Source organism: Barbus barbus (genome assembly GCF_936440315.1).
Source record: "Barbus barbus genome assembly, chromosome: 26".
Lineage (NCBI taxonomy): Eukaryota > Metazoa > Chordata > Actinopteri > Cypriniformes > Cyprinidae > Barbus > Barbus barbus.
In genome coordinates this window covers 23,585,004-23,729,182 of record NC_136754.1, presented here as the reverse complement: position 1 = coordinate 23,729,182, position 144,179 = coordinate 23,585,004, and the positions used below count along the sequence as shown (strand labels likewise).

The window sequence follows — 144,179 nt, the reverse complement described above, 5'->3', positions numbered from 1 at the left end:
ATTATCTGTCAGAACTGCCTCCACGTTAGCCGAATTCAAATCTAGGTTTAAAACGCATCTTTTTTTCTTGTGCTTTTAATTCTCTGTAATGTGTATGTGTTTACTTGCTTTTATCTTTATTGTATTTTATTTTTGGCTTTGTACACCACTTTGGCCAACAAAGGTGGAATTTAAACGTGCTTTAGAAATAAATTTAATTGAATTTTATCTACAGCTTAGATCGGCCCTCAAAACATATGGCGTACCTTGGAAACAACCTTTAGTTGTGCATCCATTGTATAAATCAATCGCTGTTAAATAACAGAAAAATAATAGTGGTTTGGTGTCTACATTATATAATTTTATTTTGGAAGCTGGCTATTCTAAACTGTCACTAGACAGGCTGTGGAGACATGATTGCCCTGACTTGGATCCAGATTTTAACTGGGAGGATGTTTGGGTAAATATAAAGGAGGCTTCTCGTAATCCTGACCACCAACAGATACATTTTAATTTTATACACAGAACATATTTAACCCCTCGTAAACTCCATCTGATGAAGAGGTTAACTGACCCAAACTGTACCTTGTGTGCTTTGAAGGTTCCAGGTACTTTTTTTACACATGATGTGGGAGTGTCCTGTTGCTCAATTTTGGACTGTGGTAGCATCAAGACTGTCTGATTTAGTTTCAGCAACTGTACCTGTAACTGTTTTGTTATTGAATAAATTAACAATATTGAATATTAATAATCAGAACAAGCGCATATTACTAGCTGGCCTCACAGCTGCTAAAAAGATGATCGCATTAAGATGGAAACCTCATTCTCTTTCTGTTAAATGCTGGATTCTCACATATCTGGATGTAATTTTTTAGAACTGTCTACTGCTCGAGTAAATTGTGCAAATGAAAGGATCCTTTCTAGTTGGCACACTGTTGCAGAGTCACTGAAAACTTGGTTGAGATGATCTCTTCTCTTTACCTGTATTTTAAATTGGTTTAATTGGAGTTCCTGAATATGAGTAATTCTTCTATGTGTATGTGTGTGGGTACCCCATTATTTTATTTAAATGTATTTTTTATTTTATTTTATTCTATTTTATTTCATTTATTTCTTAATAACTGTTAATTTTGTATCAATGCATGGTGTGTATATGTTTTTGATATACATGAATAAACATATTTCCCTTTGCTTGTTTGAAATTTTGTGATATGTTGTAGTTGTTTTCTTTATAATAAATATTTGATTACAAAAAAAAAACTTAACTTTATTACATTTGTCAAACTACATTTCCTTATGTGGGACTGTTTTTTTTATGTTAATTTACTGATGTTTAATTAATTTTCCTCTGTATAAACAAACACTTATTCATCATTATACACAATGTGAATAATGAATAAATAAGAATAGGGTGGTGTCAGTACTGACGTTACAATAGTTATATTCAGTGAGTGTCCACAGCCTGCACAGGCGACACTCTTCTGCATATGGTAAGCACAAAACTCAAAAAACATTACAGAAACTCCTCTAAATGTCAAAATAACACTTAACATAATGCAAAAACAAATCATGTTTGAGTGTATAAAGTATGACCTGTATAAAGCTGAACTTTTTTACATTCTTACCTTTTGCTCCATTGCCAATCCTACAATTCTCTATTTAAGCATGTTGCTCATCTTCTGTGGAAAAAAATATTGGCAACACCAGTGCAGTTCCACTCACTCTACACCAGTGGTCATATGTGGTTTCTGATAGGACTGTGGGGGCAAAACAACAACAACAACAAAAAGGTCAATTAATCAAAATTTACTTATGAACATTACAGAAAAATAGGGTAATATATAATGACTAGATTAGTTTGAGCAAATCAGTACATGCCATAAGGTGATGTTTTACCCCTAATGTTCATACTAGATGCCAGTATGCAGTGATGTGGCAGGCTGGGACATGCAACATTACTACAATAATGTGACATATACAATCAATGACTTGCGAGGCTTGTGTGGAAACATTAATTGTGTTTCCATGGGCCATGCTGACCCCTTCCTGAATTCAGTTAATCTCACAGCAGAGTGAAAGCAAGGCCATTTAGAGTTCAGTTGAACAGCTGTTCTGATTTTTTTTTTTTTTTTTTTTTATTATGTTGCTTTTTTATTCTGCATCAAATAGATTGGAATCTGTTTAAACACCCAGACTGGGCTGAACATAATAACAGTGGCTTGACCAATGTGAATGTGAACAGTGAATTTGGGTGGAACTACCTCTTTGTCTAAACAATAGCAGATAGGAAATATTTTTGAAGCAATAATTTGCTATTCTCTTTGGTAATGCAGGTGGTGAAGAAATGACACACTTCACCTTTAAAGTTGTACAGTTTGGTCAATTAAGATAGAGTCAGCAGTGCCTGTGGAGGTTCAGATGGCACACTCTGCTGAGCTCTCTGCCCACTCAACTGGAACCCAACTCTTCCATCATACGCACACAGCATGCTGGATCAAAAGCCTCCTCACACTACAGGTCCACTGCCCTTGAAAACACTCACCCTCACTCATTACACATCTCTTACATATGCTTTATCCCATACTGCATTCCACCTTGGTGTTGGACATTGTAATTGAGGAATTCTTATTCTTTCACCTAATCTATTCCTTTCTATAATGATATACGGATACAGTATATAATCTCAGTGTCTCACATCATCTTGTGTGGGGAAGGGTGATAATTCATGTATGGTGCGGGAATGTGACTCCTTTGGGGAATGACTAAGGAATATCCGTCTGCCCTTCTCAAAGTGAATTATTGCATTTCACAGGCTGTTTCATTGAGCTAAAGGAGATGAAGTTTATCTGTCAGCTACATGCTGAATGTCAGATAGGCCTAATGCCTGCACCAGGAGATACAGTTTTCGAGGAAGAGGCATTGTTGCTCATATTTAGCGTTAGGTTTTTTAGGTGTGCTCTTGCTTGAAGGAAGGTCCTGAGGGATGTCCAGGGACCAAAATTTAACAGAGACTCTTCGACATTAGCCAATAAGTAACCACCAAGAACACCAATCAAACACTTAGCAACCACCAGAGCACCAAAGCCACTGCATTGCAATGCCCTGGCAACCATTCACAACATGCCAGCATCCTTATGTTTTTCACAGGGAAAAATTATTGTTTAGCACATTGTTAGCATGTTTGCACATTGTTAGCTTTATTTAGCATGCTGCTAACATGATTTAACACATTGCCGGCAAGTTTTGATGCATTGCTAGCATGATTTAACACACTGCTAGCATGATTTAACATTTTGCCAACATTTTATCATGTTTACCATGTTGCTAGTATGATTTAGTTTGGTATTAGCATGATTTAGCATGTTGCTACCATGACTTATGTTGTGTTTTAACACATTTTTTGCATGTTTTCACAGGTTGTTAGCATGAATTAACACATTGTTAGCCTGTTTCTATGTTTTAACATTTTGATAGCATGATTAGTCCGTTGCTAGCATGAATTAGCATGTTGCTAGCATTAATTAGCATGTTGCTAGCATGTTTTAGCATATTGGTAGCATGATTTAGTGCTAGCATAGACAGACCAGGGAGGCGATGACAGGGAGGAGCCAGGAGCAGGAGAAGCGAGGTGGGGAACCAGAGTCTAGCCAGGAAGGAGGCCCATGGTGGAGTTAAGGGTGTGAGGAGATATGGTGGAGTTTTGGCTGACTAAACCAGTGGGAGAACTGACAGACGGTGCGTTCCAATTTGGATATATCACCCTCCCAAAGGCACTTCAGAATGAAAACAATCATGGCTGCCATATTGAAGGGTCGTTCCAAATCGAAGTGCTCAAAACTGGCCATTTCAAAGGGCCCTTTGGAATGAAGGATTTCGAAGGGTACAACTGATGGACACTTCAGCCCCCCATGATTCTTTGTACTGATTATTTCCATGATGACGGCGTCTCCATGGGCACGGGACGATGACGCAGAAGGGCACTTCAAGAAACAGTTGTTTGGTCCCCTACACCCTTCAACCCTTGGCGTGGAGCTAAGGAGGAGCCAAGGGCTCGGAGGCCTGAGGTGGAGTGGAATAAACCAGGGAAGAGCCAAGGAACTAGTGGAGGCAGGCAAGTAGGCAGTAGCACTAGCACAGACTACAACAAAATTACCCCAACAAAATGAAAACTATGTTTTTTTTGGGGCATATTGATTAACATTTGTATAACCACAGTTGTACAAATATGGTTAAACTATGGTTAGTGTAGTAAATCCATAGTTAATTTGTGCCTGCCATTGTTTAACTATAGTAACCATTTTTTGTTTTTATTTTTTTATATAATAACTATTTATTAATTAATTTTAATAGTAAAACCATAGGCTATGATTAATTTTTGTAAGGGAAGTTTAAGTAAGTTAGCCAGCTTACATAACCTTTCACAGTTACAGTAATTGTGCATTTCAGCAGCATATTTAGGCTAATAATATAAAAAAAACTAAAAGGAATCGTATGAGCAGGATGTTAAAACAAACAAATCTCACCTTTCAGAGTAAACATTGATAAATATGTCCCAGCCATGTTCATCACGTTGCGGTTCCCTCAAACATTTCTGAGGTGGTCTATGCCTGTTTCCAGTGCGCTTCTTTATTTATTTGTGTTGAGAGTATTTGTAGCGCATTTCTTTATTTGGTTGTGTTGTGAGCATTTGCAGTGCACGTGTTGTCAAATTGATGATGTTTTCTTAATTTGCCGTTGTTTTTTTGCAGCAGGTTGTGCTCTCTCGGCCACTGTACTCCAGGCAGTAAATCAGGTATATTAGATCTAAAAAATACCTTGTGTGGTCCTCGAAGGAGCGACCCCTGCTCAAGCAGGAGGACACGTACAACAGGTAAATGCACTTGTGGAAGTCCGGTATTTCGTAACATGTTGTGGTGCATAAAATGCACAACACAAGATAATCCAAGCCAAACAGACTTTAATAATATCCCCAACAGGAATACAAAGGGGCTAGCAGGAGAGAACGAAGCACAATAGCTGAACCATATACAACAAATGCCAGACATGGAACTGACTAAAACTGAAGACTTAAATAGACAGATGATGATTAACTGAAACAGAACAGATGTGAATTAATCAGAAACCATGGAAACTAACAAGTGGAGGGAAATGGGAATAAAGGTCAAATTAAACAAGGAACACAGAAGTAAACCAAAAGAGAACAGACAAGGGACAACATCCTGCATACATCAGCACAGAGGCTGCATTTCACTTCGCTTTTAGACACACACTCACAAACTTCCCTAAGCACATCCCCTTGGGGGAATCCCCACTACCATTTTGAAGTGTGTTCCACTTTGTGAAGTGGATGAGGGAAGTTTATATGGACAGTCACTTGACTAATGTTGTCATGGTACCTATATTTTAGTAGTCGATACCAATACCAGTGAGTGAATACTCCTGTTATAATAAAAAAAAAACTGTCTATACTGCAAAATCAATCTCTTATTTACATCATGTTTATACTTTGTTGGATACAGCGATATTACAGAGCTCAAGCTGAATGAATTCTGGCAATTTGGACTTACACGCCTCTGATTGGTACTCCTGGTACTGTGGAAAGTACCAGTAGTTTTGACAACACTACCCTCGACCCCTCGATTTTGACAGAAAGAGCGAGTCTACTTTATATGTACACTTCAGGCTGCTCCATATACCACAATGCAACACAATTGTGACATCACCACAGATCCTGTTTAATTTACCCCCACTCCAAAGAACCCTATGCTATACTTATATACATATAGAACTCCATGCACCTATACATATTGAATTTTGCATCAAACAAATTCACAAGAAAAAAAAAAATAAGGTGATTCAAGTGGCATAAAAACCAAAGTGCAATGCAGCCAGAGATGTCCGTCGCGTTCACCAGAAGGTCCAGTTATGTTATTTTGATTATGCATCACAAGAAATAAAAAAAAAAGAAGAGTGAGAAGCACATGCACGGATGAATTATCCTTAACAAGATATGCAACAATAATTTACAAATCAGGTATAGGTTGAGTATAATGATTCAACTGCTCATTCGTAAAAAGTCATTTGTCGCCACCTACTGTTGTAAACTGCCATTAAATTCACTGAAAAATCATCCCCACTAATGCACTTGACAGTCTGTCTGGAACATGCAAACACAGACAAGCAGAGTGATGCAAACAAAGAAAAGTCCCAGTGCAGTTGGTCTAAATATCAGCATTCAAATTTGATAACCAAAACTAACTTTTGTATAATATTTATTAACTTTAATGGCATTAACAAAAGAGTCTGATCCTGGATTGAAGGCTAGCTGCCACCTGTAGTATATTGTGCATGCAGCTTTCACTTGTGATCTGACAGATATAACAAAAGCACTGAGACGGAAGACACAGACACACAAAGGATATCAAGTAAGCCGATTAACAGCCAAGCTTGGAATAGGATCAGTGCGGGTGTCACAAGCACAGAGAGACACAATCCCATCCATGAGCTCACGTACACATATGCACACGCTCACACCGCAGCACCTGGAATCCTACCAAAATCTAATATTAGAAAGCAAGTCATTCCCTGTGGTTCAGAGGTGGGAGGAGATGACGTCATTTACTGTGATCCACCCAGATCGCTACGGCTAGGAAATTAGCAGCGGAAATGTGAAGGGACCCGGGGTATTCCAAGGCAGGATTAGTGATGGCCCCTGTACTGGAGGGCCTGTACACCTCCAAGTGCCCTGAACCTCCATTATTGTTTCATTTCATATGAATTATTCAGATGCACTTCCAAAAACAAAACAACAGAGGACACCATACTTTCATCACTGCCCTATCTTCCAGCAAAGGGACATAGCCTACATCCACTGTTGTTATATAATGTCATATATTTTGGGTTTAGTTTAGCTTTTCCTCTGCATTCCTTTTCTCTGGCTTGCTTTCTAATCTAGTTGTCTAATAAACTGGTATTGTATATATTACAAATTATTGTTTTGGCTTTCTGACAATTTGCCTTTGTTCTTCTTTGTAAAAGGATTTTGAATAAATGCATGAAAAGATGTTAAATAAGATGTAAATGAACAAAAAAAATGCACAAAAGTTACATGTTTGGTTTGGGAAGGCCTTGTGACGCCTGTGCCAGTTGTACAGTTTCACACATGCTGACCCTGTGAGAATTGTACAAGTGTACCACCTAGTGGTCAGAGAACGACACACAACTTGCATAAAGATGAGCGTCTCTCTTTACATCAGTGTAATAAATCATATATGTATATAGATATATGTAACTCAAAACAGCGTTCTTTTTATCATAAAATCTTAAAATACATGCCTAAAAATAATCCAGGGTTATTCAAGTGCCCATGAATTGAGTTGGTTGCTGTGTTCATTAATCCTAATTATGTCACCCAAACTCTAATAAGAGGGGACCACCTACATCTCACCTTTATCTCAAAGCTATCGTGTTTCACAAGGACACTCATTACAATTAATCTCATTGGGCTGGACAAGCAGCCACACAGCTTTGCCTTCAGGGACAATTAACTCCTGCCGTTTGCTTTCAGTGGCACTTGCGTATCCAACACAAGATGTCCCTTGACTATACGTTTCTAAGCAAAGGCTGCTTTGGTTCAAGAAAGGTGGGGTAACAAAAGGCAATCTGTTGTGCATGTAAAATGGGGATGGAGGAGGCGGTGATGGTGGGGGAGGAAAGTAATGATAGTGGTGGGGGGATTTTGCCCCTCACCCAATCCCGAGTTGAATGCATCAACGGGTACAGCTGGTCATGTCTCTGTTTTAAAAAAGCAACTGGCCACCTGCATTTGTATAGAGTTTGGAGACAAAGACGTGTAACTTACCGTGGCTAGAATGTAAAGTTTGACTAACAATTGCTGAATAAAAGGTTGGAAGGAGGAACTAACAAAAAAGTTTCCACAAAGCATGGATGTACTTTGGAGTAGCAAACTTAGTTTACGTCTTATTAAATGACTCAGAATAATTCATATTATTATTATTGTTTTAAAATCTTAGACAACATTATTTTCAAACATTATGAAACATGATCATTTTGCATAATGTTGTTCATATCGATTTTATTTGCGTGTGTTATGAGATGTAATCTTTGACCCGGGTCACACAGAATGCGATTCAAGTTTCAAAATAAGTTTAACCTTTAAAGACGGCTCTCGAGACCCTTTCCATTCCTCGCCTAGTGTAGGCTATAAAGCCTTATTGTGACGTAGCTGATGTGCAATGGCTTTGGTTGCCAGTAGGAGGCAGAAGAGGACGCGGATTTGAACGAGACGAGCGGTGGACGATTTATTTGTATAGGATGCGCTTCACTTGGTCATATGTACCGAGAGCTCCTGCGCACCGCCCAGATATACATGATAATGAGGATATAGACAAGTTATTATTTTACAAAAACTTCAGTATGACACGGGCCGTGTTTTACCTGTGATTTGTCCATTTTAATTATCCGTAAAGCGTTTTAGTTTTTAATTTGGCTGTCATAAAGTAAAAAACAAACAAAAAAAAGATCGTGGAGAATTTTTTTAACTGGATATTCATCAATTCGAGGCGTTTTTGTTACATCTCTGCACATTTGGTAAGATTGTTTAATAAGTCTTAAAAAATAATAAAGTGTTAACTTATTTGAACGTCTGTAGTTGGCCTATCTGAAGCAGATCTTTTTAACTTTTTAATTTGTTAACCACCTTTTGCTACTGTGTTTCAGTTAGTGCATGTTTTTAAATGCTCACTTCCTCATTTCCAATTCATAGCCAACTTGAGTACATACTACCTTAGATGCCACTTTACTTAGTATGCCTGAGAAATGTAGTCAGACTATATGCTAGTTCACTGAATCTCAGTTGCCAACTGCTTTCAATTGAAAGCAGCTAAAACTGGTAGCTAAATGTCACTAGATGACATCATAATGCCAAATTCACTGATCTATATAAAGATGAATAGAGATCAGTGGGCAAGATAAAAACTTAGATAAGGTTTGTCCAAGAAGTTGCTATATCTGTCCCTAAACTTTTGAAAAAAGTCTCACAAGGAGCGGGGAAGTAGCTAAATCTAGCTACAAAATCCCTAAATTGGCAACACTGGTTGCCAACATCTTGACGTGCATTAACACGTTGTTTTTTATAGATTGGCTGTTGTCACATACCAGCAGTGGTGCTGCTGGAGCCTCAAACGCTCAAGCTGCTGACTGCATATTGAGATGCACTTCAGCGAAGGCTGGTGGACAGATGCCATCTGGTCTAGGCTAAGCAGCTCTTCTCTTATCAAGATCAAAGCACACGTTTGCTCTGAAAACTGGGAAATGTGTGAGAGATATGCTAGGCATGAATTGGGAAGACAAAATGTGAGGTAAAATATAAAATCCAGATACCATGTGTAATATTTAGTATTTTCAAGTACGTTGCTGTTATCTGAGCTGAATGGTGTATTTAATGGAATCGTAGAAGGTTGAGGATTTCAATCTAAAAAAAAAAATGGCATAATATGGCTGAATTGGTTTCAAACACATCCACACTCCTTCACTTGCTCTACAGTCTAGACCACAAGTATTCATTCTCCTCAAACCTGACCCTGACATACAAGCCTGAAATAGACGCCTGCTTAGACATGACATCAGCCAGTGTTTTAGCCAAGCACACACACACTGTACATGTCTGCAGAGCCAAATGACCTGCGCTTATAAGTCTAGTGGGGAAATCTCAGGCAGCTGTGTGGAGGCAGTGAGGACACAGATGTAAAAGCGTAATGAGTGTCAAAAGCCTGCTTCCGGCAGTATCATACTACCATTCCCTTTCTAAACAAATGTGTGTAAAATCTGACTTTAGAATAGAACACCTAACAGAAAACCTGCTTTTTGAAAGAAAGATCTGCTGAAGGATATGATCGGATGCTTTTACAAAAATTGTGAAATTCATTTACTTTTAGCTTTTCCAGAATGCTGCAAATGAATCGCATAGTTTGTGGAATCATGCCATTTTGCATATCTAATGTTACGGAGTGTAACAAATTCTGTAGTTTGGGAGGTCTGTTATTACTGAACAACATAAAATCTGTTTATTTTAATTATACATAGGGGTCTCATTTCTCATGAATTGAAGTGGATCATCAGATGTTCTTTGAGTCAACACATAATATTGAAGGATAGGCATCACCAATACATCTTTACAGCTACACCTATTTTAGTCGCACACAAATGAACAGCAAATTTATGCGATTTTGAAAAAACAAACACAGTGTAACTCACAAAATAAAAGTTTATTGTTGAACAACAAACTCCACACATACAACAAACAGGCCAAGGGAAAACAAATAATGTAGACAAAATGAAGTCAAAAGAAACCAAAACTCCTTTTCTTTGGCCTAGCCCTCCCATACAAAAACTAGTTTATGGTACAACTAAAGTTCATACATAAAATGTACTGGAATGCTCTGAGTTCAATAGCTGTTGATTTTATACATGTTGTCTTTGTTGAAATATCGAAACATGGTCAAACAAGTAAAATTTCCATAAAGAAGCACCGTTTTGGTCACAGGAGATCATGATAAAGTGGCTGATCTCTTCACAATATGTACAAAAATATAAAATGTAAATAAAAATACAAACAAATCCTTGTCTTGCGTATTTCGTTGTGAACGCTGGAAATCTGAGTTGTGGTCTGTCCTCTAGAAAATTTTGAATTGGGGGTCAAGTTGGTTGACATGGGTGACAAACTTGAAAATGACCATGTTTTATGTATTTGAGTCCTTTATGCCACTGGCTCCAACAGTTTGGGTTAAAGCAGAGACGTCTACACCTGCTCAGCAGTATGAAACAATCCTTTAATCATCGGTCTTCTGCTTCTTGGGGTCAACATCATCCTGAAGAAAAAAGAAAAAAAAGGTTTTATTTAAAATTATTTACTTGTACTATGATGACACAATACAGTATTCTTTAGGTAGCGATTCATGATTGTACCTCATCATCATCTTCATCGTCGTCGTCATCAGCAGTCCGTTTTGTTCCTCCACCTAGATCATCATCATCATCATCTTCATCCTCATCTTCATCACCTACAGTAGTTGACCAGTAGCCACATGATTAAAACAAATTAATTTGTCACGTCAGAAAAATGTGAACATCAGTGTTGTACCTACCCTCTCCTTCCTCTTCATCTTCCTCATCCACCTCATCATCAATTTCAGGCTCTCCATTTTCTTCATTCTCCTGTTCACACAATTTCGAGAAGGTCATTGTAAAGGTGCATGATCTCTATGAAACACTCAAGTAGTTCAATAGTAGAGAGGTCAAGAACATTAGCCAGGCATTTATTTAGGCTACCTTTCCATTAGTGGCATCTTTTCCATTTTCCTTCTCCTCGAGGAGCTTCTTCTCCTTCAGGTCCTACATAAAAAAAAATGATATTTTGAAACATTTAACTTCGTCAGGTTGGAGCCGTCTGTCTCCAATAGGCAGAGTCTATGCAGATAACGACAGACGTGAGCAAAACGCCCCCTATGCGCACAAATTTTAAATTGCATCTCTAATGACGCCCCTCTGACATTGACGCCTCATTGGCTGCAGCAGCGAATTTAGCTGTCCATCATCGACTCCTGCTCCCGCCTCTTACCGAGTGATGAGCTCGTTTGTAATCTGACACTTAAATGGGATTTGGCGGCTGTGGGTATTGTAAAAGGTAAATCCAATAAACAACCATATTTTGGCGAGAAAGCAAACGCTCATATCGCGGCCTCGAAAAAAACAAAAACCTAAAACACCAATCAAAAAGGATAATTAAGAACCAGTTCAGTCAGTCGATGCGAACTCTAATGAAGGACAAAGAAAGCACACGCATGGCTTTCGCGATCGGTTCATAACTAACACTACCGTCACGTTAACCTGGATTTATTTCGCGCAGTCGCAGAATTGACAAGAAATCGTAGGCAAAAAACAACAAAAAAAAAACAACCTGTCATAAATGGCATGATTATCATTGGCTCTTTTAATTTGCGTTGACGGCTTTCGTTTCAGCTAAAGCTTTACCAAAAGCAGTTAAACGAGCCTTATCCATGCAAACATTTCCATCAATTCGTTTATATAATCTTTAGCCCTTAAGCCGTTTATCAACCAAATCAACTAGGACCGCCCCTTAAATTCACCGATGTCTCTGGCTTCAAACTAGTAAACCACGCTGCCGTCACACATGGAAAAATATCAACTCGTAGGAAATATACAACGACAGCATTAGACAGATTATTCAATGTTTGAGCTATCAGATCAACTGGAAGTATCTGAGATTAAAGGGTTTCGAGAGACGTGCGGCACCGCGTCAAACGGTTCGAGTAAATCATTTCTGCGCTCGTTTTGTTCTCCAGAAAACTTCAAAACTGTGCTTTTTAACCCCGATGCACTGCAGCGTCTCTCGGCTGCCTGCATCAGATTCAGTCGTTATCGGACAGAGTTAAACCCGAACAAAGTATGCTTCTTTAATCCCATCAAAAGTGCGACCAATTAGTCTTATCATATTTGAGATTTCCTATCGATTGATGCTTCAAGCCGCCTAGGCGAACCGGCAAACTTTCAGCCCCGAAGCATCGACTGATCAAACGCGTCCTCAAACCTGCAGCAATGTCTGTTAGCCACAAACTAACCGGTAATGAATGAGAGGATTTACAAGTAAACGACTGCTCAAAACATTGTTCAACGGAAGTGTACAGAAGCCATACCTACAAACAAATGTGCAAACTGTGGAACATATTATATAGATTCAAGATCTGAAAAACGAAATGCAAAGAATTAGAGGTTTAGTATTTATCATGGTAAAGCAGATGCACATCGCCCCGCTGTTCAAAGAGGAACTGACACGCTTCTATAAACAAAGAACCCGCGCGCAGACTGTTACATTCCGGACAATGAGAAACTGCGTTTGAATGCGCTCTCATTCCGCACGCGCTAACGAGCTCGATACAAATGTATCCATTTGAAATTCTCATTACAATGTGTACATTTAAACCACTTAGAGAGCAGTTATCGCGTACTTTTTCCTTGTTTACTTGTAATAATTCATCAACGATTCTTTCCGGTTACAGCCAAAAATAGGCTACACGTTAAATCTGAACTAGAAAGAGAGAACATGCTTTTGAGAATTTCGTGCATCCAGAGGCATCTTTTCTTACCTTTGCGGAGATTTCTGTCGCGGAGTCAACCTTTGTGTCTGCCATAATTAATATTTTGTATCAAAATTCAGAACGCAGGAAAAAGCAAGAATAATCCGCCCGTATCCTCCAACAATCAAGTAATGAAGCTTTCTTATGCCGACGGCATGTGATGAAGGAGGCTTTATTATAGATTTGTGGGCGGAGCATGAGAGGCGGTCGCTTACGTTTGATTGGGCAGCGGACTCCGAGGGGCGTATTTTTAAGGCAATAGAGTGGAACAATGGAAAGTATTTCTAAACGTAAAAGGACACACCCCCAGCCGGTATTTCACCAGAGAAGACACACCTCCTACCTCCGCTTTTCTCGCTACAGACAGCTTATCTGTGCTACGCAATTCCACATTTCCTCAACAAATACATTGATACAACATGTTAAAATATGAAGTCGTGCCTCTCATCATTAAAATCAATAAGTTAGCAAATGTCGTATGTCCACGAACTGCTTAGACATATTGACCCCTAAATCACCTCCAACCACAGCACCTACATCACAGGCAGTTACCATGCCGAAGTATGAAAGGCACATTAAGGAAATGTTGTTTTTAAAGCATGGGGTGGCATGTGGGAAACGTTTTCATGCCAGATGCAGCCCCTCCCCTTTCTGTGAATTTCGAACTAAACTTAGCACTGCGAGTAAATACAACAGCTAATTTCACACACACAAAAAAATAAAGACGAGAAAATACACACAAAACTTTATCAGACATGCCGTTGTAGTTTCATAACCTCTTACAGAACAGGAAAGCCATATTTAGTAGATCAGATTTTTATAACCGAGAGAGAAAAAAAACTAACTAACCACGATGTAAAACCACTAGCGTTTTATATCATATTTTAGTGGAAATGCGTCCTCCTCAAATTGGGGTCTGTAAATAATATTGTTTAAAAATGTATTTTAAAATCACTAAAACACGTCTTGTGCTTTCTTATTCGGGATGAGTAGCATTTAAACAAAGCAGAAGCCATAACCTCGCCGGCGAACATAGAGGGGAGGGGAATTTCGGATACTTCATCATAACCTACATTCAAATACTACTTTGACGACGACACTTCTTGCAGTCGGGCGCATCTCATTGGATACCCAGGCGACCAGAGCCCACAGATTCTGAGATTATTGGATGTCAGAGATGTCAATCAAAGAAATGACCCACAGCGCGCGAGAAAGCCTGGAAAATGGATTCCAAAAGATTTCTGGCCTGGATGCTGATTTATGAGATCAAATCGTGTGGCGACGGTGTGTACATTAGTGGAGTTTAAGAAAAATGTTTAAAGGATGAAAGGAAAAAAAAAATGCTCACGTTCGACCTGGCAAATAAGAGGGATTGTAAATGTATGAACATGAATAATATGGAAGAACACTGGCTAAAATGAAATCAATTTGGCACATCTCTTGCAAAAACCTGTTCCCACCAATAGGTCATCTTGCCAATCTAAACATTTAGTTAACAAAAATAGGCAAATTAAGTTCGTCTGTTTGTACAATCAAGTGAATTCTCATCACTTACTAAAATAATTATCTAGCCATTCTTGTCTTACATTTATAGATTTATTACGCCGAGTTTTATATATATGTGACCCTGGACCACAAAACCAGTCTTAAGTGTCAATTTTTTTCGAAATTGAGATTTATACATAATCTGAAAGATGAATAAATAAGCTTTCCATTGATGTATGGTTTGTTAGGATAGGACAATATTTGGCCGAGATTGAGAAAATCACCTTTAAAGTTGTCCAAATGAAGTTCTTAGCAATGCATATTACTAATGAAAAATTAAGTTTTTATATATTTACGGTAAGAAATGTACAAAATATCTTCATGGAACATGATATTTACTTAAAACCCTAATGATTTTTGACATAAAAGAAAAATTTATCATTTTTACCCATAGAATATATTTTTGGCTATTGCTACAAATATACCCCAGTGACTTAAGACCCAGTGACTTATATGTGTGGTCCAGGGTCTCACACAGACACAGACACACACACACACTTAATGTGTTATAAACAGTATATCTAATGTAATAATATAGTCAGTGAAAACATTATAACCTGCTTTTACCTTAAAGAGATGCCTTAAAATAAAATCTGAACACTTATCATCCTTCACACCTAATGCTCCACTTTAATTCTAGCATCAGGCCAAATTTCCTGCTTTTCAAGCTAATCTTCCCAGGGGCAGGGTATATATTGCTGTACAAGATTTGAGACACAGAGAAACACTTCCTCATGAGTAGGCAGTGAAGACTGTGCATGCGTGGACCTGCAGGGAGATGTGGAGGAGGAAAGCACTGCTGTGAAAGTAGTAACTCAGATGATCGTGTCTGACTCTGAGGTTTCGGACTTCTAGCAAGGGCAGATAATTGGCTGTACGAGACATCCAGGTAGACATCAGTCATGAGCAGTGTCCAGGGTTATCTGGCTTTAGAAAACACAATCCAGCTATCAATGTGCATTCCTTCACCATGAGGTTCTTCTCTTAAAAAAAAAAACAAAAAAAACAAGACATGGTCCTCATCAAATAAGGCTGTTTATTTGCATCCATCCATTTTTTTCTTCTCATAAAAAGTGTACTGGAGACAGGAATGTGTTCCCTCTAGTGGAAAAAACATATCATAGCAGCTACTGGCATTTTCTCTGCCTCACAGTGATAATATTAATACTGTCTAGTTTATTCTCCTGTAAGTCTCGGTTTCATCTTTGCCCTCTTTGCTTTAATCTTTGCTTTCCTAGAAGAATATGAGTGGCATTGAACTTCCCCTTTAGAAATGTTTTGGAACAGAGATGCCATTTCCGCAAGGAGAAAGTGCTCATTTGAAAGTAACAACACTGGCCTGGTGTATTTTAAGCATAATGAGAGCAAGCAGACTCTGCTGATCCCTAGCAGACAATTACTGTACAGCAACGATTCTGTTAGAGGCTCAAAATACTTCCAAAGAGAGGACAATTTTACTTGTTTACAGTGATATTAATATTACACTAGCAATATTATTACTCTTTTGGGCATAGTAATGCATTGTAACCTAAATGCTCTCAAATAATTATACAGTGTATATACAGTGATATTTGTATTAGAATAGTATTATTGTTCCCATTTTGGGCATAATCATATATTGTAAGTTGCATGCTCTCAGATATTCATAGTGTGCTGCACAGGAAATATTGGAAGATATTTTCAAGAATGTCTCAGTGTATTCTCTACATTCATTCAAAGTTTAATGTGGTCTAATTAAAATCAGATGCATACAAATAAACATGGCACCGTACAACAAACAGAAAGAGAAATTCTGGACTGGTTCAGACCGGGTGAGGTGAAACCCAATTCTTCCCGTCCTTCCCACAAGAGTGTGAAGTCATAAATTAGGCATGGTGCCCTTGGTGAAATGATCGATAACAGGGGGGGGGGGGGGGGGGGGGGGGGGGGGTATGATGTGAGATAGACCTTTACAGAAAGCATGCCAGTTTCTTCTTTTAAAATAATAAAATATATAGAAGGTTAACAGGTGAACTAAACTATCAACAAAGAAATGATTTTATAACCCATCACACATTGTTAATAATCATTTATTTGCCTTATGAAAACAGTGGCCTCACATCACCCCATCTCAAAGACTGGAGTGTCACACACTGGATCTACCCGATGCAAACAAAGTATGACTGAACTGTTCTGATTGCCATGCTTTACAAACTACTACTGCATTCAGATGGAAGTGAAATAATCTCTACACCATTTTTGCTCTATACTTCTGGAATAATACAAGCAAATACGTAGGTATGTATAAAATGTACGGCTAAACAGGTCTTGGAGGAGCAGCACCCTCACGTATGATTCTCTTTGATCCTCTACACATAATTTGTTAGTAGCTGCAATATGTCATGGTCAATGCCAAGGCAAAATATCAGGCTTGAATCCATGCTATCACCAGAGCCTGCTTTTCTGTTTTCAATATGTAGAAAATACCCATAGACCTCAAGGTACTAAAATATGCCAAAAAATTTATTTATTACAGTGGAGAAAAAAATATTTGATCCCCTGCTGATTTTGTACGTTTGCCAACTGACAAAGAAATGACCAGTCTATAATTTTAATGGTAGGTTTTAGTGCTGTCAAACGATTAATAGCATCCAAAATAAAAGTTTTTGTTTACATAATATGTGTGTGTACAGTGTATATTCTATATGTGTATATTGTATACACTCACATACAGCATATATTTGGGAAATATTTACATGCATATACATTTATATACTTATATTTTGTATTATATATAAATATTTTTCTTAAATATATACATGTATGTGTTTGTATTTATATATACATACTAAATATACACAGCACACACACATATAGTATGTAAACAAAAACCTTTATTTTAGATGCGATTAATCGTTTGACAGCAATAGTAGGTATATTTGAACAGCGAAAGACAGAATAACAACAACAACAAAAAAATCCAGAAAAGCGCATTTCAGAAAAGTTATAAAATGATTTGCATTTTAATGAGTGAAATAAGTATTTGACCCCTTTGCAAAACATCACTAAGGCTGGCCGCACACTAGAGGATTTTAAGCCCGATTTTAAGTGTGCGGTCTCGCGGTCTGCTCGAATCTAGTGTGTGCGTTCAGAGGATTATAAGGCTAAAAATCGCTTGAACTGTCTTCATGTCTGTGGTCTCCCATGGTTTTAAAATTGGTTAAGATTTGAAAATCGTCTAGTGTGCAGCCAGCTTTAGTAGGCCTACTTGGTGGCAAAACCCTTGTTGGCAATCACAGAGGTCAGACGTTTCTTGTAGTTGGCCACTAGGTTTGCACACATCTCAGGAGGGATTTTATCCCACTCCTCTTTGCAGATCCTCTCCAAGTCATTAAGGTTTTGAGGCTGACATTTGGCAACTCAAACCTTCAGCTCCCTCCACAGATGTTCTATGGGATTAAGGTCTGGAGACTGGCTAGGCCACTCCAGGACCTTAATGTGCTTCTTCTTGAGCCACTCCTTTGTTGCCTTGGCCGAGTGTTTTGGGTCATTGTTATGCTGAAATACCCATCCACGACCCATTTTCAATGCCCTGGCCCTGAGGGTACATAGCCCCGTCCATCGTCCCTTTGATGTGGTGCAGTTGTCCTGTCCCCTTAGCAGAAAAACACCCCCAAAGCATAATGTTTCCACCTCCATGTTTGATGGTGGGGATGGTGCTCTTGGGGTCATAGGCAGCATTCCTCCTCCTCCAAACACGACGAGTTGAGTTCATGCCAAAGAGCTAGATTTTGGTCTCATCTGACCACAACATTTTCATCCAGTTCTCCTCTGAATCATTGGCAAACTTCAGACGGGCCTGTACATGTGCTTTCTTGAGCAGGGGGACCTTGCGGTGTAGGATTTCAGTCCTTCACGGCATAGTGTGTTACCAATTGTTTTCTTGGTGACTATGGTCCCAGCTGCCTTGAGATCATTGACAAGATCCTCCCGTGTAGTTCTGGGCTGATTCCTCACCGTTCTCATGATCATTGAAACTCCACAAGGTGAGATCTTGCATGGAGCCCCAGACCGAGGGAGATTGACAGTTATTTTGTGTTTCTTCCATTTGTTATGATTAGATGTTCATATACAATTATTTACTCATATTTGATAATAATTATATATCATAATAATTAATAATTTAATAAAAAGGCCTACTGTATGCTTCTGAAATATCTTAGGGGTGGTGAACGTTTTATTAAGGGAACATAAAAGAAATCATACATAAAAGGTTCAGAAAGCTTTCCCATCCTTTCCAAAAAAAAAAAAAAAAACTGCTCTTGTGCATTTTGACAGTGAAATTAACTTGAAAAGTGAGTTGTGGGAATGATGTATTTGTAGCAATTGATATGTCTCAAGTTTAAGACTTCAGGCATATCTTTTTGTACAGTAAAGCCAACTCAGTGTATTTATCCTGGGCTGTTTTCATGTCTCCTCAGTACTCTATTAAAACACATCATCTAAATTTACACTGCTCTGTTTCCCCATTCTTTTATGTCTGAAGCAAAAGGGGCTGTTCACACGTAAAGCGTAGCACAGAGGAATTAAAAAGAATGCATGGTGTCTCAAGATGCATTTTTACAAGTTCTTTCAAGTTTATATGCTATTTTAAAAACGCAGTGGTCATGTGCATGATGCTGAAAGAACAGCAAAATGGGTACAACAGTCAAAGGAGGCTGTTGTCTAGAAAAACCAGTAGATCACAGGGACTAAAAACCGTGTTTTGTATGAACTCTTGAGGTCCATATCTAACTCAGATATTCCAATCACATTTGTGCTACTTGTTAACTTTTGGATTTTCCTAATCTCTTACATTTTGAATGAACATAGGCCTATTTTAATCCATTTTCATAAACCTTTGGTGAAAGTGAACGTAAAAAATATAGGCCTGAATATAGACCTCATGTCTACAATTTATGGGAAAATGCTTGTTCACACATTTCTGCTTATATGTACCTTTTTCATTTTTTGAAGTGGCTGAGCTCAAATGACTTTATAGTCTAACATAAATAAAGTGCAATAAAGGATTTGGAGTATGCAGCAGAAAGTGCCTGAAGCTAAGGAGGTTTTACATAGCTGATCAGTGAAGCGCACTCACCTACAGTACATATTTAAAGTGCTACAACTCATATAAATGTATCTGACAGGAGTGATGAACAAGCAAACAGTGAGCAACAGAAAAAACAGAGCTGTGACCTCATGATTCTTCATTAAAATTACTTTGTAGCCTGAAAAGTGGATCCAAAAGGATCAAATTTATTAATGTCCCGAAAAAAATGTATTGACATGGTCAAAGGTTGAATTTGGTTAAAATCATATGATCTTACTTTAAAATGAAACTAAACTCTACATGTTCAAGTATGACAATTTTTTACTTATAGTTTAAGAATGTAGCAGTATCTCTCTTTTAATAAACCGCTTGCAGAGAAATCCTGATTCTCCCCTAAATTTATTTGCCCTCTTCTCCCGATTTACCTAAACTGTTTGCAGATACCGCCCTCCTTTATTTATCTGTTGTAAATTGTCTGTTTTCTGGTAAAAATCAGATCATTGCAGTCAGGGATGTTATTCTAATGTTGAAAATAGTTCACAGAAGGGTTGCTGAAATAGGACGCAACAAATAGTATCAACATTTGAAACATTTCCCTCCACTGGACAGGGTTATTTTCATTCCCAGGACATTGAAGAAGTCCTCTCCTCAGCTGCAACACACATTGTGTAATGAAACTATAGGAATGTCACAGGCATAATGGCTGCATTGTGTATTTATTCATTAGTTTTAATAAGAAGCATTCACAGTCACATAGAAAACAAAAATAATAGAGAGAAACAGCGACTGGGCACCAGGGACAAGAACTGAGCTTAGAGCAGAGAGAACAATTGCGACACTATATTTTTCAGTTTGTCCACAAAACCACATTTCCCCACAGAACTGTCACTAAAACTGAGACTCGGAGACACGTTCTGGCCATCCAGCACATTAAGAGTCAATTGGTGGCTTATTGTAACAATTATGATGAGTATTGGGCAGAATATCAGAAAGGTTTGGGCCATTTCAGATATTGGAGCAAAGGATATAATGGAACGCATAAAGTATTGGAGCAAATGTATTCAAGGGTCTGCAACCTTCAACGTCAAAAGAGCCATTTTGTCCCCTTTCCCACCGAATAAAATTCACGTGGAGCCACAAAATATTCTGTGCCCAAATGAAGATGTTACAGGGCAATGGAGTAGCAATCATTTCAGAAGTGAGGGGGACAGAAATCTCAAATGTAGTAGTAGTAATAATAATAATAATAATAATAATAATAATAATAATATTTATGTATGTATAATTGACAAAAATATATATATATTACTTTTAATTGGCTAAGAAATAAAATACACTTCTGGACAATAACCAATAATTTGTCTTCTATAATATTTTTGATAAATATTTTACTAATGGCAATTTTATGGTTATGATTGTACAATCGGTATATATACTACAGACACTTTTTCCATTTTTATTACAGAATAAGGCAGAACATATATTGTATAGCTTCTGAACTGTAATTAATGCTGTCAATTACCACTGTATAATTCATATTTATTACCTGGAGAAGACTTGAAAAACACACATAAACCATATCGTCTTCACATTTCATCAGTTAAGTTTTATGCTTGTTATTCAGCTTAGCTACAGCAATAGCGGGATGCCTGGTCAGAAGTTACTATTACTTGTCATATGAGTGCGTTTTGGACTTTCTGCGCGAGAGCGGGTTGCCGACCCCTAATATCACTGCTACAAATGTATGCTCCCTCCCACCAGCTCAGGTCACTGACTGAGCTACAGTGCCGTGAAAAAGTTTTTGCACCCTTCCTGTTTTTTTTTATTTATTTTTTGCATATTTCTCACACTTAAAAGATTCAGATCATCAAACTAATTTTAATATTACACAAAGATAAACAGAGTAAATTAAAAAATGTTTTAAAATGATGATTTCATTTATTACGGGGAAAAAGCTGTCCAAACTTGCCTGGCACTACATGAAAAAATAATTGCCACCTAAATCTAAAAACTGGTTGTGCCACCCTTTGCAGCAACAACTGCAATCAAGCGTTTGCGATAACTGGCAATGAGTCTTTCACATCGCTGTGGATGAATTTTGGCCCACTCTTCTTTGCAGAATTATTTTAATTCAGCCAAACTGGAAGGTTTTCGAGCATGAATGGACTGTTTAAGGTCATGCCACAGCATCTCAATTGGATTTAAGTCCGGACTTTGACTTGGCCACTCCAAATTCTTAATTTTCACCCAGAAAGTGGACTTTTTGGTGAGTCTCGAATCATTGTCCTGCTGCATAACACACAAGTGCGCTTGAGCTTGAGGTCACAAACTGATGGCTGGACATTCTCCTTCAGGATTTTCTGATAGAGTGCAGAATTCATGGTTCCATCAATTATGGCAAATCATCCAGGTGTTGAAGCTGCAAAGCAGCCCCAGACCATTACACTACCACCACCATGTCTGACTGTTGGTATGATGTTCTTTTTATAAAATGCTGTGTTGGTTTTATGCCAGATGTAACAGGACACACATCTTCCAAAAAGTTCAACTTTTTTCTCATCAGTCACAGAATATTTGTCCAAAAGTCTTGGGGATAATCAAGATATTTATTGGCAAATGTGAGACCAGCATTTGTGTTCTTTTTGATCAGCAGTGACTTTTGCCTTGGAACTCTCCCATGGATGCTGTTTTTGGCCAGTCTCTTTCTTATTGTTGAATCATGAACACTGACCTTAATTGAGGCAAGTGAGGCCTGCAGTTCTTTATATGTTGTTCTGTGTTCTTTTATGACCTCCTAGATGAGTCGTTGTTGCGCTCTTGGAGTAATTTTGGTAGCCCGGCCACTACTGCGAAGGTTCACCACTGTTCTCCATTTGTGCATAATGGCTCTGACCGTGGTTCGCTGGAGTCCCAGAGCCTTAGAAATGCTTTATAACCCTTTCCGGAATGATACATGTCAACTATTTTTTTTTCTCATCTGTTCTTGAATTTCTTTAGATCGCCGCATGATGTGTTGCTCTTTAAGCATGCTTCACTTTGACAGATAGGTTCTATTTAAGGGATTTTTTGATTCAACAGGTCTGGCAGTAATCAGGCTGGGTTGGCTAGTGTAATTTAACACAGCTTTCTAAAATAATGTGGTTAATCACAGTTCTTTCATGATTTAACAGGAGGGGGTAATTAATTTTTCATGTAGGGCCAGGTGGGTTTGGACAGCTTTTTTCCCATAATAAATGAAATAAACATATCAAACTGCATTTTGTATTTACTTGCATTATCTTTGTGTAATATTAAAATCCGTTTGATTATCTGAAGCATAAAAAAAGCATGACAAATATGCAAAAAATATGCAAAAAACAGGAAGGGGGCAAAAACCTTTTCACAGCACTGTCCGCCTTGGTGTTTTCTTAACAACAAGGCAACCAAAAATAAAAAATAAAAAAGTCAATCTCAAACTTTAACCCTCTCTGTTGCTCTTTGGTAGAATAAGCTGCCAACCTCCACCCGAATTGTTGAGACCATCACAACTTTTAAAAAAGCAAAAACTATTCTCTGTACTATTCTCCTGTTCTCTAGCTTGCTTCCTATAGTTGTTTAATAAAGCTGGCATTGTATATTAGAAATATTGTTAGCACTTTGATGAATTGCTATATTTCTCTTTTGTATGTCACTTCAGATTAAAGTGTCCGCTAAACTCATAAGTGTAAATGCAACTGTAATATTTTTCTGTTGTGGACACTGACACCATTTTCTAAGGTTAGAGGACAAGGAAGAGGAGCAGAGGACTTTCCCATGGATCCTGTCACAACAGTCTTTCCTTTCAGATTAAAAATTAACATTGTCTCAGCTTGGCCCTCAATGCCATGTATAACTCTCCACGGCTCTCTCACATAGGGGAAATAAAAAAAATGTTCTCCTTTAATTGTCTTGTCAATTAAACAGCCAAAATATCAGAGAATATGATATTTAGTGATCATTTTAGCTCTTTAAAATAAATACACAGGTACTATTTACCAAAGGTTACTTGGTAGACACTGCTGTCTACCATGTATTTAACATGGAGTGAGAGATAAAGACTTAATTTTTTACTAGAGCAAAGCGACATAACTTGACCAAACTAGAGCAATCAGACCATGTTTGGAGCTCTTTCAAGTGGGCAGGAGTTGGACTTTGTTCTTAGTAGTTTATTTACTGTCATTATGCACATAGTCACCACTTTATGCTGAAATGTTGCCTTTTCGTGATCGATTCTGTAATTTAATTCCTTAAAAAAGTATGCAATATTTGACTAGATGCTTTGACTTTCACGCAATGATTAAACCCAAGAACAAATTAACAGTGACTGGCCAATTAACTGCTCTTCCCTCCCACTAACTCCCACACTAGAGTCTGTGCCCATAAAACAAGCTGCCACAGGAAGAGCTATAAAGACTTCAAAAGATTTCCTTTTTTGTTACTTTTAGTGCAATCTAAAAGGCCCCACATTCGTAAATCCACGTGTCTGTGATCTCAGTGCTCTAGTCTCCTCTTGTGGCCAGATAGAGCAACACATGAAGGAACAAACCAAACACTTGCACCATGAACCGAAACTGACCATGATAGCACCACACAAAACAAATAGTATTCATTTGTGAGCCAGGTGGAATCGTCTGTGCACTCAATTTGAACTTTGGCAATGAAGATATCAAGGGGGATATCAAAGAATCAAAAGACATCAGAAGACAGTAAAAAAAAGCATACTGCCAATGAGGCTGGAATATAGGCCTACTGTGATGTAAGCTATTTAATTATGGAAGCTACTGTTCATAAATGCATTACAGAGGTATATAAATTTTACAATCAAGTAGCCTATATTATGGATTATCCACTTTCATATATGCAGGCCTACTAATAATTGTACTTAGAATTCTACATTCATCAAAGCAACATATTCTCAGAATGTAGTAAGTCAGTACCCATTTTTATATTAATACTGTGAATTCCCAATTAAAGTTTCAATAAATTTTCATGAGGAAAAAAAATGCAATTTAGCCATGTTAAACTTGGTCACGAAGACCAAAACCGTCATTATTCACATCGTCAGTTAAATTAGATTTAATTTATAATAGTGATTGGAATGTTAGGCTACTATTATTAAAAATGAAAGCTGGCCGTACTGAATTGGCATTTGCTTATGAACTCATTTGTCTGTCCAGTCTTTTATTCAAAAGTCTATCCTCTATTGCATAAAAGTTTATCGAGAAAGACAATTTAGTACCATCTAGTGTTATCTTTGTGACACTGCATGAAATAGAAGGCCAACTTGGCAAGATAAATCCTAGTCTATTCATTTTGAAGACAGTTGTAAGGATAGCAGCTAACTTAGAATTAATAAATAAAATGGTGTGGGATTATCTATTTAAACCAGTTTCACATTGTGCATTGAAGGCAGCAGAGAATGAACTGAAGAAGCCTACAGGGCTGTTTTCCTAAACCTACCCATTTCAGAGCACAGACAAAAATATTATAAAGAAAGTGGAAGATTAAGGAGCCTATAGAGAACTGATATAGCCTACTGTATGCCATTTGGGGGGGGGGGGGGGGGGGGGGGGGGGGGTCTTTTGTGAAAAAAGTTAAGCTTTCTTATGAATATTCATTCAATTCTATGAGCTTTGTTCAAAAGACCAAGACCTACAGCAATTACATTAGAATGCAGTCTGGCTGTCTTTCCATTTAAATACACCCATGTGAAATGCAAAGTACAAGTAGAAAGACGCCCTTTCCTTGCTTTTGTAATGTATTAGGGTTAGAAGACACAATAAAGGTTATAACACCTTGACTAAATGACTTTCGCCCCACCCAAATGTCAAGTGTTTAATAAAATACTCCAGATAAGAACAAACTACAGGGGAAAAAGTAGCCTATTTATTTAGGGACATGATTTAGGGTCCAGTTTATACCCGTGGACGATTATAAGAAATTCTGTTATAATATAATAATTTCCTTACGAACTGGAATGATATGTGGTTTCACAGGACGACGATTCTGCTTATAAGCTCAACACATTCAGCAACCATAAAACGTTTACCAGGGCTCATAAGCTAATATGGCCCTGGTATTTATGTATTTACTTATGCATCATTCCCAAAATTTACCACCTAAAAGAATAAAAAAAATGTAAATAAAAAACGATTTTCGAAATGGGGGTGCAGAATCAAATGAACCAGAACAAAGTCAGAACCCGCTGTTTTCATTAGTATTTTATCGACATGCAGGGTGTATCGTGTATTTCGATGTGCTGCAGTGAAACAAAGACGCGTTATTGTTCTTCCATGACGCGACTTGCGATGAGCCCCGAGGAACAACGCGAAATGGCGGACAGGAGCAAGCGAGGGGACGCTGAAAGCACAAAAACCCGGACCGGAGCCCCATCTGGATCCGCTTAATCACAAACCTCGATTGAATCCGCTTCACACCACCCTGTAGAAACATAAGTTCACCTGTGGCTGAAAGGAATGTCACAGGTGCAGTTCATCATGTTCTTGCATGATTTGTTTGAGTGAAATCCTGTGAAATTTAACTAATTTTTATGCTTTAACCACGTCCTATAATTTATCTTAAAAAAAGTAGCCTACCCGACATATGGTGTTTGTTGTGCCTTGAAAGTACTTAATTTACACATTTGTTCCCTTCCCCCATTACTTACAAAAGCAAATATACTATGCAAGAAGGCGGTGTATAAAACGGATCTCTGAGTGAGGTGAAGGTTGAGTCCTTACAGAAGTTTGTTGTGCTAATTTTAAAATGTGGCATATAGAGAGACACCAGGGAGCTATTATCATTATAAATCATTGCAAGTAATTCTTTAAGCTTTTACTATAAAACAAAGTCATTAGGGATCATATGTAATAATATAATTCCACTCAAGAAGAAAAAAAAGTATATATATATATATATATATATATATATATGTATGAAATATAGCCTACTTGAATTGGTATAGAAAAAAGGAGGGAAAATTTGCTTTAAGTCTAAGGGTCTGGCTCCTTCAGTGGCCCCTCCCCCCTTGGGGGCCAGCAACAGAAGCATGGGAGTGTCCTGCTGAACTGCTCATTAAATATTCATCTTAAGTGAGAGTTGAGGTGATAGTTTATACATTATCACAGCATGGCTAGAGTAATAGTAATATTTGTCAGCTGAATGATGTGCTGTGTGATTGCAGTCATTAAGGTTATGAACAAACTGAGCTGATTTTGAGGCTCAAATGTTGCTGAGGTGAATATAAATATAGGGAAAACGTGTCCCTTTGAGATGTAGATCTACACTGCAATTACGGTTAGTATACAAGTATTCACAATCAGAGCAATGGGTTTTAATGACAACTAAATGTGCCCCGTTTATTTGTAAAGTAAGTCATCATAGGGAAAGTCCTCCATATTGGCTTTAGGCCGTGTAATCACACAGGGGAAGAGCCCTGAGAGACTCCGTTAATCAGCCTTGACTCAGTGTGTCAAAGCCTGGAGACTCTCAGTGCTCACCATCTGTGCCAAACACAGAGTCATTAGTGGGAGTAGACCTGATAAACACACAGGGGTCTGTTTAACTCAAAGTAGAAGGAAGGTAAGATGCCACAGGTCCTATGACATGTGACAGAGTCTTGTACCTTTCCACTGAAAGACACATAAAACTGTAATATGATTGTACATCTAGCAGAGCCAGAGATATGATACTACGGAGGAGTCTGCTCATATAAAATCCACAATATGGAAGCTATAGAAAGAACTGTCTTAAAGTAAGATCACTTCAGCGAAATTGTGCAGGGAAAAAGGTACATTGTGAAAAGTTCAGCAATTTAAGAAGCACAGCAGACATGGAAGTCACTGTCAAATCAAGCAGATTTCTGTTGGTGAATTTGCGTGACCAACCTGATCTCAAAGTGAAATCTTCACAAGGAAATATTTTGCCCTTAAGCACAATTCCAGATTCTAGAAACAACAGTTTCAGAGGTTTCAGTTTTTCCCCATTCAAGTAGATACTTGAACAAGTTAAAGCAGCTATTGTCACCTATTTATCCATTTATGCTTCAACATTTTATTTGACCTCATAGTGTTTCATCAAAATGTCATAACTCAATCTTCCAGTGAAAACAACTTTTCTCTGGTTATGTGTATACCCAACTTCTCTGATTCTTTTGTCTGCATGAACCCTGCACCTCCTCTCATTAAGATCTGTCACCGTCCAATGCATAAGAACTTGGATTTTTTTTTTGAGCTAAACTTGCCTTAGAATTGAGTAACTTTGTGAGGAGTTGAACAGGAAAATGTCACAAGCTGACTAATGTTAGCAGGGCCATTGTGCTAAACTCAGTCAGAACTGAATGGAAGTTTCTATCAGTTGTCCACACGGAGGCCAGACACGTGCACAGAGGCTGATGTGCAGACGTTGTACCTGTGGGAACCGACATGGAGGGACTGAGGGCCTGTTTCCTGACATACAATGAAAGAGGAAGCTGCCGCTGCTACTTTGGAAAAATATGATCAAACCAACTAGCTTTGTATTTCAGAGAATGCCGGGAGACATTTGCAGAAATAATCTTCAATGCCTTTTTAACAGTAAGTTTTACAGATATCTGTAGTTCTCAATGTAGGAAGAGGGCCAAAATATAAATATTCCTTAATAAGCATGTGGCGAATGTACCGTAACATTCACAAGAATAAAGTTCCAAATAGGTTTTTTTAGAAGAAGACTTTTTCTTAGTGTAAAGAACATTTGAATAGTTTAAAGAACCTTCTGTGCAGTTGAAATATTCCATGGATATTAAAGGTTCTTCATGGAACCATAGTTATTTTATTTGTAACATTATTTTTAAGAGTGTTTAATCATTATTCATGAATAGAAATTAGTCATATGTAACATACTAAATATAATCACGTACTAAAGTATTCAGTCCTAAATTAGCACTAATTCCTCCTGTCCCTTAGAAACTCACGTGAACTATAAAGCCGTACACTCACTGCATAACATCTCTCCATGATGTGTGAGAATCATCGCTCCTCACACAAAAAGGCACAATTCAAATTTTGTACCTACTTGTGAACCAGAGGCTAAGGTTAACACACTTCCAATATTCCACTTAGCATTCCTGTTTTTCTAGAAAGAAACAAAGACAAGAAGTGTTTCCTTCGGTAGCAGGAAGCATAAAACAGTTCATCCATTTCTCAACGTTTCAGAGAGTCCATGGATTTGCAATTAGAGCACACTTTTAAATAGGGATGATTGTCTATTGAAAGGGTGCACAGAGAATTCCGACACCTACGAACACCAAAGCCAGGCCAGATCTCTGCATAAGCTTGCCTTGAGTGTGACCTAAACGATGGCAAACAGAGGAAAAAAGGAAGACAAAAAAGGAGCAATATTAACCAAACTAGGGCAAGCTTTCCAAATCCCTTTTGACACCATAATGAGGGTACCACAAAAAAGAAACAGGTTAATTAAATCCACTCAGTAAATTAATGTGGAGGCCTTCTCTGACTACGGATGGCACCAATTCATCAATTCATCTCCAGGGGAGCGAATTCAACCTGGAAACTAAAGACCTGTAGCTTTTTATGACCAAGCATTACCTAACTCACCTTCAGGTTAACTGTGGTTGATGAAAACCACCTATATCTATTGGTTCTACTTTAAAATATATCCTGTTGAAAACAAAAAACTGCATTTGGATCAAAGCAATGCTTTACAGTAAGTACAGTAAGTTATTTTACAGTAAGATGCCATAAGTTGTTTCCTTCAATTTCGGAAACTTCATTTGCTTGCTATTAAACTTAACTAAGAGGGTGGAACCAATGCACTAAATGTATAATTTCCTTAGGCTTGCAATGCTCAATTGTATTAGGAACATAAAATGCTTTTCGTCATACGAGGTGCATATATTCATGCTGCATTCTGTTTAAAATAATGAAACGTTTATGCAGTGGAAATGACTAAGCAAATACTTCAGTGTGCATTTCTGTAGATCAGATTCTGAGGCAAGGACACCGCAGACAAACCGCAGAGCATCACGACTTTGAAGTGGGATGTAGGTCACACATCTAGCATGAGCGCACAGTTAGCAAGCGCTAGCGTGGTTCTTGAGCTGCAGCACAGCAAATAATTATCTACAGCGCTACAGTGCATGGTGGGAAAAAAACAGCATGATCTGAGAACGTTGTACTGTTGACCTCCAGAAATAGCAGCAAAGCTGCATCGTGCTATAGGTAAGAGAGACCAAGTCTACTGTCCTGGCGAATCGCCATGGTGACTGGCCCAGATCTCTTGTCCCAGCATGAGGTCAGCGTTTCCATGGAGATGGACCAGCTGAGTAGTAATCTGCTGTTGTTTATGCATGGCCAGGGAGGAGGGCGAGAGGAGGGCAAGAGAGGATTGAGGAGAGGGAGGGTGGGGGGGGGGGGGGGGGGGGGGGGGGGGTATGTGACAGACATCTCCTCCGTTCAAATTTGCATATTAAAACGTTCACCGCAGCACGTTCAGCAGATCAAACCGGAACCAGTTTAGGCATAACCACACAAAAAGAGGTTAAGAGAACAGTGGCACTAGATATATGGAATATATTCTAATAACACAGGTGCCACAGGCAACCTAGAAGACAAAATGCAGCCACTCACCCATCAAGGGTTTCTGCGTTCAAAAAATACCACTGAATTCTATAGGCTGAGGTGAAAAAAGAGGTGTGGTCTTATGCAGTATTTCACTGGCTCCACCCTCACCATACTCTCCTCCTCCACATGAATATTACCAATGGGATAATGCACTAAGCCCCTTCAAACCCCTCCTGAAGAGCACTCACTCTAATCCAGTGAGATTTTTATAGTCACAAGAGACCCTATTTTTGAGGATCACGTTGAAACGTGCTCTCAAGCGTTCAGTAAATCTGTGGGTCTGTGTTGTGTACCACAGAGACATGCACACAAGCAGACAAGTCCCTTGCCACACCTCTTTCTCTACATTAAGACTTGTCTTTATCTCCATGGTTCCAGAATTCCAGGTAAAGGACATTTTCAACAAGAAACTACTGGCTTTGTATGTGGCGCCACCCACTGACTAAACATCCTCTTTAGTGAAATCAATGTCTGTTCACCTCATGTTGCTGTCTGTTACTTTGAATCCTATTTATAGGTTTCTCTTTAAACACTACTGAGTAGTACAACCTCAAAAATCCTATTTATTTTTGAAAAAACTAAAATTCTGAGACAATTTTTTTTTCTCATTTAAAATTTTTAAAACTTTTTAACAAAATGAAGTCAATATTTTTGGGTTACATACCAAATACTTATTAATGTTTTTTAAAGAATTATCTTCTGCTCACCAAGCCTGCATTTTTTAAAATCCAAAATACAGGAAAAGCAGTAATATTGTGAAATGTTTTTACTATTTAAAATGACTGCTTTCAGTTTGAATCTATTTTAAAATGTAATTTATTCCTCTGATCAAAGCTAAACTTTTCAGCATCGTTGCTCCAGTCTTCAGTGTCACATGCTCCTTCAGAAATCATTTTATTATGCTGATTTGCTGTTAAAGAAATGTATTATTATTATTATATTAAATATATTTATTATTAATATCAATATTTAAAACAGTTGAGCACTTTTTTTCAGGATTCTTTGATGAATAGAAAGATCCAAAGATCGGCATTTATCTGAAATAAAAACTTTTGTAACATTATACACTATACCTTATAATGTTACAAAAAAATTCTATTTCAGATCAATGTAGTTCTTCAGAATTTTCAAACTGTTTTCAACATAACAATAAATGGTTTTTGAGCAGCAAATCAGAATATTAGAATGATTTCTGAAGGATGTGACTGGAGTATTGAGCTAAAAAATTTGAGCTTTGAAATCACAGGAATAAATTACATTTTAAAGTATATTCAAATAGAAAACAGTTATTTTAAACAGTAAAAACATTTAAACATTTTAGTGATTTTGCTGTGCTTTGGATCAAATAAATGCAGGCTTGGTGAGCAGAAGAGACTTCTTTAAAAAACATTAAAAATCTTACTGTTTATATATATATATATATATATATATATATATATATATATATTAGTGCTATCAAACGATTAATCGCATCCAAAATAGAAGTTTTTGTTTACATAATATATGTGTGTGCTGTGTATATTTATTATGTGTATATAAATACAAACACATGCATGAATATATTTAAGAAAAATGTAATGTTTATATATTAAATATATTTATATATAATATAAAATATTTGAATATAAATATATAAATGTATATGCATGTAAATATTTCCCAAATATATGCTGCATGTGAGTGTATGTATATATAAATAATAAATATACACAGTACGCGCACATATATTATGTAAACAAAAACTTTTGGATGCGATTAATCGTTTTGACAGCACTTATACACACACACACACACACACACACACACACAATATAATATAATTTTGAACATCTGGACAGATGGTCAATTTAGCACAGGGCTAACATTCTGCACGTGAATGAAGATTTTGATTTAACATTTCCAAAGAAATAAATATCCCCCACAAATAGACGTGAAAGCACATTATTTAATCAAAATCTCAGCAAGTACATTAGTATCTGTCAACAAACGCTTCATAAAGTGGAAATTTATAGAGAACATTGAATGGCTATTGTAATAATAAACTTAATTCAAATGAAAAACCTTGGGGCGAAAAAAACCAAACCAAACCAAAACAAAGCTTTATGTTTTGTATACAACCAATCAGAAACGTTTTAGCTACTGGCCCTGGTCAGAATCTTATTTGCGTCTTCATAGTGACATTTAGGAATATATGAACAAGTGACCATTTATTGTTTGCAGTGTATATTCTATGATCACCGTTAGTATTTAAAGCTATCTGATACCAAAACTATTGAGCTGAATGTGCCAAAAAATAGTCCTGAATGACTGAATCACTGTATAAACAGGTATACTGTCTATGTACATATGAATCTGTAAGGCTGTCTGACCCATGTCTCATCTGAGCCCCAGCAGAACTGCACTGTGAGAGAGGCTATGCTCATAGTCACGTTTAGGAAAGGGGCATGAATATAGTGGCTCAGCAAACACTGCTTACATATGGAATGCATATGTTCTTCATGGATGATGCTCCTTATTTCCCCAGGGTCAGGCTGACAGAGAAGACAAAAGCAGAGATTAGGAACTATGCTAACATACGGGCATTAATACAAACAGAAAAGAATACTTTAAAACTAAGTAACAGATCTTTGGGCAAAACACGCACATGAGTTTAGTCTATTCAGTATTTACGTTTAAGAGGAGAAAAAAAACTATGTGAGAATAGTATTAGACTGTTAGGTCAAGTTGTCCTGCACTGCTCTCAGATCAGAGAACATCCTACTTCATTAGAAGATTTTCCTCTTTTTAACTACAGCTGGGAATGTTTCCGTTAGTTTTGAAGATGATAGTTGAGGAAAGGAGATGTAATGTTTATGTGAGGATCATTGGTTAGGATCGTACTTGTTAAAGGAGCTGTCCTGGAGATTCAAAACGAGGTTGTCTGCACTCAGGTACACCTTGTTCTGAGAAGCTGCCACCTGGTGATAAGATATACACAGATTATGAGACATTGTTGTTTTTAAATACCATACTAATAAATTTATATTATATAACATAGAATAGAATACAGTGTACAGTATTTAGTATACTCTATAAAACAATACATACTATTATACAAATATTGTAGAAATGGTTAGTTTAGTATGTAAACTGTGTAGAGTATGCCTGGAATACCCTACTACCCTAACTGAAATAACCTACTAGGACCTAATTTAATCTAATGTGATGAAATTAATCTCGGTTTTGACTCATTATTTGACTGGACTTTCAAAAGTGAAGACATTTTTACATTTATTCTCAAGGTAATAAATCTTGCAACTAGATGCATTTATGTGATTATGTACAATAAAAGTTTTTGAAACCATGTTATATGATGTCTATTCTTCACTTACAATGTTTAGTATGCAGGACTCGGTGTATATACTGCGCAATAAGAAGTCATTTGGCCCTAGTCTTCATGTTTTGCTCTTGTAAGCTACGGACCTGACAGGAGAGCACCACATGATTAAGTCTCTTATGCTCACCAAGGCTACATCTATTTGCTTAAAATTACACTAAAAACAGTACTATTATGAAATATTATTACAATTTAAAATGACTGTTTTCTACTTGAATAGATTTTAAATATGTGACGGAAAAACAGAATTTTCAGCAACCATTACTCCAGTCTTCAGTGTCACATGATCCTTCAGAAATCATTGTAATATGCTGATCTGGTGCTCAAGAAACATTTCTTACTGTTATCATAGTTGAAAACAGTTGTGCTGCTTAATATTTTTGTGGAAACTAGGATTTTATTTTTTTTCAGGATTCTTTGATCATAAATAAACTTTCTATTCAAAAGAGAAAATTTATATTAGACAATAAATGTTTTTGTGTCATTTTTGATTCATTTAATGCATCCTTGCTGAATAGAAATATTAATTTTAATAATTGTATTACTTCATACATACCAGAAATATTTAACTAGTAGTGTATCAACATCTGTTAACATGAGCCAACCAATGATTTCTTTGTTTGAAGTTTGTCTTACCGTTTTGGCAATACTTTGTGCTGCTCTGATACGTCTGAGTTTTAGGTAGCCAGGGTTCTTCGTAACAGCTTTACCCAACTGGAGTGCACAAACACACAAAAACAAAAGCAAATTACTCTGTACCCTTGCTTGTTTACCGTCAGCAGACAGCCATTGACCTGCGGCCCGTTTTAGAAACAGAATTGCATCATATCAGCAGGAAAGAATCCAACTGCAAAGTCATTTATGAAGACATCGAAAGTGTAAATGCTGAATGAAACACGACAAATCGAAAGAACAACTGGCCATAAAGCACAAAAAAAAGAAAGTGAACAAATGCTTTCAAATGTGTGTTGGTTGCTAATAGCTTGTTGAGAATGAGGGGGCAACAGTTCAAAATAGCCTAGATGTATGACTGCAACAACTGACTGTGGCTTAATTAGCCACATTCATTAATTATATCTGATAATTACAGTCATTTACCACTCACAGATCTAGAACATAATAACGGGGAATAATAATTATATGAAACGAGGTGCTTGTAGCTGAAAATAGTGCATTTGGGACATTTTAGAGTAACCACGGAAACCCCTTATAGTTTGAATAAAACAGAGACATTGTTTCAATGATCGTCAATATGTGTGCTGAAGTGGAGTGGAGAAAGCATACCAGTTTAGCAGCCTCAGCTTCACCCTCCGCCTGTATAATCTTCTGTCTCTGGTCCTGTTTGGCCTTCTCTACATAGAACTGAGCCCTTTGGGCCTCCTGCTGGGCTACACGTCAACGAGAGAGACAGGTTATTTAAAAGAAAGAGGTCTCACACACAGATAACCTCCTTTTTCAATATGACATTTCATGCACACAGTTTTGTGCAAGTTTTATACCGTTGTTTGGTCAATAGGGAACACTGATGAAATAAAACTAAGTCATAGAATGACCAGAGTGGCCTCTAGTGGAGAGCATTAGGATAGGCAAAGCTCTTTCTGAGAAATACACTTAAGGCTTTTAAGGATGATTCTAAGTCTGTGGTTTTCAAACCTGTCCTGCAAGCACCCCTGCTCTGCACATTTTGTATGCCTCCCTTGTCAGACACTCCCAACTCAGGTCCTGCAGTCTCTACTAACAAGCTGATGAGTTGAATCAGGTGTGTCTGATATCTGCAGGGTGCTTGCAGGACAGCTTTGAAAACCACTGGTCTATGCCATAAACTAATCATTTGTTTTATTTAATATATCATAACCAAAATGTCAAAATATTAAATGTTGCTGATTTTTCCACAGCTGCAACTCACACAAAGTGAAATTTAAAAAATGAAGTAGAAAAAAGCATGTTGCTTAAATTTGAAAAACAGACCTTGGTAATATTTACTACTTTAAATATTTTAAAAAATTTCAGCAATATCAACTACTATTCAAAAGTTTGAGGCCAGTTTTTTTACTTGAAACTGATCAAAAGTGACTTTTGCATTGTTACAAAAAAAAAAATCTACTTTCAAATATATGCTGTTCTCTGTCATTGTGTTGTATTTATGTAGACAAGAAATATAATTCAACAGATTTATCTAGCTATATCACAATCTAGCTAACAATATTTTGAATAATAAGAGAAAAGAATGATACCACACTTAAACAGCTTGTTCAACACCATGGAAATATGAAAGTGATATCTATAATGCTGCTTTTAGTTATTAAATTTAAAAAAACAAAAATAGTCTGTTTAAAAACTATCATGGATAAAACAAAAAAAACAAGAGTATTAAAGTACAATGGTATACAGTCTCTTATTGTCATCAACCAAATCGTAACCTAAATTTAAACAAACTATGGAACATAAAAGAAGATAATTTGAAAAACATCTGTTTTTTTCGTTCATGTAATGGAAGTCATTGGTAACCAAAACAGCTTTATTACCAACAGTCTTCAAAATACTGTTCCATAAAAGAAAGCAAGTCATTCAGGTTTGAGTAAATGATGACATAATTAAAAAAATTTGGGTTAACTATCCCTTTAAAGTCCACCCTCCCCTTTTTTTTAAATGAAATAATACTACAAATAAGAAACTAAAACTGCCAGCAGATATCGGTAAATGTCTTTCATTCATTCATTCATTCGTTCAAATAGCTGATTCATTCAGGGATTTAGTAAATGGCTCTCTTTATGAATGGGCCTTTGAATCACTGATTCCCCCGACTCATTCAAAACACAGCTGTGTTGCTCTGCTGTGGCTTTATAGGTAATATTTTTGTTGCAAAAACAGACAATATTGTTTTTAAATTATAACACAATATTAGCTTCTCGCTGCTCGTGTGATATCACTTATCATATGAGACAAAAACTCATACAGGAGCATTTTTGCACCAATATCTTGAATTTTAGGGCATAACTGCATTTATGGAGTTGTTGCCCTGCATCATATTTGTCAACAGTAAACTGTATGAAATGTAAGACGACGTACAAGTCTGGGGGTGGGGCCAGTGCGTTAACTGCGTTTAAATCAAATTTTTTTTTATTAAGTTAATGCATTAATCTGACAGCCCTAATTATTAGGTGACTAAGTACAATGTCATTTTTGTTAGATTAGGATGCTTTGTTTAGGCTATTTTAGGGTGCAAAATATGTATTACCATTATTAAGAGTGCATAGATTACATATTTTGGTACTACTAACCGACTTGTTTGGCCTCCACAGCAGCGGTGTACTCTTTGCTGAAGCTGAGCTCTGTGATGGCCACGTCATCCAGGATAATGTTAAAGTCTTTAGCTCTCTCGATTAGATCTCGCCTTATGAATAGTGACACCTGCACACCAAAATAAAACAACACATAAATAACAGCTATTGGCTGATTTTCTCAGTAATTCATCAACCTATTTAAACCATCAACAGAGTTTTTCCACATAAATTAATATATGAATGTTCTAGTATTTGCCATGTCCTTCTTCTGCTTTACTGACAGTAACATTTGAACTGACATGAACTCCAACTCAAACTCATGTTGATATGATAATGTAATACAACTGTAATACATTTTAGTCACAAGTCTACATTCCTAGACTTGACCAAACAAGCAGACTTTTAATAGGAAATATTTCATGTAGTGTGTCTCAGCTCTTGTATCGGATGAGAGTGTGTGAAATAACAGCCTGTTTTCTTAAACAGCTCTGTAACTAAATACAGACAGAGCTTCTTAGCTTCCGCAGAGAGTTAATCATTTCTGTCTCACACCAGGATCAGACCTGAGAAGGCAGTATTAAAGTCAAAGGGCAGGGGCAGAAGGTAAATGTATGGGTTAGGAATGAATCTTATAAGAAGTTATAATAGAATCTGCATTAGGATAAACACCTGATGATATCGATCCTATTCTTTTGGGAATATCTATTCTATGAGCAACTTAACTTCACATTCTCTATAGGCAAACTGTTTAAATTCATCTAAAAAACACAGTTTTGAAAGTTTTATAAAATGATAAACCTCACATTTTTCGGAAAGTGATGGCTGAATGAAAATGTAGAAATACAGCAGTTACCATGTACAAAAATCAGCCCTGGTTTGCTAAGATCAACAGCCAATTAGTGATCTCTCTCACGGATGGGCTCCACCACTGATTCAACATGTCCAATCAGCCAAAAAACGACAACCAAACATTGCTGAAACCCGACTGCTGACTTAGTAGTCTTCATACCGTACCTGGGCTCTCTGTGTGATCAGTTGGGAGGCATTGAACTTGGCCACCACGCTCTTAAGCACCTCATTGACGATAGAAGGAAGCACACGCTCATCATAGTCTTTTCCCAGCTGCTGATACAATATCGGCAACTGGGAGGCAATGGGTCGAGACAGCACACGAAGACCTATGTTTACCATCTGAAGATCTGTGATGGACAGAGGCAAATGAACACTTTTAACTGACACAGGGTACGTTAGCTAGTAACATCACTTGGAACTTTATCAAGCCAATGTTTATCATTTATTGCATTTATGAGAATCTGGTTAAAGTCACCTTTGCTTCCAGTGAGGGATGAAATCTTCCTAGGCCTGGCTCGAATATCATAGATGATGGGGTACTGGATCCACGGTATTCTAAATGTAAAACAGAATTATTGTAACTTTTTGCAGCATTTGCTCCCTCTCATGTTGTTCTGATCCCGTATTATTTTCTTTCTTGTGTAAAGCATAAATTGAGAAGTTTAGGCAGAATGCCTAATTGATTCAGTCTGCCAAGCTCCAAAAAAAAGGGAATTTTATGGAATAGTTGTGTATTTTGGATTATTGCAATGTTTTAATCACCTGTTTGACTCTCAACAAACTGGCAAACAAACTCATCTACATCTTGGATGAGCAAACTTCCATGAGATTTCGGGCAAATAGTAAATAAGTATATATAAAAGTAGTTAAAGTCTTCAAAAATCAGACAAGAACTCTGTGTGATGACTAGCAAGTTTTAAATAATCAAAATAACTCAAAAGTTCTTTGTGCTGAGGTGAAGATAATGAAGATTATAATCAGAAATATTTCTTGAGCAGCAAATCAGCCTGACGAGTAATGGCTGTTGAAAATTCAGTTTTGTCATGACAGGAATAAATCGCATTTACAAAATATTCAAATAGAAAAAAATGTTATTCTATATTACAATATTTCATACTTTTTCACTTTTGTTTTAGTTTGCTACTTCTTTTACTATTATAATGAAAGCTCATGGCTCTAATGATAACTCCTGCATTTAATGTACCTGAAGTGCAATCCTTCAGCAAGCACAGTGTCCATCTGCATTCCTCCGATTCTGTTGAAGATAATGGCTCTCTGGCCACCTTCCACTACATACACAGCAAAACACAATTAGTTATCAAATTGCCAAAAAACTATTATGAATATTTGATCATATTCTATACAAGTAAGAAACTTGTATGGGTTTAGAACACGTGAGTGAGTAAATAGCTCATCTTAAATCCTTCTTTATTGTCAGCATGTGTTTTACCTGTGTATGTGGCTTCTTTGACCCCGTAGGCAAGAGCTCCAGCTCCGATGAGCAGCTTCACACCCAGCCCAGCTCCTCGCGGGCCAGACCCCATTCTGCTGACAACCTGCCTCAGCAGCTGCAATAAACCCTGAGACAGACAGACACGAAAAGTCAGACTTTTTGAATACTAATTTAAATTATGTAAATGATGTTGTCTAATATCTAGACAGCATATCTCATATTCTACATGCTTGATCCTCCTACAAACAATGAAGAGGCAATGACATAGCGGTGGAACAGTGTACATCATGTAACGTTATACTTTAAAGCTGAGCTCGAGACAGATTTTTAGAGTAGCCTACAAAAATATATGAAAACAGATCAATTTCTTTTAACAAAATGGTTATTAGTGATTTTTGTGCAAGATATCAGTAGTTTGCTGAAGAGTATGACTCCTGTGAATAAATTAATCAATTCAAGTGTGCCATAATGACCTTGTCTAGGACAGATGAGGGGCAACTTTAAAACACGTAACGTTAAATAAATTCACATCACTGACACACATTGTGATTTTGAAACTATGAATGAGCTATATCATAATAATCGTATTTTAATGACGATCACATAAATAAAGTTATACAAGGTTGCATCATAGTGACATGACTGGACCTTGCAAAGCTAGTACACAACTAGCATAGTTGTCTTTATAGCATAAATAAACACATACAGTTAAATGCAAACTACAAGACGCTAGTTGTCTCAAATGCAGTTATTATCCGCGAACAAAATGTTTCGACACATTTCTAGTACTTTCTTTAGATTTTAACATAATGCGTAGCTTACTCCCGGATCTTTACTCGCCATGCTGTCCTGCTCTCCGCTGTGCGTCACATGTGACAGCGCAAGCACGTGGTGCTGGGTTCCCCCGTGGCACCATGGGAGTTGTAGTCTTCTGGAGAAGCTGTAGTGCAGCAGTGAAATGAACGTGATTAAACATGTTTTTAAACATGTTTTTATTATAGTCATGTGGAGAAGCTTTTGTGTGTGTGTAGTTGTATTTAACTTTAATTGCACGCCACTTTTAGGTCTGTTTGTGAAAACACATAAAAGTAGCCTACATCACTGGTTCACCAACGAGAACCACTGGCTTACATGAACGTGTCAGGAGGTGGCAGTAGAGTCATGCTCTCAAACAGCTGAATTGCTATACTGTATGTTAGAGTTAGACAGACACATGTGCAGTGTAGCCTACATGAATCTTCATATACACCAGACACAGTGGAGTTTCCTGTCTGTTGATTCTATGGTGAATCTTATGAAAAAATCTCCAACCCAAAACTAACCCAACTCATTAGATCAGGGGGGTATTCCTGAAAGCAGGTTATTTGACATACCCGGATATGTTTGAGGATAAGCGAGCGGAGGTAACTTTTTATTAATATATAGTTGTATGACGTTAATTATAAAGAGCTAATATGAGTAATAAATACGGTAATATTATTCTAATATGGTTATATTTATTTTATTGCCATATATAACAGTTATCTCTGTATAAATTATAAAACACTATTATGACAAGGTAATGTTGAATTTATTATATTTATTTCATTTTATATTCTCATCTGACACATGGATCGGCATTTTCTATAATATATTTCTATAATAAAAATACATATCTGATATGACTTAATATATTATTATTAGCATCAAGCAAACAATATAATTTTTATTCTCAAGGATTGAAGATTAAACGGAAAAAAGGAAAAATTATTGCACAACCATCAATATGTTTTTGGTACCAACATACCTCGAGTAAGCAGGTTTTGGGTTAATCAAGCGAAAGTTCAGGGTTTAGCTGACGGTAAGTTAACTGTGCTTTCTGGAATACACCCCAGGGGTTTTCAGATCTGTCCTGGAGGCTACCCAGCAGTACACATTCAACTCATCTCTTTAGTAGAGAGCAAGACCTGAATTGGGTTTGTCCAATAAGGGAGACATACAAAATATGAAAGGAGAGTGCAGGACAGGTTTGAAAACCCCTGCATTAGATTTCCATAACGCTCCCTTCACAAGGGACGTCAGATTTTATCTTAATCCACGGTTCATGAAAATCAATTAGAGTCAGAAATAAATAAATATAATGAATGAATGATGCATTTATATAGCGCTTTATTGTGTATTGCTGTACACCCAAAGCGCTTTACAATCATGTGGGGGGGTCTTTCCTCAACCACCACCAGTGTGCAGCATCCACTTGGATGATGCGACTGCAGCCACAGGACAACGGCGCCAGTGCGCTCACCACACACCAGCTACAGGTGGAGAAGAGAGAGAGTCATAGAGCCAATCAAGTGTATGGGGATTATTAGGAGGCATGATAGAGGCCAGTGGAGGGAATTTGGCCAGGACACCGGGGTTACACCCCTACTCTTTACGAGAAGTGCCATGGGATTTTTAATGACCACAGAGAGTCAAGACCTCGGTTTAACGTCTCATCCGAAAGACGGTGCTTTTTGACAGTATAGTGTCCCCGTCACTATACCAGGGCATTAGGACCCACACAGACCACAGGGTGAGCATCCCCTGCTGGCCTCACTAACACCTCTTCCAACAGCAACCTTGTTTTCACCGGAGGTCTCCCATCCAGGTACTGACCAGGCTCAACCCTGCTTAGCTTCAGTGGGCAACCAGTCTTGGGCTGCAGGGGGATATGGCTGTGGCTATGCGTTATGAAGCAAAACTTCCAGCTTTCAAACCATCCTCATTCTTCCACAAAGTTTCGGTTTGCCATAGACCTATTCCTAATCAGTCATATGCCAAGAGTCAACCTTTATCACTCAAGATACTTTGAAAATGCCTTTTTATTTCAAAATCTTTTTACACAAGTCAGCCTGGTTAGGTTTTCCACAACATGTATGGCACACAGACAGTCTATTTATTTCTATGTGTCAGAGATACCTGACATGATTGACTGTCCTGCTCCAAATCCTGCTGAATTGGTCACTTTTTATCCCTGCTTGTCACAATGGCAGATGGTGAATGTATGAATTTGACACTGACAATAACACTCTGAACACCCATGTGATGCTCACTGTGCTGTCATTGTGTGACCTTTGACTAGCTTGACATCAGCCCATCTGGCATCTCCTGGGCTATGAGGCATTCATTCATTGGCATTCACTTCAATGCATCCAAATGTTGGCCTGTTCACCAGTGTCTAAGCAACCTCAGGTCAAGTGAGTCAAATAAAAAGAAGAGCCAATAAGATGATATCATATCAGTGCAATTGTATAATTTCAGACGGTTCAATGTAATAGTTTTCTCAGGTCACAATGTACAATGTGAAAAATGCTCCATTGAAAGTCAGATCAGACTTTAATTTTAAGATTTATGACAGATCAGGTAATAGCTCTTTTAGGAATTGTGCATTTCCTTTTGCCGATCCTAAATACAAGACATAGTTACAAGCTCCAATTCAAACTGCAATGGGACTTTCACTGTTTTGTGTTCTAGACAGACTGTCTGTGCATTAGTGGTGGTGGGGTTTTTTTGTAAAGCGTCTCTTTCTGTGGGTTACATATTTGTGTAGCAGTTAGTCTTTAGTCAGTGAGTTATTCCCTCAACAGTTTTGTTCAACACGATTATTCATTCAGAAATTAAGAACTTACTGATGCTATTTTTTGTCTCTGTATGTCTCTGTAACAGAAATATACAAAATAACTAATGTAAGTTATGTAACACATTGTTTATTGAACTTATCACACTCACAGTTGTGCTTTAGTACTTAATGAAAGCGTGGCTGTTATTACCTGTGGTCTACAGCCAAATAGCTGTATATAAACTATAATATTCGGAAGAACAACACTGCATGTATGTGCATAATTACATGATTCATGCTTGCTTGTCATATGCTTTCATGAATGTGTACACTAGCACAAATTTACATTTCAATTTGAAAACACACTCAAAGAGATGTTCTTTAATTTAGGTTCTTCAGTCTGCTGGGATAGAAGCTTCCTATAATCCTTTAATTTCTAGCTTCGGGCTTGACTCAGTTCACACGCAGGAGAACACAAGGACATCTGTGCCAAGAGCACAGACAGTTCAAATTTGGCTTTGATTATGCATTTTCTTCTTTGGGATGGAGACCTGAGAATAGTTTGTGAAAAAGCAGAAGATGTTAGGGTCAATTAGCATATGAATGTGAATGAAACTTGTGGGCTAAGTATAAGTTTAACTTAGCCTAAGCTGATTTTTTTGTATGATGGTTATAGAGGGAGAGGACTGTTGAAATAAGTGACTCTCACAAGCAAGTGGTTTCATTTAAAAACCTTGTAAATGACTCTTGAAAAGATAGCTTTGTCACGACATATATGAATTCAGTGAGGATGATCAATTGCGTGTGTGCACTTGCGCTCTGAACAAAGCCAGAAATTTGTTTAGTAAAATTGGCATCTTTTGAACTGAATGTAAAAGCAAGTCCTGAATACTTGATGTGTTGTAATGGCCTGAAATCTATGTATCTGTTATTGTTATAAACATATAACAAATAAATACATAAAACAAGAAGTTTACACATTTAGCATATTATGTATTTTATATAATATGCACTGAGCTGCATATGTCACATGATATGCAATAACTTGCATACTCCATAAAATACAATCTTTTGTATATTATTACATGAAAATATGTTACATATAATTTATTTAACGTCATTGTTTGCATGTGAAATGAGAATTGTAGAAGCATTAGTCTAGTAGTAACTTTATTAGAAATGTATTTGCAATTGTAATAACTTTTTTTCTGGCATTTTAAATCTAACTCACCATGCATTGTGTATTTCTGCATGTAATCACCATTCTTGCCATATATACACATTTCCATTTATACGTTGTACACTTCTTTGTTAATTTGTCATGTAATTTCTTTTTTTTTTTCATATATAATTGAAACTCTTCTGGCTGAAAGGGTAAATACTAGAGAAAATGAGAAGAATGGGATGAACAGATGAGGTGGACTGGAATGGTGAATGAAAAAAACAATGAGCAGAATATGCAAGAACTGCAAAGAAAAAAGGGAGATCCATTGATAATTAAGGACACTCTTTTCATGTCCTTCAGAGATGACCTTCAGGACGGACAGAACATTGGACAAATAGTTCAAAGATTTCCCACTGCTAATATCAGGGCACACTAAGTAGCCGAGGTCAAATCGGCCAGCACATTAATCAGCAGAATGACTGACCTGAACTGCTCAGTCAGTGAAGTGTGATGAGTACAAATGAGCAAGTCCTTAATGACATTGAATAATATCACAAAATGATTCTTTTCTCATGTTTCGTGCTAACAATGCCCAAATGAAAAAAGACGCTGTAAAAATTGGCTACATCGTATGCAGCATACTGGGCTTTTCTGTCAAAATTTTGCTGAAATAATTTCCAGAAATTCATGAAAAAAAATTGGAAGGAAAGAAGACTTGAGGTTGCAGTTATTGAGGATTTCTATGGGCTGACCTCATTTGCTAGTCATGACTCAGGGAGGGGAAATATTTGATTACATATCAGCTCATTAATTTGAAGCTGGCATACAGTGTAGAGTGGATGACTTTAGTGAATATGTCATTGTGTGTCTCACATGTGATTAAGCTTGGACTGCTACACTGAGCAAGAGACAATCAATCATAATGAATGCCTCCAATGAGACGGTGATGGAAGGAACACTGTACTGTAGGCCCAAGCAAAGAACCTATTTCCATTACCTCTAGTTTCCATTACAGTAAAAGTAATAAAAGTGTACAGCAGTGTACTGGCACAGCAGCGGCTCATCTTGAGTGTTGTTATTTATGAGAGGTGGCATATTGCGCTATATATTATCATTTGTTAGTGGTCTTTGAATTATGCTAATTTACATAAAACACAGTGAGAATCATCGAGAATAATCATCGAGTGGTTAATCAAATAAACACCATGCATGGAAATAATAATAATATCCCTAAAATAGTTTTTTTATGTGCCTTAAATCACAAAGCACTGTAAGCAGAGTTCAGTATATTAAACTTAAAAATTGTGTTGTTACAATGTGATTTAACTAAGAATTAAATGCTAATATCTTCTTATTTTGTTGGACTACATATCAGTGAAGTGAAGTGACATACTGCCAAGTATAGTGACCCATACTCGGAATTCGTGCTCTGCATTTAACCCATCCAACGTGCACACACACAGCAGTGAACACACACACACCGTGAACACACACCCGGAGCAGTGGGCAGCCATTTATGCTGCGGCGCCCGGGGAGCAGTTGGGGGTTCGGTGCCTTGCTCAAGGGCACCTCAGTCGTGATATTGAGGGTGGAGAGAGCGCTGGACATTCACTCCCCCCACCTACAATCCCTGCCGGCCCGAGACTCGAACCCGCAACTTTTGGATTACGAGTCTGACTCTCTAACCATTAGGCCACGATATCAGTACTCTTTGTTGGCATTATTCATCTTTTTTTTTTAAATCATTTTTATTATAAAGTGTTACAGAAAATAGTTCCTCCAAAAGTTTGGAAATGCCCTAGAAAAGTTGGGGTTTGGACAATATTGGCATGAATCCTTTTTAATTTGTGATAATTTTGCACTGATAAGGGCCAAAACAAAATACGAAAACATTTTATTACATAAACAGTTTATACATAGAAAAAAATTTAATTTTCGATTCATCAAAATATCCACCATTAGCAGCTATTACAGCTCTGCATAATCTGGGCATCCGAGCTGTCAGTTTATTCAAACATTGACTTTGAATTGGAAATCAATTGTTGAAGCTACAGTATTAAGGTGTGCTGACCCAAAAATCTTTTAAAAACCTGGGCCAAGTTTAAACCAGTAACCAGGCATCACAGCTGGCAAAGGGGCATGTCTGACTTTGACATGTATATATTGCCATTATTATGTTTTATTGCTGGTCTTCAATGATAGTGTCAAGTTACTTTAATGTATTTGCACCAAAAATTGATAAGGATTTATGCTGATATCATCCAAAACCACACTTTGCCAGGGGTGTTTCCAAACTTTTGGAGGGCAGTGTACATCAATAAGGACAAAGTGCAGCGCACAACATTTTCCTAATTTTAAATGCCAAACCCACAGCGACCATCAAAAAAAAAAAAAAAAAACCCACTCTCTCTGCATCACATTAGGTACATCACAAATAGTCGATAACAAAAACAATTAGGCCTACATAAAATTCACAAGGCAAATACAGTGTAAAGACATTTAAAACATATCACTTTAGCAAGTCCTTAAGTTTAGATATTGCCCTTATCCAAGCTAAACTAGTTTTTTTGAGTGGCACCGTGCATCCTAGCCACTGATAGCTCCATGTTTGCAATGTTCAGGAAAGAATACATCCAGTGTGACCCAGCTAAAGAGTGTGGAGGTTTTCATATATATTAATCTTGTAATAAATGAAATGATATCTTGTACCTATGATGATATCTCTATAAAATGTTACCAACATCATTAGATTAACATAGCACATGCCCTCTTATTACTCAGCAGTATGAAGTACATTAATACAAGTGTAGAGTAGTGCACTGACGCCCTCCGGCAGCAGCAGCACACATCCTGAGTGTTGATGTTATTCATGGGAGGTGGCATACTGCTCAATGAGGCGTTTCCGTGCTCAAGTGGGCTGGGACTCGAACATTTCCACTAAGGAGTGGAATAACCCGAGGAAAAAAAGAGGAAGACCACACTGCTTTAGCCGTGTCACGCAGTGAGCCCACTACCTCGAAGCTCACGGCGTAATATGAACGTCAGGAACTCGGACGCACGGTCTCGTGAAAGGTCCTGTAAGAGGAATCCTCACGTGGACGCAGCTGGAGCATGAAAACATCTCAGTACCCGAGACTCAGGGATAGCTCCGCTCCTCTTTCTCCTCCTCGTTGAAAATTTACAGTAGTGGTGTACCAACACACGCCGGTGTTTTCCGCACTTGGACTGAATATGTACCAGGGACATTCACAGGTAAGCTCGCGTGCTTCTTTCATTAATTATTGGCCAACGGCGCGTGAAGCATCTCATCTACAGACACGTGCGCATGAGAAAACGAAATCATCCTTAATATTAGGAGTTTATCTTGTTCTCACCGGTCAAATCTCACTCGGTTAAGCTGTATTTTAGTATGTGGGCAATGGGCAAAACACATTTCACGACAAAAGCATGAACTGCATGAGGAGGACGTGTGAAGTGTGAAGAAAAAAGAATGTTTCAAGGCATTATTTTGTCCTATTTAAACTGTCTGAACACTGTGTTCTGCATGTATTTGTCCAATGCACTCAATAAACACACCGTTGTTTTAAATAGCCTCGATATAAGGTCCCTGTGAACCCCAGTCAAACCTCACTCAAAGTTTTATATTAAGATCACTTTTAAAGGCTTTCCTACTATGTGGTAAAATACACTTCCCTACCATAATGGAATTATTATAATTTGATGCTTTATCCTCAAGGTTTGATTACATACCATTATGTGTTTGTATACATGTGTTGCACTATTTTTAAATCAGTATTCACATTTGCATTAACAACAACAGCTTGTGTGTATATATGAACATGTATATGTTTAGGTCTAAGTATGCAAATGCCATTTATATCATAATAAAGTGGGTCTTAACATGTGTCAACTCAGCGTTTTGAAGAACTTTAAGCTGTTTTAAAAGCATTTATTTACATTTCTCTTAAAAATTAGACTTTTCGACAATTAAAAATGGATGAAACTAAAATGAGAATTGATGTCATGACCCCTGCATGACTGCTGGCTCAACATCAGTGCACTTGGAAGCAATTTGACCTTCATGGAGTCAGATGAACTTAGATATTGCCTGCTGTCGTTCACATGACTGATGATGCTGTGCTTGCACTTCAGGGAACTGCCATCAAGTGTGGTTTGCTTCCGAGTCTTCAAGATAAATGTGTCTTCAGTCTCAGCAAGCTGTAAATCTGAGTAGTATGGTATTAGACCACAGGTCTGTGTAACATTTCTAATGATCGGACAAAGGAAAATATGTGTTTGCGTTCACTGTTTGAAATTGTGTATTGTATGTTTGCAAGTAATTTGCTGCATCACGATTTGTGGCTACTTATTTTCCTCATCGGTTCCTGTCTGGTACTTTAGATATGCAGTACGAGAAATAGATGTGATGTTTTTAAATATGTTTTTAAATTTAAATTTCAAGGCTCAAATGGTGCTGGTTTATGTATGTTACACAAGCTTCCCACAGATCTCTGCCACTCACAGCACTGCATGCCCTGAATCTGCATAGAAGACACAGAGAGTGACTATTTATATAAGGAAGAACTTTAAAATTCTCAGATGAGGGAGTGCATTTGAAAGGGTGCCCTTATGCCCACCTGAAACTCTTTTGATTTTGCTATGCCCATGTACGCAATATTTGAGGCTTTGCCTTCTTAAGGTACATTAGTTGAGCCTTGCGTGGGGTTGTGAGAGACTAAAAAAAGAGAAGTGAGAGAAATCCCTTTGATGTGCTTTCCTCCTTTTATCAGAGAATTTTGGGCTTGGAATGCAGCTTTTGTCCCATTTATGTTAGCCGGCTTAGATGCGTGGTTATTAAGCGTTTGAGAGGGATAGAAAGTAAATTTAATAGAAAAATTAAAACATTTTTAGATATTCATAACATTTAGCCATGCAGCTGTGCGTTTCCCATACACCGGCAGAACTCGCTGCTTAACCACCATATTAAGATCCATCAATAGAAAAATTAACAAACTATTTCCTGAGCTGTCACTGTTTCCTGAAACATAGTCACACCTCTGTCATTTGAACCATGTTAATGATTTCACATGCAGGCGAAGTAACATTTTCCTAAAGACGGCCAGTTACCATCAGCGATACATTCGTATAAACTCCCACCCCAATTGTATCATGATTCGTTTAACATCTCAACCAACTTGAATCGTCACATATTTTCATAAATTTTCAACCAGCCCAGGGTGCATCGTTACATCTCTACATTTCATACTAACAAGAAACTATATGGTATGGAGCTGTAGTTCCAATCACACAGTTTGCAGTGCTGTGTAGCAGTGTTCCTTGATAACAATGGAACAGTCAATTATAGTTGACTAACAAGACACATCTCAGAATAGCACTAATTAATTAAAATAAAAATTAATGGTGAAAAATGCTGAACAGTAACATTAATCATTTTGGCACATATATCATCTGTTTGCAGCCTTTTATTAAGTGTCTTGTTCATGTATGGAGTGTCTCAAAAGAAACTTATTGCTACAAAACTCAATTAAGCACCAATGAAAGGAGCCATAGTTAAAGGGTTACTTCACCCCAAAATGAAAATTCCGTCATTAATCATTTACCCCCATGTCATTCCAAAACCGTAAAAGCTTTGTTCGTCTTTGGAACACAATTTAAGATAGTTTAGATGAAAACCGAGAGGCTCGTGATTGTCCCATTGACTGCCAAGTAATTACCACTGTCAAGGCACAGAAAACTATGAAAAGCATCGTCAGGATTGTCCATCTGCCATCAGTGGTTCAATCTGAATTTTATGATGCGACGAGAATATTTTATGTACAGAAAGAAAATAAAAATAACTTTTTTCCAACAACGCGACCTGCATACGCTCTTCTGTATCAGCCGCAACACAAGGTTATGCTATTCTACGTGTATTTACGCTTTGATTTGAATGAAAATAGCGCATCCTTTTGTTGCAGCTGATACAGAAGAGTGTACGCAGTTTGCGTCCAGTGGATAATCTCTAAAATGGCACTATGGTGACGAGGAGAGACAGAGATGAGACGAGTTGTTGGAAAAAAAGTCTTATTTTTACTGTTTATGCCCAAAAATAGGACTGAGTGTGCATTACTGAGCACTAAACATATATAATATCTGTTCAATTCATACTGGACACCAGAGGGTGACCTTGCGCAGAAACTCCAAAGATGTAACAGAGCTCAAGACGTTCCAGGAAATCCCTAATATGAACAAAGGTATCTATCTATTGCTGTGATTGAACAAAAAGGAAATAGAAACACTTGAACTGATCTTGGGTATTTTCACAATGCCAAAAATGTACATTTATAATCCAGTGGTAATTGACATAGCCTTTATTACAGTATAGAATATATTCCCTTTCTCGTTCTGTAATAAGAAGCGACAGCAGGTCAGAAAATGAAGTTATTAAAAACGTTTGACTGAGGCAGTGGGGTAAAAAAAACATGTTAATAAATGTTCTCTTTTGTTGTATAACAGGTTAATAAATGCTTCTCATTAAGTTTGGGAGGATGTTTGGTGCGTGTTGCTTTTTCAGATGCACGTTAAAAGCGACTCAAACTCACAGTATTTGCAGAAATGTAGCAGCAATAATGTAGAAGGAAAAAAAACTGATTGGGACTTTATCATGATAAGAAAACAGAAGCACTTATTGTAAAAATGAACACAGTGATGTGACGGCTTCACTTCACATTCACACCAAGCCATCAAATACACTAGAAATGTAGAGAGACTGATTGATGGATGGCTAGCAGCATTCCAGATCAGTGTGGTCTCAGTTGGAACATTAGAAATGAGATGACTGCTTGTGAAAGTCAATGAAAGATAAAATGTACCATAAAACATTGATCAGCAGACATTGCGCACTCATTTAGCTCACGTTTCAGTAACCTGAGATATTTAGGGGCCAAGCACCATAGGCAACTATTGTATCCTTTGGCGTTCTTATTATTCTTCTTCTTCCGTTTCTTCCGCTCTTGAGTCTATGGCAGCCCATAGAACCGCTTATGGGAAAGTTGTGAAATTTGGCACACTGATAGAGAACAGGCTCAACATCAAACACAGCAAATTTGGATTCTCTAAATCAAACTCTCTTGCGCCACCACTTTTCCAAAGTTTCACTCATGTTTGTGCTAAAACCTTTTGAACCGTAAGGCACAGAAGAAAAAATATTTTTTCCTCTGAATCCGAGACTCATGTCAAGTTGAATGAAAAACTATAATATATATTATGTTAAAAAAGAAAATGTTATATTATATAATATTATTACAAAAGATACAAATCATTGCATTTCGTTGCCTTGTATCTACATGTGCAATGACAATAAATTGAATCCAATCCAAAATCATTAAGCTGTCATTTATGTGTATTCATGAAGTCAAAAAGTAATCTAATAATGTGGTCTAAGTTTAAATGTTAAAAAAAGAAATACATTAAGACATCTTGCAGGCTATTCGAACCAAATGTATTTACTCTTAGTATTAGGATATGACTACTTGATTTTTGTCCAATGAGGGGGCAGAACATTTGTCAAATTACGCTACGGCACTTATATTATTGCACTGGTTGGCTATTAAGTGTGATCAGAGAGTGTCAATCAATGCATTGGAGAATAAGAAAAATGATAATTTTATAGATCCCATCATTTTCATAAATATTACATTAAATTTATGAAAAATAGTTGCTGCTCCCATTAAGCTCAGTGTGCTCTCTTTAAGCTCTTCCACATTGAACGTCTATGTAAATACTTCATAAACAGACTATAAATATTAACTGATGGTTGTCACTTTAAGTTGAGTTGATCGATTTTCTATGAATTCTGTCGACTCAAATCTGCAGACTGGCTCTGATCTTTGGCAACTAGCATCAACTTCTCCAGACTGTAAATCTGTGGAAAATCAGGGCAGAAATCATGTAGTGTATTCCAGCCATGAGAGACTATTGATAAGTTTACATCCATGCAATAAGAGGCTTCATAATGAGGCTAGTTTCTGTGTTTATCCCCATGAATTAAATGTTTTATTGGTTTGTTTTATTTGATTTTTGAATGCGTTACTTAGCTGAACGTGGACTAGTCTAGTTGTTGCAATGTGCTTTAATGACACTTCATTATGAATATATAACTGATCAACTTGAATGCCTTGTTGCTTGATTTTAGTGTTCTGCTTTTTTTTGTGATTGACATTGTGCCTTCAGATATATATATTTTTACAATTATTCTTTAAAAAATTTCCTTAAATTTTTAATAAAACGTGATGTGAGCTTAATGTGAACAGGGGTGTGCTTAAAGGGTACACAGCCAGACTTTTTAATGAATTTAATGATGTACATTGCCCTCCAAAAGTATTGGAACAGTAAAGACAAAATTGCTCTGTTGGCTGTGGAGTCAAGACATTTACAAATATGATTAAAAGATGAATATGAGACAAAACTACAGAATGTCACATTCTATTATTGGGTGATTCAACACATAGATGTTTTACCAGCTAAGAAGTTCAGCACTTTTAGAGTTTCATCCCCCTATCTGATGTGAGCATAAGTATTGGAACAGTTGCCTCACAGGTCTTTCTAAGTGATCAGCTGTGTCCTGTTGCATTAATTCTTCAGATATTAAAAGCAGGGAATATTAGATTAGATTCAACTTTATTGTCATTATGCAGAGTACAAGTACAGAGCTAATGAAATGCAGTTAGCATCTAACCAGAAGTGCAAGAATATAGTGTTTTATATACATATAAGTGCAGAGTAAGTGAAGATATGATTTACAGAATGTACAGTGGAATTGCTATATACAGTATTGAGCAGAGTATGTACAGAATATAAATAGGAATGCAATGTAGGGATTATATGTACATTATGAACAGAGCAATGCAGATTATATAGATTACAGATTATATATACACATTATGAACAGCAGAAACGTGAGAACAGTGGTAATAAATAAATACAGCTGGATGAGTGTGCAAAGTATTGATAGAACAATGTATTCTATGCAAAATAGCAGTAGTGCAATATTTTATAGAAATAGTTTACTGTGCTTTGTACAGTAACAACTTTAGACAGTTTGTAGTGTAATAACTTTAACAATGTGCAGTCTGTGCAAAATATGAGTAGTGCAAATGCATGTGTGTAAAGTACTGTGACAAAGAATGTCGTATCAGTTATATCCATTACTTCTGTATTCTGAATCTTGCATTCGATGATGACACACACAAAAGGATGAAGACGAGGGAGCTGACTTTGAGAGAAAAGCAAGCAATTTGGATGCTAAAAGAAAAGAGGAAGTCAATTAGAGCTCTAGCAAAAACAAGCAAAAACAAAGGGCATGGAGAAATCACGAGTTTGGAAACCACCAGCAACCAACAACTACCTGATCAGCTGAGAAAACAACAGTAGTTGATGACAGACAAATCATAAAAGCTGTGAAAATGAATCCTAAAAGACATGTCTGTAAAATCACCAACAACTTCCAGAAAGCTGACAATCTACTGTCCTCAGGAGAATTTGACACAGAATTACAGATGCTACACAGCAAGATGCAAACCTCTGACCAGCACCAAAAATAGAAAGGCAAGATTAGAGTTTGGAAAAAAGTACAAAGGTGAGCCAGAAAAGTTTTGGAACTGTGTTTATGGACCGATGAGACAAAGATGAGCCTTTATCTAAGTGATGGGAAAGCAAAAATGTGGAAGAAAAAAGGGAACTGCCAATGATCCCAAGCATACAGCCTCATCTGTAAAGCATAGTGGAGGTGGTGTCATGGCATGGGCATGCATGGCTGCCTCTGGAACAGGCCCTCTCAACTTTACTGATGACTTAATGTATAATGACAGTAGCAGGATGAATTTGGAAGGGTACAAACCATCTTGCCTACCAATATTCAAGAAAATGCCACCAGATTAATTGGGAAGTGCTTCATATTGCATCAGGACAATGACCCAAAACACCCTGCCAGTTCAGTCAAGGAATTTATAAGGGCAAAGAAATGGAAAGTCTTAGATTGCCCAAGCCAATCTCCAGATTTAAATCTGATTGAACATGAATTTCACCAGCTGAAGAGGAGAGTAAAGGCAGAAACTCCCCAAAACAAGCAACAATTGGAATTGGCTGCATTAAAGGATGGGAAAAGTATTTCAAAGGATGAGACCAAGAGTCTGGTGATGTCTATGGGTCACTGACTCACTGCTGTGATTGTGCGCAAGGGATCTGCAACTAAATAATAGCTTTTAATCTTTTATATCTGCCTTATGTTCAACTGTCTCAATACTTATGCTCACATCAATGAGTGGCATGAACTCCAAAAGTGCTGTTCTTTTTATTTGGTAAAACATGTATGTGTTGAAACAGCTAATAATAAAATGTGACATTCTGTAGTTTTGTTTCATATTCATCTTATTTGTAAATGTCTTGACTCCACAGCCAACAGAGCAATTTTGTCTTTACTGTGCCAATACTTATGGAGAGCACTGTATATCTTAATTGAAATTGAAATTTGTCATTTAAATTTAAATTAAATATTTTTGTGTGAGAGATTAATATTTTATTTTAACATAACTTTTTGTACTGAAACCAATATCTTTTGCACTAAAAATGTCTCAATGTAGAGTTTGGTGAGCTTAATAGGTACGTTTACCCTATGCAAAAATTGTCCGAATGTCCTGTCCGCCATTTTGATTCATGTTGAAAACCTACTTTTTTCGAACTCCTCCTAGACCGTCAGTCCAATTTTCACCAAATTTGACTCGGATCATCATCAGATCATGATCATCAAGTTTTGGATTTTGTGTTGAAATACGAAACGGTTTTTGTTTAACACATCAACGGATTTGCTGGAAAGGTGCCAAACTGACTCTGAGGCTGTATCTCTGCAAGGCTTTGACATATTGACACCAAACTTTATGTGTGCCATTGTCACCTCACGCAAAACACACCACATCTATTTGATAACAGCGCCACCTGTTGGTCAAAAGTGATAAGTAATTCAATCATATTACTAGTAGTTTATATGATTTTTTATCCATTTTGCCTAAAATCATCTTAAAATGGTTTTAATTACTCTTTGCTGCATTTGGTCTGATGCTTGCTTCTGTAGTGCTTGGCCCCGTAATTGCTGCTTGGAGCTATATTTTCAAATAGATAGAGCACTATTGGTTGGATTATTTTAAATTGTGCTGAACTTGCCAATTTCAATGTAAGCTATGTATAAATCGTATTTATGAACTCAGTATAACAGTATATTTAAATGTCATTGAATCCTGGGAGAACTGAAGGCAGGCCACATATGCTTGCTCACTATGGAATTCATTCTCTCCTGCCTTCAGAAAGTGGGTCAGATGCGAACCCTAAGGCAGGTTGCTCTTCACTACAGCTTAAACTGCTAATCACTTAAAGCATCTGGATTTGGCTGATGACACTGCAGCTGTCGTGCCACTTTTCCTGAACTGGAACACACGCCACAGACCACACCATCTGACACAGCAGCCATGGTGGATGGCACACATATTCCCTGGTGAAAGTAGGTACAAAACGCAGAGGATTATTGTAAATTGAAACATGCACAGTGCAAATAGCACAGGATTTTTCTCTTTGACCTATAAGTGTGCCACACAGATCACAAACATTTTCCTCTTGTCACTGTGAAGAGACAATTGCATGGATACATATAAAACTGGGGCTTTTGTCTAACTTTGAGTAGAGTGTGGTTGCTGAAGGTATCATTAATGCTAATAAGCCTCTGGTGGGCCGCAGCGGGGCCGACACTGACCTTGGATATGAGCAAAGATTGATGCAGCCTTAGGCTGCTTAATTCCCCAAGGTATTGCTTGGAGGAGTTTCAAGGTAACATTTTTTTGTTCTTACCAGAAGCTGTGATCTTTGCTTGATATGTGTGCAGTAAACTAAAGTTTGGAATTATGTTTTCTTCCAGCTATGAAGAAATCACAAGTTCAGCATGTAGGTGTGAAGCCTGTTTAATATTGAATGAGTCGTAAATGATAAAGGAGAAGTTGTATGGAACGCAAGAATCTGTGAAAACAATAGCTATATAGGATGTTCTGGGATAGGTATATATATATATATATATATATATATATATATATATATATATATATAAAACAATGTCAACATGTTTTTAAACAAAACAAAAAATTTATTTCATTAACAAAATTCAGTCTCTTAGTCAGTATCAGTATGTTACTGAAACTCTTCTAGCCCCAAAGCTGCATGTGTGGCACAGCTATATATGACTGATATTCAAACTATATTCATTAAGTTGTAAATGATTTTTTTTTACTATATGGCTATTCGCTACTTTTTATAAGGCATCATTTACTTTTTTTATAACGACAATATTAATTATATTAATTTTTATCTTGTGGGACAGTGGAAATGTCATGTATATGTTGACATCTGACATGACATGGCATTTTCACTGTCCCACAAGATGAAAATTAATATAATTAATATTGTCGTTATTTAAAATGCAGTAAATGGTTAAACATTTCTTTGTCCTACGTGGACCTGTTGTTATAAAAGCTGCAGTGTTCTTAGATTTTTTTTAAACTTTTGAGCTAAATCTCAAAATTTTCCTATGGTGTGACTGTCCCAAGCATGGTTCAATACATTACAACTTTTATAAATGAAAAAGAAAAGCATAAAAATGTTAACAAATACCTCTGGCATAATTGTAAAAGTGCCTGTTTTAGTAAATGGCAATCATTTTTTTTCATCCATATATTTCTGAAAGTGTAAGAAATTGATACATTTTGTCTCTGAAAACCATGTCCTCTGTTGTGACACCTTATCCTGATTTTAAATCGGCCAATTCCAGAGAAAACGTATTATAATTATAATTAGATGAAGGACTCAGTTCATGGTCGTGTTACTGAAGCCCCCTGTGAAGCCCTCTGTCACGAATCTGGTCTATGAACTTCCGTTTACTCACCACCAGAGGTCACTCCTCCATCACATTGACCTTCACAGCATACAGTTACATTTTACCCTGGACTGCATTTCCCATCATTCATTGCACTAAGTACACACAGCTGTCTCAATCACACGCTAACACCTGAGAACCATCTCACAATCACGCACCCTTTATAAACCATGGATTTCTTTTCACAGATCGCCGTGTATTGTTCTGCATATAGCACTCCCCTAGTGTTAGCGGCCATACCGAGCCATTCTGTGTTTCTGTTTAGTCTCATGTAATGTTCTACGTTTATCACTCACCTAGTGATAGCTGCTTTACTAAGTCTAGTGTCCAGTTCTAGTTAGTCTTGTCATTCCGTGTTGCCTTGTTTCCTGTTTTCTTATTCCTGCCTGTGTATCTTGGATTTATCCTTCGTCTTTCCATTTGGACTCTGTTTGCCCCTGTTTGGACTATTGCTCGTGTACTCGGATTACCCCTCTTGTCAAGCCGTCTGGATATTGTTCGCCGATCAAAGACCCACGCTTGCCCTAGGATTACTCTTGTGTCTTGCTCGTGCCATACCCTTTTGCTGTTGTTTGACCCTGCCTGTGATTTGACTGTTTATTAATAAAAGCTTGCACTTGGATCCGCTTGCCTCACGTCTCGTCGGCTCCGTTACACCCATGACATGTGCACATGGTCAATTTTGTCTCAGAATTGTTCAAATATTTAACTTTTTTGGAACCACCACAAAAGTGTCACGTTTTGTTGTCCTTTGGTGTGACACCCTACATTGTTTTTTAATTAAAAACTATGTTAAACCACATAATCATGGGAAATTATGCAAATGTGTCTTGCTTACTGCTAATGACAGGTTAGCTTATTGTCATTAATTGACAGAAAAGGGCTGAAACGTCCTATGGAGTGATGCCTGTACTGTCACACCACAGGACAAGGTCTTTTTCAAAAGGAGTGGAAATATATACAGAAAATTAACAGGGATCCACGCAGAATGGAGGAGATCCTAAGAGAACAATGCAGAAAGTAAATAAGTAGTTAAAAGAGAGTAGTTAAAAAAAAATCATTCACATCTTAATGAATATAGTTTGAATATCAGTCATATATAGTTGTGCCACACATGCAGCTTTGGGGCTAGAAGAGTTTCAGTAACATACTGATTGACTAAGAGACTGAATTTTGTTGATAAATTATTTTTTGTTTTGTTTAAAAAACATGTTGATATTGTTTGTATCAAAATTAAACTTTCTTTCTGCTTTGAAATGTTCAAAATTAAATAGAAATAATTTAATAACTACCATTTCTGTCCTTTAATGTGACGTAATGTCCTTTAATGTGACGTAATGTCCTATGGTGTGACGTAATGTCCATGGTGTGACACACATAAAAGAACCACAGATTAGTTTTTATCTCAAAACATCTTTAAAAAAAAACAGTTGAGTATTGCAATAGGGAAGATACAAATATCACTTAACTGAAAATGGTATAATTTTTTAGCAGTTTTGAACGGATAACAGCAAAGTTTGTCTTTTTGTCAAAGTTTGTCTTAAAATTGTCTGAAAAAGCCATGGGGAAAAAATTGTTAATTATAATTTCATATTAAATAAATAGCACTATGAAAATAAGTGTAACAATGAAGATAAATCTCTCTCATGCTATTTATGTAATATTATTAAGAGTTTTTTTTTCTTATGTCACACCATAGGACAAAATATTACAGTTCAGTAAAAATGTTTAAAAAAGCAGTGAAAGAATTGACAAAGTTAGTGACCCCTTATATTAACTCAAAGATCAGACTTCACACAACATAAATATAGGCTATGCATTTCTTTTTCAAAAAAAGCATGTTTTACTGCCATTTTATCAACTACCCTTATATATATATATATATATATATATATATATATATATATATATATATATATATATATATATATATATATATATATATTAGTGCTGTCAATAGATAAAAAAATGAATTAATCGCACATTTTTCTGAAATTAATCACAATTAATTGACAATATGACTATGGAGCATATTACCCAGCACACACACACACACAACACACACACACACATTTCCAGGAAAATGTACTTAGTTATGCTGAGATGTAAAAACCACTACTGTCACAATGCAGTTACGTCACCTGGATTAATACATTTGTATAGTTACATTTGAACTATATATGGGGATATATTTTGCGATAGGGTTAGGGTGTGGTTGAACCATCTAGCTCCACTATTACGTCCAGCGAGGGGGAGCTCCACGGTGAGCAGCCTTTCGCAGAAGTTTGGTGAACGCTAATTTCAAACCCTACATTTGAACTTTAACTCCCTCTGTCTGTTGCTTTCTTTTAATAGTTGTCTTTTAAGGTAATTAGCCAATCCTTCGAGGCTTTAGCTTTAGTTAATTTGAGCAGGAAAATAGCAAAATGGATAATTAGATATGCAGATATGTAATTTGATGTATAAATATGCCTTGTTAGATAAGCTGATTAGATACAAAAATCTGTTTATGTCCAATTTCAAGTCTTAGACATAACAGAAGCTAGATGTTTCAGTTATCTGATATGCTGAAATTAGTCATTAACAGCTTGTGTTAGCATTTCCTACAATTCCTCTGCTTGCAGATCCTTTCTTTGGTGTAATCATCTTTCACCCAGTCAACACAACCTGAGCCCATCACCATGTGTGAGAACTGAATTTATCAGCTCACAAAGGAGGCAGTTTTTATGACATGACACTCTCATTCTTTTCTATAGTCACAAATTTTTAAAATTTGTTATACATAAAATTGTCCTGTTCACACAGGATATATCCTTGCATTAGTAAACTAAAATATTCTTTAATGTCATTTCAGTTGAATACAGAAGCCCTAAGAGGCCATGGATTATTATTTTTCTTTCTTGTTTTCTCATGATTTCGACATAAGTTACTTCCTTGTTATAACAACTGATTTTTTTCTCTACATAAAATGTTTTCTCATGATTTAAGACTTTTTATCCAACAGCAGCACTGTAGACTAACCAAAGTAATAAAATACACAAATATCCTTGTTACTTCTGTTTCTGAATAATAAAAAAAAAGTGTTTTTTTTATCTGTTTTGATCAGAAGCTGTCCTACATAGAAACAGTCAGATAGCCTATCCTACGTGATGAATAAAATTAACAAACAAATTATGTAATATCTTTTTATTTCAAAAGGATGAGGAAAACAAAGTGGGTTGAATCCAAGGAGCTCTAAAAGAATTTAAATGAGTTGCATCTGCTGTATCCATGTGAAGGCACTCCACCTGTGCTTGTGGTGTTAAATACTCTTTTGTTTGACCATTTAAAAATGTTAACTACACAAATCAAATGTTTAGTGCAGTGCTTCTCAAAGTCCGGACTCCGGTCCGGATCCGGACCCGGAGGGAATTCAATCCGGACCCGCTTCTATTTCATATTTCAAGAACACTAATTATATTTCCTACTTTGATAAACGCACGTTATACTTGTAAATCATTTGTTTGTTTATTCTTATTTTTTTATGTCTTTTGGAGAAGGTCCGAAATTGCAGGCGAGGCGAGATATTGAAACTTTTCCTTCATGACATTTGTTGTCATCATGACATCCAGTGAGCGTATGACGTTTGACATAATCGGGCGACATTTCACCCGCTAATATTTTTATTTTTTTGTTTTGTTTTGCTATCACTTATATTATAGCAATTTGTCTTATAGCAGTGCCCAGTGTATACATTTATTTGTGGCGGCTTGTCACAATATCAAAACTGACTGCTACAAATAGATTTTCCAAAAGGCTTATACTTCGTTGAATAAACTGAGCACTGCGCGTTTCAAAAATAAAATGCTGCGCGGGTGTTTTTATATGAATGTATCTTTTTAAAAGAACCGTCCGTTTTCTTCAGAAAAGCTTTTATGTCAATTTTCATTTGGTCTTTCCTGTAATGGCTGATAAAGTAGCGCTTATTTGATTACAGTCGTTACCGGGGAAACAGCTATATATCACGCTCCAACAGCGCCTCTTGCTGGCAGAGAATCAACTTGCATTTGCTAGTCTGCGAGAAACACTGGTGTCTGTCAGCAAACATAAACAAAAAAGCATGCTTCAGAACTGTTTTGAGAAGGTGCTTAAGTTTTGAGCCATGTATTATTACTATGAATTAGGCTACTACTACTACTATTACTATCTTGTGCCCTGCAATAACCATTTACGCAAACTCTCGTTTGATATAAAGGGAAAAAAGAGAAAATCGGCCCAAAAAATCAGCATCATATATCGGCCATAGGCTGCCCTGATTTCTAAATATTGGCCAGAGAAAAAACATTATAGGTCGACTTCTACTGCTGACACTTAAATTAATTGTTTTGCCACTTTTGCACTTGTTATTAAAGTATTTTGAATGCAAAGGGGACCTTTTTTTTAAAATGAGTGTTTATTTGTTATATGTTATGTATGTTTATTAAAAACACGTTTTTTAATAACCAATTGTTCCGGACCTTTGACACTGATGAAAATTCAGATTTGGACCTTTGAATGTAGACTTTGAGAACCCCTGGTTTAGTGTATAGTCTCTGAAATAAAGTGGCAGTGATTGATTAGAGTTCATTCATTTATTGCAGACTTTATTATAACAGAAGCAACATTTTTGCTGATATATCAACAAAATTAACAACAAATTAGAGCGCATGGTTTATCTGTTGATCAGGTGAGCCTGATTTGAGTATAAAAACAATACATGTTTTAACATATACTATACTTAAATGTCACCTAGACATTTCTATACTTAAATGTCACCTAGACACCTCGCCATCGGGACAAGACCTTGGGAACCCTTCGAGCCTGGTTTCTCCCAAGGTTTTTTTCTCCATTTTGTCACCGATGGAGTTTTGGTTCCTTGCCGCTGTCGTCTCTGGCTTGCTTAGTTGGACATTTCATTTCCAGCGATATCGTCGACTTGATTGCACAGTGTTACGTTCCCAGTTAGTCTATGAATGAATGAATGATGCATTTATATAGCGCTTTATTGTGTATTGCTGTACACCCAAAGCGCTTTACAATCATGTGGGGGGGTCTCTCCTCAACCACCACCAGTGTGCAGCATCCACTTGGATGATGCGACGGCAGCCACACTACAACGGCGCCAGTGCGCTCACCACACACCAGCTACAGGTGGAGAGGAGAGAGAGTCATAGAGCCAATCAAGTGGATGGGGATTATTAGGAGGCCATGATAGACAAGGGCCAGTAGAGGGAATTTGACCAGGACACCGGGTTACACCCCTACTCTTTACGAGAAGTGCCATGGCATTTTTAATGACCACAGAGAGTCATGACCTCGGTTTAACATCTCATCCGAAAGACTGTGCTTTTTTTTTTGACAGTATAGTGTCTCCGTCACTACACTGGGGCGTTAGGACCCACACAGACTCACACCCTGCTGGCCTCACTAACACCTCTTCCAACAGCAACCTAGTTTTCCCCGGAGGTCTCCCATCCAGGTACTGACCAGGCTCATCCCTGCTTAGCTTCAGTGGGCAACCGCTCTTGGGCTGCAGGGTGATATGGCTGTGGCTTTATCACATGTTAGGGGAACACGTAACAGAATAAAAAGGTGATGTGTGGAGGCAGCAAGGTTCAATTCCCAACCCCGGTGCTTTAACAAAGGTAAACAATCAACTCAATATCAAGAAACAAGTTCTTTTATTTTAAAGTTATGGGAGGATATTGAAGCTTCAAGAGGGGGCAAGGCCAAAATAACAAACATAAAACCTCTAACTATTAGGGAGAAACTAACTAAGCTAAAACAAAGAAAAGGAAACAAAAATACAATAACAATACACTAACTCCCTAACTAGCATAAACAGGAGAAAATCAAGATACAAAGAAAATGGCACCCACCTCTCTACTAACATATTCCCCATAAATTAACAATAAACGTCACAAATAAAATAACAAACAATAAAAGAAAATACAAACAGATAATAACTTCCAAAGTAACATTCTTGTCGTAGGCCTCACTCACCACAAGAGTGTTAACACAATAACACTACAAAGAAACCAATCAACAAAATATTAAACAAAACAACTAATAAAGCTTGTTGGGTTGAGAATAGAAGCCTCACGACGCAGCCTCCACACACACCCTGCGCAGTGCAATGGTGCAACTTAAATCCTCACAGTTTCCCCTCCTCCTGCAATCACATCAGATCACCAATCATTGGAATCAGGTGGCAGCCATTACCTCCTGCTTATGGGAAGTAAAGGGGGAGAGAGAGAGAGAGAGAGAGAGAGAGAGAGAGAGAGAGAGAGAGAGAGAGAGAAAGAAAAACAAAACAAAATACGTCCTTGGAACGTAACACACAGATACTATTAGAACTGAACTGAGCTGGACGATGACATGATTGAATTCAATAATGAAATGCCTTTAACTGAATATTGAGTGTTTAATCTTGTCATTTTACATTATTGACACACTATTTTCCTATTTTGATATTGGAAAGTTGGTTTGACACAATCTGTATTGTTAAACGCGCTATATAAATAAAGGTGACCTATAGATTTTTTTAAAATAACAAATCCAAAGTTCTATCATGAAACTCTAGATGGCGCAGTCCAATAGGTCTAACTCAATCGAACATAATGACATCATTTGGTGCTTTTCCACTGAGTGGTACAACTCGGCATGGCGCGGCTTAGTTCGGCTCGGTTGGCGTTTCCACTGCAGTTTAGTACCGCTTTAGAGTGGGCGGGATTATTCACGTGTCGTTATAGTTGCCCTGCCTCTACTGCCGTGACTCGTGAAAAACTTTTTAACTCCGCGTCGCTCCATCACGCTCTCGCTGGATCCGCTCCTCGGCTATCAATGAGAGGACAGTCTATACTTCCTCAACAGACAACGAAACAGCCATTTGGTTGTTAAAAGAAAGGTGCGCTCATTCAAAACAGTTGTGTTTGATCCATCACTGGCTGTGCTGATTTCTATCTGATCTAGTGGTCTGTTGTGTCTCGTGCTGCAAGTTCAATGATGCAGGCAGTGACGATTTTCTCCGGCCAATCAGTGATCAGTAGAGTTTACACGTCACGTTTTGGTAATGGTACGGTTTGCTTGGACCCTCAGCCGAGGTGGTACTAAAAAAAAGTACCAGGTACCGTACCCAGTGGAAAACCCCCCAAAAGAGAGCCGTTCTGAACCGTGCCATACCATGCAGTGGAAAAGCGCCAATAGTCTCAGGGTGCAGCTGATGCTTTTTGTATCAGCAGCCAACATTCTCATGTTGCTGCTCAACATTCAAATACTTGGCTAGTGCTTAATGTTGCAGTTGCAGTGTGCTTCAGAAATCCTCCACCTCCCCAGCTCCACCTGTATAGATCTACTACGGGGTGATTCCTGTATGCTATACGGGGGTATTTCACATATGTTATATGTGCAGCAGCAGTATTTCTTACATGCTCACAGCAGCATGTTGTGGATGTATTGGCAGTAGCAAGTCTCGGTACATGCTCTGCCACAGCAGCAGCTGCGTAGCAGATCTATTCCACCAAGACCAAACACATTAACATTGTCATGTACCATGTTACCATGCCAATCCCTCCGAGAGTTGTCATGATAGAGCTGTAATTATTGTTGGTCAGTGTGCTATTTAATGTAAATATACACAATTATGTATTATTATGTATTATTATACACAAGTGTACATGTAATACACAATAAAATAAAGACATACAAATATTACATTCAAAATTTACATTATACGTTAAGTTCAAAGCATACACAAATGTAGACTTATATATATTATAACTCAAGAAATAAACATATCTTATTAAATACACCACGCTGTACTAGGGATGGGCATTTTTTTAAATTTTCGTATTTCGATCATCGATAGGTTTCGAAAACGATTAATCGAGTACTCGGGAGGCGGGGCATGGCCGTATAATGGAGATAAGGAAAATATCTGAAAGACTGTTATGAAAATGAATGTTAAAAATACAAAATATGACATGAAAATATTTCTATGAAAACATGAACACATGATTAGATGTTAGATTATGATTATGACAATTATATACTCATATAATGCATTTAATACAACATACCACATTTCTGACAAAATCTCATAATTACAGTTAATGCTACTATAGTAAATCCGTGTCAATGTTGTTAGGAACCTGTCTTTGACCTCAGAAATGTATCCTGTTTGAGCAACTCCAATTATTACTTAAAACCACCCTGATGTTAGGTTTTGAGTTTTTATTATTATTATATATTTTTTTTGTAGTAAAGCTCACTATTGTAATAAGTTCACTACATCCCTAAACAATTCTGGGAACAGTTCATGTCACCCTTCCAAACTTTATTGTAATTCATAAACTGTATTGGATCTATAATCTTTTCAGGACCCTGTAGGGTCAGTAGCTGAAGCATGTCCTATCTTGTTTCATTAATAAAAGAGTGCAAAGTGCTTCATTCAAACAAATCAAACAAACAATGATAAATCATTCAATACCAATCGATCACATCAATGTCTGAATCAGTGCGTGACCCCAAAGCCTTACATAATCTTGTGCTGTTACTCTATGCTCATGGTTTAGAAGTAAATAATTTATCATAAATGTTTTAGGGTTTTAAACAATATTATAAAATTAAAGATTCATTGTTTCTGATGTTTAAATTGAATGGGATGGTGTGTCCCACACATGCTCTGTTGCAAAATCTTCTTAGTTCTAAAGGTCAGTTATGAGCTTGATGGAGTAGTTGTCAAGATTGAAATGACGCTTAGTGTGGGTTTTTGGGAACACTACGTTAATAAAGAGATAGATGGATGATCACTGACAGACTTGAGAGAAACCTCACAGAGAGAAAAGCCAACACTGTGGACATAAATACTTGACATTTCCTCTTATAATGAATAATGTAAGTGAAGACTGGTTACCTACAAAACAAAAGGGGTTATATTAGATATGACACAAGAAAAGGGCCATGTCCTTCACATTGTTCACAGAATTTGGGATGTCTTTAATACCAAAAGCAAACAGAGAAAGAAGATATAAACATTCCTGTTCTCTCTTAAATACGGAAGCGTATTGCATTCACTTGAGGAAAAAAATCTACTCTGTTTTTCTGAATTAACGAGTTAATTATCTCAGAATTACGAGATAATTTTTCATAAAAAAAAGTTTTTGCTCTGTTTTTCTGAATTAACGAGTTAATTATCTCAGAATTACGAGATAATTAAGTCATTAATTCAGAAAAACAGAGCAAAAACTTTTTTTTTTCATTAAAAATTATCTCGTAATTCTGAGATTATTAACTCGTTAATTCAGAAAAACAGAGCAAAAACTTTTTTTTTCATTAAAAATGATCTCGTAATTCTGAGATAATTAACTCGTTAATTCAGAAAAACAGAGCAAAAACTTTTTTTTCATTAAAAATTATCTCGTAATTCTGAGATAATTAACTCGTTAATTCAGAAAAACAGAGCAAAAACTTTTTTTTCATTAAAAATTATCTCGTAATTCTGAGATAATTAACAGAGTAGATTTTTTTTTCCTCAAGTGAATGCAATATGCTTCCGTACTTAAAGGGTTAGTTCACTTAAAAATGAAAATTTGCTGCTAATTTACTCACTGTTAGGCCATCCAAGACGTAGATGACATTTTTTCTTCAGTAGAACAGTAAAGAAGATTTTTAGCTGAAACCGTGGTATTTGGTGATTTATAAAATGCAAGTCAGGGGCTGCCTGTTTTTGAGAATAAATAAAGCATATCAAGGAATACAAAACTCTGAACTGAGAAAAGAGTTCGGACTCAGACTGAAGACCAGTTACCACTTTATAGTCTGTTCTGTGCGGCACCCGGTGCGACTGGACCGAAGGACGGCCTTGTATGTACGTTGCTTAGGCACTTGTATCGGTATGCCAGTTTAAACCGCTTGAACCGGTATATTCCCCGGCACTACAACAACATCATATACCGTATGTCTACACTAAGGATTGAAGTCTGTTAGATACAAAATCAGCTTAGTGATGATTCAATCGGACTGCTGTTTTATTCCATCCATTAATTCTGGTTGGATGCTTCAATAAATATTTTGTTTACATGGAGTGATGTTTAATGGTGCACTCATATTTAAATTATGTCCCATTTAAGACACAACTAGGCTAAGTTTTAACATATGCACAGCTGGTTCAGCTGACCCGAGATTATAACAGAGACATGAGGTGGGCTTTTTCAGCTTTGGCCTGTAAACAGTCACTTAGAAACCACCTTGCACCTCATGAGCACCCCTAGCAAGCACAAAGCAACAACTTTGTAATAACCCTCAATACCCAACAGTCAAAAGCTTTTTATAATAAGGTTAAATAAGTTCAAACTTATTGATAGAATCTGTTTTGAAAGATCTTTTGTTTCTTAGATGTCTCCAGAGTTTAAAAACATTTCTTTTTGGTGTTTTTTGTTGCTGGAGCCTGGAGTGTTGCATTAGAGGTTCGCTTCATTGGTCACTATACAACAGCACAGTTAGATTATCTTGGATTGCAATATGGGACCAACTGTGTAGTTGTTCAACTCAGCAAATTCATTGGGGTTTAAATGACATTCTGTAGTGTTAAACATTGCCAGTGAATTGCTTCCACTCCAGCTCTCAGTGTCCCAGTGGTGGCTTAAGTGCTTAGATCGGTCTGAGTGGCGTAGGGACTGATAAAAGCACAGTTGTTAGCTCCATGTTTTTAGCTGGTGTCTAGTCAGTGTATCTCTGAATAGAGCAATGGTTTACTACACTTATATACTGTAGCATGCCTTTGCTGAGGATAAGTAGTTTTATGTTGTGGCAAAGTTTTGGCAATGATAACTGTTTTTCATATCAAATAGAACTTATTTATAGGGATGCACTAATATTACTGATAAATGGGTAATTATTTTGATGTTATGGCCGATAAATAGCCAGTATTAAATTATATACTAGAATATACTAATTAAATAGGCTAAATTAAAAATAAAGTGCTGAAAGCTAAAATCAGTTATTGTAGATGCTACACAGGAATTTAGGCATCACAACATTTTATATATGTACAGTATAAAAAATGAATACTTTTTAACATAGTTTACTTTTAGCAGTGATATTTATTTTTAAAGTTATTAAACCATTCACACTTAAATGAACCAATTGTCTGATGAAAATAAATAATAAAAACTTATTTGCCAAAAAAAAACTGGCCAATAAACAATATCACACCGATATATAGTGCATCCCTAATTATTTATTTTAGGCTGTAGAATAGATGATAGCATGCTAATTATGCACATTGCTTTGTGTCAGTTGGGTAAATATAATTCTTTTCAACCAACAAAATATGGCTTAAAAAGCAAGAGGGTTTTTTTTTACTTGTAAGCCTGTAAATTATCAGAATTTTATTTGAATTGGTAATGTTTTAATAGTGTTTCTCAAGGAACCTGCACAATTGCAGGAATTTGAACACAAACTGACACAACTCACTGTTGATTTCACTGTTGTAGGAGAAAGACTCTAGGGCGGTTGCTATGGTGCTGAAGGAGCTACCAAGTAAGGCATCCTCAGATGGAAAACCCCTGCTCACCGTGACAACCAAGGTGGGCTGAGCACATACACCCACCAACAGGGAGCACCAAGCGTGAGTGTGACTGTGTGCATAAGTTAAGTAAAACCAAGAGCTTGGTGCACCCTGTTCTGAATATCCGACACACATGAGCCATATGTGTGGAAGTGCTGAAGTTGCTTCTTATTGTTGAAAGCAAGCAAGCTGCTTTATGGGGTTCACACTAGATGATGTCATAAAGTTGTGTTTCACAACACAAACAAGAGTGGCATTTGCTTTACGTGAGTGCTACTCTCCTCATAAGCAGCTGCAGAATGTTTTGTTGCTTAAATTTTATTTCTTTCTTGTTTTGGCTTTGAATCGCATGTACGTTACCTGTTTTATACCAAATCCAGAGCTGCATGTTCATGTTATTTGCTGTTTGTTCACACTTAGGGAATCATTCATTTGCAGGAAGCAAATGAAATGTGGATGTAGAGTCTTGCTGCAATGTGGGGAGGCCTGTTATTTATTTACCATTCTTCAGTTATATGAAGTAAATAAATGGATGTCATTTTTGGCTGCCTATAAAAGGTTTACACAAATGTTGGAGGATTTTGTGATTTGGAGGGCTTGTTCATTGGGGATGTGGCAGAGAGCCATGCATTTCTCAATACATAGTGATGAGCTGCTCAATGGGGAATTTACTACCAGTTACTGCTAAGAGCGTGTATTGTGAAAATGGGCTGACAACACTTGCTATGTCATCCCTTACAAAAGACCAAGTGAAATTGAAAGAAATTGGTGAATTCTTGTATTTAGGATACACAAAAGACAAAATTTTGAGCAAATGAATGACCTAAATAATTATAAAGCAATGAGGAATTTACTTCATACACAGGTATGAAACAAAAGTATTTAAATAACAATATGAAATTAGATTTAGGATTCATTGGGGGGACTTAACAAAAAAGGGACTGTACCCACTATTAGCATTGTTAATTAATTCTTCACTTAAAGAATCATGAAAATCAGGTAACAGTGCAAACTGGCATTTTAATGCTTGGTTGTGTTGGATTCAGCAGAAGTCTGGCATACTTTACTTTATCATTCTTTAAAATGCAGAAAGTACCCTCAACTGCTATAATCAATATAACATGCACAAAAAAAACCCTATTAAATAAAATTACGTTTACTCATTTTTTTTTTCTGTGGGCAGTCATAGCACAATGTTAATGTCCTAGACAAATAGCATTGGGTTTTCTGAATAAGGCAAGTCTATAATAAGCCTAATTTGCATAAACTGGCATGTTTTGTAAAATAAGACCATAAATATATGCACATTTAGTTCAACTGGATTTTGGGTGAATTGTCAATAAATCGCTGAAACTATTTTGTTAAATTCACCTTTAGAGTTAAAAAAATTAGTTTAGTGCTTGTAAGATTTCAGGATGGGCCTCATGTGTTCTTTACACATTACCAAGAGGCCTTTACCAAACACAAGGCTGATAAATGGGTTCTGTTGTGTGCCCCATATTGATAATTTATGACCTTAATTATGAAGTGAAGGGCACTTTCAGTGCTGACCTGTGTCAAGGGCAGTTATTTTCTAATTTAGCAATTCTTGACAGCCATAAAAATGGCCATTGTGTTACTTCTTATGGCCAAATCCAAAGATTTGTGTCACAACCTGCTACACCAGAATGATTAATTGTTATATGTACTGTATACACATACACTGCCCTCCAAAAGTTTGGAAACGCCCTAGAAAAGTTGGACAATATTGGCATGAATCCTTTTTAATTAGTGATAATTTTGCACTGATAAGGGACAACACAAACTACTCCTCCTCCCATAGTACAGTAGCTCAATTGGGTTGAGGTCGGGTGATTGGGGAGGCCATTCCATGACAGACATGATGCCAGCTGACTGTTTGCTCTCCAAATAGGATTTGCACAGCTTGGAAGTGTGCTTGGGGTCATTGTCTTGTTGGAAGGTGAAGCCAAAACCACACTTTTCCAGGGGTGTTTCCAAACTTTTGGAGGGTAGTGTATGTATATTGTATTGTTACATGTAATGGTCTATTTGATTCTTGTAAACAAATCAATATATTTATGAAAATGTATTTAGAAATGTCACTGAGTTACAGCATTGCATCAATTAAAAGATGCAAAATGCTCAATGGTAAGTATCTGATTTTTTTGGTCTGAATCAGAGATTTCAATCATTACTACTACAATCCACAGGTAATAAGACAACCTCTGTGTTGTGAGATTGGATGATTTACTGTAAAGAGTAATAATCTCAGTTCTAATTATTTCATGTTCTCACTGGAATGAGTATGCAATATGATGATGTAACATTTAAGGAGATTACTGGTTGCAGCAATCATCGGATTGGAAACATAAAGGTGTTGGAGTCTTTTACTTTCGTAACTGGTTTTCTTTACCAGTTAGCATTTTCTAAGGCACTAGGCTAAGATGTTAGCACATTTATTATTGTTCCATGTGAGGATGAAAGATTTTCCCACAGATTTCACAATGGGATCAAGTAGGTAATGCAAATTTGCCACTTTGACCAACAGAAATTTTAATTTGTAAGTGACTTGTGTGTGAAATTATAATGTGGGCACTATTGACAGTAAAGCTTTTAGCCTGTGGAATGTGACTGCACCATAAACTGAAAACTCAAAGAATGTGAACTATTTAATTTGACCATTTTTAATGTTTGTAATATACTGTGACCACTGCCGTATTTAAGGAGACAACCAGGAGCACTGTACCGTGTCCTGTGATGACTGGGGTCCATTGAGGTCCTCTATGACAAATCTTACTCATTGAGCCCAGGGGAGAGGGGGACAACCTGGAAAAGTTGTGAATTTTAGTGACAACCCTGACTGTGATTTGCAATATGTAATTACATTAATTAAATATGTAATTACGTATTTTCATGACTAAGAAAAACATGTGGTGATTTTCTCTCATTTCCAATGAGGCACAAATAGACTACCAATTAAAAAATCTGGCCAACGGAATTGCTTTGGGGTCCAAGTGAGGTCTTTACAGGGGGATAGCATCTTGCACAACATTGACATCTACCAACAGGGGTTAACTGCCAAACCTTGACCGCTTTGACCACTGATAACGCCATAGCATTTTCAGTTTTTGGGGCAAATAAAGCTATCAGTGATTTACTTGAAGTAGTTTTTTCCTATTAAGCAGAATAAAGTATTTTAGCAGTGTGGCTAAACAACAAAGAGGGGGAGATATTAAGGAAAAGGGGTATGACAAGAACTTAAAATAAAAGACTGACTTGACCAAAAAAAATTAAATGGGAAACAAAATAAATGTCTACATAAATGTTAGAAATAAGATAGTGGAAACGGGTGCATGCTAAGTGAAAATTGTTTGGTTTATGTGTTGCAGTTGTGTAGTGAGCAGCAAGAGAGCCGTCCGTTACTCAGCCCTTCTATTGATGACTTCCAGAGTGAGAGCAAGAGTGATGGAGCCACACGGCCAGTCACCTCCAACACAGCAGGTTCCCCCATAATTACTGCTCTGTCATCTGTTCCTCCTCTCCTTCTCACTCATCTGCTATTCCCCTCCTCTATCCCATAGCTGTTAGGCACAAACAATTTTTTATCCCTTGCTTACATAAAGTAATTTTCAATTGGTGTTCCTTGGTATTTACTCTTTGTCCCAATTAATCCTTTAAACTCATTTCATAATGATTTTTTTAGTATCAGTTTTTCATGATTGGAATTTTTCACCCATAAATGTGTGTCATGGTTAATAAAATAAGAGAATACAGGTTTTCATTCTGGATGACTCTTGTTTTGTTTTGCAATGTTCTGTTCCACATTCTCTAGTCTTGTCCACAGCACTAGACTTGGTGGACTTGAGTGAACCTTGTGAGAGAAGATGGAGTTGGGACAGATGGAGTCCCCGTGGGTCTCGTAAGAATGGTTTCTCTAAGAGTAGCCTTCGCAAGAAGAAGACTGAAGAGACGGAGCTGATCCAGGTGGAGACAGAGCCATCATCTCCCAGCCGTTCTAACCCAGAAAGAGCCTCATTAGATTCAGGTATATTGCTTGTTAATGAAAGATAATATAATAATAATTCTATAAATAATTCAATTTAGTTGTCAGTTGAGATTTTTTTTGCCTTGATGTATTTTACTTTTGGTGGAAAAAAAAATAAATAAAAATTAATTGGACAATGTGGTATTATGATGATTATGATCTACCTGGGTTGACCCAGACAGCATAGATGTGGTAGCTGTGTTTCCGTGCTGTGAGCAAAACTTTAATTCCTGAAACCCTATAACGCATTAGGCAAGTTGTCCCTTATAATCTATAAAAAGGCCTGCATTTATGAAATTAATTTAAGTGTAAAGTTCTTTTAATCAATTTAAGAGGTGCTTATGATTAAACTTACAGCTGATTTAATCCAGGCTCTCAGTGTAATTACATTTTTGCCCTTTGCTGTCTATTTTTTTTATCCCATTAGCCACTTGATCAGTAAGCAGTTACTCTGCACTTTAGCATTTGTATTAGCATATTATTAGATTTAAAGTAGTGGAACTGAATTGGTGAAACATTATGGAAATGGTTTAAACACACAGAACTGTGGCTTTCATGACACCGATGCCCCAAGTAGAAATGTATTAATTTTTATTTTAGCTCTGTTGTTTGTCTCAAGCTTATGCTAGAAATGGTTTAAAATGAAATGCTACATTGGCTTATTTTAAGCCTCTGGAAAGCTTTAACAACTTGCACTGTAAAGTTCATTGCCAGTAGATTATGCCTTAAGCTTCTGTAAGCTAAACCATTGCCATGTTTTCCCTGTTGTACTATATTTATCATTCCACAGCCCAACTGCTTTAATCAGTTGCGAGCTGCAGGCTATAGCCTGGTTGAGATAGGCTAGCCTTGAGCTGTAAGCTGTATCCTTATCTGCTGCTGGGTAGCCTTAATCTACCTTTTTCACCAATGTGTTGCTTCATTAAAAGCAGAGTTTGTGACAGCCTGTCAGTTTTATTTCCTGTCTCACTCCATACTAACTGTCCTGTCTCCAGTGAGCAGCTCACCCTTGGAGAAATGGGAGGAGGTGAACCTTCACCCAGACAGTGCCTTGAATGGACGGCGTAAGTGGAGATATGAGAGGAAGAGGTGCACCTCCAACCATTCGTCTAGTGAGCTTTTGTGGTACGGTCAGGTTTCCACCTCGTTGTGCATATGCTATCATGGTGTCCTAACCAGGCGTGATACGATATGTTTCCAAATTTAGTGTTTAACGTAGTCACAAGGTGTGCTTAACTCTTCTGGAGCCATAAAGATCAACTTTATACTGCTTCAATAACTAATATTGGGGTAAAACAAAAACAAAGCATGTTGATTGTTTTTTCTTTCTATTCCCCAAAACCATTAAATTACATTTAATAAGCCATTTTAAAAAGAATATTAACACGTAGTTTGGCTAAACGCGTTTGGACAGCTGTGTCTGTATCATTATTAGAAGACTGTTCTTCAATACATCATACTATTATTATAAATGGAATTGAACATTTTAAGTCAGTTCTACATATTTTATCATTTTCTCATCAAATCATCCTGAGTGGCCTCTTTTTTGTCTTTGACACTCTGATTTTAGTGAGCTTTGGGGGTAAATCTACTTATTTGTTATAAAAGATGAAGAAATAGAATGCATTTTAAGAGTATCAGATGTTAGATTTGAGTTGAATAATTCAGTTGCCTCTGTGTATCATTATCATTATTGCGAGCAGTAAGATAATTATTCACAGCATCTTGTCCTTTTCAGGTCTGCAGAGTTTAAAACAGATTTCTCTAACAGGCATAGTGCCCTGGAGCTCAGCATTAGCACGGAGTCAGACCCTGGGCCGGCCCCTCAGGTACACACTAATGACACTTTGATCTCATGTAAAAGACTACAGCAGCATTCAGTATTGATCATCATCTCCCCTCACACTGTTCCTGTGTGCACTTAAATGGTACAAACCCTTCTCACTAAGGCCTTCTGGTGACAAAATTGTTCCATTAGAAAAAAAATCAAATACTGAAGCATTAAAATCCAAATAGTAAGCTGAGGTACCTGAGGAAAGACACGTGCATCTTTGTATGTGACAGTTACAGAATGCTACTCTAAAAGGCCTTCCATGTTTCTAAGGTGCAGTCAATGGAAAGAGATACATTCGGTGTTTTACCTTCATGTACTCTTTTCCTGAGTGTGCATCAAAAATGTGTTTTTGCCAATTTATTCTGTATTGATTACTCAATGTGCAAGACATGTTTTATTTATTTCTCACATACTAGTAAGGATTCAAATATAGCAATACTACATACTAAACTAGGGATAGGCAAAATTGGTCCTGGAGTACTGATGTCCTGCAGAGTTTAGCTCCAACCTCGAAAGAAACCCTCACCTGCCTGTAGCCCTAGCAATTCTGAAGACCTTGATTAGCTTGTTCAGGTGTGTTTGATTAGGGTTGGAGCTAAACTCTGCAGGACAGCGGCACTCCAGGACCGACGTTGCCTATCCCTGTACTAAACCTTTATATTAATAATATACAGTGGCCTCAGAAAGTATTTAATATAATTCAATTTTGTTAGTTCTTGACAAATTATTTATGAAAAAAGTTTTAGCATCTTTTATTTGCAGATGTCTTTCATTTGCAGTGTCCAGATACTGTTTGGGGCCACTGCATACTAAAAATTAATATCGGCCATAACTTTAAGGTTGCTTATTCAGCATGATCTGAGGACAAAGACGGTGATACAAAGCGACTGCTGGTTGACCTTGTCTGCATGTGTGTGACCATCTGTGTGCGCAGCGGCAGAGGCCCCAGCTGGGTGGTACTTTACTGGGGAGACAACACTCATTAGAGGAGGAGTTTGTTCGAGCCAAGGCTGCTGTGGAGGTGAGACGGAGTCCCTACAATACACACACACATGCTAACACAAGAAAATCACAGATACTTATTCATTTGAAAAGTTTGAAAAAAGTCTTCTCTGCTACCACACAAAACTTCATACCTCAGGGCTTATTCACAATGTATCTGGCCACCTGGGAATTGCAGTTTCTTGCATTCTGTAAGGTCAGTCTCACCCTGTAAGTTAAGACTGCATAATTGGTGTATTTTTAGCCTAGGAGTGCAGCATCAACACAAATGACATCTCAAAGAGGTTGCTTTGTGATGATATCAGCTCTTACCTCTCTTGTCTTCCATCCAGAGATGCTTATTGGGCGGTAATATTCACAAGACATCCATTTTAAAGTGATGTGCTCAGTAAAGAAACCAGTAAAAAAAAAATGCTAGAGCTTCTGTACTGTAGCTATATTAAACAATGACACTAAGATCCGATCGATATCATGATTCAAACTGTCTGAAGTTTTCTGCTTCCCTTGTATGAAACTACCTTATCTTTTATAACACACTCCCTAATTTGTATGCTTTTATATTTAAATTAGAATTTTAAGGAAGCTTATTTCTGCCATGAAACGTATTCAACGGAACATGATTCCTATTGTTATATCTACAGTTGAAGTGTACATTTTTCAATGTTTACTCTTTGTTTGGAAGAAAAAAAGCTTCATTATAAGAATTAAATTCTCTATTAAGAAAAAGTGCATTTGGCAAACTTTTTTTTTTACTTTTTTTTTCAAAATGGCTTTACTGCTTATTCATATTTGAGCAACTAAGTTGTATATTGCTTTTTGTTTCACACAAGTTTTTCAAAACCATATATCACACCAATATGAATACAGATTCTTGGAACTTGTCAAATTTGTTTTAAATAAGATTTTCGCAAAAAAGTTTCTTTACTTTATCAGGGACTTCCTGATTAATTGCTACAAAAGCTACAAAATGTACCTGGTGTATATTATAACCTAAAGCAAAAATAAACACATTTAGCACTAAATCAGTTGTTGAAACTATAAAGCTAGTGTGCAGGTTTTCTGTGCTAGTTGACCATTATTTGAGTACAGATGAATGATTCTGGAGAACCCTTGCGGTGTTGCATCTGCATGGCACCTCTTCTCCATGGTGATATAACTACTTGAGGGAACTGCAGGCAATCTAGGAAAAGATTGATCATCCATATTCCATTGGGCTGATAACAGGGACATTTATTTATTTGATTTATACCAGTGTATCAATCATGCAAATGGGAAAGATGAGTGTGTATGTGACTGTTTGTTGTACGTGTTTGTGTGCAGGATTTTCTGTGATTAATTGGCCCATCCAGTGGGTACCTTCATTACAGATACAGCACTTTCCCCTCATTTCCCTTTAATGCAAACACTCAGTGAATCGGCTCTAGGTGGACTGTTGAAGACTAAGCAATTGTTTGTGTGTTGTAAGATTAATTTGAGCTGCCAAGAAAAATAAAAACACAAAAATATTCCAGTCAGTGGTGCTTTAAGAACTGGGTTATTCAAGCAGTACTCTTAAGGGAGCCAAAGTAAGCAAATAAAGAATACTATGTGGAACACACACTAGCAAACCATGCACAAATGCACAGATAGATGAATAAAAAGCCTTTTAGATCAGTGTCATGGGCGTGAATGAAGTTCATAGGGTTATTTGCTGTGTTTGCCTGAAATAAATGTCCTCACTCATGAAAGTGATGCTGTTTTTTCCCTTTGTCATGATCTGTAGCCCTTGAAAAAACATAAATGGACAAAGACTGTGACAGTGACTGTGATTGCATGCACAAGAATATTCGGTTACACTTTATTTTAAGGTGTCCTTGTTACAGTGTAATTATACATTTAAGTACTGAGTAATATTAATTAACTACATACTATGTGGTTAGGTTTAAGATTAGGGTTACTTGCATGCAATTATGCATAATTAATTATTATATTAGTAAGTGCATGTAATGTGTAACAAGGACACCTTAAAATAAAGTGTTACCGAATATTCCGATATTAATGATCTCTCTCTCTGTCTCTCTTTCTCTCTCTGTCTCTCTATATAAATGTGTGTGTCTAACACTTTTAAGACAAATCTACACACATGCACACCCACACAGTCTGAGAGAGTCATTTAAGATAATGCTTTCCTTTAGGGTTCTTCCATAACATGATGGACTATAACCAGAATCTGCCCGGAATTATCATATCTGATCTGACACATAAAACTGTGTATAAAAATACTCATGCATACGTTGTGTGGTGCTTCTGCTGACCTCTCAGATTGATAAAAACTAGATACTGTATGAAAGCTGAGAGGTCTGTCTGTAATCCAATCATAAACGCGATTCTTGCAGATTATATTCGGGTGAATCCATAAAGATGAATATGTTGAACTTTTGACCTTGCTGCTTCAAATCACTTTGCAACATTTATAACTGAAAAACAATATGTCCTCATAAAACTGGAGCACAATTCTGAGTCTGGCTTGTCCTATGTGGAACAATTAAAATCGAAAACACATAGCAATTCAAATGCTATGAAGTCTATCCTTAGTATTCCCTGCTGGAATAAGTTATTGTTAAACCATCATTAAATAGATGCCAAATAACATCTCTCTGTAATGCTCTACAGGGTCACGTTTTATATGATATTCCAATACTGGCTGTGTCCTAAAGGGCTGTTAAACTGTCTCCCACAGTCAGACACTGAGTTCTGGGATAAAATGCAGGCAGAGTGGGAGGAGCTGGCACGGAGGAACTGGTTGGAGGATGCTGACAGTGAAGGCCTGGTTCCACTCAACTTTTCACCCACTGAGAAGGTATTCTCCACCAATCAGAATGCTCTGCATCAGTCGTTCTCCACCACGGGCTGGGCCCCTCCTACAGCAAATTCCAAGAGGATCTCAGGATGACTTAAACTATTTCAAATAATGAATGATTATTAATGTTTTTAAAATAATCTAATTTTAAACATCCCCTGTGGTGGTAAATCAAGTTTTTTTTATGTTTACATGTCTATATGCAATTTCTTAATATGCTTAAAGACAAACCATGTGCAAATTCATCATTCAACATCATTGCCGAGTATTTTCTGAAAGATGGTGCCAAAAATGCAAAACCAACCCTGTTTCCTACATCACAAAGATTTAAAGGGTTAGTTCACCCAAAAATTAAAATTCTGTCATTAATTACTCACCCTCATGTTGTTCCAAACCCGTAAGACCTCCTAAGATACTTTTTGTTGGAATCTGAGAGCTCTCAGACCCTTTATACTGCTGTGCAAAGGCAAAAGACCGTAACTTCGATTTTTGTCGAAAATTAGTTATTTATATTTTTGGGACATTCAAGACATCCTTTATCATGTACATAAGTATCTTGTGTCAATTTCGTTGTTTTTCTGAGAAAATAATGGGTCGTCTCAACCGTAACTTCAAAAAGCTCCAGAGAAACCAAGGCAGAACACCGTAGAATACCAGTAACGGCTCTTTCATTTTGTTTGGAATGCTCGAAATGAGTTACGGCGTTCTGCCTTTGTTTACCAGTGCGTCAATATGAAGTTACGGTGCCAGCTTGGAGTTATATGGTGTTCTGCCTTTTTTTATTGTCCACAAAGTCTGCCGCATTTTAATTACGGTGTAGACAAACAAATTAGATCTACGAAACAGCTCCATATAACAAAGCACTGTAAAGACTAGACACCTTGGCAGCAATACATAATCGTAAATAACCTTTAAAAATATATATTTTTTCCCTGTTTGTAATTATTCACCAGGCTGTCACTTCTAGTTGGATGCATGTGGACTCTTCCATGGGATGTAGCATGATCAATCATAAAATCAGAATTAGCCACCTCGTAAAATATGTACGAATTGCTGTGAGATCGGGCTGGCTGTCCTAACAGTTCGCAATTAAATCCATATCCTATCTTTTCTTGTAACCCGATAAAATCAATCCATGGCGCTGAACGTCATCTGTTTAATCCACACACATTTCTGAGCATGCCTGCTTGCTGGCATTCACATAAATCCACAAGTCGTTCTTTTAGGTTTGGCTATTTCATTCAAGTCAGTATAAGCAATAATGCTATGTCTAGCATTCTTTTACGTTACTGAGCATAGCAAACAAATTGGTTGCGAAACTTGCAAAACGGTATCCACTCGCATGTTTAACATTTAGTCTGCTTATTACCACACTGCTGGTGCCACAAGGGGGCAGTGTGTCTGTAATTCTAAAATTAATACAGTCACATTACTATATGCAATAACCTATATGAGATGATATAGTCCATGATAACTAGACCTTATTCAGGTGTTACTATAACGAATTTGAAATGGTGATCAGCGACAAAATGCCCTTTGCCTTGGTGTAACTTCTCACTTTTTTCAGACAATGCAAAGGCAGAGTACATTAACTTCAAAATAGTGGTAAAAATCAAGTTTGAGCTCACAATTTTTTAATGTAGATAATTTTCATTATTAAAACATTTAATTGCCAAATTTCCACTGTCCTACCTATAATTAATTTGGCTGGACAAGTACAAAACTTTAAAGTAATTTTTCTCAGTTTCACACTCTAGCGAGTTAAGGTCTTTTGCCTTTGTAGGGCAGCATAGACGGTAAGGGTGCTTACATGATCAAGTTTTCACACAGACGTTTTGTGCACAAAAAGTATTCTCGTAGCCTCATAAAATTACGGTTGAACCCCTGATGTCACATGGATTATTTTACTGATCTCGTTGCTACGTTTCTGGACCTTGATCTTGTAAGGACCCTTGTTGTCTATGGAGGGTCTGAGAGCTCTCAGATTCCATCAAAAATACCTTAATTTGTGTTCCGAAGATGAACGGAGGTCTTATGAGTTTGGAACAACGTGGGTGAGTAATTAATGACAGAATTTTCATTTTTGGGTGAACTATCCCTTTAAACAATCCCGTCAATGTGCGATGCGGGGCTTGATATATCTGTTCAAAGGCTTTTAGAATAAATATAGCTTTTTAGATGGATGCTGAGGCTTTTTAGGTTGGGTAGAATCTGCAATCTCTGACCCAGTTTGTGGCTTCCATGGCTTCAATATACCCCTTAAATTATCTTCTCTCTCTCACACACACACACACACACACACAGACCTTATTCCTGATCCTCAAAGAACACCTTGGCCATTGCGTGGCCAACCTTTTGTACTTTCTTCTCTTTGGCGTCAGGACCCATGTTGGCTTGGGCCAGACCCAGCCAGTATTTCTCAGTCCGTGTTTGATAATCCGCAAGCGCTTCTCCGGGATTTACTGGAGGATGGTCTGCATCTTCTTCACTCTCCTCTTCAGATTCCTCCTCTTCCTCATCACCTTCCTCATAATCACCGCCCTTTGCTTCTTCATCTTCTGATTCTGATTCTTCCAGCCACTCCTGCGTCTTGGGGTCCATTTCCACTAGAACGTCCAACTGGCAGCCCGGGGTATCAAAGTACTATTGAATAAATTGGCAGTGGACGGAATCTCACAGACCAAAACAAAAACGGACATTTGCATGAACTTAGCATGTTTCCAAAATATCTGCAAACATATGCTATATTTATGATTTAGTATAGACAACAAATTACATACAGCACCTTTAACCAACGGAAACCACTATATTCATTGTTAACTGATCAAAGGCACTGTTCCACACCACCGCATGAATGCATTTTAATAATCACTGTCTTCTGTATTGAATTTTCGGTGATGGCAGAACTGATACAGTGGTAGATTATCACTTCAAAGGTTATAGACTCCAGATGCTGGATAATGCGGTCTTTCATCTAAAATTCTCTCTTATGTTTCATGATGTGATGGTGTGCTTCCAAACAGATAGAGAATGTTCAGATATAGCCAAAAACTACTGTTCTGCGTATGTTACAACTCTTTTAGAGATACAGCCTCCAGTTGCTAAGGCATTTCTGTGTAGTTATGGTTTTTCGGGAGGCTGATGGACAGTGATGCTGCTATTTAGTTGTTAGGGTGTTTTGGGTGGTTGCTAGAAGTTTGTAAGATTATTCCTAAGTGCAGTTGTTGACCTTACCTTATTCTTAACATCCTTTTTTATAAATAAGAGAAGGCAGGGTTTAGTAGTATTTTTCTAATTGTGTGGTGGTTCTTGCCAAAAACACTTCAAAGGCTGTCTTTTTGTGCTGCTTGCAGATTACTGTAATAATCATATTTGTGCACACTATTTTCATTTCAGCTGGCTTGACAGGAGTTGAACACCCAGTGTTACATTTCTTTTAGTATTTTAGATGTTTAGTATTTTAAATAGTTATTTTTAAAGAGCCTGTGGCAAGATGGAGCTATCTGTTGTTGCATTCATTTGAGTCTTAGTTTATTGTGTTTTTTGTTGTCCTGGATGGTGTGAATGCTGGGCATATGGCTTTGCAGTGGATCATTTGAAGTGTGAGTTCCTGTGCCCTTTTCTTCTCCCCACGCCTCTGATTAGCCCGACTGCACTTTCCACTGCAATATTAAAGACCTCAGCATGATCTAATTATCAACACCACCATCTATCTCTCCAGATTTATGAAATGCTTACAATAAGTCCTGCTCTCAAGTATTCTACTAATACAATCAGATTTACTCTTGATTGTTTTGTTTAAGCTTGTTTTTTGGTCCTGTTGCTTGCAGGGTTACTACTTCCATACCAGTAACCCTTACAAAGACTACACCAATGCCTTTGAGCAGGGGCTGCAGAAATGCAGGGATGGGGATCTAAACAGTGCTGTACTACTACTGGAGGCAACCATCTTACAAGACCCTCAAGACTCAGAGGTAAAAGACTCCCAAAGACGTACAGCCCATTGTTTGAGCATTTGTGTGTGTATGTGTGTGTATTTAACCTTCCTTACACATTAACTGTTTTCCAAAACTTAGAAAGTGGCCTACATAGCATTTTAGCATGTGAAGACTTGAAGGCTCTTCAGTAAGGTAGTACTGTACATCAAAGTCAAGATCAGTTTGGCCAAGCCAGCTTGGCATCTTTTGCTATTAAGGCAATCCCAGAATGCATTACACAGAGCAAAAGGGGAACAAAATCCAAGATGATAATGGTTGAATGTATAGATATACATGCGAGTGTGTATATATGGTTTTCACAGAAATATTAAGCAGCATGTAGAATCATTTCATTTAAAATATATTAAAATAAAAAAAAAGTCATTTTAAGTAATTAAGAATTGTCCATGCGCTGTTTAATTATTAGAAAATGCATACCCAAGGTGGCAAAGTAGCCACAATGCAGAGCACCACAACAAAAGAATAATGTAAAGCCCAGTAAACCATGAGATGTTTTATTTGTGACACTATAACAAAATATGAGGATATAATAATATGTTATACATATGTATAAAACTAGAAGCTTCTCTGTATGTTTGTTTCTGTCCCTAGTGAGAAAAAACAAAAATGTATTTGAATGTACTTGCATTTAAAGACTGGTATTATATAGAGATCACACAATCCTTATTAATAGTGACATTAAAACACATTTTAGGCATAACATGAAATGTGCATTCATGGTTGTAACAATTCAGTCCATTGAAGGCGAGCGTAGTGAGAACCTAAGTACAGTTTATTTACAAAAGTAATAAAGAATACAAACATAATCTGAACAGACAAAGACTTGACACAAACTTGACTTGGCATGAACAGACCTGACTAGACTTGACTCACCGACTGCAGATTACAACATTAATACATGACAAGAGACAATGGAACCAAATGGGCTACTTATAGCAAACAATGAGGGTCACATGACATGAACAACCAATGGGGACAAGACACGTGACTAAAGCAACCAATGAGCAGACAGAACTGATAAACACGTGACAAGACAATAACCAATGAGAACATGACACACAGACTAGGGAACATATGGCAAGAATAGGAAACGAGACAAAATATCAAAATAAAAGACATGAAAACCTTAACCAGAAACAGAACCCCAAAAAGACCTTACAATTGTGCAAAAAATAAATACTCCAAATAAATAATTTATATTCCATAAATCTTAAGGGATATGTCAGTAAATATGTAAATGGATTTGAAGTATACTTAGTATGAAATAAATGTATTTTAAATAAATATAGCATGGGTTTATTTTTTACTAGGGGTGTGAATATGAGTGTGTGTGTCTCTATTGTATGTATGTGTGTGCTTTTATATGGGAAAGAGCAGGAGAAAGACGGCATGTGTATGTCGATAATAAAACAATTTTGGGGGAAAAACGTGTGTATATAGTTCTTTTGCTGTTGCAGGCTGTAAGGGCCTTTGAAATAACTGAAATCATTTGGCGAAGTGATATTAAACTATAATGTAGTCAAGACCTGCCTGGACCTCCTAGCCTGTAGTATAAATAGTTTTTTATTAAAACAATTTATTAAATCATTTCAGCTAGCGAGCAAGAGAGTTCTTTCAGAAACATGAAAGATTCCAGACATTTGAATAGTAATATATATAGAAGATTGGGGTGACCAACTGTTGTAAAAGTTTAAGAATTTTTTATTTAGAGCATTCCAAATCTGTTCCTTTTGAGGTTCCATCTCTGAATGCTGCTGTAATCAGTAGACATCAAGGCATCCCACAAGAATCATGTAACAGAATCATGTCCTGTTTTCAACTCAGTTTACTCAGAATGTTTTATCACCTCACAAACAAAAAACAGATTAGTAACTGACTTAATATTTTCAGTTCCCAAAGCAAGCATATGTGATTGCCAGCGCAAATCCATTTTCTTCTTCACATCCCCTGCTATAGCTCATTATTGCCCAGTCAGCACCATCAAATATTTAATGAAATTTCCCATGCTTTATGAGCCAAGACGATGCCAGACAGATGGCGTAAACCTCTGGGATGGCTTATGAATATGATCCTGTTTACCTTGAATCAAATCCACATTAAAGTCCACTGCCATCGCCCCCAGAGTGACGTGCCATTAAATGCACTGGTCAGGCACATAAAGAGAGGCAACAACAATATGTTTTAGGAAACCGACAGCCCCACTAATTGAACACTGTTTTTACAATGACCTTCAAGCCTATGTTCATGTCTTTTATTTCTGTTTTGCTCTAATAATTTTGTGATGTTTGTTTCAACCAAGAGTGCATTTTTTCCCTCTACAAAGGCTTGGCAGGTTTTGGGTACCACACAAGCAGAGAATGAGAATGAACAGGCAGCCATTGTTTGTCTTCAGAGGTGAGTAAACAGTAATGAGGGTTTTGTAATTTACGCAGAGCCAAAAGTCTTATATTTGCAAACATGTTACGTGAAAAGAGCTTTTGCACAATTAGTGGTAACAAATTGAATTGCAAAATCAGTTAGTTTTTCTTAAGTTTGCTTTTTTTTTTTTTGGACAAACAGATACTGTATTCCCACCTCAAACTCAGCAACTCACTTTATTTAGCTATGTTCTGTCTCTCTGTCTTTGTTCAAATAGATGTTTGGAGCTGCACCCAAACAATCTGAAGGCCCTGATGGCCCTGGCAGTGAGCTTGACCAACACAGGACAGCAGCCGGAAGCCTGTGAGGCTCTCCACCGCTGGATCAGATACAACCCCAGATACAGACATCTACTCCAGGACCGCAGCCCTCTAGATGGTTCCCCATTGCCTCACCGCAGAGGGTCCTCCATATCCCCCATCTCCACTCTCGGATGGTATGATTCACATTCACTCACATGAATTCCACATACGGCATATATAAAGCATATGTATGTGGTTTGCTTTTTTGAGTTTTAATAAATGTGGGAGTAGTGTGGCATAGTGGATAAAACTACTAACTGAAAGATTGTAAATTAAAATGAGGAGAAAGTGATATGACCAAAGACTTGATAATATCACAGTTCATTCATTTTAACCAAATTTTTTAGATGGGTAAATTTCACATTTGGGTATGTCTAGCAGTAGTATTCAAGCGCGATATACTACAGAAATTTAATAATCAATAAAACACTGTATAGTTGTCATTGTATGAATTATTTTTTTTATCCTTATTAAAGCTATGAAAATTATTCAGTGAAGAGCAATGAGTGATTTTCTTCCGTTTTGTTGTTTGATTAACAGTAATGGCACAGACAGCAGCAGGTACAGTATATTAGGCTGCTGTCACTTTAAGACTTAATGCATGGATACAATATATTGATACACATTTCTACCATGTGTTTAGGTTCATTTAACAGTATAACATAACCAGCTGTGTTCGTGTGAATACTGTATGTAAATAATGTGTAAAAATGAATACCATTTTTACATGTTAATGTGTTCATTTGCCCATTTAGGAAACCCACTTGTCAGACAGTGTGCAATTGCCAAATTGAGTTCTTTTTTAAGCAAGTCACACTCTTCATTTTCTCATTATTGTTTCTTTTGCTCTGACATGTCGATAACTTTAAGTAGTCATGCCTGCACAGATACCGTGATAGAAGCCATATAGCAAAATCAATATTGATTGACAATTTATATTATCGCCACAATATATATCCTCATATCACCCAGCCTAGTTTTCACTTTTGTTCAGTGTTTTGCTGATGGTGTTGTGTGTGTGTATGCAGCTCTCAGCTGGTGGAGGTGTTGGAGCTGTATCAGGAAGCAGTGCAGCAGAACGCTGAAGGAGTGGACCCTGATCTCCAGACAGGCCTTGGTGTGCTCTTCAACCTCAGCTCAGAGTTTGACAAAGCTGTCGATGCCTTTAATGCTGCACTTTCTGTCCGACCTGAGGTGAGCCAGAAGCTCCTATTCATCACTATTTTAAAAGCTACAGATCTATTAGTTTCACAGGACTGTCGAAAACACTGTTGGCATTTTAAGCTTGTTAAAAAATGATTACAGTTATCTGTTATGCGCATTGATTTAGTAGTTCATGTATACAAACCATTGATTTGGGGCAGGGTTGTTATATATTTAAACAGAAATATTTTCAATATCAAAACAGTAACTCTAACCCTAACAGTTAGTATCTTGTTTGGCCACCAGCTGCTTTACGTACTACAGTGCATCTCATCCTCATGGACTGTGCCAGATTTGCCAGTTATTGCTGTGAGATGTTACCACATTTTTATATGAAGGCATTTGCAAGTTTTTGAACACATGTCAGGGGACACATGCTTACACGTGGTTTGATGTTGCATAGACAATCAGTGGTCCTTCCGGGCTCCCCATAGTACTGTTTTTGGGAAGTTGTGGCCTAATGGTTAGAGAGTCGGACTCGTAATCCAAAGGTTGCAGGTTCAAGTCTCGGGCCGGCCGGGATTGTAGGTGGGGGGAGTGAATGTCCAGCGCTCTCTCCACCCTCAATACCACGACTGAGGTGCCCTTGAGCAAGGCACCGAACCCCCAACTGCTAATTTTTGAAGCATTTTGGGATTCATTTTTAATCTTATGTGATATTATGGTATTTTTCTTGTTTTATGTGAAGTTATGCTTTTGAAATATACTTTGTATGAATGTTTGAAAGGTACTCTGCATTGTATGAATACTTTGTATGAAAGGTGCTATAGAAATAAAGTTTATTATAATATAATATAATGAATCTAAATATTCTGGGTTTTCGTAGGACTATCTGCTGTGGAATCGGCTCGGGGCCACGCTGGCAAATGGGGACCGCAGTGAGGAGGCAGTGGAGGCCTACACCAGAGCTCTGGAGCTCCAGCCAGGCTTCATCCGTTCGAGATACAACCTCGGCATCAGCTGCATCAACCTAGGGGCACATCGGTAATGAACCGAACCACTGAGCAAGGGTTGATGGGAAAGAACTGTTTGTCTCCTTAGTGTGGAAATAAATAGGTTAAAGCAGAAGGCTGAAAAAAACTTTCAATTTTGATGTTAGCATGTTTGACCTCTCTCTTTTCTTTTGCAGGGAGGCAGTGAACAACTTCCTGACAGCTCTGCAGCAGCAAAGAAAGAGCAGGAGTCATCAGGTGATGTCCAGCAACATCTGGGCAGCTCTGCGGATTGCCCTCTCCCTCATGAACCAACCAGAACTTTTCCAGGCAGCCAGCGTGGGAGATCTGGACCTCCTAATGAGGGCCTTCAACGTGGACATGTGATTAAACTTGGACCTGTGATATCTATCATTCACGTACAGTAGGCACAAAGTTAGGCTCAAATAAATATGGGATGTCAATTTGATATGCAGAGTATGCACAGCTAATTTTGTTGTATTTTTGGGCAGCCTTTGCCCTCTTCAGAGGCCACTGAAGAGGGTGTTTATATTGCATAGAGCACAAACAGAATAGGTAAGTGATGGGTTTGAAAGTAGAGGAATAAATGTCAAAGAGAGTGAGAGCAAAAGCACTTTTTTCTTGATGTTAGTTATATTTTACTGCAATATTTTTAAGGTTATCTAAAAACTTTGTATACTTGAGAAAAATGAACCAAACCTTGTTGGTGAATATAGGAGGAATTTTGTTTAGTTTGTGTATTAGAAATTAATATTACTCCTCTCAAAAACCTAGCTATTTATTATGGCCAGTTCTGAAGAACATTTGTTCAACTTTTTTTTTTTTAATGTTCATTTTACAATGTTAATTTATGTGTCTCACCACAAGGTGGCACTGTTGTTTAGCTGATAAAAGTGTAGCCATATATAAAGTCAGTTAATCCTCTATTAAACTCAGTGAGGCCAAGTGCAGAGGTATAATGCTGGCTGAATTTCACTTTAGGACCTAACACCCTTTCAGGGTGATCTGTGCCCAGGTGTGCAAGCAGGGCATGTTCCCTGTCTTCCAGCAAGCCCCTTTTAATGCCGTGTGCTCCAGGGCATTCTGGATCAGGGCTCAGTGTGGAGCAACTTCAAAGGCTCTGCATGAAAGGTCACAGCAAAAGCAGTATCGTGTTGAAAGTGAGTGAGTTTATGTAAGACCGTTAGCCCAAATGGACTAAATACATTCACAAATCTACGAACAACACTTTGGTCATATACTGTATTTCAGTTGTTTGGCCTGGTAAGTTTGAAGTACATTTCATGGGACTGAAATCGCTTTAGCTTATAGAGATATGACGGTTTATGGCAAAGAAGCCATGTGCTAGAAGAGTTATGATTTCAGCTCCTCTATATACTAATAGGCTAGACATTTTCTTTGAAGACTTAACTATGCAAACTAGCATTGCTGTTTTGTTTGTTTGTTTTGTTTTGGCTAAAATTACCAAAAATCTTTGGTGTCTTTATAATTTTACCACTATGCATTATTAGTAAAGTCAGTGTAACAGGAGTTAGCTGAGATAATTGAAGGGCACTGAATGAGACACAGTGTTTAAAGACATAAGTAGCATTAATAATCTTAATAATTTCGGGCAAAGACAGACAAAGTTGCTTCAGTAGATGCACCTTCAATTTAAATATTACAAACGATTTGGGAAATCTGATGATTGCATGTATGATACACAAAACAGATTTCCCTCTCTTTATGGTCCCATATTTTAACTTTAAAGTGAATGTAACTACTATTAATATAATTTTTTTTGGACAGACCAAAATTCCAACACAAACATACTATATATGATAATATTTCAGATCGTATGCCATGTATGAGCACAGTATGCGGGCATTGATGACACTTGTATTGTAGTAAATCACACTAGTTTTGCTATGACCAGAGCTGTTATGAAACTATGACTATAATTACTGACTAAAATTGTAGAATAGAAGAAGGAAATGTATTTATTTATTTATTTGTAAAATAGATTATTTCATGGAATGAACAGTCATAAAATGTATGCATGTCTCTTTCAATCTCTCCTACATTAACATGTAATATAATCAAGATGCATTTATAACCAATTTATTAAAGCTGTATTTTAGAAGATCTGAAATACGATTATGTCTCTTGTTTGTTTCAGAATTAAGGGCACATGGTGATCCCTGACCTTTAAATGATTTGGAAATGGTGTTACCGGAGCACCCCCAACAGGCACATTAGTGAACACTGCTTTCCTTCTGTCTGAAGTAATGCAGTAGTACAAATGTAACCTTTAACCCATTATACTACATTATACACAAATTAAGACATAACCTTGGATGGCCTTAAATACAGTAAGCATTAGATTTGATATGGGTTATCCATGATTTTTTTTTTTTGTCCACAAGTTTTAGACACCTTACATTAACAAGGCTCTGAAAATGAAGCTGTGTGGTTGAAAAAGAGAATGGCTTAAATTAGCTTATGGATTTCTTTAGGATTTTAGGGAACAGCGAGGATGTGAGGTGGATGACCTAGCAGGTTTCATGTTTCATGACCTGTCACATCATCCTCAGATATATAAGGACTCAAAATACTTCCTTTGTAACTGGAATCCCTTTAGTGCTGTTCTCAGACCTTAATTTGACTTTTGACTGTCAAGGCTGATTTGCTTTTGTGATATCTGTGCCATTTTCAATGAGTAGTTTTCTAACTAATACCAAATGCTTTACTTAAATACAAATATGATGTTCATCTAGTGCAGCAGGATGTGTGAAATCAAGCTAGTGGGCATGTATCAGTCAGCAAATTCAGTACAAATTTGTCTGTGAATATACATATGATTAACAGCAAGAGATTCAATGAAGCACTTGAAATGAATGTGTTGACAACGCACTACATGGAAAAGCTTTCCATTTTAATAAATTATTGACAGGCCTTTATTGCGTAGGGATCCCGCATTCAGGAATCATTGTTGCTTTTGTGCGTACACACAGATAATGTGAGCAAATGGCAAATATTAGTCCTTATTGTTCTGTTTAACATTCTCAGTTGTGACACTGACCAACTGAACAGACAGTGACATCTACTGTCTCTTTAAGACCTCATCTTCCCACTTTCACTATTCAGCCTCCCCCATCCAGCCCCACCTTGTCACCAGCAGCTCTCAGTGTAGATGTGCTGGCTGTTAACTAAAGTCCCCACTGCTTATGCCGGTGACAGTGCTCTCATCAACACATACTCTACAGCCGGTTGCTTCTACTGACCCATCTGTCACCGGTGGACTTCAGCATACTAGGTAATACTAAATGTCACTTAATACTGGTTTTGTAACTTAATTACTCCTATATTTGAGTGCTCTAGACAGGGTTTATAGATCAGCAGGAGTGAGACGATGAAGTAGTGATTGTGTAGTTTGCATTTGTTAACCCGTGGCATGCCACGGATGGCTTCATTCGTGTCACTACTGCCTAATGCATATTTGTATATGGACCATATATAGTATATAATAATTGCATTCAAACTTAAATTCCAAATAACTTTTTATTTATTCTTCTTAGTCATGTATTTATTTATTTATTGTTAACAAATTGCTTCTGAAATTAAAACTCTTTTAAGAATTTTCTCAATTAAAAAAAATTGACAACCACCCAAGCTTTAAATATATTCTGTGACAAAGTACAAATAAAAACCCTTTGCTGTACAACTAATATCACTGATCAGCATGTTTTTAATTATTACTGAAAGTAGCTAGATTATGTCTATAGATGTTTATTTTCTTCTAGGTCTGCATACGTATTGTTACAAATCAAATGCCTTTAACACTGTATCCACATGTATCAAACTACTTCAGTCATTTTTATAATTGAGGAAGCTGATGGCCAGAACCATTTCAAGCGCGGGTGACTTCAGAAGGTACGCGTAGACAAATATCAAACTATTTTGATAAAAACACATTAACTTCGTGATAATATACTATATAAAAGAATAAGAGACATAGTATACTCAGTTTTACACAAGGTCACTGAATATCGTCTGTTAAAAAACACTAGAATAATTAATTTCCCCCCTTCATCCAATTGTTGCCATGCTCTCAATATCAGCTGGGTGTGGTAATCTCTGTGTGTGAATCGTCTTGAAACTAGTTAATTTGGCGCCCGGTTCCTTGTTTTTGGATATAAATAATACGAAATGAGTGCGTTAATATTTTGAAATAATCGTCTCACCCTTACAGGCGGTAGGAGGATTTTGTAGTGTTGTTACATCAGGTAATGTGTCAATGTTTGTGTGGTGGTCTGAAGTAACTGACATGATACAGTCACCGTTTGCTAGCCACTTTGCTAACCAAAACTAGCAGATCATAATATAACTCGGTGATTAACTTGACAGATGACAAATCTGCTGGGAAAGGTTCTGTTATACATCTGTTTCGCGTAAATAGTGTCTTATATGGAGGTTTCTGTTTGGTGCAACATGTGGTATTGAATCTGTTGTCAAAACAGTTTGCTAAATTACCTTGAAATAATGTGAAATGTAACGCAATGCTGATGTTAACATTACATTTAATCGTATTGAACTCGATGAACAACACGAATGTAACAATTAACGGGCAACATTGTCGTTTCTGTGTAGATGTTTTATTTACAACGTATTTTTTTCGCGACCGGGTTAACAGGCTGTGAGTGTCACAGGTTAAATGACGGATTAACACATCTGGATTAAAGAGGATTTATCAGAATATCCGATGCACATATTCAATTTTGAATTAAAATGTCAATCCAGCTAGATCGAGCATGATAAATATTTTCCCCACTCCGTTATTATAATAAACCTGAGCTTTTTGTGTATGCTATTCTTAATATTATGTATCAGTTCATGTGTATAGTGTTTGATTTTGGAAATTTCTTTGTTTAAATGCACTCTGATCATTGCTTACTTCTCCTGTAATTTGGTTTACTAGGGTTGGGACCAGCAGTCTTCCTGTTTTAGCAGCATTGCTACTGTGCTTCCCTAAAAGAGCTTGTGCTGAAATGTAGATTTCACAGAGGTCAGGGTTAACCTCCATGATCTCAAGGGGTATTCCCATATTGTGTCAAACCACCAATGTGACAAGTCACTGTGCATTTTATTCAAAGCTATGGTAAAGATGATTGAGTCATGGAAAACATGGAAATATTAAAACGCAAAATCTGAAAAAGCTTTTTAAAGCTATGCTCAGTTCTAAAATTTGCTTGTGTGTGAAATCCTAATTAAAATATTTCTAAAGGTGAGGTCCCCTTATTAGCCATTTGTATTGACATTACAGTTGCACTAACTGATACATTTGCAGCCTTTGAGTGAGTATCATACTGCATATAACTTCCTTATTGGGGTGGTGGTAGCTAAATTTTAGGGAAATCAACTAGTAGGCAGTGCCAAGTGCCAAGCAGTGCTACCCGTCATTAAACAAAGGAGCACAGCGTGCCCAGCTCTCAGTTGGCAGTGTAGTAGCTGGAGTGTTTGGTTCCTCTACTGAATTATATGATACAGCTACTAGTTCTATTCAGTCTAGTAAAAACATTGATGCTACTACTGGAGCACTTTCTGTGTTCTTCAAAAACTGTATCCATTGGGGCTGTCTTACTAGGTCTGTGGGACCTCTGATATGAAAATCATATGAATATACGGAATTTTTTTGCGAGAGTGGCTTGAATTATTAATACAGCCTGAGTGCTCTGTTATTTAGCAGTCCTTTATTGACTCCTTAATGTGACTTGGTGCTTGTGTGTACATTGCAGGTCTTTGTCAGTATTATCAAAGTTGGGAAAGGAGTGAAACGCTTGCAGGACCATGAGTGAGCTGGAGCAGTTGCGGCAGGAGGCAGAGCAGCTGCGCAATCAGATCAGAGTAAGAACTCATGCCCTTTCTGGTCAGCTCAAAGGATTTTGCCGCTCATTCAGTGAAATCTTTTGGCTCATTTCACAGTGGTTCCTTCAAGTCATGTTAGAAAGATTGTATTTATGAGTTGATTGCACATGTGCAGAGTAGTGGGTCCCCAGGACCGGAGTTGAGAACCAGAGCTGAATTGTTAAAAGCAGCTGTGTGAATTGCGGAAATGACCCAGGAGCCATCAGATTTGATTAAAAGAGCTTCAAAATCCTGAGCTGTGATAATTCACACAACATACTTATCGATACATTCATTTAGTTTTCCTTTATTTAGCAAGGATGCAATAAATCACCAGTAAAGACTTTTACTAAGACAAATGTTATTCTTTTAAGCTTTCTATTCATCAAAGTATCCTGAACAAGAATGCATCACAGTTTCCACAAAAAGATTAAGCAGCATAACTTTTTTCCACAGTGATAAGAATAAGAAATGTTTTTGAGCATTGAATCAGCATATTGGAATGATTTCTGAAGGCTCGTGTGACACTGAAGACTAGAGTAATGGCTACTGAAAATACAGCTTTGTCATCAGAGGAATAAATTACATTTTTAAATATATTAAAATGGAAAAGTTATTTTAAGTTGTAATATTTAGCAATATTACTGTAAAAACAGTAATATTGCAAAATAACTTTGCAATTATTAACTTTGTTTTTTATTACATAAAGGCAACCTTGGCAAGCATATAAGATATTTAAAAAAAAAAAAAAAAACATCTTACCAACCTCTAAATTTAGATAGAGGGATATATTGACAGTGCTGATTAATTGGCTGATATTTTGCCATTCAGAGTTTATTTGCATCAGTCCTATAATGGTACACATTTAACTGAAGAAGTAGTTGTCTCCTTGAACCAGTTCCAAAATTGAGTGTCCAAAAAACTTGCAACTTTAAAATGTAAATGTTTTTGTCCTATTGCTTGTAATTAGTTTCATTGTTCTTATTTTATCATTCACTGTTTACTTGTCTTCAGTAAGCTTGAGGTTTTTTCCCCTTTTTTTGTGTGATATTGGAATTGATAAGAATTAGGAAATTTCAATGACAACTAATTTTGATACCATAAAATCCTTACTTGATGGAAAAAATAACTATATCATGATGCTGTTATTGTGAAATAAAGGACTCCTATCATGATATAAGATTTTGATTGTATTGCCCACCCCTAGCGGCCAGTAATCGACATTTACCTACTGTATATCAACTTTGGTAATTGGAATATTTTTCAACTTTTTGTTCTTTTCATTTTTAATTGAAGTTTCATGTAGACCTGAGTGCTAGGAAATAGAATACATGTTTTCCTCCGCCTGTTCAGTAGAATGACTGCACTCTGACATGCTGCTGTTCCCATTGCAGGATGCCAGGAAAGCATGCAGCGACTCCAGCCTGTCCCAGGTAAGCAGCTCTGCCACCATCCCTGCTGGGTCCCCCTCCTAATAAGAGCAGCACTGGTCTAACCCATGTCTATGGGGCATGTCTGTGCTCACCTGTTCTCTGAGCTCAGCAAAAGACATGCAAATTGGCTGCTGCTGAACATGCTCTTAAGTGTGCTGAAATATTAAACAACCTCTTACATGCCAAGTCCTCCATCAAAATTTAAACGTTCAGCCCTCGCCCTGGTGGTTTTGGTGATTTAAGATTTCATCGTTTCTATTTGGATTATTTATTTTTATTTTGGACGAGATGGCTCTTGTACATTTTAAAGCTGTTTAATTCTGGACTTCAGTCAGTGCTATGTTCATTTTAGATAATCACCATAAGTCAAATCAACAAATACAGCTCTTTTTCCCGCATTTGAGTGATCAGTAGCACACCTTGGATTGATGAAATGTCCCCTGTTTGCTTTATAATGTCACTGTAAATTCAGTTGTGTGTGTGTTTAGATTACAGCTGGTCTGGATTCAGTTGGAAGGATCCAGATGAGAACGAGGCGGACGCTCCGAGGCCATTTAGCCAAAATCTACGCCATGCAGTGGGCTACTGATTCTAGGTCAGTTGATAGAAAGAGATTGAGTGGGCTGGAGGATGGGCACTTTCAGAGGAACCCTGCACCTCTGTCAGTGTGTACACAATGAATAATACAGAAGGCCTCTCACAACTCAGGGGTGTTCTAGGATTATGTAGGCGGCCTCCTGCTCCAGTCTTTCTCTTCCTCCCTTCTCTTCTCCCTCTATCATTCACCCCTTCACCACCTTTGCATTTATTCTAGTGCTTTAGGCAGGAGACACAATTGTTAGATGGGTGGAGTTTATGTCCATATTTGCTTGCAGTGTTTGTCATTAATTATCATAAGCATTTGCCATGTTTGTTCATTTTATAAGTATCAATCATTGTCTGCATGTTCACCTTGTAGTATTTTTAATCTGTGATGTGTATTATGAACAGTGGTTTACTCTTTAACCCCTCCCCCACTTTTTTTTTTTTTTAAACATTAAGGTTACTAGTTAGTGCCTCACAAGATGGCAAACTCATCATTTGGGACAGCTACACCACAAACAAGGTTAGTCCAGCCCAACAGGTGAATATACATCTAAAATGCACAGCTATTACCCAAGAATATAATAACTGTCACATATTTAATGACTGATCTTTGTTTTTTTTAAGAATAATAAAGTATTATAGTAAATTAAAATCAGTCAACCTTCATTTAAATGTAAATCATAAAATTCATAAGTCATCAAAATGAAAGTGGTAGGTTGCATAAAAGTTCTGTCATATGCTTAGCCTCCTGGTGCTCCAAACCCATGGAAGGATTTGCAGTACATCCTGGCTCTTGTACTGAATTTGGAACCATACTACTCTTACTATTTTTACCATTTTGTTATAAGGCAGAAATAATAGTAGTAGTATGCGGTTTCTGAATTCGCCATCGGTCTCATTCTTTATAACAAATGGGAATAGCCTGTACAACAATTTTATTTTTATTTTTTCCAGATTCATGCCATTCCATTAAGGTCATCATGGGTGATGACTTGTGCCTACGCTCCCTCAGGGAATTATGTAGCCTGCGGAGGCCTGGACAACATCTGCTCAATCTATAGCCTTAAAACCCGTGAGGGCAATGTCAGAGTCACTAGAGAACTTCCTGGACACACAGGTAAACTGTCAGAAGCAGGATTAGCATCATTAAGGCCGGGACACACCAAGCCGACGGTCAGTCAACGGCGGGCTGTCAGTGAGCATCTGTTGGGCTAGTTTGTTTAGCATCTTCCACACGTCGGCTCTCATCGGGCTCACATCGGAGGCAAATCGGCGTCGGAGTCATCATGAGAACTCTTATTGGATGTTCAGTTTAGTGAACGAGTCAGTGCTCGAGAATTAAAATGAAAGATGAAAACGGGCAAGCAGATGAAGGCGGCACAGACAGAAGACTGTTCTAATGTTATGTGATCTTACCCAAGCATTCCAATATGTGAATGTTTTCATAACAACATGAGCTGCTAAAATTAAGAAAGTTATTAACATAACTTATAGTCAAAATGGTAAGCAAGCACTGCTTTGTTTATGTTTTGTATATCTGCGTGTATGTCGTATATCCTTCTTTCGGTTTCTCCTTTAAATGACAAATATAGGCCTATACTATTGATAGCTGCTGATGTGGACGGCTAATTCCTCTCTCGCAGGCGCAGAATGCAGATGATTACTTTGCAGTCGGCTGTAGTCTAAGCAGTGTGTTCAGTGTGTTTTTTGAAGTCAACTTGGTGTGATCCGGCCTTTGGTCTGCATATTTAATCATGCAGTGGGTTGAAGCTCATGTTCTGATATTTAATTTGTTTTTCTTCCTCACCAGGTTATTTGTCTTGTTGTCGCTTTCTGGATGATAGTCAGATAGTCACCAGCTCTGGAGATACTACATGGTGAGTGCATCACCGCTTTGAATGACTAGATTATTTACCTTTAACAGCATTGTAATTCTTACGTTTTAATTTTTTTTCAATGTTCTGGTACTGTTAAATGAAGTTCAAAGTAGTTCAAAAATGTTCTGTAGTTCAAAAATGAATGTCAGTAGTTCAGATATTTTCTACTTCTATTTTGAACTGCTGAAGAACAGACTTAATATTCTCATCAACCCTCTACATTGCGAGTAAATCACTCGCATATGCGACTAAATCTTCACTCTGGGCGATTAAATGTTGACTAATATTAGCCACTGGCTAATAAATGATCAGATTTTACTCGCCAGTGTGTGAGTTAGAGGCTAAGTATATAAGTTTAGGATAGATATATTTTAACTCCCTGAACACTATGACTGAGCGCTTCAGAGCTTCACTCTCCGTGAAGCGATCGGTGCTTTTTTTTTTTTTCAGTTCATCTGAATGGATGCGCAGCGCACCGGTGTTTGACGTACTGTAAACTCTAGTGTGAAGGCTCATGTCTCGTCATCGCATACGCAAAGAAAGAAAGAGCGAGAGAGTCTTGCATAACATGCAGAATTGACACGCTACATGTAAATGATATTCTTTGTTGTATTTTCTTGTCAAAATAACAGCGTTCCTTTTGGAAGTCTTCAGCTTTTAAGACCTGCCGGGTTTTCCGGTAGTGGGCAGAACTAATGTGCAAATGACAATATCATTGGCTGGCACTCAACTATTATCGGCCCTGTTTTAATTTGAGCAAATCAGTTCAAGTGAACGCAGACAACCTGATTAATATTCATGAATTCAGCAGCTCATTAATCCTTAGTGCATTTTATATTGTTCTTATTAATAGAATTTCCTCTTCTTATTATTATTATCATCATTAATATTATCTTATCAGTAATATTGTTAGTTTAGTCTTTGTGGGTTTTTTTTTTTTTTTTTTTTTTTTTTTTTTTTTGAATGACCAAAAAAGCACTACCACCAGTCCTAATTAAAATGTGGTGTCCTGCAGAGTTTAGCTCCAACTTGCCTCAACACACCTGCATTGAAGTTTCTAGTATGCCTAGTAAGAGCTTGATTAGCTGCTTCAGGTGTGTTTATTTAGGGTTGGAGCTAAACTCTGCAGGACTGCACAGCTCCAGGACTGTGTTTGGACAGCCCTGGTATAGACTATTAGTGATGCTTGACACATCATTGGTCATTCAGTGTTTCTGTAAAAAAACAAAAACCTGCTACAAATTCTACTGCTAATATTGATAACCTGCAGGACTATTAAAAAGGCTGTCTGTGTTTGCTTGAACTGATTTGTTAATCAAACTTCGGATGGTAATAGATGACAGCCAACCAATGTTCCCTCTCATTTTTTTTTTTTTTTTTCCTTGCTGAGCAAAAGTTTTTTTTTTTTTTTGGGCAGACATTTTGGCCACCTGAGCAAAAAAAAAAAATTTATACATATCAGAGCAGTGTACACACACAAAAAAGTGTGTAACTTTTAATTTTAATGTGTTATTTATATTTTGTTATTTATATCTGATGCAATTAAATTATGCACATTTCAGGTTACCTGAGAACTTACAGTGCTCTGTTACTTGTCAAGAAATGCATTTTAAAAAAACATTTAAAATCTCACGAACAGTTCAATTCTTTATAATAATATGATATATATCTAATATGAAAAAATGAAGCAGTTATTACTCATGAATTCCCTTTTTGAGGTCAATTAAGCTTATAATATATAATAAATAATATAAAAAACATTTTCAATAAATGTTTTCTAAAATGTAAACGTGAATTCTTTTACAGTTATCTAAAACGTACCTAAGTAGTAACGTTAGAGTTTACACACTACTACACTTGTGTGTGACTGTAAATGGCTCTGAGTTTTGTTACTGTTCTGTGTCCATCTTCTGTTATTTCCACCAATTAATCAAGCCACTCTTCTTTAAAACATGATGACCTTTTCCCGTCATTGCGTTTGCGTTGGCTCTCGTGTTGAGCTATTTTGGCTGCAACCATTAAAGTATTAGATTTCTACAGCAACTGATTTGGCGCACATAATTCTCTTTCTATGAAACCTCTAAACCGTATTGACTGGTTCTAACACCAGATATATAGCGGTTTGCCCGAGCATTGCGATTTTTACTGCAATTCAATCAAATGCCTTTCCCACCTCATTTTTGTGTCCGTCTGTCCTGTGCGCAGAATATTATTTCTTCTGCATGGCCACAAAGTGCTCATCAAGGATGCAATAAAGGCCATTTGAAATTGGTCCTTAGTTCCCTTCGTGTGAAAGCATTGTTGAAGTAGCGGGACAGCACCACCCAATGCACAATAAATGAAACATAGAATCACAAACAGATGTCATAACCTATTGTAGTTGTTATTTTTGTCATCTTATTTTATCACAAGTATTTGTGTATTTGATTTTACTTGTGCTTTGATAGTGTTAAGATATGGCAATAGAAGGTACTGCAAGTTATCTCAAGGCCTTTATCACTTTATTACAAACAAAATGACTTCTTTTCACGAGCTGCCACTTGTCACCATTTAAAATGGTTCACTTTTTTTCAAGTCTGCATTTGAGTTTCAGTTGTCAGTTTGGTAATCTTGTTCTGAATGTGACCCAGCTCTCTTTCTCCTTTGCAGTGCTCTGTGGGACATTGAGACTGGTCAGCAGACCACCACATTCACAGGGCACAGTGGAGATGTGATGAGCCTGTCTCTCAGCCCAGACTCTAGGACCTTTGTGTCAGGTGCCTGCGATGCATCCTCGAAATTGTGGGACATCCGAGACGGAATGTGCAGACAGTCTTTCACAGGACATGTTTCTGATATAAATGCTGTCAGTGTGAGTGTCAAAGAGAAAAGTCTTCAGCAGTGTCTGATAATGGTGTATTGAGCAATGTGCAATGCTTTCATAATACTTACAGTTAACTGTTAGTTTGAAAATGCTCATATCCATTTTCAATTGTGCTCATTTCTTCAGTTCTTCCCAAATGGTAATGCGTTCACCACAGGCTCGGACGATGCCACTTGTCGTTTGTTTGACCTTCGCGCAGACCAGGAACTGATGATGTATTCTCATGACAACATTATCTGCAGCATCACTTCTGTGGCCTTCTCTAAGAGTGGCCGCCTGCTGCTCGCTGGCTACGATGACTTCAACTGCAATGTATGGGATACTCTAAAGGGAGAGCGTGCAGGTCAGTACTTTACACAACCTATTTGACCACACAGAAACAAAACTCAAGCAAGCGCCTATAACAGCCCTAATCAAGCAACAGGACAACAAAGCGCAGACCACAAACCCTCTGTGCAACCCATCTGAATTACATTAGCCACGTTTACATGGAGACCTTTTGTTTAAAACGGAATGAAATCATTCTGATTGAAGTTGAGTATTAGCATCACATAATTGTTTTGTAGAACATTCCTTGTTTGTTTAATTTGTGTTTCAGTAGACTGAAAAGGTTATGAGCATGCTCAGCAGCTTATTAGACAAAATAGGGCTAACAGAAAAATCACAATAAATCTCATTACTTCAGACTAGTCTTTATATGTGACCCAGGACCACAAAACCAATTTTTAAATGTAAATTTTCAAGTGTAAATTTTTATATATATATATATATATATATATATACATTTACATTTAAAAATTGGTATCTATCATCTTAAAGCTGAATAAATAAGCTTTCCATTGATTGTATGGTTTGTTAGGATAGGACAATATTTGTTCGAGATACAAATATTTGAAAATCTGGAATCTGAGGGTGCAAAAAAATCTAAATACTGAGAAAATTGTCTTTAAAGTTGTCCAAGTTCTTAGCAATGCATATTACTAATCAAAAATGAAGTTTTAATATATTTACAAAGAAATTTACAAAATATCTTCATGGAACATGATCTTTACTTAATATCCTAATGATTTTTGGCATAAAAGTCAAATGGATAATTTTGACCCATACAATGTATTTTTGGCTATTGCTACAAATATACCCCAGCGATTTTAAGACTGGTTTTGTGGTCCAGGGTCACATATAGTGGAATGACAGCAGTGTACAATTTAGCAAATCTTAACTTGTGTAACTAAAGAAGACCAGTTCCCCTGGACAAACCCTGAACATATGTGATTCACATAGACAGTAGGGGTGTATTGATATGACAATCTGTCGTTGTCCTCCTCCATGCGATACGAGAATCGATACACTGGCCCAAATAATTAATACAATAAGGCATTTTTAAATGGTTTTCCCTGCTCCCAGTGTCTAAAAATGTATGGAAATCTCAGCCGCACCATTTTCCCCTTCTTTCCAAAGCGCTCTGAGCAACCATGAACTGCGTTCTCTATGAAGATGGGGAAGCACGAGGAACCGAAGAATAAACAGATTTCCAGCCACTGTAATGGCTCTACTGCTATATATAGGTTTACAGGGTTCTCAAGTTTTAGCAAAAGTTTGGAGTGAAATTACTCTTAGGGTAGGAGCCATTCAAATATTTGCAGCAGCGGCCCTTTGGCTCCATGCAATTCTGTCAAGTTTTTGCTAGATGATTGAATTTAACTATTGTTCATAATTGAACAGCACAAACTAGAAATTATAACAACTGGTAAATCTCATAAAAGTCAAATCAATACAAATAAAATAATGTTCTATATATTTCACAAATACAAACGTATCAAAAATAAAAAGGAATGTGGCCCCAAAGGAGCCAACTGAACAGCAGTGCTCAATGTACAGTTGGGCAAAAAAGTATTTAGTCAGCCACCAATTGTGCAAGTTCTCCCACTTAAAAAGATGAGAGAGGCCTGTAATTTTCATCATAGGTACACTTCAACTATGAGAGACAGAATGGGGGAAAGAATCCAGGAAATCACATTGTCTGATTTTTAAAGAATTTATTTGCAAATTATGGTGGAAAAGAAGTATTTGGTCAATAACTAAAGTTCATCTCAATACTTTATGTACCCTTTGTTGGCAATGACAGAGGTCAAACGTTTTGTGTAAGTCTTCACAAGGTTTTCACACACTGTTGCTGGTATTTTGGCCCATTCCTCCATGCTCCATCCTCTAGAGCAGTGATGTTTTGGGGCTATCGCTGGGCAACACGGACTTTCAACTCCCTCCAAAGATTTTCTATGGGGTTGAGATCTGGAGACTCTGGCTAGGCCACTCCAGGACCTTGAAATGCTTCTTACGAAGCCACTCCTTCGTTGCCCGGGCGGTGTGTTTGTGATCATTGTCATGCTGAAAGACCCAGCCACGTTTCATCTTCAATGCCCTTGCTGATGGAAGGAGGTTTTCACTCAAAATCTCACGATACATGGCCCCATTCATTCTTTCCTTTACACAGAGCAGTCGTCCTGGTCCCTTTGCAGAAAAACAGCCCCAAAGCATGATGTTTCCACCCCCATGCTTCACAGTAGGTATGGTGTTCTTTGGATGCAACTCAGCATTCTTTCTCCTCCAAACACGACGAGTTGAGTTTTTACCAAAAAGTTCTATTTTGGTTTCATCTGACCATATGACATTCTCCCAATCCTCTTCTGGATCATCCATATGCTCTCTAGCAAATTTCAGACAGGCCCGGACATGTACTGGCTTAAGCAGGGGGACACGTCTGGCACTGCAGGATTTGAGTCCCTGCCGGCGTAGTGTGTTACTGATGGTAGCCTTTGTTACTTTGGTCCCAGCTCTCTGCAGGTCATTCACTAGGTCCCCCCGTGTGGTTCTGGGATTTTTGCTCACCATTCTTGTGATCATTTTGACCCCACGGGGTGAGATCTTGCGTGGAGCCCCAGATCGAGGGAGATTATCAGTGGTCTTGTATGTCTTCCATTTTCTAATAATTGCTCCCACGGTTGATTTCTTCACACCAAGCTGCTTGCCTATTGCAGATTCAGTCTTCCCAGCCTGGTGCAGGTCTACAATTTTGTTTCTGGTGTCCTTCGACAGCTCTTTGGTCTTGGCCATAGTGGAGTTTGGAGTGTGACTGTTTGAGGTTGTGGACAGGTGTCTTTTAGACTGATAACGAGTTCAAACAGGTGCCATTAATACAGGTAACGAGTGGAGGACAGAGGAGCCTCTTAAAGAAGTTACAGGTCTGTGAGAGCCAGAAATCTTGCTTGTTTGTAGGTGACCAAATACTTATTTTACAGAGGAAAACAGGCCTCTCTCATCTTTTTAAGTGGGAGAACTTGCACAATTGGTGGCTGACTAAATACTTTTTTGCCCAACTGTACATACTGTACACATACAGTAGGATTGCAGAACTTGCCCTGAGCGAGTATGTCAGGCTGTGTGTGTGTGTGTGAGAGAGAGAGTACATTTTAACTTATGAATGGCATTTTGTATTGCAAGTGTTTGTCATCAAGGCATCAATGTGCAACAGTGTTAGGGGCTCAACCTTAACTAGAGTAACTAGTTATATGTAATGGAATTATGTAATTAAATTACAAAACAAATGTAACAAATCTGTTACAGTTACTGAGAAACAATGTATAATTAAATGACAGTTACTTATGAAAATGTTAACGATTACAAAGGTTACATCTGAATATTTTCACACATGCAGATTCAATTGATTTCTTTCCCAAATTGCATTGACTGCTCTAAAATATGAGACCAATGTTTCAGGAGTTTAGGACACGGAATACTACACATGCTCATTTGATAACAGACTTATTATGTATATGCTTTATTTTTTAAGATTAACTGTTTTTTCCCAAGGCATTGTTAGATGCCAGTGTTTCCTGACATAGCTATGCAAGGATTTGATTTCAAAAAATGGTATCATAGCTATTACACTATATATTATGATTTTAAGTCTGTATTTAATCTCAAAATGATCTCAAAGTAAAAAGAGGTGCTAAAGTTTGATTTTGTGGTGGCTGTGCTTTAAAATGATCAAGTGATGAAGTCTGACTTCATTTTGGAAGTCTGACAGTAAACCGTGTTGAGTTCTACTGTAAGGTTAACCCTGCCTGCATTAAAAAAATGATTAACAGTTGAAAATATTTGTTAGAAATTTAGAAAAGTAATCAAATGTAATCAGTTACATTATTTAAAATGTAATAAGTAGTGTAACTATTTCAGTTGCTTTAAAAGTAGAGTAACTTGTAATCTGTAACCTATTATATTTCCAAATTAAACTTTGAAATATATACAACTATTTATTTTATTTGGATGAATTTTGTTATCAGATTTACTAATTATCTAGTCATTTCCTTATAGTTTCAGGTAGCCAAAACTTAGCTAAAGCTGTTGGAGAGCGATTTAGCACAAATTTGGCTGTATTCCCCAACATCAGCTCTCACTATCTTTGATCACAGGCAAGTGATTTTGTCTAGGAATCATAAAATAAAAATGCTTAAAAATGAAGGGGTTTAGTAAATACAAATGGCAACATCTGAGAGTGTGTTGAAATGCACGTGTCTCACGATGAATGCGCGAGACTTGAGAGCCCTGTGTTTATGGAGATGAGAACTAAAAACTGCCCCAGAACAGCTGTCAGCGTGGACCATAGGCACCGATCACGTTATTATTACAGAGCGGATACTCAGTCTGTGAGGATCGCAGGTGGATTTCCCTCACTATATAAGTGAGAGAGAGCGGCACTGGCGCGTCCAGTTTTATGTTAACTGGATGCTCTCCCTCTCTCGTAGATATTACAAGTGCGCGTTATGCAGTGTGGGCACCGACCGGCAGAAACATAAATCTGCACCTATGGCGTAGACCAGGGGTTTTCAACCTGTGGGGGGCGCGAGTGAAATTAGACAAACTTGGGGGGGCGCATGTCCTAAAAGGTTGAAAACCCCTGGCGTAGACGACGAAACAAAACCTTGTCAGATCCGTAATGCGGTGCAGAAGTGTGCTTGCCACGCGTCTACATTTGAAACAACGAACTTGAGCACGCAAAAGACTGTAGTAAATGGCTATTTTTCCCTGCATGTCATGTTTTAATAAGAGGAGAGGAAAGGTTAAGAAAGCACTCCAGGTAAATTTTGAAATAAAGTTGATAAGCAACTGTCAACTTTGTGTTGGTTTTCCCACAAAGAAAAGTGTAAGCTTTTAATAAGTCCAAGAATAAAAGGATTAATTTACTTAACATGTTAAATTTGATTTACAGAACATTTTGTGCTGTTTTCTAATAGTTTGGACTTAAAGAGAGAGAACTTGCACTTAACCTTTTCACGGGCATTTTGTTTTCATTGTTAGACAGATATTGTGATGTTCCATTAGAGGATTGTCTAGCAATATATCGATTACCGCAATAATCGCTGTATCGTGATATTATCGTATTGTGAGCCATATATCGTGATTCGTATCATATCATGAGGTACAGACAGCCACTCTTAGTCATGTGCTGTAAGATTTGTATGATACTTATCTCTGCTACTTTGTTGGTCTTGTCTTTTTGAAGGTGTTCTAGCTGGGCATGACAACAGAGTCAGCTGTTTGGGGGTAAACAGTGATGGCATGGCTGTGGCCACCGGTTCTTGGGACAGCTTCCTTAGGATATGGAACTGACCTCAGTGGGTTGGACTTCGGGAGCCACTCTTTCTGATCACACAATCACTGTAGTCCACCGCTGCCACACTGGACCCTTCTCCTCCATCTCTCCATCTTCTCCTTATAGATGATCTAGTTTTCTTCATCTTCTCTCTTTCTTAGACCGCATTATCCCACCATCCTGCAGTCAGTCAAAGAGGTGAGCTTCACGTCTGACTCGAGGTGGGGGAAAGACTGTGTTGTGTACAGTATATATCTGCCATTCTTTGTGCTTGTATGTATAGCATATGCACTTCTGACAGTGTTTGGATGTTCTGGTGTGTGGATACTCGTGATGGGTGTCTTAACTGTCCCTGTTTTCTTTTCCTGCTTATTTTTTTCTCTTCGTCCCCAATCACAGTGCTATTTGCCAAACACAGTGGCCAATGTAATTAACCAAGGGATTAGGCTGCGACAGTATTGTAGGCCACAAGTGTTTGACCCTCAATCTTAATTTAGTTTGCATCAGGTAGCATCAGTGTTGGGTCTATTCTTTCATAAAAGTTCAGGCTCAGCTTGGTAATGTGTAGTTGTGAGAGAAACACTGATGCCACTGATTGCCATCCTCTAAGCTTGACAGTAATGTTTGGCGTGTTTCAGTGTATTAAACTGTATTGCAGACAGCACAGAAGGATTTGCCATCAGCCTGTCTGTCCATCTGTCTTTACTATCACTAGATATAATATCTGAGATTTACTGCTTTTCATATTGACTTGGCTAGATATGATACATATATGGATAAAGGGATAGTTCACCACAAGTGTAATTTGTTGTCATTTGCTCACCCTCATGTTGTTCCAAACCTGTATGACTTTTGTTTTTCCTGTTAAAATCAAAGGAACAATTCTAAAGAAGACTGTGCTATTTCCCAATAAATCACAATATATGAGTAATGATGCATTTATGCTTGGTGGATCCAAAACCCCGTTAAAACCGATATGCAGGTTTTCCAGATGACCCTACATTCCAAGTCGTCTGAGGACGTACAAAAGAATGAGTAAGAAACAGACTGAAATTTAAGTTGGTAATCTAAATTTAGCCACTTAATCCAGATTGAGTGGGCTGAATGAACTCATGAGGTGAATCAGAATGAAACATTTCATTAACACTCCAATGAGACCTGTTGCATATGTCACAGTTATCAGTGATTTATGACTTTGGTCTGTTATTCACAAAAATTTGTATGTCTTCATAAGACATGGAGTGGTACACCTATCATACGGGCCACTTTCGTGGTGATTTTACATGTAGACGAACAAAAATCATATGGTTTTGGAATAACTTGAGGGTGAATAAATGAGGACATTTTAAGCAAAACTATTTCTGGAAAGTTTAAGGTTAAGCCTTTTATTTTAATTCAAACACCAAGCATGGCCTTGATGCTTTGTGAGACTTGCAACCTGATACCTAACAAGAGGCCTTGGTCACTGCCACTCTTGACATTGTCTGCTTTTCTACACTCTATGAACACCTGCTCTTCTGAGATGAAGACCTAGCTAGGACTGTATGCTTTTGCACTAGAAAATAGTCACGTGAGACTGCACACACTGGTGTTTCTGCACGTGTTTGATGTGCTTCAGCTCTGACAAAAAAGCTGAAAAAACTGTCATGGACCACAAGCTACACTGTGCGTATTTAGTCACAAATGTGTATTGAAGGTATAAAGCCCTCTGTCAAGCCTTAAAAGTAAGTCATATTTCACTTGAACCATCAGTTATCCCCTTACTTTTGTGCCAATCAGTGTGAATAAATGTACGGGCCGGCTTTGTGAGCATATAAAAATCTGTACAAAGGTTATGCTTTTTATTGTGGTTTAGTTTTGGGCATTTTTTTTTAAGGCAAGTTTTTGACATTAACCATACTTGCAAAATTAATCATCCATTTACAATACCAGATTGCATTCAGTATTCTGTATTGTTTTGTGTTATTTCAGGTGTTTAATATATGGCATTACTGTTCATCAGGTAAATTTCATTTCAATCATGCAGTTACTTATGATATGAAAGGACATCCAACAAATGTGGAAGTTATAATTCTCCTGTTTTGAGTGTTTACAACATTTAGGTGGTTAAGGTAATTAAGGTCATGAAGAACTTTGCAAAGTGCAATGAAGGCAAAAAGTGTTTCAACCTGAATTGATTTAGTAAAACCAACATAATTCATATAACATCCAATTTTCCTCAAGGGATAGCCTTTATAGGCGTTTAATTGACTTGTAGGAATGTTCCAGTCTCAATACAATCAACAATGTACGGTACACTTACAAGTAATTTAACTCATGCCTTTTTCTGGGAAAATGAGGCACTTGCGATTTTAAAATACATGGTGTATAGCATATGTGTAAATTTGGCGTTTATATTATTTGGGTTTTGTAAATTTAAATTTTTTTTTTCTCCTATAAATGTCCTCTTGATTGAGTTTTCTGACTTTATAGTCATTACAGGAGATGATATTGCTATGACTTTAGTTTCATGTTAACACAGTTTGCAACTTTAGTTGCTATACTTTTAAATGGTATTTTTTTGTGTGTGTTTATTGATTTTGATGTACATGTATTCATTTATCCATGATTGTTGCTTTTTGTGTGTTTGTGTGAAGACTAATACGATTGACCTTAATTCGTATTGAATCCGGAATATTCATTACATTTGAAGTTCAACCTGAATTTGCCAGTTAGTCCATAAAGTACATGAACATGACCGTAGGGAACAAGCAACGTAATATCCTATGGATATTTCAGCTAGCTTACTGAGCCTTATCCTATGGATAAGATCAAACACTGTGCTAGCAATACCACAATCCACTGACATTTACAAAAAACTTAACCGTATAAAAAAATCATGCATGGCCTTTAAGTTAGAACTTGAGAATGAAATCGGCGTGCTGGTAGTTGCCAACTGGGAAAATGATTGTAAACCTTAAGCGTTAGAAATATTGTATTAAATGATGCAGCTTATATTATCCAGATCTTTGCAATCACTTTTTCTTTCATCTACAGTAGGCATATAACTTATGGCGTAAGGCCTAAATTTTATTTTTTGAAAAAGGTTTCCCTTGCAAAATTTGCTTTCCATATGCTGGCCTTCTTGCTAGAGGAAGTGCTTAATTTTTCTGAATCTTACAGAGGTGGTTATGCTGACGAGCATTGCAATTACTGCACTGAAACCCCAAGGCAGACTGGCAGCAGTTCATGTCAGAAAATTGATCACAATATTACAAAGAAATACCCTGCGTTCAACTCTAAAAATAAAACTGAATGTAGAAGTAAATGCAGTGTTGGCTGTAGCGTGATCACAGATTCAGTTAGATCAATGTAACTCATTAAAGTGTGTGTTAGCTTTGTTTTCACTTGCTACAGAAACTTTTTCATGTATAAACATACAGGACACAGATAACCTAAGTGCAATCTTTTAAGCATATTAACCCTCAAACAAACTGTGGTTTACCAAAAAGCAAGCGTGCGTGATTCATAGTGGTTTTGATGTATTTTATATAGCGATAGATCCTACTCCCTTATGGGTATTCCACCTTGTGGTGCAAAATAAATGATCCTTACTGATGTAATGGACACAAATATCTGGATGGTCCAGCATATGCTATAACACATTGATTTAAAGAAACTCACCAGATGAATTGATTTATTCAGTAATTATTAGTTCTGTGATTTTGTCCCTCCCTGGTATGTGCGTGTGTATATCATGGACAAAACCAGCAGACATAACTGCCTCTTGATTCTAACACACATTCCTCTTAATTCACTTTAAATGCTTTATTGAAAACAGATTTGTATTAGTTGCTTTAAACAATGATCTCTTGCTGTGGGATCTTTTTATTTTTATTTTTTAACAGAATTTGTTTGTATTCGTACAGTGGCAGTAAAACCTGTTACTATTTGCTGTCATAACCAATAAATGCTTTTCATCAAGAGATCGTCTAAACATTATCACTTTGCTACAATTAGTTGTTTGTCAAGGAGAAATCTGGACATCTTAAACTGAAATAATTTTCATCTTAATATTCTGAAATAATAAGATTCCATGTAATTTTTCATTCAGGAGGCGTTGGGTTGTTCCAGCACTGAACGGGTCATTCTTCAATTGGGGTGGCAAATGAGAGGCAAAATTTGTAAAAATTCTTGTTTTTTCTAATAAAATTTATTGCTATGCATTTAAAATTAGTTTAATATGTTAAGGATTAGGTTTTATTAGACCATTTAAGTCATTTTTATAAACATGCCTTAGAAAAAAGCATTACTGGTGTGCATCTTAAGACAAAAAAGGCACTGACATGTTTTAAGATCAGTCAGTGCACGTTTACTTCAGTTGAAACAGCTCAGATTTACATTTTAGTCTAGGACTAGGCTTAAGCTTTGTCTGTGAAACCGGGGGATATCTATTAAAATGGAAGCTTAAGTACATTTCGATTTTTAAATCATTTCAATCAAACACTGGTGACAACCAATTATGTCTTTGGTGTTACCAATCTTTGAAGTAAAATTTTGTTTTCTTAAAATGAGCAGGGATATGCAACTTAAGGTAATAATAAACAAATAATTTTAAGGATTCGGTTTAATTACATTTCAGTTTTTAAAATAAATGTTTATTTGTTCATCTTGGCCCCTGTATCTGCCAAAGGATGATAGTTTATTAAAATTTGGATATACATCAAAAAAAGACTGGAAAAATGGTCTGTGGTACCTTTATAGTCTTTATTCTAAAACATTAAAACACCTTACAGTCTAAAAACATTCAAATATATCTGAAATTTCTTTCCGTCAGAGCCATTTAATCATTGAAAAACTTTAAGTAACACCACAGACTCAATGTAACATCACTGTAACTTGCAAAATGAAGTCTGAGTCTGTGTTGTTACCAGGAAAGACCGTAACAGCACAGACAAATCAGCCTACATCCAGACATTTCTAAAATGGAGGCTGCCGTCATGATGATTTCAAGATCAGGGGGCAATATTAATAAGTATGTATTTAACAAAATTTTGATTAAAATATGCCAGGTCTGCAAGTTATCAACATACCACAGACACTAATAAAGTGCAACATGAAATTTTAGCTAAATTTAAGAAAATTAATAAGAAAGAATGTACTCCCCAGATCAACCAGCACCTGCAATGACATTTGCAGACAGGAAGTAGTCCAAATAGAAGCCCCCTTTTCTTAAAGGGGCAACATCCATTGTTGTAATACAACAGACATGAATATGGGGGCAAAACTTTTTTCTTAAATATAACAAAATATGTATTTTTTTAAACAATTTAATAAAATTGTACGTTAAATAAAACCTGTATTCACAATATAACCACTTTATTTGTATTAAAATGTTATGTTGCAATTACATTGCATGATACCTCTCTAAGGTACGGCGGGAACATGCATTTTTTGTTACAAATGCAATCTCTCAAACTCAAATATATTTTAAAACAAAAATGTAACTATTACAATTTGTGTTTACCCTACAGAATACAAACATTTTATAATTTATTGGTTTTAAAGTTTATTTTTTATTTGTTGTAAAGTAGAGGGACACCACTTGCCACCACAAATGAAGAATGACCCGAACACTGGAGGACAGTCTTAAGCCCTAAACACACTGCACGATTTCCAGCCGTCCCAGACGAAAGATTGGCATCGTGAGACAATTGTGGCTCCTAATGTCCTGTGTCGTACAGTTAGAGAGGTTCAAAGATGGCCGTTGTCACGGTTTTGCGACCAAAGATGAAATCAACCTGACATGGTACTATCTAAAACATAAACCTGCTTACCTCAAGCTCTTACAACTGCTAAAGTGTGATTTATCATGCTCTATTTGTTTACCACTAGCGCATGCTGATGAAATTTTATTATTTTATAGTAACGTGCATGGTAGTGTATGAGTCAATAGGTGTCATCATCGTACAGCCTACACACAAGTCATAGCCAAGTTTATTAGATCCATGACCATGTCGCATAGTGTGACATGCAGTGATCCTACAGGATTGCTAAAATTGTGCAGTGTGTTTTGGCCTGCTCTCATTCCACTTGCTGCTCTAGTTAATGTTGCGTCTGCAGATACTGCGCTGAAAAAGACTCCAGTTGTGACTCCAGATCAGTGGCTTTATGCCTGGGAATAAAACAAATGTTATGGGTTCAGACCACTTAAAACTGAATTGTATGATTTCTGAACTAATTGTATTACCAATGACAATTGCAAAAAATTAATGCTTTTTTTTTTCAGATGAGTTTCCTGAACCCTCCCTTTGCTCTATGGCTCAAACTAATGTTGATGTGTTTGGATTGGTTTGGATGCTCAGTCTTTTCAGAGACCTGCCGCACAGACCAGGTCTAAGTGGCAAGTTTCTCGGTCTAAATAATGTTTCTTAGAGGTGTTTATTGGCACAGTGAATAACACTAAACTGGTTGGGAAAGTTTTGATCTAGGTTCGAGACAAGATACTGAATGAAGCCACATTCTCAAATCTCGTTACATAGTTGTATGCAATTGATACAGCTCAATGATACCTGGACTATTACCAACTTTTAGTTTTTTTAGCATTTGAAGATAAATTGAGGTCTACAGATACTTGATGCATTACATATGAGCAATTAAGTTCATACTTTTTATATTTGTGTATAATAAATATATTTTTAGAATTACAGCTCTTTTTTGGGGGGGATTTATATAAATTCACTTCTTGATCTTGATCTTCAGAGAAAGTAATTCTGCTGGTTTTGTTCAACTCACTTCATGAGGCAGGCCTTGGAAGAATCGATCTACAAATGGCTTACTAACAGTAATGTGTTAAGCTGGGATATATATATATATATAATTTTTTTTAGCTATTTAAAACTGCATCAGCTTTAAGTCAGAAGATATAGCATAAAATACAACTGCATGTAATGTAGAAAAATATGAAATAAACATGAAATGCTGTTATATGATGCTGCCCCCCCCCCTTTGCTTACTCTTACAGAATTACCAATTGACAAGGATTTGCTTTCAATTAAAGGTAATTATCTCCAGTATGAGCTGTCATTCTCTCTCACGCACATCATGGCTGTTCTACCTGAGGGTTTTGGAGTGTCTCTGGACACTCTCCAGGCGCTGAATCCTGGCGCTGAGTCTGCGGATCTCTGTTTCAAGCTCCATCTCGCTCTTGTCAACCTGTTGGCACATGCGGGCAAAGACGGCCACCATTTCCCTGCAAGAACGCAGAGAGACATATCCTTCACACATCGCCCACACACACTCATCCTACAGATCATATAAACCAATATTTCAAGCATCTCAATATGTTTGTATGCAGGTTGGTTAAGTGCAAGTGTTGTCTTTTCAGCTGTCAGTGTTCACTCAACACTGCCATGACTAAGTGCTGGGAAAGGCAGGTGATGTGTCACATAATATAGCTTTCACGAAGTCCATGTCCTTCAGTGTGCAAAGTCAATGGACAGATTTAAATAGCTGGATAAAAGGGTCACTGCTGGATCATTTTGGTTTGAAGTGGGAAATCAAAATGTAGATTTAGAACACTCATGCTTCTGCTGTATATGGTGTTTGTATCATAAAGGTATGGTCAAATTTACTATTGTTTGGCAAATTTTCCCCGGGTGAAATCTGGTCATTTCATAGGAATCAACAATGCGAGGACAAAAAATTCCCCATGCAGATTCTGCAGAGGGTTCATGGGGAATTTGAGTTGTTTGGTTTGAAAGTGACATGGATTTGAGCTGTGCTTCATACATCCATTACACTATTGACTATAGACAATTAACCCTTTTTCGCTCACAAAATTTCATAGAATGCTGCTGATGTAACTGGACACACATTTACCACTGTTGTAAGAATTTGATTTAAATGATTTCTAATCATTTCATTAGGAATCAACGAGGTCACACATTTTTTGTGAGGGTGAAATTTTTTTCCCAATGCAGATTTCACAACAGGTTCAAGATTTCCTGAACTGACCAACAGAAGGTTGCATTGTTTGAAAGTGACTTGTGTGTGAGCTTTCAGAGAAACTCATTATAGATGTCCATTCTGTGCATATGCTTGCAACCATCCAGGTGCTGTTATTTACAAAACTAATATATGGAGCAGTGGAGTCAAAAGGATTTTTTTTTTTTTTAAGTTTCACAACTTCAGGCCCTATTCAGAGGAAAGAGTAGCCAGAACACTCTTTTAAACATCTCCTTTGGAATGGCACAAGGTTGAGTAAATGATAACAGAAGTTTTGTTAGGTATGTCACTCACTGTTGCACCTGCTGTCCACAGTCACTGCTGATAATGTGTGAAATGGCCTGCAGTCTTTGAGTGGCAAAGTCCACAAACTGCTGCTTAAGCGCCCTCTCTTTAGCACTGTTGGTCCAGGTTAGTCTTTCATACAGATATAGCAAACTGTAGAGACTCACAGAAAGTACAATAACCCTCCATCCCACAGAACGCCACACCTGTCCAAAAATGGCACCACACAAATATATTTTACATGATTGTATTTATAATGAATGTTATATAACTTAAAGAAGTTGGCACCTGAATAAAGCATTTTTAATTTGATATATTTTACCACTCCAGCAATGACCAGCATGCCAACTGATGCTCTGGAAGTGAGAGAAACCAGCCCTGTTGCAATGGACATAGCCAACTCCTTCTGGGCCTGGGTTCCTAAGGGAGCAGAGGAAGAGGTGACCTGTGGATAAAGCATATTGCATCACTTTAGGCCTATTTATGTTTGCTATTAGAGATCATTAAAGCAAGTGCACCCCCACAGACACACAAAACTAAACAAACAAACAAATAAAAACACTTGGACAGTTACTTGCGATTTTTGATCCAATAGGCTCAAAGCTTGTTTTGCTTTACCAGGCCCTAGGAAACGGTTCACCAAGAATGTAAGACCCAGTGAGAAATGAAAGTTGATGTCCTCCACAAAGTCTTCACAGAGGCTGGCAAAGTTCAGGTCATACGTAATACTGAACTTCCTGTTGGAGAGGTGTAGTTGACCTCGGGCAGCAGGGGGCAGCAGAGGACGCAGAGTGTCTAGGCATGATAATGACAGGACAGGACTGTCAATGCTGACTGCAGTCTAAAATATACTTTTGCAAAGCTTGTTTACTGGAGACTTTGTGTCTGAAGTGAAAACCGTGCATGAGTGTGTACCCATGATGCCTCTCTGACATGACAGCATGTAGCCATTTATACTGCCGGAACAGCGCAAGTCCAAATTCTTCACCATTCTCTCCTCCACATAGGCCATGAGCTTCTGCAAAATGCAAACAAACACAATTATAGTCTTTTTTCATTACTAGATAATGAAAAAGAAAAAAAAAAAACCTATTATAATTATCATTTCAAAATAAAAACTGTGTGTGTGTGTGTTTTTCTTGCAATTGTGCAGTTAATTCTCATTTTGTATTTTCAGAAAGTTTTCAGAAAACAATGATGACATGTCTCAGTCTTTACTATATCAGTAGTGACAATTCTATGGGATAACACCCCCCCCCCCCACCCCAAAAAACAAAAAACAAAACAAAGATGTCACTACCGATACTCCACCAAATGTTTCGTTAGTGACTGTTTCAGTAGTGACATTTTTAGATACTTTTGAACCTAGCTCAAAGATGCTAATCAGCACATGGTTAGCTAGCACAGTTCTGAACAGTGGTATACATATAAAAACTAAATGTTATGGAGTAATTCCCAAAAAAGTGTGCTTAATTGCTTAGAGTTACACTCAGATTTTTCAGACTTTTGAACACATTTAACTCAGAATTATGAGACCTATCTACTAACACCTTGTAGCTATGAGAGAGGGGGACACAGAAATATTTACTAATCATAAATTTATGGATTTAGTTAAAATCTGTCTTGGCCAATGGACTAAGACAAACACTGTTTCGGTAGTGACATGAAAATGTGGGATTTTTTTTTTTACATAAAGTTTAATAAGTTACAAAGAAAATATATATAATAATACATCATATATATAATAACTTCACTTTTTAAATTAATACAAATATATACTTTAAAAAACAACAATGGGAAAAAAATGCAAAAATTATTTTAATATCATTTTCGTAAATTGAAATTTAGGGGTTAGGGTTCGAGGTTCAGAATTGAAAGGACCCAATAAATTATGATTTTATATATATTTATCTTACTAATATTTTAAATATTGTTGCGGGTTTCAATATATAATAGAAGTATCTTAATAAACATCTAATATTTCATTACTTAAAAGCTTTTAAAATGTGTTTTTTGGTTGTGGGACAGCAGTTTTCACCAATTGTAGAATGGCCCATATATATATATATATATATATATATATATATATATATATATATATAGTGTGTGTGTTTGTGTGTGTGTGTGTGTGTGTGTGTGTGTTTGTGTGTCTGTGGATCTGATTATTATTATTTTCATCCCAAATTGTATAATCCATTTAAAATAATGTTAACTGATTATCATATTAATTAACAGAATCTGAGGTGTCACATATAGCATAAAAATGTACATTGAGAGTACTGCGCAGATATGACATTAAATACTTTTACACAGGATTTATTATAATATTTATGCATGTTTTAGTACAAAATTTATGCACCATTGTGTCTTGGTATACAGCTGTGTAAAAGTCTGTAAATTAGTCTAATTAAAGAACAATGTTATAGTCTTAAGTAAACCTTTCTTGTGTGTAGGGAACAGCAGGACATTAGAGACCAGCTTATCAATGCTGTTAGTTATGACAGCTGTCACTACAGAGTTCATATAGGTAACTATACAGGTATTTCTGGAACTGCCCTATCTTGGTTCACTTCTTACCTATCTGACCGTCAACATTACATTGTTGTCCGTCAGGCTAAGTCCTCTACTGCCCCTGCCTCTCACGGTGTTCCTCAGGGTTCTGTTCTCGGGCATTTACTCTTCATCATCTACATGCCACCTTTAGGTAACATTATCCGTCATCATGGTCTCAACTTCCATTGCTATGCAGATGACAACCAGCTCTATATCAGTTCTCAACACAACTTTCCTTTTCCCACCAACTTCATATCGGCTTGTATTAATGATATAAATGCTCGGATGACCAGTAACTTACTCAACTTTTTTTTGCTGGTACACCAAAAAATGTAGATCACTTCTGTGTCGACAATGTTAACATTGCTGGTACCTTGGTTCAACCTTCCACTACCATTAATAATCTGGGTATAATCTTTGACTCCTCTCTCTCCTTCCTACCTCACAATTCTTCGCTCACTACATCTGCCTTCTTTCACCTCCGTAATGTCGCTCGTTTACGTCCCTTCTTAAATATCAATGATGCTGAGACACTAGTTCATACCTTCATTACTTCTCGACTCGACTACTGTAATTCTCTTTTCTATGGTCTACCAAACACAACAATAAAAAAGCTCCTATATATCCAGAACTCACATTACTCCCATTCTACACAGACTTCATTGGCTACCTGTCCGTTATCGTAGTCAATACAAGATACTTCTCATCACCTACAAAGCACGTCATAGTCTCGCTCCTCTGTATATTTCTGATCTCATTCATACTTACTCTCCAGTTCACTACGATCTTCTGATACTGGTCTACTGTTAATTCCACACCACAAGTTAGCCTCGTTTGGTGGACGAGCATTTTGTATCTGCCCCCACACTCTGGAATTCTAATCCCAAACACATTTGTGATCTTTCTTCATTACAAGATTTCAAAACCCACCTTAAAACATATATTTTCCTTTCTTGTTTCTCTGATCTCTGACTGATACTGGTCTACTGTTAATTTGGGGGACAAGATGGCGCCGCTGTGTTTGGACCCCGTTCGGGTCGCTCCGCTGAGATTTTGCTTCTTAGATTTTAGAGCCAGGATTAGTTTCCAACGGGACATAAGGGACTGTAACATCCTTTGTTTGTCAGAAACGTGGCTTTCGTCCATGGTCCCGGACACTGCTGTAATGCCATGTGATAACTTCTCTGTCTTTCGGACAGACAGAACAGCAGAGGCCGGTAAATTCAGGGGTGGAGGAGTATGTTTCATGATCAACAAGAAATGGTGTGATCCCAGGAATATCTCCATTCTGTCACGTTCCTGCTCGCCTCATCTGGAACATCTTTCCATTATCTGCCGCCCATTTTATCTGCCCCGGGAGTTTTCATCGATCATTGTTACTGCTGTGTACATTCCACCACAGGCGGACAGGCTTGGCTTTGTCTAAACTTCACGATGTGCTCAGCGGCTACATTAACAAACATCCTGACGCTGCCTTCATTATCGCGGGGGACTTTAACAAAGCCAACCTCAGACAGGTCATGCCGAACTTCCATCAACACGTATCCTGTCCAACTAGAGGACCAAACACACTGGATCATTGCTACACTCAGTTCAAGGATGCCTACAAAGCCCGCTCACTACCGGCTTTTGGCAAATCGGACCATGCCGCCATTTTTCTAACACCGGGATACAAACAAAGGCTCGTTCAGGAACCTCCGGTGCAGAGAGTAGTGACGCGCTGGTCCTCCCACTCAGAGACTATGCTGCAGGCGGCGCTTGATGACGTCGACTGGGACATGTTCCGGGCGAGTTCTTCTGACGTCAGCGAGTTCACGGATGTAGCATTAAGCTTCGTAAACACGCTAACCGAGCAAGCTACAGAAACAATAACGATAAGGACATTCTCCAATCAGAAACCGTGGGTGGACAGAACAATCCGTGCCGCGGTTAACACATGCACTGCCGCTTACAATGAGGCTCTTCTGTCTGGGAATACGAGCGAGTACAGAGCATCGTGCTATGCTCTCCGTCGTGCAGTAAGAGGCGCTAAACACAGATACAGAGAGAGAATTGAGTCTCATTTCCAGCTCAACGACTCTCGACGGATGTGGCAGGGACTGAGGACCATCTGTGACTTCGGAAACAAATCCTCCGCGGAGGTGAGAGCAGATCCGTTGCTGGCCGACGAGTTAAACATCTTCTACGGCCGCTTCGATGGCAACGGCGGCGGCGCATCTCTGCCGACCAGCACGTCAGGAAGCAGCAGGCAGAGCAGCAATGATCCTGTAATCACCGTGTCGGAGGATGAGGTTCGGAGGGCGCTAAAGAGAGTGAACGTCAGGAAAGCAGCCGTACCTGATGGGATAACCGGCCGTGTTCTGAGGTCCTGCGCCGATCAGCTCGCTGGTTTGTTCACGTCTATCTTTAATGAGTCCCTTGCTACCTCCGTGGTTCCCACCTCATTCAAAAAATCCATCATTATCCCTGTGCCAAAGAACAATAAACCCTCTTGCCTGAATGACTATCGCCCAGTTGCCCTCACATCTATAGTCATGAAGGTTTTTGAGAGACTTGTAAAGAGCCACATCTGCTCCTCCATCCCTGATACTCTGGACCCTCTTCAGTTTGCCCAAAACAGATCCACGGACGATGCCATTTCTCACGTTCTCCACTCTTCCCTCACACACTTGGACAGCAACAATGGGAATTATGTAAGGCTGCTATTCATTGACTATAGCTCAGCTTTCAACACTATAGTCCCCATCAAGCTGGCATCTAAACTCACAGACCTCGGCCTAAACTCCTCACTCTGTGACTGGATTCAAGACTTCCTCACCGGCAGACCTCAAGTGGTGAAAGTTGGCCAGTTCACCTCAAACTCCATCACTCTGAACATAGGAGCCCCACAGGGCTGTGTCCTGAGTCCCCTGCTCTACTCTCTCTACACGCATGACTGCGTGTCCTCTCACAGCTCCACATCTATTGTCAAATTCGCTGATGATACTGTGGTTCTGGGCCTCATCTCCAACAGCGATGAGACCGCATACTTGGATGAGGTAGAGAGACTCACATCATGGTGCCAGGACAACTGTCTCTCTCTGAATGTGAGCAAAACTAAAGAGCTGATCATGGACTTTAGGAAGAGACAGCAGCAGCCCTACACTCCTCTTATGATCAGTGGGACCCCTGTGGAGAGGGTGAGTAGCTTCAAGTACCTCGGTGTAAACATCTCCGAGAACCTGACTTGGACTACACACATCCAAACACAGATCAAAAAAGCCAGGCAAAGACTGTACCATCTGCGACAGCTGAGGAAATTCAGGGTCTCACCAGCAATCCTGAAAACTTTCTATTCAGGGACCATAGAAAGTGTATTGACTCAGTGCATCTCAGTGTGGTATGGAAACAGCTCCAATCAGGACTACAAAGCTCTACAGAGAGTTGTGCGCTTAGCTGAGCGCATCTCAGGGTCTGCTCTCCCCTCTCTGCAGGACATCTACCTCAAACGCTGCAAAAATAGAGCTGTTAAAATCTTCAAGGACTCAAATCACCCTGGTAACCGTCTATTCACTTTGCTTCCATCTGGTAAGCGCTTCCGTAGCCTGATGGCAAAAACTGAGAGACTTAGGAGGAGCTTCTTCCCCAGGCCATCAGGCTCCTAAACTCTAACTCTGTGTCATAACATCACTTGACTCCATGTAAATATCACCATATCAATAAGCTATTCATAATTTTTCTCTACCTCATATTGCTGCTATTTAAATACCCTGTACAACTTTTTTGCACATTATTTTTGCACATTCCTCTTATTACTATTTAAGTCAACAACATACTGACCTGCACATTTATATTTATATTTTTTATCTTATCTTTTATTTTATTTTATTCTTTTATTTTATTTTTTCTACTTTTCTTCTCTTAATATTTGTATACTTTATAATTGCACTGTCCTTGGAGCGGACCTGACCTACATTTCACTGCTGGTTATACTCTGTATAATTGTGTATGTGACAAATAAAACTCTTGAAATCTTGACTGTATGATCTGATTCATGCCATGGATTTCATGTTTATCTGTATTTTGCTTTTCTGTCTGCTGTCGTGTTTCTGTTTTGATATTGTAAAGCGACCATAAGTTTGCAGAAAGGCACTATGTAAAATAATAATAATAATTATTATTATCATGTTTCATGCTTCAAAAGTTCATGTTTTTTCTAATCTGGCTTTAACATAAATTACTTAAAAAAAAAAACTCACAGTTTTGTACAGGGCTAAGGCATTCGGGGCAGGGCTAAATTCAGAGCAGAATTCATCCACAAGAACAGACAGGCAACGAATCTCTTCTGCCATGGCATTGGACACCTAGAAGAGCAGCAGTGAGAATTCAATTGGCCTTTTCAACACATGTAGAAAACATGAGGTTAGATACAGATGCTACTCAACCAAAATAAGTATTTTACTGGTGGATGTACTACTGCCTTGTATGCGGCAAAAATGAATTTGAAGGTTTTGATGGCTAAGGGGTGCTTTGACAATAGGCCTACACGTCTTCAAGTTATCAGGCGAACGTGTCAAATTGCTTTTTTGCAAGTAGCAGTCAACTTTGCCTTGCCAATAGGATAGATTTGCAGTTGGTAGAAAACCGAAGAAAAACATTGGTTAAAATAATTTATATTCACCAAAGCAAATTTAATACTTATTAGGCCTAACTTATGTTCGTTTGTGAGAACGAATTCAAGCAGCAGAGGAAATGTCACAGTTGTGAACCTTTGCTTACGTTTTACTGCCTGCTACACAAAACTACACCATATTTTAGATTTTTACATATTTAACAGGTGTGCAGCATTATGTCATTGAATATTGTATTATTCTTGCAATAAAATGAAGAAAATGTCTTTTTAGGCAAATACCAGAAATGAGTGTCACGTAACAAAATATTTGTATTCAATGTAATCACAATTTAATAAAAACTTACTTTCATTGTACGAACATCTGCATTTTATTGTTTATGATGAGGAAATTCGTGAGAGTGCAGAATTCAGTCAGCGCGCACGTGCACTGAACAAATAATCTCGAATTTCAGCAATGACGGTGCTGGATGGTTCTAAATTTCATGCCACCATTAACACTTTTCATTTAATTTTCACTTTATTCACCACAGCCAAATAAGAGCATTTTTTGTGAGCACCATTTTTCATTTCCAATCAGTGCCCAGAAAAAGACTAAGCCTTGCCCAGCCTTACAGGCGCTCCGCCTATGCTGGTACTGGTGGAACTTGCAGGTTACCTTGTCAGCCATTTCCTCAGTGATGGTCTTTATCTTGTCTTTTATGTCCTCAGTTAGGAAGTTGAGCTGATTTCGCACAAACTCCAGCCGATCCATTAGAGCCTCACGCTCTTCTAGTGAGAACACTCTATGGATTTACAGAGATTCAAAAAGCAGAACATTACATTTGTAATAATAACAACAACAACAAAAAATACCATGCTAAAGAACAAAACGGTTTTGCACTGACTGAGAGAACCTGGGTTCAATAGTGGTACCAATTATTGTCTTTGGGAGCTTGGAAAGAGACCCTCCTTTGTAAAGCAGACAGGTTTTGGAACTTACTTCTTTTCTGCTGAAGAAATATTGATGGCATCCATGATAGCCTTGACTGACTCAATGATCTGCCAGGCTCTGATTGTGTGCTGCTCAAACTTGGTCTTCACAGCAGACTGTGATATAAATTCCTGTGGAATCCATGAAGCGTATTCTTGAGCCATCAGTGTGCCATAATTATCAAAGATCACATCACGATTAAAGCTAATCAAAACATGACTCCAACTGTAAGATTGTATCTATGCCTATACATGGGTGACCTGTTTTGATGCTTTCCACTCTCATCATTAGCTGCTACCATGGCTGAATCACAACAGGCCCATCTATTAATGCCATCGTAGATTACTGTGAATTTTCATCCCTGGATCTCAAGAATGTGAGGTACGCTCACCTACTCAAATCTGCTAACTTGGCTCAGGGATTGCCACTACAGGAATGGCTGCCTGGAATCTATGAGGAACACCAAATATCTCACACATCTGGGAGCCAGCAGCACATGGCCTGAATCGATGCAAACCAGCTTGCTTAAGGAGACCGTCACCACGTCACACCATTTCTGGGTAAAGCCATCATAAATTCTCATCTAGTCTAAACAGCATACAGACAGGACTAAGACTCATTTTCCATGAAGCTCCTCTTAATCTTCATTGTTTGCAGCCTCATTGTCAGACAATGATTATCCTGGAGCCAGTCACCACAGTTTGAGTACATTCTCACCTCAAATGTTCTTTCGAAACTCTGGAACTCCATCAGTCGCTCTTGGAATCCTTCAGCCAAAGCACCGCCTTTAAATAAAAAATATACGCCCCATTTGGTCCCCATAATACCACCAATATATAAAATATGAAATTAAGCATGTGTGATGGAGCATCATTTTGGCATATTTTTTTCACACTTGAAGTTGCATCTCAAATACCATTCTCGATATCATTGGGCCACTCCAAGATTTATTAGCATCTGCCTCAAAGTGTTTTATGGTTGTTAGACTCATTTTTAACTTGGCTAGGCCTAGTTTTTCCTGGTCTCCCTCCAGAACAGTGTCAAAAGCAGAAGGCTCTGCACTGTGTGACCAAAGCAGTGGAGCCTACCAGTCTCTGGCATTCCCTGGGCACGGTGGATCCTGGCACTCAACACCTCCTTGGCAGAGACAAAGAAGATGCGGTCAGGTGCCTTGTTAAGTTCCACTACCTTTAGCTCCTCCACTAAGAAACTGACACAGCGATCCATGTGCTGCTTCCGCGCCTAAAAAAGCAGTGAAACAGTAACAAATCAAAAGAATTAACACTTAGATCTACAAATTTATAGTTAAACTTTTTCAATATATTTTCATATATATTTATACGTGAATATACACAAACTTCTGCTGGGCAATTTTTGTGGGCAAAATTGTTTTTGAAATTATAAATCTGAAAGGTATGATAGAGGAATGATAAATTATTAAAAAATCAGCAGTTTTGTGTGCAGCAGCTTTGTTTGGTGATTCACTTGTGACTAATAAATATAGGTTATGAGTCATATGCAATAAAACTTACATCTTCCAGATACTCTGGCTCTAAGACAGACGCGTCCCAACGATTATTTAGGATGAAAATGTTGGGCTTTGATATGCGTTCATTCACTTTGTGGAAAAAGTGCTTCTCCTTTCGAAGTAGAGTGAAACAAATAAAAACAAGAACATTTAAGTAAAAGAGAGGAAAGCAACAAATCATTTTAATTTTAATAAAATTGAAAGGCATCACAACATTATAATTTACTGCATAAAATTGGATAATCATTAATGTTATTAAATTATTAGTAATCTATTTTTCAACATGAAAATTAAACTAGAATCTAAATGTTAAAATAGTGGCAATGTACATTCACAATTACATATCCAATACTGACTGATACTAATAAATGAAGAAAAAGGTTTATTATGTATGCCGAGTACTGAGTAGTGATTACTCTGTTTGTCTACTTACAGTGTTCATAATGGTAGACTCAGAGTTGGCTACAAGCACAAAGACATCAGCATCTAAACAAAACTTATCAATCCAACTGTCCAGCTCTGATGTGACATCTGTGCCTGGGCTGCAGAGTGAGAAGAGTGTGGGTTATTAATATTTCATCAAACTTCACATCATGTTTCATTCTTTATTGCTAATTAGCTCAGGCAATTTGGAATCTGATTTTCATTTGTGCAAACAGAAATGATAAATAAAACAAGTCTTCCGGTAAACCAAGTAGGCTTTTACCACCCATGATACCTAGAACAGCACTGCCAAAATTCATTGGTGCTTTCACTTGGCCCTCTTCACAACACATCAAACCTTGTGGAGTTCCTTGCAAAAGTCTATGTATCTGCTAAGCAATTGTCCAGGTCTGTTGTTCATGTGCCAAACCTGTCCTGCAGAACCTTAATTCAGCTCTGACAACCCATAGAGGGGTCCATACCTGTCCATCAGGACCAGATCATCTCTTAGCAGGGCACACTTAGCTTTGGGCCAAAACACTCGGACCAGACAGCCTGAGTCTTGGTTTCTGTCCATATGCAGAGCGTGGGCAAGCTGATTGACTGTCTGTATGATAAACACAAACTTTAAGGCTCAACAAGATAGTAGAACACAAAGTATTCAAATCATGCCACAACACTGTAACACCTTTATGCACACAATTTATTTATCTTTTTAAAATATTATAAGGACATAAAGACATTTTTTTTGCATTGTGTAAAAAACAACCGATAGCCTTGTGGGCAGTGCACCGACATATGGTGCCGTTGCGCTACGGGCGTCCCAAGTTAGAGTCTTGGCTCGTGGACTTTTCCTGATCCCACCCCCACTCTCTCTCCCACTTTGCTTCCTGTCGCTGCTCAACTGTTCTATCAAAGTAAAAGCAAAAATGCCTAATAAATAAATAAAGCTACTTACTTGAGAAGTGAGATAAAACATGTCCTACATAATTTGCCATGGCATTAGTTTAGAAAGCAACAGTAAAATCCACTAAAGATAGAAATGATATAACTTTTCATTTGAAAATGGACATATATTATCATATACTCCCCCTAAAACGGTCCTTACTGTAATACTTTTTATGGATTAAAAATAGTTCAAATGAATGTAGTTTACAAACATAAGTTCTGGAAACTTGCGTCATACTTCAATGCTTTTCTTCTCTTCAGAGTCCTCAGTGGTAAGGTAGGCATGTTCCCCGTCTGTGCCCTCCACACTCAGGAAACAATTAGTGGTGTGGCCGATTCCACTGGGCAGAACCCGTTCCCTTAGCATGGCATTAATTACTGTACTCTTTCCATTACTGGTCCTGAAAAACAACATATAACACAGTAACACCCAGTAACAAACTGTCCATTTAGCTCGTCTGATTCAATATTGTCTCAAACCAAACTAGAGATGAAAGAGAGAAAAAAACAGAGAGATTCAATTTATGTTTTTGTTGCGTCACTTATGGATTTGTATAAAGTAACTATGTGTACCAAAACAAAAATTAAAAAAAACTTGGCTGAACAGCTGAAGAGCTAAAGCAAACATTAATGATCTATTTCATTCTGCTAGCTTGATGTTAGCGTTTGGTTTAGATACCAGTAAACTTAGATTAGTCATAACTGTTACAGCTGTACCTGCCAAAGAAGGCCACCTTCATATGTCTGCGGGCTAGCACATCTTTGATGACGGTTAGTTTCCTGGAGCAGGCCTGGATCTGCAGACACTGTTTTTCCTCTGCTACATGCTCAAGATCCTCACTCTTCCACGTCTCTGGGTACCACACGTTAAATACCATTATACAGTAAAGAGCAGGACCAAACTTAGCTTATTGATATGAAGTGTTTTTTTCATATTTCATATTTTATTTTGCAGCCTTATGCTAAAATGCTTTAAACATTTTTAACATCAATCTACACCCTATAATGACAAAGCAATATATATATATATATATATATATATCTTTGATATTTTTGATATCTTTGCACACCTGGACTTGGGATTTTTTTTAATTTGATTCAATTTATTTGTTTATTTATTTTTGTCATTCTTCTCTGCAGATTCTTTCAAGCTTAGTCAGGTTGAATGTGGACTGTTGGTTTTGAGAGCCATTTTCGAGTTTCTCCACAGATTTTCAGTTGGTTTCAAGTCTGGACTTTTTTGGGCCACTCCTTTCTTAACTGTGTGCTTTGGGTCATTGTTCTGCTGAAAAGTGAACCCTTAGTCAAGAGTAATCATCCTGAATGCTCACGAGACCATTCAGGATGATGTCATATGTTCTGTCATTCTCACTCTCATGTCATTCCAAATTCCATTTCTTCTTTCTGTGGAACATAAAAGATATTTTGAAAAAATGTGTGTGTGTGTGTGTGTTTTTCCATGCCATGGAAGTGAATGGTAAGCAACATTTTTGATTACCAGCAATCTTCAAAATATTTTCTTTTTCATTTGTGGGTGAAGTGTCAAAAGCTCTGTTTTGTGCTGCATCAGCTTTTCTCTCTACCCTGACCAGTCCTTCAGTACTGCTGTTGAAAACACATGATGTTACCACCACCGTGCTTCATCTGTTGGGATGCTTTTGGGGGTTGCGGTAATCAGTATTCTTATGCACGTTTTTCCCATCGCCACACATGATAACTTACGGAACTTACGTGCCAGCAGTTGAATTTACCATAGGTGGACTCCAGACCAGAGTAGAACCAACTCAAATATGATCCAGTTAGATGGGATGCTCCTGAGCTAAATTTCAAGTGTCATATTGAGGGGTTACGTATGACTTTACTGTCATACAATGTCATGTGGAGTGATGTAATGTGATGTAGTGCATTTTAGCATAAGGCTTCCATAAGATGGAAATACAATGGTACTTTATTATAGTACTAATAATAGTACTAAATCATTACCATAGTAATACACCATAACATTTACATGTTACTAACATGTCTACAAACCACGATATTGTCCAAAAGTATACAATAGACTGTATTGAAATTCTGGGATTTAAAATTTAATCTAATGGAATTCAGTAAAGTTAATAATTATAAGAAATAATAATGAGAAAAAATACACAGATGAGCCATTACATTTTGACCACCCCCAGCCTAGAGCAATGAGTGTGCCTGGCGACCAAATGTTGCCACAGGTGCAGTTCACAGAGCTGTATATACTACCTCGGAACTTCGATCTTGGTAATGGTGTGCCTTGTGGCTTATTCACGTGCCTGTGTAGTGAGTACATATCAAAAGTGTGAAACCGTAGTCGAGTTGTCTGTCATCCGCAACACACTGATGCCAGAGAGAGGCGGAAACTGTCACGCATTGTTCACAGCGACCGGAAGGCCACAGTGTGACAAATTACCAGCAGCTACAACAATGGTGACCAGGGCAATGTGTCACAGCACATATTTTAGTATGGGCCTGCGTATCCGACTGGGTCCCAGTCCATCCAGCGGGGTCGCGATGCTAACTGCATGCCATTGCTGACAGCAAATGAAATGGACCCAAGATCATTGAGATTAGATCGTAGATGATTAGAAAATTGGCTGCTCTGACGAATCAAGATTCCTGGTATATCACGTTGACGGCCGAGCGCAGATTACCTGAGTCCTGGATGCATTGCTGGGCAGACACAGGCCGGTTATACCGTGGATGATGTTTTCTTGGGACATTTTCGGCCCCATTATTTCAATAGTACAATTCTTGACAGCTGTCAGGTATCTGAACATCGTTGCTGACCAAGTGCACCCATTGATGGCAAATGTGTTCCCTGCCGGTGATGGCCGTTACTAACAGGATATTGCGCCATGCCACACTGCCAGATCAGTCAAGGAGTGGATTGAGGAGGAACATGATGGTTATTTTCTGTTAATGCCTTAGCCTCTAAAATCACCAAGTCGATCAATTTTGGTACGAAAACTGAAGGGCCTGCTGTTGACATTATGGTACCACATACATACCCCAGGAGACTTATTGCCACCTCGGCTAATTAATACCTCGCTGTGTGGCTGCTGTTTTGCGGATCCTACAGGTTATTAGATAGGTGGTCATAATGTAATGGATTATCATTTCATTTATTAATAAATATCCTGCAGAAAACTTTGTCCTTACCTTCTGCAAAATCTGAACAATCTCTAACAAACTCCAACAGCTGGTGAAACACAGCACTGATTGTCCTCTTTGCCACCACAAAGTGTTGCAGTGGGGAAACATTGTCCTGCTCCATGTTTAAATACTGAAAGCACAGTGAGTATAATTCACAGTTCAGATGCCTAAAAACATGATGACATAACAGTCTATTAACCTACAGGTACTCACCTACTTAGACAACAGAATTTCAGCAGTACTAGTTCAAGTGGTGCCATTTCTCAAAAGAGGTCAAAGAGCATCTTCATTAAAAGGAAATGAAAGCTTTTCCTAAACATCTTTTCTGGTCCTGTAAGAGAAGTCGGAGAAGTGTGTCTGTGTACAGGATATTGAGACTGTCTGATGAGATTTAGCAATACTGAGCAAGTCTTTACAGAGCAGGAACGGTGACCTCAAATCCTCTTATCCAGGACTTAATTAAGCAGACAGCTTCCAATCACCTGTCTCCAACCACAAACTGCTATTTTCAGCATCAATTAGATAGTGTTGTCTATATTGTTTGATACATTTTGGTATTCAGAAGTGTATGTTTTATCAATTTTCATTGTATGTTTTAATGTTTTGCAGTAGTAGTTCATTTAATTTCATTTAACGGAATCATTTAAAATTGCCCTTATGCTCTGCTTCATTCAAAACACATTAAATTTTTGATTGATTCTTACGTCCTCATTTGTAAGCCGCTTTGGATAAAAGCGTCTGCTAAATGACTAAATAAAATAAATAAAAATAAATAAATAATCCAGGCAGAAAATTCTGAATGTTTACCTTTATCAATTGCATATGAGGTTTGTGTGGCAACCATTTCTCATTTTAATTGTCCTGATCTTTTTGAAAGAATTTGGCCAAGAGATGGTGCCAGTGTTCCCTTGTTAGAATTTTGTAAACAATTACACCTAATTAGGCTTAAAAATGCTTTAAAGGCTTCATTAGTTTTATATACAGTAGTGTCTAGTCTTAAGACCACACAGATGCTGTTCTCTCCGCCAGGAAAAAGCAAGAGCAGAAGACTGATAAAGAAGGAGGTGTGGTGGTTTGCTACATAAAAATGTGCAACCTTCCTCCTAACTGTCATCATTTTTAACAGTACATTTCTGCATATCTGAAAAGCACACTTCTGCCCCACCCAAATGTCTCTCACTGCTTGCAAATTTAGGATAGAGTCTAAATGTGTAACACTACCTACCTCTGTTTTTAACATTTTAAATCTATTAGATTTCCATTTTTATTCATCTTGAAGGAGCATCTCTGATTACAAGCAGACCACTGTACAAACCAATGGAAGAGGCATTAGGACCCTGCAGTTGAGGATTATGGAGAGAGTAAGTGCTGGCAGAGACAGATGAATGAGCTAAATACAAGACAAACAAAAGAAGGGACCCAGGAACTGGCTGTAGTAGAGAGACGGAGAGATGGTCAGATAAATGACCAGGAGGCTGAAGACAGACAAAGTGACAGGTCAAGATTCAGCAACAGATATCAGGAGGAGTGCACAAACTTGAAGAGGAGGAGGAGTCTGGTCTGAAAGGAAGCTAAAAAGAGTGGAGCGCGAAAAGGAGCCCTTCAAAACAGAGTGATCCTTTCTGAGTGGCCACTGACATAAGATGTGGAATAAACTGGAGCCTGGCAAAGAGGACCTCAACTGGCAAAAAAAAATTCATCACTGAAGGAATTACCGAAAATATAAACACACGGAACTGTGCAAAGGCACCAAGGAGACCAGAAGACAACCAAACATTATTAAAAACAGAAAGAAGACATGGAGATACCACCCACAGAGAGAGACTGAGTATACCACACACAGGGTTTATCACAGGTAATCACACCGCAACTGAGCAACAGACACTAACCATCAACAAATACACTCACACACACACATACACATGCATTTATGGAATACAAACCTACATTGTGATTGTAACACATAGGCTGAACAACTCAAGCTTAGAGAGTTTAGGCTTTAGTCAGGAGGCATAGGAAATCTTGGCTGTCACAGGGAAGGATTGACTGTGAATGGGTAGAAGCATGGTGAGGCCCTGCACACAGCTCTCATGGCACTCTGAACACTCTGTCCACCAAAATATGAACTGATCTAAGAACAGATTTCTTTTCCATGTCAGAAATCACCCCGGGAATTAAAGTAGAACATTAGTAGATCACAGACCAAATCATCTTTTCCAAATCAAGAGCCACCATTACCTAGAGGACTCTTCACAAAGATTATTTACTTTGAAGAAGCAGCACTCTGATTTTTCACCTCCACTCTTGGATATCCTTCTGAACTAAGGAACAATTCCATCGTGTTACCCACAGGACTTCTGATCACCTCTCTGTGTTGGAATGGAAATTGTGCACTGAGCTGCTAAGAAGGAGTTGAGTGAGTTAGAAGTTCACCTACACTGCACCGACACTGCAGCATGAAGCTCAGGCATTGGGCAAGTGGGGCACTACTGGCCTTGCTGCTGAGTTTACTGCTGTCTACCTGCATCACACAAGAGAGTGAGGAGAGTCTGGAGCTCCAAGACGAAAACAATACAGCCAGCACTGAGAGCCCTGTAAGTCAAATCCGATACACACACCTGCTGTTCACCTGTCAAAGCTTTAAGGCAGTACACATGCGCGAAGACACCGTAAAATGTCGTAAATGAATTCTCTGAATTTGACTTTAGGGTATGACAACCATTAGACATGAGGGGAAAGTATATGGTAATGACATTCATAAACATTGGAGAGAATATGACCTCAATGTAAAAACCAATTCCTCTCTACAGGAAGAGTTTATATATTTGCCGCAGTTAAAGTTTGCTCACATAGTTGACGCTCAGAAATGCTTCATTTTTACAGGATACTGTATCTTCTGACATTACCAACGTGAGCCCCCACAGGACATGGATAGTCTTTAGGGACAACTCCAACAATGGTGGAAATAAAAAACCAAAAGGAAATAAAAGACTCTCCAAGGTAATCTCTGATCATTACAAACCATGCTAACGATGAATAATATCAATACATAGAATAAGTGCATATTGAACAAAAGCTTTAAGAAGTAAAGAAGTACTAAAAAGTAAAACTGCATGAAAACCGATTCAGCACAACACACACAGATAAACCTAATGAGGTCTATGTGACAGAAAGTGCCTAATCTTTCACCTCTTCAAAGAATGTAACTGTAATGTAACTTGAAACTTTCTACATGACCAGCATGGCCTTCCAGGTCCACCAGGTCCTCCTGGTCCCCAGGGGCCTCCTGGTCCTCCGGGCCCCCTACTGCCTCACCATGCAGAGTTGATACAGGACTTCCAAGTCAAACTAAAAGGTATACTGGAATTTGTGGACATAAGCCCATTTACACACAATTACCCATCATGCCAGACAGAAAACAGAAAGGAAATCTCATGATACATCCATCTGGCAGACCTGACCAAGACCTACAACTTGTTAAAATACCATTTGATCAGAGGTTTTCAATCCTGGTCCTGGGGACCCACTACCCTACACATTTTATGTGTCTCTCTTTTTTAACACAACTGATTCATAAAAGCTCTTTTGGAGAAAGCTCCATGAGCTAAACTGAATGTGTCAGATAAGAGAGACATATAAAATGTGTTGAGAGGTGGGTCTGTTGATCTACATTGTGCATAATCTAATGATGCTAAATCAATAATTTTGTCAGAGAGATGGATGCACACTACACGTAAAAAGACACCAGATGCAGGTGCACAAATCAGTTAAACTGGTGTTAAGTAACTGCTTTGACATCAACATCTTTCAAAAATGTTGTTAAACATATTTGACTATGTCAGGTATTATGGTCCAACTGCTTTTTGTTTTTGTTTGGGCTAAGTCACTCTCAGAATTGCTTGATGTTTGGGATATGTGTTGTTATGCTCAGTTGTTGGGTGGGGGGTGGGGGGTGGGGGGGGGGGGTGGGTTGGCTGATAGTCTGATTGTGGGCTGGACTGATCTCTTAATAGGTGTAATTTTCCAGGACGTGGATTTGACTTGGCCTGGCCAAAGAATTCCACAGATTCCAGATTTTGTGTGTGTGTGTGCATGTTTGTGTGTGGAATGAGCGTTGGAGTATTGCCAGGAAAGCAGACACAGGTCTGTTTGTGCTCTGGTACTGTGAGCTGCAGGCTGTTCTGACAGCAATATAAAACATAAAGGCTTATTCACTCAGAAAAGTGCAGTGGCGCCGTACACTCATACATTCTAGCATTCTCATTGCCTCACACTTTCATCCACTCTGTCTGCTCATACATACACTCGACTACTCCAAATATTTACATCATCTATTCACTGTGAGATTGTTTAATGGCTTTATATGCAGCCAAGTGTCAGTCAAATACAATCCAAAACATTTTCCACTAGCTGTATTTCAGTGTTTTTGGGTCTGAGAAGGTGCCTGGTCTATAGGGTTACACCAGGTCCCAAATCCTTTAGAATAATGTAATAAGAAGGGAATTAGTTCTTTTGTGCATTGACAAAGCAACATTACAGTCCTGTAATTACCTTTCCACTCAGAGATGGTAGGAAGTCACTGCCTGCTCTGCGATCAAACCCCTCGTGTGGCCACAGCTTTCCGTTGCCGACTGCACCACAACCTGATGGTCCACCGTCGCAGTCTGCAGGAGCTCCAGTCCTTCAACATTGTAAGTGGAAAACAATCCTTTCCAGACTAGAAACAATTTACTCATTTCAATAACCATGACTTAGCAGCCCCAGAGCTGTGAAAGTATAAAACTATAAAAGAAGCTTTTATTTCTCTGAAGTAGCACTAACTTCTAGATGTATTGATTTAGCAGCGATGTTAGCTTTGGCTGATGGTGAAACAGACTGGCAAGCAGTGGGGAAGTTTTGGCAATGGAAGAGACTGGCAATGGCATATTTAATTATCCCATTTCTATGTTTTCCACAGCCCTCAAACACAGAGCAGTTCCATCAGAGGGGACAGGGCTTTAACGCCAGCAGTGGCCGGTACACAGCTCCAGTGTCTGGGTTCTACCAGCTCACAGCTAGTCTGCTACTGGGTATGTGGTTTAAATATGTTTTGAGGCGTGCGCCTGCCCCTAACATTCAAACTAGTTATCAACCAATATGTTTTTAATGGCAGATTCTTAAACCTAACCCAAAAGTAGTTTGAATTTAACATTGTGCATAGTTCATGTGCTATACAAGGGATATCAACATGACCAGCTCTAAAAGCTAAAACAGAGTCCTAAACAGAGGTTGTGGCTAAATGATGAAGTGCCTTCTTTACATGGTCAGAATGTGTAAAAATTGCACCTTTAGGACTAGAGTAGGTTGTCACTGGGGTAGTTTCTTCAAATCTTAAGCTTTAAAAGTATTTGTATTCTGTGTCTCCCTAAACACAGAGACGGGCAACTTCATTCTTGGATGGCCACTGTCCTCGAGAGTTTAGCTCCATCTCTATTCAAATGCACTTGAAAAATCTAAAAAAAAAAAATTTTAATTAATTAAGATCGAGCTAAACTCTGCCCTCTAGGTCTGGGGTTGCCCCTTCCTGCCATAAAGGGTAATTATTAGTACCTAAAAGCTGCACTATTAACTTTAGCCTCTCTGCTGGTATGTGTGAAACATAATTTAAATGCTACTTGCAGAATAAATCTTTAACACACATTGTGGTTCAGCACTGCTCTTTCTATGCATATTTGATAGTTATGGGCAATCGCTCTATCAGATGAAATGCTGCACCATTGACAGTAAGAAGAAATTCCAAAAAAGTATATCACAAAAAAAGGCATATGAGCAAGTATCATAATGTACCACTGTGGTTCAAATCTTTTTTGGTACAGGCTCTGTCACTTTCCCAATTTAAATGCATCTCAAAAGTTAAACTTTTGGTTTTGACCAGAGTTGGGTATACTGTAGTGATTACAGTGTAATCGAATTACTTTTCCTGGTAACGCAGTAAAGTAAGAGTTACATTTTAAATGTATGTAATTTGATTACAGTTACTTATGTCAATAAAATTACGTTACAAATGCAGTGTTTAAAAAATGAAGTAAAAATCATGTTTTGCGCGTCAGTATGCCCTTTAATAAATCACCGGAGAGTCCTACAACGTTTAGATGCAATGCAATCATATTTCAAAATGTTGCACTCAACATATTTTAGTCTGGCATTATAGTTTAGGAAAAGTTCAACAAGTGAATGTGTACAAGTTTATGTCACAATAACACTAATAAAGTAAAAAATAAATGACTCATCAGAACAAGATGAGTCATTAGTGTGAGTGTGTGCTATGAGTGTGATGTCAATGCTGGATTAAACCGCGTCGGCATCACAATTCAAGATTTATTCCTCACAGCGCGTCTTCTTCCAAAAACGAAAAGTAGCAGAGATGAACTTGAATCTTTCAACAGAGGTGATGTGAGCATTTACATGTTCGCGCGTCTCAAGCTTGGTTTCGAGCGGATGATTTTAAATGAAATTAATGAAAGAACTATGAATTTCTCTTTGTAGTGTATTTTTGAGGTTTGATAACTTGAAAAGTAAAGTAAACTTGAAAGTAAAGTAATTTATAATCTGATTACTTTTTAAATGCAGTAATCAGTAATGTAATCAAATTACAATTTTAAAGAAGTAATTAGTCATTTGTAGTGGATTACTTTTTTTTGTAACTTACGCAACACTGGTTTTGACAAACAGTGATTTAGGAGGTCAATAAGGTTTGCTGTTTTAACTGTTCGTTACATAGCTAGCTGACTAGTTCTAGTCTACACACTCCTTAGCACCCACACACTCAGTAGCAGGACCTTCTTTTGCATTTACTGACATGACGTTAAGAGTGAATAATGTAAGCAATTGGAATTTCCTGTAAAATCTGATTTTACAGCTCACAAATTAAATCAATACTGTCGGTTTACTGTAGTGAATTAGTTTTGAATACAGATTTGTCATGTACTCTCTTAATAATGTAATTTCCATTTAGTAATCTATTCACTAAACAAACTAAACAAGCCTAGCCCAGCATCTCGGGCCATAGGCATACTGAAATTTATAACCAAAAATCTTCCATAGTGCAGGTACAGCGGTTGTACCTTTGAGGGGACTGCCCCAGTGACAAGCTGTTTTACCCCTAAAGGTACAGTTTTGCACATTTTTTTACTGACAGTTTAGGTATGCTGGTGTGTGGTTGAAGTACATTCCCAACTTTCTTTGTACCTATACCTTATGAGCACTGGCTCACAGTGTGATCTTGAATCTGGTGGTTCCTCTGCTCTCATGGCCTTAACAAGCCAAGACACTTTTATTTCTATAGCGCTTCATACAACAGCTTTATACAAATTCAAAAAAGTTCAATTCAGTTATAAGCAATTCTAAAAAAGACTGCTATTATTCAACTTGTGTAATTTCAGTGTTAATTCAGTTTAGTTCAATAACAGTGTTAATGTTGCAAAATGTGGCTCTACAGTTCAATAGTGACAATAGTGCCAGTTCAAGTTTTGTGTCTTTTAAACGCCATAAGCAAGCCAAAAGGCAACAGTGGTAAGGAACCCTTATTTTCTCAGGTGACAGAAAAAAAAACCCCTGAGAAACCAGGCTCAGTTGGAGGACCAGTTCTCCTCTGGCCTAGTCTTAATGGGATAGTGTCCACTTGTTGCATATTTCCCGTGGACGTAGTATGTTATACTGTAATGTATGAAAAATTGCATTTTTGGGCATCCAAATTTCATGAAGTTTGCATACATGACAACAAGGCATGAATATATACATAAGCTAAACAATATGCACCAGCAGGTAATTGAGTTTTCCCATTTTGACCGATAGAAACATAAAATATAAGCTTTATTGCATCATTTTGCTAGCTGAAGTACATGCAATACCTTATTCCTGTTTGCATCATGTTACTTGTGTTTGGCCTATCCAACAGCCTGTCCCTTAGATAACGCTCAGTGGAACAGGGTGGGGTCCTAGTACCACTGAACATGTCTGCCTGTCACAATCCCTTTAACTCTGCTTCATGTATCTGTGTTTTTGTTTTTTTCAGAATCCAATGAGTCTCAGAAAAAGCCTCATACCAGGCAGAGAGACAGTGTTAAGGCCTCTATATGCATAGAGTCTCTTTGTCAGAGTAATGTGTGAGTAGTAATGGTCCGTTTCAACTGTTATTCTAACAAGTCAAGCAAATTAGTCCTAAACCATGATTAATGTGTTTATAATGATGCAGGTCTTTGGAGACAGTGACTGGAGTGAGCGCTACAGGAGGAATATTCAGTATTCTCCTGACCGGGACTCTTTACCTACAGGTATGACTGACTGACATTATAAGCTCATTTATCTGAACAAGAATTTTACAGTTTACTGAAATTGTTTGCGCTAATAATGCTGACTGAAAATATGTGACTGGGAAAATGTCCATATTTGGGCCCACTTTTTATTTTTGTTTAGCCACAGGGGCATCTTCTGCTCCAGGGCTCTTGACAATCTTATCAATTCCTATCAAAACTGCTTTATTGCCCTCTATAATGTGATTCTTACTTTTTGCCAATTAATGTTTTATGAGTTATGACTGTTATGACAACACACCATCTAAAACAAGTGGGTATGCAAAAGTGCATATCTAAGAATATCTCTTTATCATAAACACTCCTATATTACTGACCCATAAAACAAACAAAAAGCATGATTAATGTAGATTTTTTTTTTTCACAGGCTGCAGAGTATGTATCTATTCTTATTGACAATGGGACAGGCTCAGCCCTCACAATTCTCCAAGACAGTCTGTTTTCTGGCATTCTTATTGGAGTATGAGGACAAACCAATTACTACAAAGAAGCCCATTTTTACAGTGTTGACAAAATACATATCTTTATTAGGTAAGGTATTCAGGACATATTAGAATAATAATTTCATAAAAGGGAGGTCTCTTTTCAAGCATCTAAAAGAGACTCTAGTATTAGCACTGTTGCAAAGGGCAGCAGGATTGCACTGCTATTTCTTTCCAAAATAATATCAACAAATAAACTCTGTTCATAGAGGTGTACGTATTTTTTTCATGTGGTATGTGTATGCATTCCATTCTTAACAGGGCTGAAGTTTTATTTATTTGCATTTGCTTTTTGAAAGGATTTTGATATTTGTGTATATTTGCAATAAAATGCTTCCATAACACTGACACATGCTCTGGCAATTTATTTCAGGGAATACAGAGATTTATATGAATAGTAGAGTTCTTGTTACTGCCTGACGAAAGTGTTTCAACATGCATTTGAAGTTTCCTGCTGTATGAGAGATTTTCATGTTTTGCGATTGATAACTTAACCATTTCAGAAAATAGAAACGTATTAGTAATAAAGGCAGTAATAAAGTAACTACTACCACATTTGCGGGGTAAGTGGGGTGAAAAACTTAGAAGAAAACCCTAAAAGCAACAGCAGCATATTATTTCGGTCTTGATTCCACAGAATTCTAGCAAAAGGGACAAATGAAAATTTTAAATTTAAAGCCTTTAAACCTTTTAAATGTTTGTATTATTTGGTAATGCTGGTGAATTTCATTGTGCATGAACGAAGAGACAAACACTACATTCAGTGATGATGAATGTAGACAATATGTTCTAGTAGTAGATGGGGATGAGGTCATCATGCTGGAAGCATGGCGCCTGGTGTTTGGCACTGTGCCCTCCAACCACCCCCCACCCCACCTCTCTCTCTCTCTCTTAGACTGCTATACCTTCCAGGGAAACATCTAACATAGCATTTGTGGTCAGACTGCAATACCTTACAAGGATGGTTTGCTGTCAAATAATGTGCAGAAAGATAAATGAGTGTATGGTAATGGGATGCTTATTTATCCCTTGATGGGCTTACTGAAAGCAGTGTCTCATTACACACACACACACACACACAAAGAAACACATGGGCTGGCACACACAAACACACTTAACTTTATCCCATTACATAGTTGGCCAACTTGTTTCCTGTTTATTGCACAAGATGGCAGGCTTCCAGCCAAAAGTAAATTATATTGATTAATATAAAAATAAATTATATTTATTTTTCGAGATAAATAAGTGACTTTTTTATCTAAGACATTTTGACTCTTTCCACTCCGTGCGGTCCCTCTCAGCTTTCAGCACATTCACTCACCCCCTCAAGAGAAGCATGTCTAAAACTTCTCTCCCTTCACTCAGCACCAGCAAAACATTGCCAAAAGCACTAAACACACATTATTAAAAGAGAGACTGTGAGGAATAAACCTGCATTATAAAGGTGATGAATGACAACCTGAGACTTTTTTCTCACCTTGTGTCACATGGCCAATTCTTTAATATCTAGAGGTCAACAAGAACAACAACAGCAACAATAACAGCTTAATACATACATACATGTATACAAGTCTCTCAGTGAGCAGGGCTGTGTCAGTTTAGAGATGAACTAAGAATGCCTTTTAAATTCATTTTATGAGGTAGCAAAGAGGATGCAGAACTGAAAGTGCAATTAAAAAACGTGTTCATAACAAAAACTACTTCAAATATTTGTCTTGCTTGGAAGTAAACAAAAGTTTAAAATGAATTGTTCAGAGTATTTATCTCATGCACATCATACTGTAGAAATTCAAACAGATTTAGGCAACTGAGACAAAAATATTCAAAATTAACCTCTCAATTTCCATTGAACCTTTCATGTATTAGCCCTGGGTTTCTTCTATGGTGTGTGTTTAATGCTACAACAGTGTCCTCTGTTGGTTAAATAATGCATACTAAGTTTCAAGATTTTTTTTATTCCCAGAATTCCAGCCTGGCCACATCAAAAACGAATAAACAATAAACATTCTTGAAAGTGAATGGCATTAGAAGCCTCTTAAAATCACATGCTAGTGGAAAAACAAAACAATCATGTTGAAGTACTTTCTTTCACTGCATAGATCTTGTTGATCTTTATTTGAAATGATGGTTAAGAAAGAATTTCATTACCCTTACAATATGTAAATAGAAATTTCAAGTCCACTTTTGGCAAAGATCAGTTTGCTCTTGTTGATTAAAGAGCCAAGGAGGTGAATCTTCTAAGTCGGCTCAGTCTTGGCGAAGGAGGACACCGTCTCATGCTGTACTTGGAAGGTAGTTTTGGTGTTTTTGGCATTGGCAGTGGATCTAGTGGTTCAGCCACCTTCACAGTATTCTTACCGTAGAGTTTCTTCTCATAGTCCAGAAGTTGGGTCCAGAATCCTGTATTAAGGCATATGTAGGGTCTGCTGTCTTTAACCCAGTTATGTGCCTGCCGCAGAGTCACTCCTTTGTACTTCATGAGGTAGGCCATTATTAGAGCAGGTGAGCGACTCATGCCCACAGCGCAGTGCACTAGGGTCCCTCCAGATCTGTTACCATGGATTCGAGCTGCAACGTGGTCAAAATGACCACCAAGACGGGCATTTGGGAGGTCGGACACTGCAACACGTATGCACTCCACACCTGGGTAGATAGGGCAGGTATGGGATAGGGTCACGTTCACGATCAGTGTAATGCCTTTGCGGGTCATAAGTGCCTGATTCAAAGGAGCATCAGCCCCACTCAGGAAGAGAGTTGGTGTTATCTGTGATACTGACATATGGCTGCATGGAAAGAAATAACATCAGGGTTTGTTTTTAAGTAAAAAACAACAACTATGCACTAAGAAAGTTTAGAATACGTTTGCTATTTCTACAAAGCTATTTCTATTATACTTTATTATTATTTCAGGTCTATAGCTCTTATTACATAAAATGAATATACAGGTAGCTGCAATTGTTCTCGGAACTTAGGCCACAAAAATCATAAATGTGTACAGGTCAAAGAAAATCTAAGGAAAAGGAAAGTAAAAATCTGCTGTCATTATTTATTTATTTATATTTTTTAACATTAAAAAAAAAAAAAATCCAGTTTAAAACACGTGTGCCAAGTTCTTAGAAATGTATTCATGTTAAATATGGTTCTGGAACATATTTGTACCATTTTCAAGAAAAAATGTTTAAAAAATGTTTTAATAACAGATCTTCATCAAGCATGAAACAACAGGCAACAATAACAATACTACATCTTTGTATACAACGTACAAAGATGCTCATCATGTAAGACGCGTATTACAGTATGTATGAATGTATTTATGAATAGATACAAAATAATGAGAATCACATCATTGACCTGTACACATTATTATTAGAGGGGGGGGGGGGGGGGGGGGCACAACACACAAACCAGCAAAACCAGTAACCCCCAAAGAGATTTCTAAGCTAACAGTGTCATGTGTACTAAGCTAAATATACACATGAGCTGTGTTTTTCAGTTTCGTGAACTTTCCACTACAATGTGGAACGATGCATCTCACATGCATAAAGTTTATGAATAAACTATCATACAATTCTCCAAACTACTTGACCTCTTTAAGTTCCTAGGGGCTGAAGCCTATCCCAGCGTCTGAGGCCACAACAATTAATTTTACACTTACACCATTCTAATATAGCCTATTTAAATATATATCTGACCTGCCTTTAAATTTTACTGCATTGTTCCTAGTGTTTTAAGGCTTTCAGTAACTGACCTGGTCCCTTGGTGTGGTCTCTTTCACATTTGAGCTCTACATAGAGTGCTATGTATCCCCTGTTGGCAAGTTCAAACCCTAAAAAGGCTTTGAAGACAGCTGGCCAATGAAGAGAGAGATTAATTTTAAACTCTGCCTGTGGGACATTAGCTTCATATCTTTATGACAGACACATAAAGACACAGACACCTGTCTGTTTATGAAACCAAACGATTCAAACTTGAACTTTTATCAACTTTTGATGACAAAGTTTGAAAATGTACTGTAGAACAAAGTGGTTATGTAAATGTTCAAATAACACGAAAAACTATTTTATTAGGCTTTAGAGAAGAGAAAAAAAGAATATATATATATATATATATATATAAAGGAAAATGGTAGGCCTATTCAATGCTTTAACACTTTAACTTACATCAGCGTGATAAAATCTACATCAAATGACAAAAAACTAAATATTTGAAGTGAAATGTAATTATTTAGTTTGTCTCACGTCTCAGATTACATGGAGAGGGTGGGGTTTATGATACTGGGACCAGCCACATATGGGGGGAGATCGAAACACGATGGCTTCACTTTTGAGGACTACACTTGATGTATATAGGTATGCTTGGGCTGAAAAAAAGTATCCATTCATCATAAAACTATTCCACACAGCTCCGGGGGGTAAATAAAAGCTTTCTGAAGCGAAATGCGTTTGTTTAAGAAAAATGTTGATTCTTAAAAGCTTATAAACTGTTATGTGCAGCTTCTGGTCTCTCAAAATCCAGGAAAATGTTGTGTGAAGTATTTTTCTCATTTATATAGTGTACCAAATTAAAATGTAGGCTACTTTATGCACTTTTGTCCATACATTTTTTAATGCAAAATTTTGCTTATTATAGGAACATTTTCATCCATGCGTCTTGGATTTCTGTTCATTTTGTAAATATAACTCAAACAGTTTGAACAATCACAGCAGGATAGATTAAAAATGATTAGTCCACAGATACAAGTTTATTTCAATTGTTGCACTCAAAAGATAACAACTAATAGCAGAAGGTTTTAAACCATTGCAAGCTACAGCACATCAAACTGAAATCCATTACAACTAGATGAAGTGTTCTGTGCTTTATCCTAACATTAAATGTCTGCAAACATTCAGGGACGACTGCACAAAACGTGCAAACTAACATAAACTGTTACAAAATGATGAACAAATGTTGTTTAGGCATACATTTGCACAACGCTGAAAATATAATTACCTTGGAATTATTCCATTAAACTTGCTGAGCTACAACAAAATTGCTTTGGATACGAACTGAAATTCTCAGTTCCATGAACATGTCCGGGAAACTCATGAATATTAATGTATGCCCACTGAAAATCTCACCGGTCTAAACAAGAACACAAGTCCGTTCTTTGCATTCTTGGAATTGAGAAACAGCCAAGGCATTTTCTTTGGAAAAATAAACATCATTTGAATAAAAAAATGCTTTGTAATCCACTTAATCAAAGTTGGCTAAATATACTTGATTTTGAAACATCTAACACTATTTAAAAAATTAAGTGCATGCTAAATTATTTCCATTCAAAAGATAAGCTATGGTATTACATCCCTAATATTATTTTTGAAAAAGTAGGTGGTATTGAATTTCTTCTTAACTGTAATTTTAATATTAGTAAACTTCCCATAAAACTTTCCAATTTTCACAAACAGGCACTGGTATCATGGATGATTACATACAAACACAATTTTTCCCCTCACAAATGCTTAATTTGGAATAATAAATACATTACACACCAAAATAAATCTTTTTTTTAGTTAATTGGTTTAGAAAAAATATTTTGTTGGTTTCACAACTTTCGAATCGTTAGAAGAATGGCATCTATGCTAATATTAGTCTGTTTCTTTCTTATTCCGAGGTCACCGTAGCCACCCAGATCCAGACTGTATCCAGATCAGATGGTGGATCAGCACCTAGAGATGACCTCTACAGCCACGAATGTCAGTGGAGACCATGTCAACTAGATGAGCCCCAGAGACAGATCCCCAGTGAAGACCCTGTCTCCTAGACGGCCATCAGGACAAGACCACAGGAATCAGATGAGTCCTTTGCACAATCTGACTCTGCTGCAGCCTAGATTTAAACTGCTGGTTTTGTCTGGCCAGAGGAGAATGACACTATTTCCCCGTCTAAATACTGTAAAGCTGATGTAAAGCCACCCAGCTTTATATCAAGCTGATGTAAAGCTGCTTTGACACAATTTGCATTTTTAAAAGCGCTATACAAACAATAGTGACTGGACTTGAATAGTAAATAATGATCATGTGCTTACTATTACAGAGTTTTTAGAAAAAAATTCATTTTATATAACTTTTAAGGAGTATATGATGGTAATTAATGCAATTCCTTCAGAATTTAGGAAATTATTAGGAAATGATAAAAAAAATAAAAAATAGATTTCAGTCTTAAACTGGAAGGTATATATATATAAAAGAACAATTATGTAATAATAATTATCTTAGAACTATTTGCCAAATTTCTAGTGTTCCTTTAGCCATTGGTTTTTGGAGATCACAATTTCAAGATGTCAACTGGAAAGAGACCTTTAAGATCTCCAGACGTTTTTGTATCACAAATAAAATTAGAGAAGTATCATACAAGATTGTTCATCGTATTTATCCTGTAAAACAGGTAATTGCAAAGTTTTGTAAAGACGCTGACTTGAAGTGTGCTTTCTGTAAAGAGGAAAATGAGAGTATTGTCCATTTATTTTATGATTGTATTTATACAAAAATATTTTGGTGTGATTTTTTTTTGTTAAATAAAATACTAATATGGAATTGCAACTCAAAGAAAAGGATGTTTTATTTTTTAGTATACTGTTGACTTCAAAATACAGTTGTGGTCAGATTTATTGGCACCCTTGCTAAATATGATCAAAGAAGGCTGTGAAAATGAATCTGCATTGTTAATCCTTTTGATATTTTATTTGCCCCCCCTCAAAAAAAAATCTAACCTTTCATTGGATAATAAGAATTTTAAATGGGGGGGAATATCATTATGAAAAATGTTTTTTCTCTAATACACATTGGCCACAATTAACGGCACCCTTTTATTCAATACTTGTTGAAACTTCCATTTGTCAGTTTAACAGCTCTAAATTTTCTCCTATAATGCCTGATGAGGTTAGAGAATACCTGACAAGAGATCAGAGACCATTCCTTCATCCAGAATCTCTCCAGATCCTTCAGATTTCCAGCTCCATGTTGGTGCTTCTTCTCTTCAGTTCACCTCACTCATTTTCTACAGGGTTCAGGTCAGAGGACTGGAATGGCCAGCAGAAGCTTGGTTTTGTGCTCAGGGACCCATTTTTGTGTTGTTTTTTAGGTTTGTGTTTGGATTATTGTTCGGTTGGAAGATCCAAGCATGGCCCATTATAAGATTTCTAACAGAGTAAGTCACTGGTCGATTTTTTATCTGTTGGTATTTGATAGAATCCATGATGACATGTGTCTAAACAAGATGAACAGGATCTCCAGCAGAAATATAGGCCCACAACATCAAAAATACAGC

The 144,179-nt window shown here is 37.5% G+C and overlaps 7 protein-coding genes across 11 annotated transcripts; 3 read left to right on the top strand and 4 right to left on the bottom strand.

Moving 5' to 3' along the window:
• Positions 1 to 10,246: 10,246 nt before the first annotated feature.
• On the bottom strand, positions 10,247 to 13,717 carry ptmab (prothymosin alpha b). Its single transcript, XM_079379511.1, has 5 exons — positions 13,164 to 13,717; positions 11,329 to 11,391; positions 11,145 to 11,214; positions 10,966 to 11,060; positions 10,247 to 10,868 (listed from the first exon to the last, which is right to left on the bottom strand). Exons 1-5 carry the CDS (start codon positions 13,206 to 13,208, stop codon positions 10,830 to 10,832), a joined length of 312 nt encoding a protein of 103 aa, XP_079235637.1. The 5' UTR covers positions 13,209 to 13,717; the 3' UTR covers positions 10,247 to 10,829.
• An 18,616-nt stretch (positions 13,718 to 32,333) lies between these two features.
• On the bottom strand, positions 32,334 to 40,246 carry LOC306845723 (prohibitin-2-like). The gene is made up of 10 exons (XM_079378682.1): positions 40,195 to 40,246; positions 39,370 to 39,499; positions 39,124 to 39,208; positions 38,395 to 38,474; positions 38,082 to 38,266; positions 37,065 to 37,194; positions 35,068 to 35,171; positions 34,420 to 34,497; positions 33,288 to 33,364; positions 32,334 to 32,938 (listed from the first exon to the last, which is right to left on the bottom strand). The coding sequence occupies exons 1-10, from the start codon at positions 40,213 to 40,215 to the stop codon at positions 32,920 to 32,922; spliced, it is 909 nt and encodes a 302-aa protein (XP_079234808.1). The 5' UTR covers positions 40,216 to 40,246; the 3' UTR covers positions 32,334 to 32,919.
• Positions 40,247 to 47,034: 6,788 nt separating this feature from the next.
• LOC306846617 (PEX5-related protein-like) lies at positions 47,035 to 89,393 on the top strand. Of its 2 annotated transcripts, XM_079380100.1 has the most exons (14): positions 47,035 to 47,366; positions 68,598 to 68,690; positions 72,061 to 72,172; positions 72,504 to 72,716; positions 73,712 to 73,841; positions 74,455 to 74,545; positions 75,485 to 75,571; positions 78,272 to 78,391; positions 82,222 to 82,365; positions 84,713 to 84,783; positions 85,025 to 85,243; positions 86,138 to 86,303; positions 87,139 to 87,296; positions 87,442 to 89,393. In XM_079380100.1, exons 1-14 carry the CDS (start codon positions 47,346 to 47,348, stop codon positions 87,629 to 87,631), a joined length of 1,815 nt encoding a protein of 604 aa, XP_079236226.1. In that variant the 5' UTR covers positions 47,035 to 47,345; the 3' UTR covers positions 87,632 to 89,393. The 2 variants fall into 2 exon arrangements, with proteins under 2 accessions (XP_079236226.1, XP_079236227.1); XM_079380101.1 differs by lacking the exon at positions 68,598 to 68,690 and having other exon boundaries at positions 47,061 to 47,366.
• A 1,037-nt stretch (positions 89,394 to 90,430) lies between these two features.
• LOC306846618 (guanine nucleotide-binding protein subunit beta-4-like) lies at positions 90,431 to 109,517 on the top strand. 3 transcript variants are annotated; one of them, XM_079380103.1, is made up of 10 exons: positions 90,431 to 90,560; positions 93,040 to 93,148; positions 94,543 to 94,581; positions 95,070 to 95,176; positions 95,623 to 95,686; positions 96,121 to 96,283; positions 96,977 to 97,043; positions 99,693 to 99,894; positions 100,033 to 100,249; positions 105,467 to 109,517. In XM_079380103.1, the coding sequence occupies exons 2-10, from the start codon at positions 93,092 to 93,094 to the stop codon at positions 105,571 to 105,573; spliced, it is 1,023 nt and encodes a 340-aa protein (XP_079236229.1). In that variant the 5' UTR covers positions 90,431 to 90,560; positions 93,040 to 93,091; the 3' UTR covers positions 105,574 to 109,517. The 3 variants fall into 3 exon arrangements, with proteins under 3 accessions (XP_079236229.1, XP_079236230.1, XP_079236228.1); XM_079380104.1 differs by lacking the exon at positions 90,431 to 90,560 and adding an exon at positions 91,159 to 91,177; XM_079380102.1 differs by lacking the exon at positions 90,431 to 90,560 and adding an exon at positions 91,347 to 91,530.
• On the bottom strand, positions 109,352 to 128,427 carry mfn1a (mitofusin 1a). Its single transcript, XM_079380099.1, has 18 exons — positions 128,255 to 128,427; positions 128,048 to 128,171; positions 125,579 to 125,714; positions 125,100 to 125,262; positions 124,396 to 124,520; positions 123,924 to 124,032; positions 123,495 to 123,602; positions 123,051 to 123,204; positions 122,680 to 122,747; positions 121,972 to 122,093; positions 121,648 to 121,774; positions 120,619 to 120,723; positions 114,743 to 114,845; positions 114,402 to 114,622; positions 114,150 to 114,272; positions 113,837 to 114,033; positions 112,653 to 112,787; positions 109,352 to 111,710 (listed from the first exon to the last, which is right to left on the bottom strand). The coding sequence occupies exons 2-18, from the start codon at positions 128,160 to 128,162 to the stop codon at positions 111,641 to 111,643; spliced, it is 2,181 nt and encodes a 726-aa protein (XP_079236225.1). The 5' UTR covers positions 128,163 to 128,171; positions 128,255 to 128,427; the 3' UTR covers positions 109,352 to 111,640.
• Positions 128,428 to 129,212: 785 nt separating this feature from the next.
• Positions 129,213 to 137,221, top strand: LOC306845933 (erythroferrone-like). 2 transcript variants are annotated; one of them, XM_079378953.1, is made up of 9 exons: positions 129,213 to 129,896; positions 130,394 to 130,635; positions 130,925 to 131,041; positions 131,282 to 131,396; positions 132,605 to 132,732; positions 132,999 to 133,110; positions 136,095 to 136,185; positions 136,275 to 136,353; positions 136,760 to 137,221. In XM_079378953.1, exons 2-9 carry the CDS (start codon positions 130,498 to 130,500, stop codon positions 136,856 to 136,858), a joined length of 879 nt encoding a protein of 292 aa, XP_079235079.1. In that variant the 5' UTR covers positions 129,213 to 129,896; positions 130,394 to 130,497; the 3' UTR covers positions 136,859 to 137,221. The 2 variants fall into 2 exon arrangements, with proteins under 2 accessions (XP_079235079.1, XP_079235078.1); XM_079378952.1 differs by having other exon boundaries at positions 129,220 to 130,635.
• Positions 137,222 to 139,086: 1,865 nt separating this feature from the next.
• Positions 139,087 to 139,653, bottom strand: LOC306846399 (dual specificity protein phosphatase 14; the record flags this gene model as incomplete). The annotated part of the gene is made up of 1 exon (XM_079379764.1): positions 139,087 to 139,653. One exon carries the CDS (start codon positions 139,651 to 139,653, stop codon positions 139,087 to 139,089), a length of 567 nt encoding a protein of 188 aa, XP_079235890.1.
• Between the last annotated feature and the right edge of the window lie 4,526 nt (positions 139,654 to 144,179).

Bases quoted from the DNA above. Each gene is read 5' to 3' on its own strand.
- ptmab (XM_079379511.1), bottom strand. From the start codon at position 13,208: ATGGCAGACACAAAGGTTGACTCCGCGACAGAAATCTCCGCAAAG. The intron at 11,392-13,163 runs GTAAGAAAAGAT...TTTTTTATGTAG, and splicing joins CGACAGAAATCTCCGCAAAG to GACCTGAAGGAGAAGAAGCT. The intron at 11,215-11,328 runs GTAGCCTAAATA...TTGTGTGAACAG, and splicing joins AAGATGCCACTAATGGAAAG to GAGAATGAAGAAAATGGAGA.
- LOC306845723 (XM_079378682.1), bottom strand. From the start codon at position 40,215: ATGGCGAGTAAAGATCCGGGA. The intron at 39,500-40,194 runs GTAAGCTACGCA...TGTCTGTCTCAG, and splicing joins TGGCGAGTAAAGATCCGGGA to GGTTTATTGCAGCTGCTGAG. The intron at 37,195-38,081 runs GTACGGTATGAA...TTTGGTGTGCAG, and splicing joins TGATCACACAGAGAGCCCAG to GTGTCACTATTCATAAGGCG.
- LOC306846617 (XM_079380100.1), top strand. From the start codon at position 47,346: ATGTACCAGGGACATTCACAG. The intron at 72,717-73,711 runs GTATATTGCTTG...TCCTGTCTCCAG, and splicing joins AAGAGCCTCATTAGATTCAG to TGAGCAGCTCACCCTTGGAG. The intron at 74,546-75,484 runs GTACACACTAAT...CTGTGTGCGCAG, and splicing joins ACCCTGGGCCGGCCCCTCAG to CGGCAGAGGCCCCAGCTGGG.
- LOC306846618 (XM_079380103.1), top strand. From the start codon at position 93,092: ATGAGTGAGCTGGAGCAGTTGCGGCAGGAGGCAGAGCAGCTGCGCAAT. The intron at 94,582-95,069 runs GTAAGCAGCTCT...GTGTGTGTTTAG, and splicing joins GCGACTCCAGCCTGTCCCAG to ATTACAGCTGGTCTGGATTC. The intron at 96,284-96,976 runs GTAAACTGTCAG...CTTCCTCACCAG, and splicing joins AGAACTTCCTGGACACACAG to GTTATTTGTCTTGTTGTCGC.
- mfn1a (XM_079380099.1), bottom strand. From the start codon at position 128,162: ATGGAGCAGGACAATGTTTCCCCACTGCAACACTTTGTGGTGGCAAAG. The intron at 123,603-123,923 runs GTAAGTAGACAA...CTACTTCGAAAG, and splicing joins AGTCTACCATTATGAACACT to GAGAAGCACTTTTTCCACAA. The intron at 123,205-123,494 runs GTAAGTTTTATT...CTGCTTTTTTAG, and splicing joins AGCCAGAGTATCTGGAAGAT to GCGCGGAAGCAGCACATGGA.
- LOC306845933 (XM_079378953.1), top strand. From the start codon at position 130,498: ATGAAGCTCAGGCATTGGGCAAGTGGGGCACTACTGGCCTTGCTGCTG. The intron at 131,397-132,604 runs GTATACTGGAAT...CTTTCCACTCAG, and splicing joins CTTCCAAGTCAAACTAAAAG to AGATGGTAGGAAGTCACTGC. The intron at 136,186-136,274 runs GTGAGTAGTAAT...ATAATGATGCAG, and splicing joins TCTCTTTGTCAGAGTAATGT to GTCTTTGGAGACAGTGACTG.